The sequence below is a fragment of the Mus musculus genome, chromosome 1, assembly GCF_000001635.26.
Source record: "Mus musculus strain C57BL/6J chromosome 1, GRCm38.p6 C57BL/6J".
NCBI classification, from domain to species: Eukaryota; Metazoa; Chordata; class Mammalia; order Rodentia; family Muridae; genus Mus; species Mus musculus.
The window spans coordinates 90,331,575-90,453,248 of NC_000067.6; the positions used below are offsets into that span (position 1 = coordinate 90,331,575).

Here is a 121,674-nt window from a genome sequence, read left to right on the forward strand (position 1 = left end):
ATAGCTGGATCCACTCGTAAACACTTCACAGAAATATCAGCAGTCCAGTTCAGTAGTGTCAGGATAGCAGCAGCAGTGGTAGGACCTTGGAGAGACAACCAGGCCTCAGCCTTGGCAAGAGTCAGTAGGAGAGACCAGCAGGAATGCCAGAAGTTCTGGCTGTGTCTCTCACAGTGAAACCAAAATCAGTGAAAACCGGAGACCAACAAGAGTTGCACAGCTCGCTCTACAGGCAAGCCAAGCTCAGTCTCTGTCACTGTCCATCGAGTCCTTTTTATACCCTCTAAATATCACACGTCCTCCACGGAGCTTGCCTCAGCCCCCATCTAGCTAAAGGATTCCTGGAGAACTGTTGGTCTTCAGTTTACCTTGAAGATGTTGGTTCTAATATTGATGAAGGAATGCATCAGCAATAAAACAGATGAACTTGCCAGCAAGAGTGAAGGCAAGCAGGCAGAGCAAAGGTACCTCTACCATTTAGGGTGGGTCTTTCCATTTCAAATAATCTGATCAAGAAACTCCCTGGAAGGAATGCCCAGTGGTGTCCTTTGTTAGTTAATTCTAGAGCCGGCCAGGTCAAGATTAGCCATCACTCCTGTGCTTAAATGACTGTTGTGCCCCTGCCCCAGCTTTCCGCTCTCTTCCTGCTTACTCTCATAGCCCCAGAAGTGCTGGTGGGGTTCACCAGACAGTCTGATGTCTGTTCTGAATGCCTCCCTCGGGATACAGAGGTGAGCAGAGCCCAGGCCCCAACTCATTACGTTCTACAATGTGGTGTCTCAGTGAGAATGTCTTCTTCTCTGCTTCCCCTTCATGTGGCTCTTCGCTGAATGTAAGTAGAGATTCAGTCAGGAGCCAGTGTCCTTTTCAGGCCATTGTTAGAGAAAGACTATGGAATAGGTCATCTCCAAAGCATTTCATGATCTAGTACGAATTGGATCATTTGATACACATGGCTAATCGTGTTATTCACTTTGAGATAATGGGAAATTTAGCAGCTTACAGAATCTTGGTGTGCCTCCAGACAGGTCTTGGAGCTGTAGGCATAGATGGGCCAATGTATTTGAGAAGGAGCTCCAGCCAGGGAGCTCTAACACAAAGCCTGCCCTTGCACCCAAAGACCTGCCAAGTGGGAGGCAGAGGAGAGGGGAGAGCCGCCAGCTAGGAGACATGAGAAGCAGGTCAGCTCAGTGTCGGCCCATGGTACTGACATGAAGGTGCAGAAACAACTCAGTCATGCCTACTCTTCTTCCAGCATGACCTCAGCCCAGAGAATGCACGCAACTTTGTGCTGTAAACACAGATGAAGGAACAGTGTGGGGTCCACATGACAAGGTGGTAGATCAGAAGTTCAAGGACAGCAGAGTCATCTCCTCTGCTTTAGCAGAGAATGAGCTTCCTGTAGGAAGTGGAAGAATGGGAGCCTCTCTCCTGTTCTGTTTTGCACGAGTGTGTGGCCTCGAGTGTGACTTTATCAGCATTCAGTCAACCAAGAAGCTGTTCCTGGTGGCTTTGACAAGTACATCACAGACCAGCAGAAAAGAGGCTCTGTTGTAGGGTGGGTGTCTCCAGAGGTTAATAAGACAGAATCAAGACAGAAAGAGGAAGAACAGAGCATGCACCCTGGCATGGGTATATCATACAGTTGGAATGAGCTTTGAATTTGTGTCTGAGCGTTCCAGAAGGGAGAGGGGAGAAATGCAAGACACAGCCCCTGTTGTGGTTTCTATAGTCAGAGAGGAGGAAGTACTTAAGTTCCTCAGGTTAAGGGTGTTTTCTGGCAGTGAGTTATTAAAATAAAAACATACGTGGATGTCCCCTGTGGGGGCACTGGGCAACATAATGAGGAGGGGCTCGGATAACATTTCCTATAGAAATATGAAAGCTGTTCTCCTAGGACAGTCTCTTGCAGTAAACCTCGACCAAAGCCCAGGGTGACCGTGTGAATGTGTGATGCTGTAAACAAGATCCTGGCTAAGGTCAAGGTCTTTGTGGTCTGAGTGTGCTACCGCTGATGCTCTAGCATGTTCAGTTCAGTTCAAGCCAAGAAACACTAACCATTGCTTTCCTTCTCCCCTGGCCTGGGCTTGCTTGCCTTAGAAGGAGCTTCAGCCACGAAGCTCTCACCAAAGCCTGCCTTCTCACCCAGTGACCTGCAGAGTGGGAGAGGAGACAGAACTCAAGAAGGAAGCCACATGGGAGCCATTCAGCCCTGTTTCAGCCTCTGGGACTGAGGAGAAGACAACTCGGCCTGCCATGAATGGCTCCAAGTAGCTTGCCTCCCAAGATGTAGGACTCCAGAGGAATGCAGAAAGGACTCAGCTGCCATTCCATGGCTGGGGAGTGTGGTCAGTTTGGAAGCTGCTATCTTGGATATGGAGGAAGCCATTGCAGTCAAAATCTGAGATTTGGCACTGGTCTTTAGGGAGACCTCAGACTTCAGTGTAGCAGAGCCAATAACACACAACTTGGACCTAAAACATTTTCAGGCTGAGTGTTACCATTTGTCATTAGGGATCCAGGAAAGCCTTAGAGAGTCTTTCTCCTATGTGTCAGGACAGCCATGGATACAGAGTTCCCACTAGATGCTGGAGCTGATAACTGATTTGTTCTCAGCCTTGTAGAGCAGTGACTGGAGTTTTGGAGGTCACCGGCAACGATGATGGCTTTGGGTTTAACAGGATTCAACTTGAACTCTTCCTCCTGGCTGTGGTTGGATCATTCGAGGTCATTCCCAGTTCATGACAATAAAGCTGTGTCATCAGCAGAAATAAGATTTATTTTTCCCACTATTCTGCAGGGGGACAAGACTGTAGCTTTAAGAATCCTGTTAGAGTCTTAAAGATCAAAATCACGGCTCAGGAGGAGAGAACAAAACCCAGTGAAGCACAGTGTCATGGCCGTGAGTGTGATCTTTACTCAACTGAGCCACGGTGTGTGTGTGTGTGTGTGTGTGTGTGTGTGTATGTGTGTGTGTGTGTGTGTGAGAGAGAGAGAGAGAGAGAGAGAGAGAGAGAGAGAACATTTACATGAACATACATTCAGAGGCCAGAAATTAACATCACGTGTCTTCTTCAGTGATCTTCAGAGATTTGTTTGAAATTTTTAAAAACCTTATTTATTTCATGTATATGGTCTTCTGCTTGAATGTATGTTTGTTTACTACATGCATGCCTGGTCCCTACAGAGGGGGAGAGAGAAGAGGACAGTGGAGCCCCTGGTACTAGAGTTGCAGACAGCCTTAAGCTGACACTTGAACCCAGGGCCTCTGGAAGACCAGCCTAGTGCTCTTAATCACTGAGCCATCTCACCAGCCCCTGCCCCGTGACCTTTAATAGTGTGTTTGCCAGAACCCTCAGAGTTGAGTGGTCTGACAGCTGTTTCTTTACACTCCACATCTCTGGGTTTTAATTTGCTTCAGATTGCCGAGTTACACCTTGACCTCCTCCCCCATCGATACTGAAAGAATATCATGCTACCAAAATGGAACCCATTCCCAGGCCTGCCGCAGAGAATAACCGGAATGCGATGCCTTTGCGAGTGCGAAATCGCTTCGCAAGCCCAGCCGGTACATCCCATTCACAAACGTTCTCGCGTCAGCTGCACTTCGTTAGCTGGAGACATTTATGAAGCGCTGCTCTGTGACCACAAGTATGAGAGGCCGGCCATGGCCAGTTCTCTTGGAGAGAATGCCTGTTCACAGTGCTGAGTCAGCACCCAGCCCAGGAGGGAGCCCTTGGCTGGGAGACAAAAGCCAGTGGCCACGCATTTATCAGACTCTAATGAGCCCTGTTAGGCATTTCTTTACCAAAAAAAAAAAAGAAAGGAAACACAACACAGCCAGATATGCAAAGGGGAGAGGGACTCCTTCATTGAGGGAAAAGCAAACATGCTCTGTAGCCAGGTGCGGACAGTCTAGATGGACACTCCTGAATGCTTCCGAGTTGACTCCCTTTGCACACGTTCCTTTAGTGTCTGCTGTCTCCTATTCATCACTGCGCTTCAGCTAGTTGCCTTAAAGAGCAAAAGTGAGCCGAACACTCACGCAAGCCTGGGCAGGATGGGCAGACCTTTGGGGCCCTCCTGGTCATCCATTCCTGTGTGCAATGGCACGCTATCCTTCCTTGTTCCCTCTGGTACCCACAGGCACCCACACTTCTAAGGAGGGTGCGTGCTCTCTCAGCGCTAAGCCCGTGGAGTGGAATTCAGCCTCGGAGATACAATTGCTGTTTTTTTGTTTTTTTTTTTCTCCAGCTGAAAATTCCTATTCATCAACCTGGGTGGTCTCTTATAACATAATCGCCACAAGAACTTGAATAATTTATAGGTTCATAGGCCTTATCAGCAAAGAAGAAACCAACATTCTTTCCCGGGATTAAAGGTGAAGCTGTTTTGTCTCCTGATAGAGGTCACATTCTCCGAGGCCCCTGGATAGTCTCTTCAAAGGCTGGAGATGACTTTGGGAAACCCAGGGACATGAATTTGTGTCTTTCAGCTCTATAGGACGTATCCCATTCTGTCTCTAGGAAGCCTTGATAAAACTTTCTGTATAGTCCCTAAAGAAAATGTGTTGGGAAATAGGTGGTTACATGTGTGGTCTCTCATATGGTGGCTAAGGTGGGCATTCCTCAGCATTCTTAGAGAGTGCTAGGATCTCCATGTAGATATACAAGATAGACCCCTTGCCTTCTAGAATAGCAACTTAGTGTCCTCTCTCCATGTTTGGTTGCATGGCTAAGATGTCCATTAGGACATGGAGCTAACAGGTCACAATGACTGAGAAAATGAAAACAGAATAAGGGGGTGAAGTCAGGAAGACTCTGAGAAAGAGGAACAACACTCCAATAGTATGTGGGATGCCGTACGGTGAAGAATGGCCTGTCAACAAAATACAGAAATGACAAGAGCCAATCAGAGCAGAGCCCCAAATCATGTCTTCAAAATACTTCAAAATCCACACAGGTGGTGTCTCTTGACTAAATTCATTTCAATGACTCCCCGAGCCCCTTTCCTCTGAGAAGGCATTATGCAGAGCCTATGGCATCTGCTCCACAATCCTTAAGCAGACAGCCATCCCTGGTTGTGAGTGGGAAGCCAATAGGATTCCTGACTGACTCGCCTAAAATTTTCTATGTGTGCCAGGCCACACCTGTCCTATGAACAGGCTATGCAGGCCTTGATTAAGGAGGCCAGCTGCTTAAGAATCTCCTAGTGTTGTAAGGCCCTATCCATCAAGCATCTAGCAGGCAGCATTATCATCAGATCTCCCGTGCCTGCTTGCAAGAGTCAATCACTATTGGGTCTGTGGACTGTTGAGGTTCCTTCATAGAAGGAAGGGGGGGGTCACTGAATACTTGCCTGCATTTCCAGCCACTCCTCCAAGCCATTCGTGTGCAAATCTGCCCTGTCTCATGTGGTTTCAGGGGGTCTGGAACAGGACTAGAGAACAGAAGCTAGGTAGAGTTAACTGAGAGGGCTCTATCTTTGTGACATTCGGGCTGGGGGGGCTGGGGTGGGCATCATGCAGGCTAGACAGGAGTTTTCCAGTGTAACTGTAAGCAAGCCAATGAACTACGGATTCCCTTGGGAGAACTCTGGTAGAATTGTATTCTAGCTCATCGATCGGAGTTTGTGAGGAGGGACTGATGTTGTTTGAGTCTCCTCAAGGAAGGAATTCTCAAAACACCGTGGTTACCACAAAATTGGAAGGCTGGAAGTCTATGTGTCTGACACAGGCACCTTCCAGACTGCAGAACTCAGCTTCTCCGTGGTGATAGCTCACACTTCAGGATGGAATGCAGCAAGCAGGAGGTTGCTGCCAGCTTGCCCGGAGAGCACAAGGGTGGCCATGCTTGCAAGGCCTCTCTGGAGCACCCTGGTTCCTTGGCTGGAGACATTTCATGTTTTGTGTTTGTCTGTGATATTGTTTCCAGGTTTTTTATTCAAGCCACATGTGTTGGGTTCTCCCAAATTATTTCACAGACCAAGAAATATCAAAAAGTGTGAGTGTTGCTTAAGCTATGAAGCCAGGAAAGGGCTCTAATCTTGTTTCTTGTAAAGACAGTAGAATGGAACCAGGCAGGGTCTCCTCTCTACAAATGCACATCAAGAGACTCAGCTCATTAGACAGCATCAGACAGAGGAAGGGACTAGAAGAGCAAGCCTGGAGTACCTGAGGAAGAGAACAGAATGGGGCTAGCTAAGTTTGAGAGCAGGAAGGAGGAAATGGGAAGGGAGCCTAGATTCCCCTGATGGGACAGTTCTAGGATGCACCGGATTTGGAATGTCAGTGGGCACGTGTTGTGTCCTGCCTAGGGCTTATGCAGTGAAGTGAAGTATGGAAGCCCCAGTGTTCACATAGCTCTGCACTTTCAGCTTCCAGAGCACCCAATGCTGTTGCAGTATGTGGGGTGTGCTGAATGAGAGCCCACAGCAGCTGTTTCCCCGCGGGATGGGTGACTGTAGCTCCAAAAACAGCTTGACAGCTGGAAGTCTTCATCACCGATTTGGTTATTTTATCCCATCCTGGTGCATGACAAGCTGAGAGATGCTGCGCTCTAGCTGGGTGTCACAGCCAGACCCTCGGTGCCTACAGAACTCGGCTGGAATGTCTTGGATAGGACATCAAACTTCCTGAATAATTGGCAACGTGTCCGTAATTGGTTTCAGATGCTCCCAGCTTGGAATTCTCTAACCTTATTATGTCACGGAATTCCGAAAGGCAACCGTTCTCCCGGAGGAAGGCTAGGTTCACGGATTGACCTCTTGGCCTTTTGAACCCACCTTGAAATCAGGACCTGGTTACCTGCACAAGTCAGCCTACTGTTGGTCACGGCCTGGGATGCCTGGGTCCTCACTGTCATGCTGGGTCTGTCCAGGAGGAATGTTGTTGTAGCTGCTTTTTGGTTTGTTTAGCTCTTTTTCTTGGGAGTTTTCAGTAAGTCAGCTGAATACTAAGGTGAGTAACAGCAACAGCAAACCTATTCTTTCACTGTCAAAAGCATTGTGTGTGGATGCATGAGTGTGTGCATGTGTGCCTGCATGGATGCTTGAGGCCATGCATGTGTGTACAGGTGCTGGAGGAGGCCAGTAGAGAACATTAAAGCCCCTGGTCACTATAGCGACATCCAAAATACACCAGGACTCTTCCTAGTCTGTCCTCAGGACCACTGACAGGGATTCCCAGCTGCTTGCTGGCTTTCTGTGCTGGAGGCTTCTCCTGTCTTTTCTGTTCGGCCTGTGGATGCTGGGGTTCCTTCTTGGAGTACTGCCCAGCTTTGGGGATGTACCTCAGAAGTGTCACCTGAAGTAGAATGGCCACCTCTCTCTTCATCATCTCCCTTTCCCAGCAGAGTGGTCCACCGGGTGTTTCAAAAGAGCAAGAAGTTATGATTAGGAAATACTGGTATTAAATAATTTCCCCTCCTATTCTACCAAATCCCAACAGGGACTTGCAAATCTCTCAGCCCCTTTCCTTCGATGGGCTGCATTATGTCCAACTCCAGCATCTGCTCTTTCCCTGATGTAAGCATCCTCTAGCCCCTCCCCTGCTCTTCCTCTGAGTCCTGGATACTGAGCCCAAGATACCTTAAAATCACAGATGCTTAAGACTGGCTAGTGTTTTGACAGGTTCCCCCCAGGTTAATGTTAAGTGTGTTCTTTCAGGATTTTCCTGACTGGGGCCAGAGAATAGCCCAGTGCACTGTGGCTTCTACACATTTGCTGGCTCCTGAGAGGGCTCTGAGGATGACAGCAGGGGTTTCCCCTGTGACTCCCCACTCAGCAGCCAGCTAAGAAGAAGGAATGCTAAGGGAGATACCTACCTGGGGCTTAGCATGGTATGAAGGCGAATATGGCTAGACTCTTTAGTCTTAGTGGACAGAATGGCAGCCCCTTGTCCAGGCAACAGAGCTGGGTAGGTTCACTCTGACATCACATAGGTTTTCTAAGAAGACTGAGGTTTCCCAGCCAAGGGCAGGGTGTCAATGCACTTTTGATGCTGCCTGTATCTAGGTCTAGCTGGTGTCTCTGCACAGAGGTTTTGATTGTATTTGGATAACTGGACTATTTCCCCTCAAGCTGTATAGACCGTGGTTCTGAGTCCAACTCCAGGGTGAGTGGCAATTGATGAATATATTCCAGTCCCACCTGGTGCTGCCATCAGGGGCACACACCGGTTGCTATTGATTGTACTTGTGGAAAGAGTTCTGAGAAAATGATGACCTGCTTGTCAAGCAGTCATGGGGCACGGAAGGCCACCTGGGGAAGGGATAGTAAAGTAGAGGCCTCTGGGCTTGCTAGTGTCTTGCCGGGAACTGAGCCTATCTAATGAGCAGATGAGAGATGTGCTGAAGAGGTGGAAAAGTCAGAGTACACAGCAGCAGAAATGACTCCCGGACAGCAGCAGCAATAAAGATCACCCCAACACAGGTAACAGATCACAAGAGCTGGGACCCCGGAGCACACTGTACAGCTTGTAGGCAGGCAGCTTAACAGGTTGGAGATTGTCCTTCCCAGGTGTCTCAATTGCTCTAAACTTCTAGGCAGCTTGGTTGGTTTTGTTATTTTGTTTTGCTTTTTGTCTCCTAAGAGTCCTTTTGAAGGTTAGCTTGTCTGAACAGGACTCTCAGCAGTCTTTACTGTTTACTTGGCTAGGGAGTTGGGGGAGAGCTAGAGTATCTGATGGGTTTCAGGAACTTCCTGAGGCTGTCTGGGTTGATTAATTCCTGTCTTAAGGCTCTTCCCTGTAGGTTGGAGGGTTTTGCACCCTGTTGTCTCACCTCCCTGTAAAAATCCTGTCCTAAAATATCGTGTTGTGTGTTGTTTCATTTACCATTTGTACCCCATGTCTTAACAAGATAGAAGGGGCTGATACACAAGAGCTCCTGTCTGGATACTTTTCCATCCCCTGTCTGCTTTTCTTGTGTTTGAGATCTGCTTGTGAGCACTCCTCGGGCATTATGTTATAAAGTCACCCGTAGCCACATGATCGTGTATGACATTGCCTTATTAAGAGATAAAGACATTGAAAACATGCTTTTTTTTTTTTTTTTTGACTCACCGATGGGACTAAAGCAGAAAATGGGAAGATAACTTTGGACCTTGCTCTTTGACAATTGGATGCAAGGTTGCTGACACACATATACACACACACGCATGTGAGGTGATGGTATGCTAATTTATTTGACTGTTGAAACCCTATCAAAAAACATCATAGGATATGCTTTAAAGACGTCCAGTTTTTAAAAGGGTCGAGAAGTGTCTGCAATCGGTGGTGCTGTTTGGGAGGGGGGGGGGTTAGGTGAGGTAGCCTTGCTGGAGGAAGTATATTGTTGCTAGCTTTGGGCTTTGAGATAAAGACAAAATCCTCTCCCTGCTTCCAGTTTGTTCTCTCTACTTCATGTTTGCAGTTTGAGCTCTCAGCTTGCTGCTCCTTCTGCCATGCCTACTGCTTGCTGCCATGTTTGCCTAACACGGTGGAGCCTTAGCTCTCTGGACCCAAGCCCGAAGAAACTCTCTCTTCTCTGCTTTGCTTTGCTTTGTGGTATTTTTTCACAATAAAGGAAAAGCAACTGACACAGGCGTGGAAGAAGAAGAGACATAGAACATGGAGAAATGGGATGACCAGAATCTGTGTGTGTGTGTGTGTGCGTGCGTGTGCGTGTGTGTGCATAACATAGATTAGAAGCAAAGCATGTTCTGCCCATCTAAACCCCAGCCAGTGGCTGCTTTTCCTCTTTATGTGTATAAAGAGCCTTTGCCCTGGGTGGTTATTTCTCTCTGTGCTTGTCACTGGCCACCTCAGCTTTCTTCTTTTCTCTAAGGAAGTTAGTCCTCCATGCATTCTGCATTCAGGGACAAGTTCCAGGATTGGCCCAGAAGCCATAGGTTCTAAGACAGATGAAGTGATATGCCATTCTGGGCCTGATGCCTGCAGGTGACCAGGTGAGTAAGGCTGGGGCCCTTGGACATCACACTTTGGATAGATATCACAACATGCCTACTCTGGGCAGAACCAACTCCCACTGAGGTGTGCTTTGGGCTGCCAGGACCAAAAGAGGTGTTGTGTACTATCTGTCCCATTTCACATACAGTTGGAATTTATCTTCATTTCCATTTTGGCAGAACCACTGAGCAGTTCTCTCACTTGGCCACAGTTGACTGGACACAAGCAAAAGGGGGGCTCTTGTCCCTTCCAGGGGTTAGCAACCCCATCATTTACTATCCTCTGTTTGCTTTGCCTTACTGTGGACTCTCTAGACAGGCAAGATCCAGAATAGGCTAGAAAACTCAGCCAATCCAACAAAATGCCCAAGACCTCCCTCTACAGACGATACAGATACGATGATTGACACACTCCTAGGGCCTGCCTGGCCCTGTCTTGTATCCTTAGAAACATGTTCCCTGGGCTCTGGAGACTGGTACAAGGCCTGCTGCTGCATCAGTAAATGTGAAGTGTGATGTGGGCTCTTTAGTCAACACCTGGATCATGGACTATGTATAGTACTACTTAACTCAAAACCCCAGGGAAAGGAATTCTGGGTATAGGCAGATACAAGGCTTTCCCACTCTGCTGCTATGTTATCTCCCTGGACCTACCAAAACAGGCAGAGACTGTAGTCCCTGAGACCCTTCCTTCCTGATCTCTAGGCCTATAGCATACATACCATAGGTCCAATGCCTCTTCTGACCCAAACCCAGGGCTTGGGTGAAGCTCTCCCAGGGTAGCTTCCATGCTCAGAGTGCAGATGATCTGTGGTCTGCTTGTCTTGGGGATGCCACTGCAGTTCACAGGAAGCCTTGTTGTGCTCTCCTAGTTTTTCTCAGATGTCATCTAGGGAGTCCCAGCTCTCTGAACCAGTGAGTTGGCTCTGTAAGCCCCCCTCCAGGCTAGGGGCAGAGGCCTGTTTACTTTGGATCTGATGAGTAAATCAAGTGGAACGAAGTCAAAAGCTCCATGAAGTCAGCACACATGACATCTGTCACTTCCCCTTAACCCATCAGGCTGCAGGAAAGGACATTGAATTAATTAGAAGGCTCTTTAAAATGCTTGCCAGCAGTGACTATGCCTTCTCTCTCCTAGGTACTGGCAATTAAAACTGATGTCTTTTTATGTTACTGTTCATTCTAGAAGAGTCAGGGTTGGGTGGTCACAAGTCTAGGTAACTTTTTTTTTTCTCTTTAAAGATGAACATTATGGCTTCTAGTATTTGGTATACTTATCAAAATCAAACTTCTGTGTGTATGCACATGTGCCTTTGTGTGCATGGTACTCATGTCTATGCATATATAGAGGCCTAGGCTTGACTTCGGGTATCTTCCTGACCTGGAATTTATATGGGTGCTGAGCATCTGAATTCTGACCCTTTTATGCAGCAACCACTTTACCCATTGAGCCATCTTCTAGCTCCTTGAACCTTGCCTCCTTTTGAATGCATCCACTGCAGATATCTGGAGCTATGGCCAACATTAGGTTTAGCCCCATCAGCGATGTTAAGCTTTCTGTAATGAAAAGCTAAGGTATCAATCCCGGAAGTGATCCTCTGGGGCTCTGTGATTTGCCAGTTTAATTAAATGGCACGTTGGTGTCTGTTGGCCTACTCAGTCTGCCATACCTGAGGAGGAGTGACTATATAACCCAAGGAAGCTACTGACAGCCTGAACTCTTATCTCAGGCAGTCCTTTGTGTAACTCTGCTTACTGCCCCCTTGGGCTTCACCACTCTTGATATCAGGAAAGAACGGTTTCCCATAGTTGTGACACTGAGGCAGCTGCATCTGCTGAAATTCTGTTCTTGTTCTGTTCCATTGTGTATTTTCACTGAGTAGGAGCAGTGTACAGTCACACCAAACACACATAAAACGATTTTGTAGGTCAGACACCCAGGGTGCTTCCCAGAATTGAAAGCAATATGGCTACTCATTGGCTCTCCATGCTGTGGACCCAATGCCTCCAGTTCCCTGATACATGGACCTTTTCCTCTTCAAGCCAACAGTTCCCTTCAAATCCTCCTGATGTTTCCACTCTCACTTTCTCTTCTTCCAACAGTCAAGGAAAGACTGCTGACAAGGACGCATGTGATGAGAGTCAGGCCCACCCACATAACTGAGGGCGGTGTCCCTACTCTCAGGTCAGCTAATTAGTAACCTTAACCAGCTCTGCAAAGTCCTTGATGTCCTCTAATGTATTCAGAGGAGTAATCCCAGGGAGCAAAGGTTAGGGGTAAGACTTCTGCCCACATTTCCTCTTCCAGAATTGGTGATTAATGCAGGAGAGAAAATCCTCTTAAAATTTTTTTTGTAGCCCTAGCTAGTCAAGTGTTGGGAGATTAATGAGGACATCCATGGTCTCAGTCTTTGAGTCATGATGCCCTCCCGTGCTCTGACTGCCATCTAGAAAGAGGAGGGAAGGCCTCTATGGTCCCAGCACACACTGGAAGTCTGTCATTAATAAGCACCTTTCCTTGTTAGCCTCTGGAGACGCCTTCCCTTCACACTTCCTGAGGAGCCTTGGGTGGACATTATCACAAAGCCTTTGAAGCCTTCTGTAGTCAAGGGGGCAACTCTTTCTCCATGTCAACCCCCATCACAAGTGATGTGTGAAACGGTTCCCTCCAGAGGACTCAGACAAGGTTCTATGAAGGCACCCAACCCTGGGCTCTGGAGATACTTGGTGGTGCTTTGTGAATGGTGATTGACAACCTAAGGACCCTATGTGCTTTTCTGAGCTGCATGAGAGACACAGGGCCCATGCCATGCCCCTTCTCTGGTTAGAGTGGACTTATGGTTCTTGTACTCTGAGATGCAGAAGCCATGGCTAAAGGTGGGTGAGTATTCCTCTGGGAGTGGCCATCTTAGTTGAGCCTCAGCCTGAAATATAAAGCCCACATGAAACAAAGTGATGTCCCTAAGGACCTGTAGGTTTTACTAATGCTTGTATTGGATGATTGCCTTGTGGGGTGATAGTCTGTGTTTGAAAGGTGCTGTAGAGTAACTTGGATGGAACACCATCAGAATAAAGGCACAGGAGAAGCTGGGTGTCTTAGAAGCATAGGAAAACCCACTAGGACTTTTAGGGACAAGTCCAAGATGAAAGTAAAAGACCTGATCAAACACATTTGGGGAACACTGTTGACACCCCAGGTCTGGAGGCTCATGGTACTTCCGCGGGTAAGACCCCAGGCTTTCCTGTGGTGAAGGGTCTGGCTAAAACCCCACCCGTTCCCTGTGCCATTATGCACACAGTGTTTGCTTTGCTCTTGTTTCGGTAACAAGATGAAACAGGCATATTGGTTTCTAACCTGCCTTCTCTACTCAATACAGATCATAAACGTTTTCCCAAGCCATTAACTGGTTTTCTCAGTTTCCGTAATGGCCGTATTAATATTCTTTCATGCTTAGATCATAATTTATGTCCCTAAATCCTATTATAGTCTTTTTCAGGTTAGCTCCCATTTTTAAACCAATAAATAACCCTCTCTAAAACAGCTTACAGCTCAATTTTTGCAGAAATTTCTGATTACATCCATAGGATACGACTCTAGCAGTTGTATTTCTAGGTCAAAAGCTACATGGATTTGGGGCTGGCCATTTTAAATGCATTACCATTGTTGCAGCTTAAGCTTATTCTTTAATTTTAATAGGATTCTAAACAAACAGAAATAAAAATATATAAGAAAACCAAAAAAAAGGAAGTGCCTGTGAGCCAGCAGAGAGGGCACTGCAGGGAACTCTCCCATTCCTGTTTCTTGAGCACAGGTCACTCTCTAGCACAGCCACTGACAGCCATTTGCAGCAGGAAAGTGAACAGCTCACCATTCTTGAGGTCTTAGACTCTGTTTTGCCAATTGTCTGCAAATTGTTTCTTCTTTAAAAAAAAAAGTGTGTGTGTGTGTGTGTGTGTGTGTGTGTGTGTGTGTGTCCAGAAGAGGGCATTGACTCTTCTAGATCTGAAACAGACAGTTGTAAGCCAGCCAACGTGGGTGCTGGGAGCCAAACTGTGGTCATCTGCAAGAGCAGCAAGTACTGTTAACTGCTCAACCATCTCTCTCTTGTGCCCAAAATTCTTCTTTATATCAAAATGTTTGAGCCAAGATCATGGCTTGCACTAAGCTGTCTTGTCTGTCTGTCTCTACTCTACAGCAGTTTCCTAGACTTTCGTGAACTGGGTACTTCTGGAGTCCACAGGCTGCTCATTCTGGAACAGGGCCTCTAGCTGGGAGTGTCTGATGCTTCTCCACAGACTCATGTGCCAAGTCTGGTAGGAGCATCCCAGGTCTAATGCTCTGTAGTCCTCACTGGATCCCAGCAGTGGCCACTGGTTTTCTGTTGTCCCATCCCTGGAGATGCTGATGCTGACAGTGTGGCTAAGTGCAATCCTCTAACCTTCTCTGCATGGTCTGCTTTCCCCACTATCACCAATAAGTAGCTTGTGAGGAGATGCATGCAGATCCTCTCTCCAAACTAACTTTCTGGTTTTCTGGTCCATCATTTTTTGGGGTTGGGGTGAATTAATTCTACCGTATCCCACAGGTAGGTGTAAGGATTTTCTGATACTCACATGTCTTAGTTGTCAATCAGATCTGATAAAAATAGTTCTTTGTGCATTAATTTTTGTTTTATTCAATTGGGTATAATTCATGATATCAGTGTTGATTTGGGGCTGGGGAAGCTCCTTCCATGTGGCTGCTGTGTCCTTGTCTAATCTTCATCTGTAGGTATGTGCTTCTTCACTCTATCCCATCGAGCTGTCCAGGCTCCCAGCCCTGGAGCTGTCATTACTCCAAAGGGTCCCCCTCCTCTCAGTAGAGAGCAGAGGCTGCCACCTGGGTGCTCTGCTGGTCACCGCCATGTGTGCTGGTGCCCTTGTGATTTTTTTTTGGTTTGTTTTTATTGTTGTTGTTTTGTTTTGTGTGTCCCTCTCCTCCCAGACCCTCCGAGACCACAGGACTCACTGCAACTGCTTCCCATGTTCTCATTAGCATATCCATTTGTTTTATTTCATATATGAAGCTGTCTCTGGACTCTTCACATGCTTTCTGGCTCCAGCTGTGACATCCAAGCCACCTGGTGCTCCCGGTACCCCCTTCTCTGTCCACGTGCTGCCTTGGCTGGGACTCTATCTGACTCAGCCCTGCCCTATGACTGTGGTGCCAAGGTTTACAGAAAGAAGGGAGACATGGAAAAGGAAAGGGAGGAAAGAAGGAAAGGCAAAGGAAGAAAAGATGGGAGAGGAAGAGGAGGAGGGAGAAAGGGAAAGGAGAAGGGAGAAGAAGGAAAGAATAGAGGAGGGGAAGGAGAGGGAGAAGAAAGGAGAGGGTGGGGAGGGGCAGGCAAGAAGGAAGGAGGAAATGAGGGGGTTAAGAAGGAATGGAGGAAGGATAGGAAAGAGGGAGATGGGAAGGAAAGAAGGAAGGACAAAAGAGGGATGCAGAGAGAGAATAGGTGTTTCCTGTGCTAACGAGGGTCATCCTTTGCACCAAAAGGGAAAGCATGTTTTGCTGGTTGGCATTTCCAGTGCTTTTCTTGACTGATTATGCATCGGGCAGGAAGCAGGGAAGGCACTTATCTGAAACATCACATGAATGCAAGTTGAAAGAAAAAAAAAACTGTGAAGTTGAGAGCGAGAAAAGCAGCATCCCAAACTCTCTTTCCATCCGGAGAATCTGCCCACATCTCACACCTAAGGCAGAAGCTGGAGACCAACCAGCAGTACCCACGTCTCACACCTATGGCTGAAGCCTGACCTGGGTTCACATCTCACTCTTAAATAATGTGTGGGTTGCACTGAGGGAGATGATATAGGACTGACACGTTTTTATTACAATATCTTAAGGATCTGTGCATCTATTCTGGGGTGGGGGTGCAATTGATTCAGCAGCAGAATTCCATCACATAAAGATCAAGTTTGAGGCCAAGGTGCAAAGCTACACCACACATCTTAATGGCAGAAAGTCTTTTGGTAGAGCTGAAGATATAATTTTTTCTGAGGCTTACAGTAAGTTGTAGATAGAAAAATACCTTCCTTGTGTGACATGAGCTGCACGAGTGAAGAGCCACATAGTGATTTGTCTGTAAAATCAGGGCCATATCTACATGCAAACTTCATGGAGACAATGAATCTTGTTATGAAATCTTTTAAGACTCAATATAAAGTCCAAAACAAAGTATTAAGCAAGTGAAGTCAGATATAGACCACATGTTTATGAGGAAGAATTCAGAAGGAAATCAAACAAGTCTATATAATCTAATTACTATAAAAACTAATATTCTATACTAACAAAAATTACAGTTTGGTTCAAAGTACTGAGGGGACATCTCAGTCTGTAAAGTGTGTTTAAGCACTCAACACACTTAAGCACTTAAGTGTGTTTAAGTGTGTGAAGACCTGAGTTGACACCCCAGAACCCATATAATAGGCCAGATATGGTAGCATGCATTTGTAATCTCAGCACTAAAGAGGCAGGTGGGCCCCTGGGCTCAATGGCTAGATAGCCTAGCCTTCTTTGAAAGCCCCAGGCCAGTGAGAGACCACACACACACACACACACACACACACACACACACACACACACAGGTTAATGACTCTTTAGGAACAATGATACTCAAGGCTGTCTTCTGTTACATGTACATATAAACACATATGTGTGGATAATCTCTTGTACACTATGTAAAGAGTGTCTTTGTGTTATACAAATGTTGATTTCTGTACTTGCAGAGATTTGAGTATAGACAGGACTGTGGTATTGTTATTTTTATGAAGCATCAACTGTCTGCTTTGTAAATGCCTTCTCTATCACTTCCTGATTGCGTCAATAAAGAGCTGAATGAGCTATAGCAATGCAGAAGTGGATAGGTGGAACTTCCAGGCAGAGACTGGAACTCTGGCAAAGAGAGAGAAGTGGGAGATTTGCCAGCCAGACACAGAGGAAGAAACAGGTGCCAGGATTGAGGGAGAGGTAACTAATGAGTTATGTGGAAGAACTTAAGATTAGAACAATCAGGTTGATTATTTTATATGAGATAGTTGGGAAATACCCTATGATAAGGCCTGTGACATTATTTGGGCAGCTGGCAGTCAGAGACAATTCTGTGGGTACTTATACACACTATAAACTGCTTATGAGCATTGCTAAATTATGGAAAACAAGGAAAAGATCAAGGATGAGCTGGGGTAGCAATTTAGACTCCCAATGTAGAGACAGAATGAGAGATGTCGTGCTGTCACAATCCTTCCCAATGTTCAGTCTACACTTTGGTGGCTGGAGTTCTTTGACTGGTAGGAGCATCCCAATTCTAATGCTCTGTGGTCCTCACTGGATCCTAGCAGTAGCTCTCTGTTGTCCCTTCCAGACTGAGCAATTGTCTTCCAGTTCCCCAGGCCCCACATGCATACATTTGAGAGACCTTCACCCTAGTTTTTTTAATAGTCAGTTTTATTGTATAGGCTTTTCATGTAGTAAAATTTACCTTTCTGTCGTACAGTTTGACAAGCCTTGACAACCCCCACAGTTGAATGGCTGCCTGCACTGTGAATGCTTAGAACACTCAAGTTCCCTCCAACTCATTCCCTCATACCTCGCTCCCAGTCTCTGAAACTGTTACTTGGCTTTCTGGATGTGATGCAGTCTTCTCATTCACTCCCCAGGTGAGGGAGATGTGAATTGTTTTCAGTTCTTAACAATTAGAAACAAAGCTGGTATCAGCAGTGTGTATAGGTTTTCATAAGTAGATAGCTTTTCATTTCTCTTGAGTTAATGTTGAGTGTTGTGGTCCCATGTCAAGGGATGCCTCTGTATTCCACCCTTTATTCTCTCTCTCTCTCTCTCTCTCTCTCTCTCTCTCTCCAGACTTAGCTCTTCATACTGATGCTACTCATTGCTTTTGTCCCTTTCCACTGGTCTCCTGACTTTTACAAAATATGGATACTTCCCGTGATTCTTAATCTTGTTACTCATAGCTTCATTTACACAACAAGAAGTCTTCACTCCAGGCACAGGACATTCTGCTGAGCTGAGAAAAGGGGAACTTTCTACTTAATGATACTTCCATATCCTGCAGATTATAGATCGATATTGAGAACTCTCAAGTATATCCTCTAAAGCTTAGGAGTATGAATGTGAGAAGCACGGAAGCCCTAATTCAAATTCGAAGGAGAGAGGGGTGGAGTTTATGCACATGTCTCTCAGCTTGCAGAAGAGAGAGACGGGCCAGTTCCTGCTGCGTGTGGATACTGTGCCTGAGAACAGATGGCCACATTCAGAGCTTAATGTTGTAATGACAGGCCAGAAATAATGCAAACCAGAGATTCCTACAGAGGATTGAGGGGAAACGTAGAAAGGGGAAAAAAGAGGTGTGAATGAAGAGATTTCAAGTCTTTAGCAGCATGGTAGACCATATGGGATAGTCTTTGTTCTATTTTAAAGTATTTTCATGTATTCTATTGGAATTTGTTCATGCATTGTTATCTTAATAATATTTTAAAGTACGGATTTAATGGAGAGTTGAATGGCTGGTACAATCTGTGCTTGAGGCCACATTGCATGCATAGTGTTAGATGTATTCCTATCCAGATTACTGGACAGGGTTAAGGGCAGACTCCAGGCTTATATGCTAGCTTTAGAGGGGATAGAAATCTCTTCTGAGTGAGGAACACAGTTTTGGAACCACATAGCCAGAGTGGTGGTGAGGACATTCAGGGAATGTTGCTCTTAACAGTTCCTTTTCTGAGAAGACATGAGTTGGTGATTAATGGAGAAGAGTCTGGTTGACCAGATGGCAAGTTGATGTCAAAGGCAACAATAATTTAATCATGAGCTCAAAATACCTTAGCCTGCCACTGTTCTAATCAAACTGAATCCCCAGAGCCTAAAGACAAGTGAGGGACTTGAGTCTCTATTTGCATAAGTTGGAATCATAAGGGTTAAGTTATATGTTTGAAGGGCAGACTCCATGGTCCACTAGAGATCACCTCTCCTTATGGTCCTGGTAGTGAGATGCTGCCCATTGCCCCCAAAGATACTTGATGTCTTTCTTCTGCTCCGTGTTCATAGCAACAGGGCTCTCAGCCTTTCTGATTGGTGTATGTACTATTGTACAAGCCTGGGAGTGAACCTAGCTTCACCTCTGTGCTCCTGTGCCTCTCTTCTCTCCCCAAGTGAGTCCTGAACACACTCCAAAGAAATGCATGTTGTTAGCACAAAGAAATTGTGGCGTCCTCTCTTCCACATTTACCCTAACCAAGGCTTCCATTGGAGACAAGGAGGGGGAAGCTGGTTTATCTTCAGAAGATTACATGTTTTCAACCCAAGAGAACCTTTTCCCCTGCTTTGCATAATGTTCTGGCTATTTGTAGCATTAGAATATTTAAATTTTAAGAAAAAATGAGAGTAGTGAACCTACCTGCATTTTAAAAGATATATATATATATATATATATATATATATATATATATATATATATATATATATACACGTGTGTGTGTGTGTGTGTGTGTGTGTGTGTGTGCATGTATGTCTGTGCAACACATGTGTGAAGTCCTCAGGGAAACCAGAGGAAGGTGTCACATCCCTTGGAACTGGAATTATGCACCTTTGTGAGACCATGTGCTAGGAACAGAACCCAGTTCATCTAAGTGACTTGACTCCTAGAAGTGATCACTCACTTTGCTCACAGTGGGATGAAGGAATTTGAATCTCAGGTAGTTGAATCTCATTAAAAATATTATTTCATTTTAATGTGTGTGCACATGCATGTATGCATATATGTTTGTGTGTGTGTGTGTGTGTGTGTGTGTCTGATATCATGTGTGTCAATACCACAAGACAACTTGTAACTTTTTTTTCCACCTTGTAGGGCCTGTGATGGGATGTCAGAGTTGGCAGCTAGCATCTGTCCCCCCCGAACCTTCTCACTAGCCTTACTCTGACAGGATGTAAGCGAGATAAACTTATTATGTGGATTTTCCACACAGGAAAAGAAATAAGAAATAGCATATGCATCTCATTTGCTAGATATCTGTGGCCAGATCAGCTGATTTTATGCATCAAAATAGTTCAGACTCCACGAACTCTTTCAAATTAGCGTTTGGACATCAGTGAATATTAGTGGTGATATATAACTTGTATAAATACTTTTAAGAATCTCGACTTTCGTTGTTATTTTTCTAGTGCTTTTTGTCTTACTCTGGAAGAATTAAGATCTCACCAAGCACTGAGAGAGCTGACAGTCTGGGCAGGCTGCACAAATTACTGAACTATGTGCTACCCAGAGCTTCTGGTGTTTGTGAAAATATGCGTACACATCATAGTTCTCTTAGAGGATGTGAATGGGGCTACGTGACCACTAGTATATCTTCTTAAATTCCAAATGTAGCCTCACGCTGTCTAGGCTGTCAGCTACTGTAAATAACCAGGGCGGATCCTCTGCTAGCCACATGTGGCTTCCATGTGCAGGGCTCACCTCTTCTCAGATGCATGACGACAAGTGAAGTTGGCATCTCAATATGGTTAGGGCAAGCTTTCCAGTAGCCTCCTAAGCCTCCAGCGCCTGCTCTGGCCTGAAGCACAGGTTTAGGACACATGTGGATGTGGTCTTCCACAGACCTGAGCTTGAAATGAAATTCCTGAGCCAAGGACTCTCAGGTCACATGGTGCATGGCCACTCTTCTGCTCAAGTCCATGGTTACAGGGCTGCAGGTGGAGTGAATTATACAGAGTTGTGGAAGAGAGACTGTCTGAAAGTCATGAGGGTGTAATGATTGGTTCCATCACCCCTCTTTTCTCCTATAGTTCACCAAGACATCCTACAGCAGCTACAGATGCTCTGCAGGTATATGCATGGCCAGATTTAGAAAGTCATAAGAAAACGGCCGTCTTGTGTCTCGGGTCATGTTGTCAAGTGTCTCTGTACTCCCCAAGACATCTAAAGGGAACAGGCTCCTTCATTCAATGCCTTCTTGACATTTCTGTCATCATGGTCCTGAGGTCCAGAGGTACCTTGGAATGTTCCAGAAAGCTCCTAAGTCCCTGCATTAGAACACTCATGGTCACGTTTTGAGGCTGGTATGAATACACATAGCTCTTCCCCTGTCTTTGTGTGTTTAAAAATCCTTGCAAATATTTCAAGAATGTTTAGATCATTTCTCACAAGTTATTTTTTTAAAAACCCAGGAGAACCTCAGCTTCCTGACCTGGTTGGTAAAGAGCTGTGGGGCCTGAGCATAGCTCTCAGCACAGTACCCCAAGGTCTAGGTACCCTGCCCAACTGCATATAGCACTTACGCCCCCCTGAGGATGCTCTGCTGGTGCCTGCATCCCCTTCAGCCACTAGGAAAGGTTGATGCAGCAAAGAGCATCTGTGGGCTCCCTTGTACCGGCTGCCAGTGTCTGGACTGCGTCCTGAGAAACCAAAGCTAGAAGAGAAAAAACGCTACCATTTCCTTTTAAGCCCTTAAACATTTGGGAGCCAGTAGAAATGACAGGGTTGAGTGTCCAGCTGGAAGTCGTGAAGGGGATGGCGGTCTGTGGCTAAGCGATGGCTCCTCCTTACCTTGATGTGACACTGTTGCCTGTTTCCCGGTCACCATGTTGTTTTATTGTCCCACTAGTACAGGACTGCTGATTTTATGAGCATAACCCAAGATACTAGCCCCAAGCTCTGCTAATACTCTCTTAAAAAAAAATAGAATTCCCCAGGAGATTATTCTCAGTCATTTGAGTCTGCTGTGGCCAGCTCTAGGTTTTTAATCCCTCTTGTTTATAATGAGTTTAATCTCTGTCATATTTATCCTTTAGAGAGACAGATCCCTCTCTCCCTATGCCTTGCCACGTGACCACATCAGTTAGGCAAAGTGACAGTGGCTTTAAACCCATCTGTCTCTTGAAAGAACAGTCTCCAAAGGCTTAAGCCTACACCCATAAATAATCTTTGAGGGGCCTTTAAAAGCGAACCTGATAAACAAGATCAGAGGGTGGAGAGAACCGAGACCACCCTGGGCAGGATAAAGCTGGCGTTTTGAAATGGAAAGTCAGTTCGTTTCTTCTAAGCGGTTTTGTTTCGGCCTCCTAGCTCTGAAAGAAAGAGACATTTGATCCACTCTTTGCAAGTCAGTGCTGAGATTTCCCAGGCCCTTGAGTACTTACTTTTGGCTTGGGAACAGTCGGTATGCAGGTGTCTGGCGTCTCTGGCAGGAACTTGGGCCCATCAAAGCTGGTCAGACCATAACACCACTAGGGATGCCTAAGATGGGTTTTGATGTTAAAAGCTCCCTGCCCATCTCGGGGCTGGATTACAGTGGTCATATGTCTTTTTCTCTCTCTCTGGAAACTGGTTAGTTGAATCAGGAGAAAACAAAAGTGAGACTTCCCTAGGATCAGGTATTCAAAGATCTGAGACTTATGGGGGACATCTCATTCAAACTAATGAAGCCACCAAAGCCATTCTCAACTGTAATTCAGATTTCAGGGTTGTTTGTTTGTTTTTCTTGCAAATCTGAAGAATGAAATTCAGGAACCACAGAGAGTGAGGTTCAGGGAGAGAGAGAGAGAGGCAGACAGAGAGAGAGAGGCAGACAGAGAGAGAGGCAGACAGAGAGAGGGAGAGGCAGACAGAGAGAGAGAGAGGCAGAGAGAGAGAGAGAGAGAGAGAGAGAGAGAGAGAGGCAGACAGAGACAGATACACACAGAGAGAGGACACACACAGAGAGAGACAGACAGAGATTTTAGAACTCCTTTATTGGTTCCCAGAGACCAATGGATACGGTATCATCCAGCTGTTAGTCTGGGACTCCTTAAAGGATGAGCTATCAATCTAGCTGGCCCAACCACAAAGTATTCAGGTGTCTCCTCTGCTTCAGTCCTGTCCTGGAGTATAGCTTATAGGAAGGAAGGAGAAAGATAACAAGGACCTGGGGTTGGGGAAAGAGGTAGTGGAGTTGGAGGAGTTGGGATGGGCAGAATTTTCTTTTGGAACTACTACTTTGGAGTCTCTGCTCAGCGGGACCAATGTCTGCCTTCTTGACAGTTGGGCCCCTCCTATCTGTTTCAAGTCTTTCTCTCCTTGGCTACTCCCTTTTTATGTCTGTCTGTCTGTCTGTCTGTCTGTCTGTCTATTTGTCTGTCTGCCTGCCTGCCTGCCTGTCTTCCTTCCTTCCTTCCTTTCTTCCTTCCTTCCTTCCTTCCTTCCTTCCTTCCTTCCTTCCTTCCTTCCTCCCTTCCTTTCTTTTCTCATTTTTATTTTCTTTTTATAAACCTTTTATAGATGCTTTATTTTCATCTGTTACCACTGTGTATATGCGTGGTGTATGTGTGTGAGTGGAGCTCAGAAGACAACTGTCAGGAACTGACATCCCCCTCCACTCTTGCTATAATGAGATGAGGGGACCCCCCCACATCTGGCTTTCAAATGGATTCTAGGAACTGATCTCAGGTGATCAAGCGTTTGTGGGTTGTTGGTTTGTCTGTTTGTTTATTTTTACCCATTGAGCCATCTCACTAGCTCCTACCATTTGGAGAATAAATAAGATACTCAAATCTCTCCTTGGCACCTTCAGCCCCATCTTAGGGCTGCTCTAACAAGTACTGGGCCAAGAGCATGAAATCAAAATATCAGTATCACTATGCAGAACCTACCAAGCTCTCTGGGACGTCTTATCCCCATACCCCACCCCAGCCCTGACCCAGGCCCCTGACATGTGGATGCATCTGTAGTCCCTTCCCTACTTTATATGGCTGTTACCTTGGGTCTTTGCAACCTTACAAATCCCCTATGCTCCCAATCACCCTGCAATTTAGGGAACACCTTAACATAGGTTCCTAGAAACAAGCAACCGGCCTGCACATCTTTCCTCTGAGGGCCACTTGGTTTTGCTATCACCACAAGTGACAGAAACAGGTACCTTGGGTTGTAATTCCAGACTATTCTTTGATAACCTCCTGTCTCTTGATTTTCTACTGCCCTGGGCCCTCTTGTGCATGGTTCATGCTGCACTGCCCATGTAAGCCATTCACATGGGCACACTGCCTGGAATCTCCAAAGAAGAGCTGATCACATTCTGGGGAGCCCATGGGGTACCAGATGTTGGGAATGGACAACCCAGTTGGGAGTCACACTATATCCCGGACATCCCCTTGCTGAAATGACCTTCATTTGGCACAGAAAGAAAATCAGGGCCACTTCTAAATTCCTCATCTTTAAAACACCATCTCCTGGAGAGGCCCAGGAACACTTACACCCAAAGCAAAACCTCCTCAAGGGTCTTTGTAGCAGGCGAATGACCAGTCAGTCACAGTCCTGATATTGGGTCTAGAGAAGCCTGGCTGGCCCTTTTCTCTGTCATAAGGATTCCTATTGACTCTTCTTTGGTCATCAAGGAAAGGAGATGATACTCAGACAAGTTGGGGACCCCATCAGACCTAAGGTGGATTTACAAGGACATCACTTCCTGGCATGCTTTGATGAATGTGGAACGGTAGCCGAGAACAGCATGGGGAGGCTGATGGGACAGAGTTTGATCTCTCTCATCATCAGGAATCTTTTTTTTTTGTCATACAGGGCAGAGAGAAGGTATGGATCAGTGGCTCTAGAGGGCCAGGCTTCTAGCATCAGGCTGTAACAGTGCTGTTAGTCCTCTCACGGATGCCCACCGTGGCCCACCCTCTCACTCTCTCAGCAGCTCATTGCCTGAACCAACTGGAGGAAACAGTGAAATTCCTGTCACTCCAGTCTGTGGCCTCACAGTGGAGCCGCCTGGGAAGGGACAGCTGGCCCCGAAGAGGGCATACACACTGGCTGCCCTGATCAGCCGATTGTCCAGGTGGGTGAACACCAGGCTTCTTTAACCATCTGTGCCAATGGCTCAGTGGGTAAGAGCACCCAACTGCTCTTCCGAAGGTCTGGAGTTCGAATCACAGCAACCACATGGTGGCTCACAACCATCTGGAACGAGAAAAAAAAAATCTGTACCAGGTAACTCCCTGACGGTGGCATCATCCCCAGGGTAGATTAACCCTTTCCTGTTTATACTGAACATTGTAATTGAGCTTCCTAAATCTGCAGCTGCTGCTGGTGGTGGAAGGGATGGAGAGAAAGAATTGGCTCCCATGTAAGATTTTTATAGAGCTACATACTGTTGCGTCAACAAGTCTAGCTGGTTCACTCGTTTCAATGCTTCTCTTATTATAGACAGAACATATGATGGAAGCTGTTTGCCAAATACAGAAAAGTGCAAATGAGATGATTAAAATCACAGCTGATCACCACTAACAGTCAGATGCAGGGTTCTTCCTCTTCCTAGAGTAGCTTAGAACTGGAATGTTGCTTGAAGCTGAATGTGTGTGCAAGTTGCCTGGGCAGCAGGTGAAAATCCATGCTTTGAGGTCAGCGTGGGTCTGAGTGTCAGGGGATGCTGGTGCTGTCAGGAGATGCTGGTGCTGTCAGGAGATGCTGGTGCTGTCAGGAGATGCTGGTACTGTCAGGAGGTGCTGGTGCTGCCAGGAGATGCTGGTGCTTCTGGTTTGGGAATTTTGAGGGGTACAAAGTTCCAACACGGGTTTTTCCAAATAAGAGAAGATTTTTGGCTCCCCCAAAACCCGTTTTCTCATCTAGAAAATGAGAATAACACCTTCCTGTCCTGTAGAGATTTGATGTAAACAAGTGCTACCTTGTACCTGATAATCTGGCACACAGCACAGGTTTGGTAAATTGTGCTGACACTTAAAATGATATTATTATCTGGATCTCAAGGACTCTATGTGGGCAGCTTTTCTTTTGCTTGCCTTCAGTCAGCATCACACGGTGAGCATTTTCTCCCTGTGCTCATGTCTCTGGCAACACTGTTTCATACCTGTGCTTTAATGGGCAGTACTGTGGAGGACATAAATTACTTGAGCATTTAAGACATGGAAATAATGGCTTTCTTGTTTTTCTCATAACCCAATAAAACCATGTTGACAAAAGTAGCTATTTTTATGAGAGTTCTAGGCTCTTTAAAAAGTGTATTGCACTTTCCTCTTCTGGAAAAACAAGTCACAGGCATTTTTAGAGAGAACAGCTGTAGCAACTTATATGCTCTCAGGCAAGGGTTTCTTTTTTCTGTTTGAAGTTTAGAGGGTTCTTGGAATCCAATGAGCTCTCAACAGCAATTATAGAAACAGTTATATTGGCACCTCAAAAAAAAATCCCCAAACCAACCAAACAAACAAAACAATTATAACTCTAAATTAGAGAATTTTAGACAAAGGGCACATTTCATGTCTATTCCCAGTGATGGAGAAAATAGCCACAGAGAAGAAGCTGCGGAGCCGAGGAATGTTGACATAGTCAGGAAAGATTGCAAACATCCTAGCATCCTCTTACAATTTCATGTTTTCAGTGTCACAGCCAGGAACTCTTTTCTTAGGCATGTGTGCATGTGTGCATGTGTCCATGTATGTGTGTGTATGTGTGTGTGTGTGTGTGTGTGTATGGTATGTGGTGTGTGGTGTATGTGTATACATGTCTTTGGTATATGGTATGTGTGTGTGTATTGTATACATGTCTGTGGTATGTGGTGTGTGTATATGTGTGTGTGCGTGTAATGTGTGTGATATGTAGTATGTATGATGTGTGACAGTGGTATATATGTGTGTGTGTATTGTGTGTGTGGTGGTATGTATGTGTTTGCATGTCTGTTCTGTGGTCTTGTATGTATTGTTTGTGTGTGATATATACTGTGTGTATATGTGTGTGTATGTGTGCATGTGTGGTGTGTGTGATATGTAGTATATATGGAATGAATGTGGCATGTGTATGTGTGTATGTATTGTGTGTAGTGGTGGTGGTGGTGGTGGTGTGTGTGTGTGGTATGTAGTGTGTGTTGTGTGTGTGCGCATGTCTGTGGTATGTATGTGTGTGGAGTGTGTGCATATGCATGTCTGTGGTATGTGGTGTGTGTATGTGTGTGTGATGTGGTATGTATTATGTGTGTATGTGATATATAGTGTGTGTGTGTGTATGTATGTGGTATATAGTGTATATATATATATATGTATATATATATATATATATGTGTGTGTGTGTGGTCTGTGTATGTGTGTGTCTGTTGCATATGTGCCAGTCTACATGCATATGTGTTGTCTGTGGAGGCCCAAGGTCATCATGAGTTGACATCATCCTCCAAAGTCACTCACTTTGTTGGGACAGTGTCTCTCACTGGCTTGTGCTCACTGAGGCTAGGGTGTCTGGCTGGTGAACCCCGAGTATCCTCCTGCCTATGCTTCCCTAGCCCGGGCATAATAGATGCACACCACCATATCTATATCTGCATGGACTTTCTTCTTGTTTTGTTTTTGTTTTGAATATAAGTTCTAGGCATTAAACTCAGGTCCTCGTTCTTCTGTGGCAAAACCAAGCTGTCTCCCAAGTTCCCTTTCCAGACATTTGGTGGAACTTAAGTTAACTTTCTAAGAATGACACTGCCCTTGGGTTCTTCTCTGCACACTCTAAGGTCCACCCCACCACCACCCCCCACAGGCTCACAGAAGTCTTCTGGGGACAGGACTATGTATACTCAAGTTCTGGGAGAGTCCCAGCAGGCTCCAGCTGGGCAGAGTGTCTGCTAAGGTCAGCCACACTGCATGCACCTAGGACAAAACGGTTGCCATGAGCCTGCTATAAATGCCTCTCTCTGGTTGGGGAGGTTAGGTAATTCATAAAGAATGAGTTACTTGGCTAAGGGTTGGTTCTGAAGGCCAGGAAGTCCGTGACAGTCATCTGCTGAGGCCTCTGCTGTAGTCAAGGTATAAAGAACATGAGAGAGAGAGAGAGAGAGAGAGAGAGAGAGAGAGAGAGAGAGAGAGAGAGAGAGAGAGAGAGAATGAGTAGTCCATGAGTGACTTAATCCATTCTTGGCTGTCTTACTTTCTTGCTGGATTAAAATAGCCTGACTAAAGCAAGCAACTTAAGGATAGGTTTCTCCTGGAGAAATAAAAACAGAGGGAATTAGAAACAGCTCGAGACATTACATCCCCTGAATGCTGACACTCAGCCTCCTTTCTCCCTTTTTTTATTCAGTGTAGGACTCAGGCCTAGGGAATGGTGCCCCCCATTGTTAAGCTAGGTCATCCCACTTCAATTAACCTAATCAACATAACTCCTCACAGACATGCGCAGAGACTAAATAATCCCCCACGGATGTGCTTGGAGACTTGCCTCCTAGGGGATTTCAGATCTTGTTAAGATGACAATCAACCATCACCATCCTGGTCTAGTCAACGCTAAAACCAACCACTGGGTCCTACCCCTTATTCTCCCACAGCAGGGATGCAGTTTCAACCTAAGTTGGGTGTCTAACAGCTAGAGCTGTTTCCATCACTTCAGTCTTCACCTATGGCCACTTCAGAGCCATGTTTTGGAGCTTAAGCCACATCTTTGGTTTCTTCTTGAGAACCAGCCGCAGCCTTGAGTTCTATACATTTCTCTCTGCCTGCAAGGGGAATCTGGGAGAAGCTAGGTCTTCTGGTCAGGCCTTCTGCTTCAGCAGGCCCAGGACTTATAGTCTGACACCCTGTCTTTTTAATCAGTAATCATGTTTATCCTTGGGGAAGTTGCCAGGACAAATATTATTTCATTAGTTTTAACATCTGTTCACATGAAATCTGATATTCAAATTCTCCCCAGCCATGTTCTCCAATAGATACTGTAATGAATGTGCCCCTGGGACGCTCACACCCAGTGTCTGAAGCCAGCCCACAATGTTGTCACCTTCAGAGTATGTACTCCTTTCTCCTTGGGTTTTCGAAGTAACATGTGCTTGCTTTAACCACTTCAGACAACCGAGATAAACCTGGAAATGAAGATTTTTTTGCTTCCTCCTTGATTGGGACCCTTTAGGTATGGTATTCTAGAAGGGTCTCTGCTCCCAACAGTCTTTGATAGCTTGCCAAGCTTGCAGATATTTCAACATCACTTTTCCTTTAGAAAATGTGTTTGAATGTGTTCTTGGCAAACCAGATGCTGCTTTTTGCATCTGAGGGTGAATAGGTCAAGACAGAGGGATTTAAGCTGAGGGACCCACGCTCTGGAATACCCTTAGATAGGGGGCCTCTCAGAGACATTCCTGGCCATCAGTGGTCTCTAGGTTTCCTCCCAACACTAAAACCATCAGAGGGTGGCTGGGAGCAGCAACAGTCATTTCACACAGTCTATCAAGAGGCCTTGATAGGTGGTTGGCAGGTACTACAGTTCTGCTGTTAACTGCTTTATTAGTCATCTGGTCAACCCACGGGTGTTGGTTCTGAGAAAAAGCCTAATAATCGTCCTCCTAGTAATTGCCTCTAATAATCGAGATCTCCTGAGACATCTCAGCGAGGTATATCACAGGTGGAAAAGAGCTGGTCACAAACACACAGGGATATTGCATTCTCACATCTGTGTGCTGGCCTGCAGTCACAGAAATCATAAAAGAAAAAGCTCAAAGATTCTCACAGAGCTGTTACCCTACTCAGCTAGCTAATGAGTTGAGTGACATACTGCCAGCTGTGGAGGATGCTGGGTCATGGTTTTTAATGTGAATCTTCTGTGTGTTGAGCACAAACACAAACCCCTTGCTGCCCTCTCTCCTCTCCTTCCCACCGTCAGTCTTCATAGACAGCCAGTAATATCATGTCTACTTTCATGTTAATATACATGTTCTTATGTATCTGCATAAAATCTAGGACCTACATGTGAGAGGTAACATAATTTTCATTTTTTTTTTCTGAGACTGACTTAATTCATTTAGTGTGATTGTCTCAGATAATATTGGTTTCCACATTTTCCTTAGCCAAGAGACCAAGTTTCCTTTGTTATTAGACACCTAGGTTGGGCCTATAACTCAGCTCCTGCAAGGACTGCTGTGGTAAACACTGATAAACAAGGATCTCTGTGATATCCTGACGTGTGGTCTTCTGGATAAATACCAGGAGCAGTGTAGATGGATCACATGGAGGAGCCACAGCTAGTATTTGAGAACCTTCCACACTTGACGTCCACAGTGGTCTGGTGTACATGTGAGGTTTTAGCCTATGGTTCTCTCTGTACATCAGACCTCAGGAATACTCCTCTTTCTGAGGACTACTATGTCATCTCAATGGGCTCACATCTGCTGCTCCCTAAGAATACTTTTCTGTTGACCTTGAGGTCTGTGCCATGAGAGCAGGTGACAGGGCAAAGGGAAGATGCTGGACAGTGTCTTTACACGTCTTTGATGAAATGCACACTATATCAAACATATCATAAACATTTTTGAGAATTTCTTACTTTTTATATAACATATTGTGATCATAGCTCTTCCTTTGTTGACATACCACCTCCTTAAAATGACTCCTGCTCCTCCCTCCCTCTCTCTCTCTCTCTCTCTCTCTCTCTCTCTCTCTCTCTCTTTCTCTCTCTGTGTCTGTCTGTCTCTCTGTGTGTGCATCTCTCTCTGTCTCTCTGTCTTTGTCTCTGTCTCTCTTTCTCACTCATTGAGTGACAGAGCTCTCTTACTTAGTGAAGCATCTTTTAGTTGTGAGCAGTCATTAAAGCAGAGGGTTATAACTCACCAAGTTTTGAGACTAGAGGCTGCCAAGTGATCTGCCTTGGGTGGCACATCTCTATCACCCACTCTGAGGCCCAGGGAATATCAAGGAGGGGCTTGAAAGACTGTGAGAGCTGGAGATTGGGAGGAGCATTCCAGAGTGCTGTGCTCTGGATATAACGTGGGCTTTGCAGTCATCATGACTGTTTTCAAGGGTATGTTTCAACAGCATCCATCTCTAGACTTTCTAATCTTCCCAAACTGAAATTCTGTCCCCATTACATGATGAGAGTGTGCCTTTGCTCCTGGAAACTTCCAGTCTACTTTCTATTTCTGTGAACTTGGCAACTCTAGGAAACTTGCATAAGTGGGATTATAATGCTATTTGAGTTTTACAGCTGGCTTGTTTCACTCAGTATAATGTCCTCAAGGTTTGATTGCATCATAATAGATGAGAACTTCTTCCTTTTCAAGACTGAATAATATTCCACTGGATGCATATACCACATTTTCCATTAATCTACTGATGGACACGTCTATTGCTTTCACATTTAACATTTGCAAACACTCCTGCTGCGACTGTACATATACAATATCTGTATCTTCAAATCCCTCCTTGCACTTCTGAGTCTGTACTCATAAGTGGACTTGCTAGTGAGTCAATCCTCTGTTGAATGCATTGAGTAACTTCCACAGTAACTCTACCAATGGAATTCTTTCCACCTCTCCATCCTTATTAGTCTCTGGTTTCTGTTCATAGCCATTCATGTAGCTGTGAGGTGACATTTCCTGCTTCAGATTCATCATCCCCTAATAACTAGTGGCAAGCATTCCCTCCTGACTAACTTACTGACCAACTATAGAGTTTTAGAGAAATGTCTGTACATACCCTTTGCCCATTTAATCAAGAGGGGGTCATGTCTTTGCTGTTGTTCATCTATAGAAGTGCTTCATGATAGCTAGATATTAAGCTCTCTTCATGTGACTATTCCCCTCTACTGCTGGTGGCCTTTGCACTGTGTTCACTATGGCCTATGGTTTTGCCGCAGGTCATTCTTTTCTTTTCCCTCTTGTTACTTCTCACACATTATTGCCATGCATCTTTTGGTGGTTATCCAAGGACCAGATGAAAGTGGGGAGTACATCATGATGATTCTCCTTCAGCTTCAGTAGGCTGCGACCATACCTGGAAGCTTGCACCCCTGTCCATCACATCTGCTCCCTGCCAACACTGTGTGAGCTGAGGCCTGCATCTCTCTCCCCTGCCCTAGAAGAGAGAGCAGCCTTCTGCTGACACTCCTTCCTTAACTTCAGGCACCATCAGGGTTCAGCCACTACAGGGCCCTGGAGCCCAGTTTTGGAAAGCTGAGTGGGCAAACACCCCCTTGTGCAAACACAGACTTCTGTGACCCCTGCCACATTGGTTGTACATCATTTTCAAACATCTGTGTGCACAGCATGCCCCCACACACTGGAGTATAGACTATCTCCTACTATTTTGCTCTTTAACAATGATGTGGATATTTAACATCGTCTTGGTCATTTAGAATGGGAGAGTTATATGCTCCAATCCATGTATATTATGTTCATGTTTGGGTAAAAGTAGAAGTTTCTGGAGGCTGGTGAGATGGCTCAGTCAGGAAAGGAGCTCCTTTCTCCTCTTCCCCCTACTTGACTGCTTCCCACATACCTTCCCAGAGACTGCCACTTCTAGAAAGCAAGTGTCATTTCTAGAAAATCTCTTGCATCTGATTCCACTCTTGTCACCAATTCCTAGTCCCTTCATTTACCTCAGAGCTACTGACGTGTCTTCTCTTAGAATGGTCAACCTGTCCTCCTGCCTTGACTTCTCTCCCCACCCACATCTGCTGCCATCTTCCTCTCTCTGAGATCCAGGCGAGCAGCTTAGACTCTGCCACTGAGCTGCTCACTGTTCCAGGTGTTTCCCCCACCATTTTCTAGGAAAAACCCAACGCCCTCGCCCTGAGTGACTGTGTCCTCTTATCTAAAACTCAGGGGGGTAAGCACGACCCTCCCCACAATACTACACCAGGCGGGAGAGTCGATTGAGATGACCTGAGAATTTGTGTAAAAAGTCTTAACCAAAATGCAGATGTCTGGGCCTTGGGCCTCCCAGGGCTGTTCCCCTCCCACATCCCCTGCTCAGGTCATGCAGCTCTGCTCAGTTCAGTTTCCTTCCTAAGCTTCCAGAACACTCTGTGGCTAATGTGCAAAAGCAAGTGAGAACACAAAACATCCAGGCAGTGGGGCCCACAGCTGAGATAACTACAGCTGTGCTGGGGTCAGTTCCCAGGTGAGGAGGAGATGCTGGGTGGCTTGGAGGAGAGGCCAGAGAGCAAGCTCCAAACCTACCAGCAAATCCAATTAGCCAGTGAAGCCACAGTCCACTGGCCCTCCCACCTCTGAATCCTCTCCTTGCATGTAGTCATCCTCTGAATTAGTGCTCTTAGAACAGATACATACACCCAGGAGCTGCCCTCTGTTGGACAGGAGACCCTGCTGTCCATTCAGCAGGAGTTGAGGCTTGGAGCTGTTAAGCATGCTGTGTTATGAGGAAGAGATGACGTGGGTTTTCCCACATCTGCTTTCTCCATCCAACCAATTGACTCGGATCTTGCAAAAAATTGTAAGAGAGCCGAGCCATCCCGGGGTTCATGGAGGAATGGGGCTTTTATTAGTTTTTGTGTTAAAACAAACATGAGGTGTAGTGGCTGGCGCAAAAGAAAATGCTCAGTGGAAGGAGCTGTTTATGGGACATCTACATTTCTCTGATTTCACACATCTGCTGTGTTATTTATTCCATCGTTTTTCTGGGGGCCCCAAAGAAATTGTTTTCCAGAATCCATGTGGCTTTAGGATTCTGGGTACTGCTATGTCTTGGTTTAGACAGAATCAATTTAGAGGCTTTCTAAAGCCGCTGTTCAGGAGTTGAAATTGTTCCCAGAGAGAGCTGAAATAGTACAAAGCTTCCAAAAGACCAGTGCACACCCCCTCTGTGGTGGTTTTGAAATGATGTAATTTTAAAACTATTAGGAGGTGTCTGTGAACCATGCCGCCAGCCACGTGGCTACTTCTGTAGGTGTTTGGCCACAGGTATTGATGACAAATATCTTGGTTCTATCATTCTGAGGGTCACATCATCAGAAGTGTGGTTCACACTACAGGCCTAGACAGGGGGACCTATTTCAATACAATGTCCGTCCGTCCACACCTTCACTGGACAAAGTACATCCTAAACCATTATGATGTCCCATGCACAGAGAATGGCAGGAGTTCTTATGATGTCCCATGCACAGAGAATGGCAGGAGTCCTTTGTTGCTATGATTGTCCCTTTACAGATATGCTTATAGACTGTCATCAAGTGTAACAGTTGTAACTACTTGGCAAAAGATACTGTCAAATTTTCTCTGAGAACACAAGCCACAGGTAGGAACTGATGAGAACCCATAGCAGAATAACCGCACTCTCCAGACCGTATCTTCCTCTCTCCACTACTCCCACCTCCCACCATCTCTCCATCTTCTGCTGTGCTCTTTAGAACTTTCCTGAACCCCCTCCTAGTGCCCACTCAGACAGCTTGAACATTAGCCACACAGCAGCCAGAAGATTTTGTCTCTAGGGACCCGTCCCACTGATCCCGGGCAGACATTGGTGTCCATTACATCTTTCCGGGCTCTGCCAGGTCCTCTCCTTTGTTCACTTAGAATATGCCAAAATTCTTTTTACCTCCGGAGTTTGAGACTTGCTGTTTCTTCTCTCTGGATCCTTCCCCCAGGCATCTGCAGGTCTGCTGATGTCGTTACCCCTAAGGAAACCACCAGTGGCTGATTTGAGTTACACATGGTTTTGTCTAATTTTTTTACCCCCTAGTTTCCCTCTCTCTGGCCATATCCTTATGAGAGATGGCACCAGAAATTATGGGCTGTGCGTGCTTGGAGACCAGGTCTAAATTCTGTGATGAGGGCCTAAAACCAGAAGTCATTACCACCTCTTCATGACTGCCTTTTCTACATCACTGACTACTGGAGGACCTAGCCATCTCCCATGTTATAACATTGTTCGAATGGCCCTATGGAGAGGTCATAGGGTGATGAATGGGGATTTTTTTCTGAACAGTTGCATGAGTGAGCTGTCTTGACATCCTCAGTCTCAATTGACTTTAGATAGATGACTGTAACCCCAACCACACGTTCCCTATGCAGTCTGGAAAGAACTTGAGCCGCAGTGTCCTGATGATGAATTCCTGTCCTCCAGAAATGGTGATATAACAAATAAGTTCATTGTTTTAAGGCATAAAGGTCTGAGGTACTTGTTATATAACAACCAACTACAATGACAAGCAATCTTCAAGTCCACAAGCAAAAGGATAGATTATTATGTACACTGATGGTCATAGAGATGCCCATGTCCAGCCAGGACCTCACATCGTGCTATTGGACACACATAATATAGTCTGGTCCCAATGACCATACCCTTGAGATTATGGTCTTTACACAGTCTCCCAGGTAACAGCGGGTCCTGAGTAAGGCACATGTGACTCTGCCTCACTGAACCATCTAGACAACTTCAAGCCAAGCATAGTTCACATCAGTCAATTCATTTCTGTTATTTGGGTGTGATCACTGTTGTATTCTTCTTAAAATTCCATTTCTCTCCTCCTCTTGGTCTGGGATCACTCTCTCACATTTCTCTGGGCATCCTGGGTATAGGTGAATACCATTCTCTATCTCTATGCCTTTTTTTATCTGTGCTTTAGTGGCATGCTCACATTCCTTGCCTCATGGGCCTTGGAGATCTGTCCACCAAGACCCTGCTAACCATTTCTCCCTCACGTGGAGGTTCCAGGAAATTTTCTCCAGAAGACAACATGGAAGAAAGTCACCTTACCTCATGCCCTCCTATGTCTTTATTAATTTTCTTGCTGGATGTTTGTATAGGTCCAATCTGGTAAGCTATGCTACAGTAACAAACAAGCCCAGAATGTCATATCAGTGAGTCCAAAACCTTGATCTTTGCTTTGTTCTTTCTTCTCTCATCTGTGGTGAATGTCCACAACTGCCTGGCTAGAGCATGGAGTCGTGCCTCCTGCGTGGACCCAGGTGAAAGGAGGTTTCACCACCATATTTCCGTAGTGGGTAGGGCAGCAGAAAGAATTTCCTGAGAAGCCCGTCTGCTCTCAGGTTTCTCTCTGGAAGTAGCATGCATATCTTCTGTTCCCAACTCATTTGTCAAGGTAGGTGACATGTCCTCATTAGGACTCCAAGGTGCCTGGCAGTGGACCTCGGTGTATAATGACTGTCTCTGGTGATCACCACAAGGCTCTTGACTCTGGCTCTTGTGTTCTACACTTTGTGGATAACGTGGTGACAGTCCTCTCATTCAGTTGAAAGAAATGATACTCACATTTAAACCAAATGACTGGACATTCCAGCAAGGACTAAATCTAGATTTTGAGGAGACTAATTGAAGCTAGGTAGATGGTGGTTAAGAAACTCACCTCTAGCTCCTACTTTTGTTTGAGTTTTGTTCTCAGTATCCCAAAGATGAGAGATACAATCCTGAAGCATTTAAAAAAGAACCAGGGCCTTTTCATCAGTCCCAGTGTGTGCTTCAGGATGGTAGCTGGCTGGGCTGCTGCTTGTGTCTCACATCTTAGTTGATCATGGCAGATGCGTGGTTGTGACTTCTCACTGGCCTGTCCTAGTTCAGGGATTCATTCTGAGGCCCAAAGTAGGACCAGCCTCACGTGACCTAGCTCACCTGTGAGCAGAGTGGACAGAAGGTATTTCCGAGGACAAACCAATGTGTTCTTGTGTGAAGAAGAAGAAGAAGAAGGAGGAGGAGGAGGAAGAGGAGGAGGAGGAGGAGGAGGAGGAGGAGGAGGAGGAAGAGGAGGAGGAGGAGGAGAAGAAGAAGAAGAAGAAGAAGAAGAAGAAGAAGAAGAAGAAGAAGAAGAAGAAGAAGAAGAAGAAGAAGAAGAAGAAGAAGAAGAAGAAGAAGAAGAAGAAGAAGAAGGAAAAATGGCTGCAGGGCCAATGAAACATCATCTGTTCTCCAGAGATGCTGCTCATGACTTTATTCTATTTCCCCAGGCTGGAAACTCCCATGCCCACATGGTCAACACTAGCCCTTGTTACTAAGTCGTCTTCTCCTTAAGGGCCCAGCGCCCAGCGCCCAGCGCCCAGCGCCCAGCGCCCAGCGCCCAGCGCCCAGCGCCCAGCGCCCTGGGTTGGATTTGGTGGAAGCCAGAACCGTGCCTTGAGAATACCGAAGCTAAGAACTTCACGAGACCCTTGGCTGCTGCAGATCTAAATCCTTTTCAGGCAAACAGGAGTAATTAAGTTAAAAAAAAAAAAAAAAACAAACCTCCCCAAAGCCAACTCTAAGAATATTTTTAATCACTATATGAGAAACTCATTTTCCTTTAGCTCTGACACGTAGGTGGAGACAGCATGCTATTTTGAACGACTGGAAAACCGTTCAGATAATTAGGATGGGGGCCCGCCGCTAGGTAGGGCTGGCCTCACTTTAGACGACTTCACCGACTTCACCTCGGTGGTAGCTATTTCTGGAAAGCTTGCGGTTCGAGGGAGGATTCTGACATAATGCTTTCTATAAAAAGAGGAAGCCAGCAAGTTCCCAACCTTGGAGCTAAGAGCAGGGTTAGAAATGACATTCAAGTTGATGGTTTATAAAGCCCCTGAGAGGGGAGGTGATCATTTGAAGGCAGTAAGAGTTCAGTAAGGGCCCATCATGTGAGATTAGTTTCATTTCCTTGTTTTGACAGAGAAACTGGAGTTGCAGAGCCGAGGCCTCCTGCAGACACAGTATTTCTGGGTAGAAACAGTGCTTTTGGAACAGTTTCTCGTGGTGTCTTCGGGTGTAAGCTAAGGGATCACTCAGGATCGGAAGGGATTAATAGAAGCCATGAATATGGCTGGGTAGTCTTGTGGGGGACACCCTGGCGTTCTCTAGGGCCTGTCACTTTCCCTGTACTGTAAAACGCTTCTGTCCACGACCTGGGTGACACCGATAGACCTGGTTGTTGTTTCAAAACTTCTCACTTGCTGAAATAACAGGGATAGTGACTTAATTAGGGTTTCACTGCTGCGAAGAGACACCACGACCACTTACAAAGGACAGCTCTTACAAAGGACAACATTTAATTGTGGCCTGCTTACAATTTCAGAGGTTCAGTCCATTATCAACATTCTGAGAAGCATGGTGGCATGCAGGCAGACATGGTGCTAGAGAGGGAGCTGAGAGTTCTACATCTTGATCTGAAGGCAGCAGGAAGAGGCAGGGAACCACTAGCCTGACTTGAGCTCCTGGGACCTCAAAGCCTGCCTCCTAGTGGCACGCTTCCTCTAACGAGACCACACCTACTCTAGCAAGGCCACACCTACCAATAGTGCCACTCCTTATGTGCCTAGGGGGGGCATTTTTACTCAAAGCTCCACAGACAGTGGCCCCTTTGAGCAGCCACCAGAAGTCTTGAACATTCAGTGAGCTCTGGACACAGTGTTCACTATGTTGTACAAGTTTGATTGTTGGTGCCTCCTAACCCAGCAAGGCAGTAGGACTGTTAACTTTCCCGTTTTACTCAAAGAAATCTCGGGCTGGCCTTCAGCACTCATTTGGGAAAATCATCCATCTTGGGTCACCTGTGTCTGAGCTCCTTCACCAGGATGCTGAGGATGCTAGAGGAGGGAAATGGTCACTTTGTTCCCACACCTGAGGAGTCCCACCTAAGAGGGCGGTGTGTGTGTGTGTGTGTGTGTGTGTGTGTGGTCAAAATATCACTGTAGCAACCCCACTCACAGTCACTGCTCATGGGCTGCATCTTGTTCCAATAAAGTCTACCTTATTGGGAAAGGGCCCAGCCCCTGGAAAAGGAAGAAAAGAATGAATCAGGTTTTGGGTAAACAGGTATCAATGCCATTTGCATGTGACAAGTCTCAGAGAAGCATTCCCTACCCCCACTCCAGGGTAGTGAGTGAGTGCCCTGGACTCACACCTTGTCTTCAAGGCTGACAGTCATGGTTCCATGTGGTTAGTGGGCACTGGGACCCCAAGTGGATAGTGGATGCAGGTTTTGGGCATCAGAAAGACTATGAGGTGGTGGGGTGCCCAGGTCACAATGGTCAGCATGAGGCTCTCCTGAATAAGATGGAATTACAAATGCTAAGTTAGGTAAGTACCTTTTTTTTTGTTTTGTTTTTTTTTTGTTTTTTTTTTTGTTTTTTTTTTTTGTTTTTCGAGACAGGGTTTCTGTGTGTAGCCCTGGCTGTCCTGGAACTCACTCTGTAGACCAGCCTGGCCTCGAACTCAGAAATCTGCCTGCCTCTGCCTCCCAAGTGCTGGGATTAAAGGCATATGCCACCACTACCTAAGTACTTAAAGACTTAAACTCAATTTTAAAAATCACAAAAATTTCAAAATCTAGCAAACAGCACATACATAATAAAACCCAGAAAAAAAGAACCATGCTATTGTGAAGTGCCTACAGCCCCTCTACGGTCCTCTTCCCTTCCGTTTGCCAGTCTGCCCTCTGATTGTTTTCAGACTGAACTACAGCGCTGACTGATCTCTTTCTATAGAGACACCAGAAGGTCATGTTGGAGCGTCTGTTAGCGGGATGGTCGCCTGGTTCTGTTTTGTTGATAGTCTGAAAAGGTTTCCTTCAACTTCTCAGTCCTGCCAACGGTCAGGGCCGTGGCAAGGTTAGCTGAGTACTGGAAATGTCTGAGAAACTTCTGGGGAAGCTGCTATCGACTCTTTTCCTGTCTGATGTCATGGCACTGGAAACTTTTTGTCATGATTCCCAACACCCTTTGAGCTGATGGCACCTGTTGTCAGATGTCAGAGTCCCACCCGTCCCCTTCTCCCCCCCTCCAGGATGGCTGTAGATAATGGGAGTGTACATAGAAAAGTCACAAACCCCAGAAAACCAGCCCATGTTTCACACCAACCATATCTCCAGCCCATTTTCCTCTTGAGTGGGTCACCACTATCCCTGGCCTCTCCAATACCATCAAGAGAGAAAGACAAGAAGTAAGTTTACTCTGCAGTGATTCATGTATATTTTATGTTAATTTTATGGAACTTTACTCTTATTTTTTTTAGCTATGATCTCTTTGGTAGAAGGCAGAAAGCAAAAACCCTGAATCAATTAGTAGGCTGCAATACTCTTAAAGTGACCAAAGATGAGTCCCCCTAGGAAGAAAATTCTCTCAGAGTGTACACAACGCTGTCTCACACTGGGCATCTACAGTGTTGTGCACGGCATCCTTGGGGTTTTTTCTTATGGTTTCATTGTATACAAGCAGAAGCTTTAATAGTATCCTAGTTTGCTCTCTGTTGCTGTGATAAAATGTGACCAACTTGATGGGGGTGGAGGGGTAGGGGTGGGTTATTTCAGCTTACATTGAAAGAAGCCAAACCAGGAGTAACTCAAGGCAGGAACTTGGAGGAAAGAACTAAATCAGAAACCACAGAGAACTGGCTTGCTTCTCCTGGTCTGTTCAGCTACCTTTCTTACACAGCCAGGCTCATGTGCCTAGGAATGGCATCACCCACAGTGGGCTGGCTTGTCCTACGGCAATCAGCAATCAAGAAAATGGCCCCTCCAAGACATGTTCACAGGCCAGTTCCTCAAGTCTTCCCAGACATTAAGTCAACAAAAACTGTGACAGATGGCAAAGCCGAAGTCAGTGGTAGAGGAGGAAACAGGTTATTATTGCATCTAATCCATGTGGAAAATTCTAGAACCTGTAGAGGACTGAGCAGATTTCTTTATGGACACTTGGGAAGAAGTGTGCCTGTTCCTAGACAAAGGTCTTTGTGAAAGTGCCCTAAGCATGTCTGTTTAGGGGGACTGGGCCGAGAAGAGCTCCCTACTTAAAGGACCCTGAGAGAACCTATCTGTTGTGACAAATATCACAACAGATTGAGATCAAGGAGGTATCCCCAAGGCCCTGGTCCCTTGAGAACACTATAGAAATTCCTTTATGAGGAAAACCTTTATGGCTTGAGGAGAAAGTTTAGGACAGTACCACAGAGTGAGAGCATCCATTTGGTGTTGTACAGTTGCTTAGAGAAATCAGCATGAAGAAAGGACCGCAGACTGCACACTCCTGTGGCAGGTAATTTCTGAGGACACCTGATAGGAGGAGGACTTCATTTGGGAACAAGTGGACACCACACTTGTGGAATAGCTATCCATCAGGACAGAGATCACTGCCACCATCAGACCATTAAACCATGTGGTCCTGGGTAAGAACTTGGGGTCTCTACCAGGTGAAAGGACAGGCACCCAACACTCCCCAAATCCATTTTGGTGATACAGCAGGAAGGGGCCCAATTTGTGCCTTTTGAAATCAGTTTCACCTGCTAAGAGATCACAAATTGCTTGACCAGCAAGCAGTGCTAAGCATGGCTCAGGAACTGGCTAGGGGCCACAGAGCTGCCTTTCTGAGAGCTTGGGCAGCTCCTCTGTCAGAGGCTGGGAGAGGGACAGACACTGTGCTGCTATAAACCACTCTTCAGAGATGTTAACAGGCTCTTAGGGGTTAGGGATTCATCACACTAAGAACCTGGAGACCCTAGTTGTGACTTAACATGATTCTGTCTTTGTCATCTTTAAGAAAAATATGAAGCTAGAGAAATCCTCAATGGTTAAGAGTACTTGATGCTCTTCCAGAGGAGCTGGGTTGGGTTCCCAACACCTATATTTGGTTATTCCAAACTGTCTGTAGCTCTAGTTTTAGAGGATCCAATGCCCTCTAGTGGCTCCCAATGGCACTCACACTCACATGCGCATCCCCACATCCAGGCAAACACACATAAGTAGAAATCATTATCTTAAAAATGGAGTATGCCTTTTTTTTTTTAGCTGATGCTTGCTCCATACGTTAACATTTGTCTTTACAGCACTTTTGAATTGTTCCTCTTTATTCAGTCCTTTCTCTCTCCCGCCTCAGTGTGAACAAAGCACAATCTTGCTCCTTTCAGGAAGGAGAATAGCTCATGATTTCTAAAGAGAGTGGGTTTTGTGCCCAATTCAGATTCTCACATTAATTCTTATCGTAATAGGCCTTTGTAGGGCAGCTGCACAGGCAGTGAGGAGGGTGCAGAAGCTGAGCTTGCATGTCTGGCAGAAGGACCTGCTGAGCCTGCAACCCCCGTGGCACAGTGGTTCCCCACTGCTTATAGCTGCTCGTGGCCACAGGACATCCTCTGTGCTGACCCCAGACTGTCTGATTTAGGTTATGGAAGAATGTGGAGAGAACATCCTATGGCCATGGTGTTGATCCTGGAGCTAACCATGCATCTGAGTTCTCATACCACCTGCACACTAAGTTAGTGGGTGGCTGATATCCCCCCAAAACATTGGTGGAAGTGTTGATCGCCCCTAGTACTTCACAATGTGACCCCTGCAGATATAACCAGATCAAAATGAAGTCAGTCTGGCAGACCCTTATGCAATATGTCTGGTCCTTGTGAAAGGGGAAGTTTGGAGTCAGGTAGTTCCTCAGAGAGTGGGCTCTGGGCAGGACACTAAGGGAAAGAATCCCATGGGAAGACCCAGAGCTATGCTGCCCTATGCCCAGGAGTATGCAGGGGCTACAAGGGGAAATGGAAGGGTCCTTCATCTGGACTTGGGTGGAAGCATGGTCTGGCTGACCCACTGGGCTTAGAATTAACAACTTCTAGAATTAGGCTATCAGCGTGTATGTATAGCCATCCTTTCTCATAGCAACTGGTGGGACTATACATACTAGAAAACAGTACCATTAAAATAGGAAACAGATCTGAGAGTATAAGGGACAATCCCTCCGGCTCCTGTCTCTGATGGAATAGAGTCAATCATAAACATATCTTCCGTTTTCTTAGGCACTCAGCAGCCCCACAGGAAGACACTGTCGTGGACATAGATGCTCTCCACTGAGGATAGCCATTGTGGATGCCTATAGCCCTGCCATGGAGGGCGGTAAAGAACCTCAAACTACTCAAACTCACCCTTGGTTTTGTGCACATTGGACATTGTGAACAGGAAGGACAAGCCCGTTACAGATTGAAATATTTCCGTGGTTGGGAGCTGCACTCACCATGGGCATAAGAGGACTCGGCCAGAGCAGGCAGAGGCCCCCATCACTGAAAGTACATGGCGGGTGGAGTGGAGGGAGTAACAGAACTGGAAGTGGTGCTTCAGCTGTGGCTCTGGATGGAGAATGGCCAAAAGGACTGGCATCAGTACCTCTGAAGTCAGGGGCTCTGGAAAGCCCTACCCATAGGCAGCAGATAGGACCAGGGAAGACACCAGGCCTGTGTGCTACATTTCCGGTGCTTGCTCTGCTTGGTTTCCAGCAGATCCTGGGTCACAGGGACCATCTGCGCATCGCAGTGTTCTTAATCCACACGAGTAATTGTAGCCTTGGATCACAGGAATTCACTCACATGGCACGGGAGATAAGAGATGAAGGGACTGCTTCATGCATGCAAATCAAACCCACTTGTATTCCTGAATATAATGATGGGGGGTGGGGGTAGGGAGTGGGTTTCCAGATGTGCAGCCGCCAGGTTCAGAAGGCGCAGTCACTCCAAACTCATTCTGATGAATTTTTCAGAAATGAAATACGCCTTTGATTAAGGAAGGCTTTCCCCTTGCTTGATGGGTCCCGGGCGCATTGGGCTGCTCATTTAGCTGTGTTGTCGAATGTGAAATGAAAGGATAAAACCTTCGCTTTGATTTATGACCGCAGTTATTAAATTCTGATGCAGCTTTTGGGGTTGGATTATTTGGGGGTGGAGGGATTTGGCAGTGTACACAAGAAGACAGGAAGATTTACTGGAGTAAACATCGCAGCCGAGGGCTAGCTGTAAATAACGAAACTTCGGAAAGGGAGTGTGAAACTTCACATCATCAGTAGGTACAGGAAGAAACAAAAACAAATGATGAGTGACAGAGGCCAACTAGGAACCTAGGGAGGTACCTTGGGGAAGAGTGTGATTGAGAATGGAATCAACCATCTTGTGACCAGAAACCTATTTCACCAGCAAGGAGCAGCCTTAGGAACCCCGTGCAGTCAGAAGCCACACCCATGGTTAACTGCACCCACGGGAACAAAGGACACCACGATACTTTCGATTTTCTGGTCCCTTTTGTTAAAACCCACACTGAGGAGTCCAGTTCCAGGTGTATGCCAAGTTCACCAGTGTTCCTTGTGGACATTGGTAGTGGCTCTTTCAGGATGTGCAAACAACCTTAAGAGAGGGCATCCGACCAGGGGATAAGGTTCAAAGCAGAACACTTCATGCATACAGGGCAGCGTTAGCTGTCACTCAAGAGCTTTCATCTTCTCTGGAAGGTGCCAACAACTGTCCACCTGATGGGATGTACCTGGCCTGGAGTCTGGAGAAATGTGTAATGGGATGTGCAATGTTATATAGCTCCCAGAAGGTCTGCCTGGTGCTCCTAGCAGGTCATGGTCTCATGTCGACTAGGTGACCTTATCCAGCCATTCAAGTTGCTGTGATGTATATGTATATGTGTATGTGTGTGTGTGTGTGTGTGTGTGTGTGTGTGTGTGTATGTGTGTGTGTATATGTGTGTGTGTGTATGTGTATGTGTGTGTGTATGTGAGTGTGTGTATGTATGTGTATGTGTATGTGTGTGTGTATATGTATATGTATATGTATATGTATATGTATATGTATATGTATATGTATATGTATATGTATATGTATATGTATATGTATATGTATATGTATAATGAGGTTCAGACCCTTATGTGAGTCAGAGGGGCCTGGAGCAGACATTAAAAAGAGAAAATACTGGCAGGAATATCTTTATCTCCTTAGAACTCCACAGATTGGTGACTTGAGAACAGGTGCTTATTTTACACTTACTAGAAGTCCAAGGTCAAGGCATAGACTGTTGCATCATGGGAAGCATCTCTCCTTTGTTCTCACAGGGCAGGAAGGACAAGAACTCAGAAAGGCTGAGAAAGGCCAGCTGTTGATGGAGTTTGAAAGAGACAAGAGACTGCTCTCTAGGGTCTGTGTGTTCTGGCTACCAATCCCATGCGTGATCACTGTTCCTCAGGACTTGGTCACCCCACAAAGGTCACACTACTTTGGGGACGATGTTTTTGAAGCACAGATTTACTGAAGGGATCCTGTCCTGGTTGGATTTTATTTTATTTTTTTGTGGACTTGACACGAGCCAGGGTTATCTGAGGAAATGCCTCCCCTTCCATCCCCTAGATTGGCCAATCTGCAAACCCATGTGGGAAGTTCTTGATTGATGATTGACATTGCCTCTAGCCAGATGACTCTAGTTGGGTGTCAGCTTGATGAAACTAGCCAGCACAAGCTTCTAATGAAAATGACCTTGAAGAAATGGCAGACAAAGAATTCAGAGGAAGGATTAGAACTCTGTTCAGTAGATGCAAAGACAACATTAATACACTGAGGTGGGAAAGAAAGGGCTGGATGAGATGTCAATGCTCAGTGGAATTCAGTGAAGAGCTAGCAGCCCTGAATCCCACCCTGAAGTACTGGGAGTGCTTAAGCCACACGAAAGCCATGCCTTCTTGACAGAGACAATTGCATTTTCTTTTGTGTGCTGCATGGCTGATACCTGGTTGGTGGACAGGGTGGCAGAGGCTGTCAACAGTGTGGATTGTGTCTCTCAGTGTGGAGACATGGAGGATTTCAATAAGGAACCAGTTAGCCCTTGAGAGCTAATCTGAAAACAGGAAGGTGGCTGGTATTTTTGTATGTGCAACATTATGTGTAATGTATCTGTCCTCAGTGGATACAGCCTAGTGGCCATCCAGTGGGAACAATGGATGGACTCAGCCTAAGGCAGGAGTCATGGGGACAGATTGAGGGGGGGGGGGACGCGTTACAGATACATGTGCTGGGTAGAGGTGGTAAGGTGAAGTGTCCTGAGTGATGGAGGTACTGCTGTCCGGAGGAGGTTGGCAGAGGGGCAGGGCAGGTGATGAGTATGACTAATGGATGCCTGAGTTTGAGGCTCAGGGGGTGACAATGGGTGGAGCTGCATGTGGTGGGAGCTGAGGCTCACTCTGAGGGATATCTCTATCTGAGAAAATGGAGGTGAGAGGCTGAGGAGTCTAAAGGTTAGGCCTGATTCTTCCTCACAGCCCCAGGCTCCTAGAAATAAGACTCAGACTCAAAATATATGTACAAATACCTTGTCTATATAGTTAGGCTCTTCTGTGACTAGTTCATAACATAAATTAACCCATGTAGTCTAACCTACAGTCCGCCATGTGGCTGGTTATCTGTATTCAGGTACCATGTGTCCATCTCCCTACATCTTCCTGGGCAAGTCTCCCTTGGCTAGCACTATCCCAGAATTCTTTTTTGCCTCCAGGATATCCCACATCCCATTTCCTGCCTAAGCCATAGGCTATCAGATTTATTATCGACAGGTGCCACATCCATACAGACACAAGATATTCGCTCTACAGTCCAGGAGGAGGGAACAGAGGCACTATATCTTTCAATCTCCTTACATGTTGGGTGCCACACACTAGTCACTGCTGTGTGAAAATGAGAGCCAAGTCCAGAGACAGAGGCTATCTCCTGCTCTGGACTGTCATCCTTGTCAGTCACCAAGAGCAGAAGTCTAACAGAAACAAAGAGGGGCTTACTCTATGGACAGGCATCCTGTTCCTTCTCCTGTGGGCTATGTGGATGGTGGGACACTTTGGTCAGAGAAAGAATGAGAAAGTTCAGCGTGACAGCCACAGGTGGTGGTAGTGTGCTGGGTGTCATGAATGGGGCTGGAGCCCATGCTAGCCTGTGCTTGGTCTCCTGCAATGTCCTTCATTCCTTGGCACAAGGGAACAAAATAAAGCCCTTCCCTGGGGACTGGGAAGGGCTGATCTCTCCACCTACCCTTTAGAACTGAAGGGCTGGGAAGCAGTGATCCCTGGGCTCATTGGGGATTAAAAAGTTCCTGTGTGCGTGTAGGCTTTATATTTTATATTTTCATGAATCCAAGGAGTGAGGACTGTGAGAACCAAAATGGGCCAGGCAGGGTGGATTCGAGGCTGAAAGGCCAGAGCTGGTCCTGAGACACTGGCTAGTAGGCATGTCCAAGAGTCATTTGTTGGAGAAGCAGAGCTGCCCCTGATAGGTGACAGTGCTGGGGAGGACAGCAGAAGGATAGCATATGGCCTGGGCTTCTATTCTATCTTCTGATTCTCTTGTATGGTCTCAGCAAAGGAGGCAGGGCTTTCTAAGGGCACCTCTCTGGGTGTCATGCTGGTGACACACTGTCCTGGGGGTACTGCTGAGAAACTCGTGTGTCTCAGGAGGAGGGTCCCCATCCATTCTGGGTGCCAGATCTCTGGGTACAGCTCTCCTGGGCCTGTGGAAGAATCTCCACATCACATAGGAATGCCCCCCATCCCCCCAGCCTTTCTTTGAATCTCTGGCTTGGATTTGGTCTCTCTTAGCATGAAGAAGGGAAATGTTGGAGGTGGGAATTAAACTCCCAATCACTTCCAGCAATCAATCACACAGTCACAGTTTACTCTTCCCAACACCCCTACCCCAGTACAATAAGTTCAGCAAAGCAACCGGATCGTGTTACAAGGAAAACTTAGACAAACTGGGTTTTAATGAGTTTTTGAAATGACCAGATGAATCACAGCACTCATAATTTAGTCAAAATCAACAGGCCTGCCATGGGACAGAGCACGGGGGCCGAGGATCAGAGCTCCTGCCCTGAGCAGTCACACCAAGGCGTGAGAAAATAAATATGAGCGGGGGGTTTAGGTTTTCAGGCGGAGGGACATGCAAGCCGCAATGCTTGGCCTTGATTGAGAGTCGAGAGAGGTGAATTTTGGAAATAGATTTTGGAACTAGTGTTTGGGAAGGTGGAAACAGGCCTCCTGTTCGCCATCAGATAAGGAGGGTGCAGAAATTTCTAGTGCCATCTCAAAGCTCCCAGGAAAACCATCCAGAATATCCTCCTCCAACCCCACACGTATAGCAAACACAAAGTGGTCCAAGTAGGGAGAATTCTTTTTGGTTTTGTTTTGAGATAGGGTCTCAGACTGGCCTTGTACTCACTGTACCTAGGAATAAACATGGATATCTGATCCTCCTGCCTCTTCTTCCTCACTCCTAGGATTATAGGTGTGCGTCATCATCTCACATTTATAAGGTGCTGGGAATCAAACCCAGGGCCTCATGCCTGCTAGGCAAGAGCTCTGCATACAAGCTGAGCTCCATAGCCCAGTCTCCTGTAGGAAGTTTAAGAGGGAGGAAGTTTTTGTTTTTGTTTTTTTTTTTTTAGCTGAGAACATTCAGCTTTGAACCTGGCCTATCTACCAGGCCTCTTGCTCTCCTGTGAATGTACTTCCTGTTGTAACTTCATTGAGACTCAAAATTTCATTGTCTCTGTATGTACCTGTGTGGTGCATGCACGTGTGGAGTCCAGAGGTCAATGTCAGGTGTCAACAATTGGCTAGACTGGACGAACAGTCCCAGGATCCTTTTCTCTCCACCCCACCCCTCATGCCACCATACCCAGCTTTTTATTTGAGTGCATAGGATTTGAACTCGGGTCTTCATGCTTGCATAGCAAGCACACCGCCACTCACCCAGTCAGGCCCCAGTTCTTTGTTTCCTTTAATCTGGTTTGCTTGTTTGTTTTGAGACAAGAGTCTCTAAGTAGTCCTGGCTAGTCTAGCACATTCATTCAGTGGTCCTCTGGCAACCGGGTGAGTGCTGGGTGCTGGCGTTTGAGATGGATTTACTTTATCCTGGCACCTCTGCTCAGTGCCTCCCTCCACTCCCATCCCTCTGTTACTGTGTGGCTGAGCAGATGAAAGCACTTAGTCTCCCTGTCTTTCCCTTCCCGTTGGGCTCCATCACTCCAGGCTTGAGCAGAGTCCCAGAGTCTGGGGGATTGCTGACACCCCACTCACCTCAGGATCTGTCCTCTTTATGGTGGGACACACTCATCTCCCTCCATGATAGGAGGCTTCCCTCACCACCTGCCTTGCCGGCAGCCTCGCAAAGACCTCCAGAGTCCTCTCTCTGGAATCACCTGCCCACGTGCCTGCTATCCTCGGCAAGCATTGGAGGAGAAGCTACCTACCTCTCCAGAATGCCCACCCAAAGCGGGGCTCAAAAGCACACCTCAGATAAAAGGCTGCTTTGATAGAACCTGTGGGAGGCATGTGTGCAGAGCCCCTCTGCACACGCAACTTGGCACACACTGCTTTTGTTTCTAAGGTTGGTTCCAATAAATGGGAGTTAGGGCAATTGTGCCAAAACCACAGAATGAATCAGCTATTTCTCTAAAAGCCAGCCAGACTTTCTCTGGAATCTGCCGGGAGGCAATGGGAACCTGTGAAGATCTTGGTGGCTTCCAGGCCTCTATTGACTTGGTATGGGGAACTGGGACAGGGCAGGGGGCGTGGATTTTGAAGAACATCCTATTGGCTTACAGACAATTCTGCTAGGCTCCACCCAACAGTTGCCTAGCAATAGCTTGCTTTACCACCTCAGCTATTACTACCTGCACTACCACCAGATTCATGAGCCAGGTGTGGCACCTTATAAGGGGACTGCTCGCTACCCTACCCATCTCTTCTCGTCGTCATCGTCATCATCGTAGTCGTTGTCCTCCTCCTGGTCCTCCTCATCCTCATCCTCCTCGTCCTTCTCCTCCTCGTTGTCCAGTCTTCCTCGTCTTCCTACTCCTTCTTTCCTCTGTCCCCTCCCCAGTTCGCAGTGTTTCTAGCTTCTCTCTCTCTCTCTCTCTCTCTCTCTCTCTCTCTCTCCCTCCCTCCCTCCCTCCCTCCCTCCCCTCCCTCCCCTTTCTCTAACTCTATCCCTTTTCCAGGTCCCTGCTCCTCTCTCTTCCCACATAAACTTCCTTTAATACTTAACCAGACACATGGCCTGATTTCCCAGGGGGACACCTTGGCATTGGCCCACCAGGTACCCTCTTACTCCTGCCGGTGCACCATTATATTGCAGCATATTTCATATCACATCCTCATAGCATTCCTGATCACCCTGAAGTGATCATAGTCCCTGGGACACCTCAAGAATGTTCTAGACTCTGAATGAGCTGTCTATGCAATGGCAGGCCTAGAGAGACTCAAGGCAAATGACAGTCAGAAGATCAAGGTGACCAAAGCACATGGCAGCATGGCCAGGGATGGTCTGGGGTCACAGGGCACTGAGGGAAGGTCTAGATGTCCGGGTGAGTCCTGTTAGTGTCCAGGTATGGGGGTGACTCCCAAGACCAAAAGACTCAAGTCAAAGGCTCCTGTTGGTTTAGGCAAGGGCACCTATCATGTACTTCAGAAACAGGCCCTAGAACCAGAGGTTAAACAGCCAAGAAGCAGGCCTAGAGACTCACTAGATACACAGAAGAACCAGCTAAGATTTTAGGAAGAGCACATGGCATGGCTAAGTTCCAGGGCCAGAAGCCAGGACGAAGAATGGGGTAGGAGTTGGGGAATCAGGATTGGACCAGACAGACAGGTACTGGGGCCAGGGCTCCAGAGCAGGAACCTGGAACCTTGCGTAGCTGGGTGAGACTGCTGAGTTTACGTCTCCTCTTTAATTTTCCATTTTCAGGCTTCATTTTTGTACTCTTCTAGAGAAGCACAAACAGAGAGACTGTCAAATGCTTTGCTAAATATATCTTTGCCTCTTCCTGTTTTTTTTAAAGCCTGTAGATCAGTGGTTCTCAACCTGTGGATTGTGACCATGGGGAACACACATATTTCCAGTGGGCTTAGGAACCCCGAACCATAAATTTACTTTCCTTGCTGCTTTAGAACTGTAATTTTGTTACTGAGTAGTGTCTCAGTTCCCAAGGACATCAGAAATATGTTTCCCAATAGTCTCGGCCCACAGGTTGAGAACCAGTGCTATAAATTCAGTTATTTCCTTCCTTCCTTCCTTCCTTCCTTCCTTCCTTCCTTCCTTCCTTCCTTCCTTCCTTCCTTGTTTAGACAAGATTTCCTGTATTTTGGGCTGCTTATCCCTTGCCATATATCTGAGAATAATCTTCCTGCCTCTAGTTTCCTAGTGCCTGGATTACAGGTGTGTAATCCCTCCCTCCCTCCCGCCCTCCCTTCCTTCCTTCCCTCCTTCCTTCCCTCCTTCCTTATTCCTTCCTTTCTTCCTTATTCCTTCCTTCCTTCCTTCCTTCCTTCCTTCCTTCCTTCCTTCCTTCCTTCCTTCCTTAGACAAGATTTCCTGCATTATGGGCTGCTTATCCCTTGCCATATATCTGAGAATAATCTTCCTGTCTCTAGCTTCCTAGTGCCTGGATTACAGGTGTGTACACCACACTCAGTGTATTGGGTGCTGGGGACTGAACCCAGTGTTTCGTGGTTGCTAGGAAAGCTCTCTCTACCTATTGAGCCAGGACTTCTGCCCTCATTATTACTGTTCTCTGCAGGTGGAGACTGGCATGGAGTGATCCCTGGGCTTGCCCCTGCACACAGCAGGACACCACTACCATGTCTAGTGTTAGACTATTCAGGTAACATTGGTTCCTTTTCCTCTCTCTTCTTCCTTCTCTTCCCTCCTCTGTTTCTTCCTTCCTTGAAAAGCTGTACAAATTAACTTACTTTTTAAAATGGAGATAAAAAACTTTAAAAATTAAATCTTTAAAAAATTCAAAGGTAAAACCTTTGAAAATTAAAACAAAACAGGACGCTAGAAGGTGAACTTCCCTAGGAAGCCAGACCCTTGACATCAAGGCAGATGGAGAGGTCGGAAGGGTCTCAGGAGTGGAAGCATTGTGGGCCCACTCTGCCAAGCTGTGGGGTCTCCTCAGAATGGGAAGGACTCTGACCCACAGAGGATGTCCTTGCCTGCCTCCCGAGCCCTGCCTCCATCTTCTCCACGCTCACACACGAGCTGGGAAATGTGATCCAACAAGAGAGAATGTCACTGCTTCAGGGAGCCCTTGCGTTGGGCTCTCGCCTTATTAAATTGCAGGCATCAGAGGCCATGGAGTGTGGTGTCGCTGACTTCATATTACAAATGGGCGCACACAGGGACATTAACCAGACATCTCTCCCTGTTCACACAGGGTTTGGGCTGGAGAAAAGCATTTGGCTTTTGTTCAGATTCTCTCCATCTGTCACCCCAGCCCTCAAACATTCTGCCTTTCGTATGAGAGACAGCAGATAATTTCATCTGAACACGAGAAACACTCCCTTCATACCATTATTAGGAATTAAACCGCAAACTAACTTGCTTTAACCTTCAAGAAAACATCCTTCTCCTTTGTGTCTTGTCATAGGCGAGGGTAGCTGGGACTATCACAATATAGGAATTGGGAGCACCGGGTGTGAGGCAGGGGTAGACGGGGTCAAAGGTAAAATGTCAGCCTAGTATAGGGTCCAGTAATGAGAGTTAGGAAATGCATGTTCAGGAGATGGGTTACTTCACGGTGACCTTGGCCATAACTATAGCTAGCCTTTTGCCAGGCTTTCAAAGGGGTCATCCCAGGGCAATGCTTTTGCTGTACTCTGTGTCACAGATGAAGCACCAAAGTGCTGCTGTGTGTCTCAGCATCCTTCCCCAAGATCACTGATCGCTGGATTCTGAGCTATAAGAGAAAAACAACAAATTCTGCGGATATGAGTAGCCATGCTGGTCACCTCCACCCACCAAGAGCTGTGCCCCACTTATGCTCTTCTATGATACTTGTTGAACAATCTCCTAACAGAAAGGTCTGAGTCCTCAAAGGACATCGAGGGTATAGGACTTGACATACCCTCCCATTCACTCAGGATCTTTAAAAACCAAGATGTTTGATTTTAGAACCAGTCTATGTTTAGGGAATCTCAGGACCTGCTCACCACTCCCGTTCTCGGAGGAGCCTCCTCCTGAGGGAAATTACTATGAAGGATAAGCAGCAGATTTGACCCGTGTCTGCCCCGAGACACAAGCAAGCAAGGCTGTCTTGTTGAGAAGCCACTGATCCAGGGAAACAAAGCCTAGATGGGATGACTGTGCTATGTGAGTTTCTCAGGGCAGACTGACCATAGCAGAGTGGTTAGCATCTGAGTTTCCAGAGTCTGTATTTGATCCATGATTACCAACCCTGTGGTTGGTGAGTTCCTGTGTTTGTGGAGAGCTTTTCTGATTGTGACTTATTACAAACGGGCTTCTAAAGATTTACTTTAAATATACTACATTTGGGGACTAGCGAGATGGCTCAATGGATAAAGCGCTTGCTATGCCACCAGGAGGACCAAAATTCAAATCTCCAGCACTCAACGTCGACTCTAGGCAGCCATGGTAGTCTTCCTAAAACCCCAGAACTCATGAAGCAAGACAGGAGATCTCTGGGGCAAGCTGAGTAGCTAGTTAGAATTAGCAAGCTCCAGATATGGCGGGAGACCCTGCTTCAATCAATAAAGTGGAGCTCCAGGAAGGTGCCTGTTGTTGCCGTCAGGCCTCCACATGCTCCACATGCAGGTACACATATGTGCACCTGCACACACACATACACACGAGCCTACACATATGCTGACAGATTTGAAGTGGCTCAGAGCTAGTTGCCTTCGAATTCAGTCTGTTTTGCATCTATTTTGATTTTTACTATCCATGCCAAAGCTGCTTGCCAGCTATGAATCTAGCATTGGGAATCCACATAGGAAAAATATAATTAAAATTAGCATTGATTTGTACGATGGAACCTTGCAGAAGATCAAAGCAACATAACCAAGGTGGCCTGAAGGTCTCATGTCTGAAGGACACTGCTTCTCACTGTCAAGGTGCCTACTTTTCCTTAATGGTCTCAGCTATGCAGAACATTTATCCAGGGCCTTGAAAATGGGGACGTTCACAACTAAGGGAACTGGGCACTTCTAAAAAGTGAGAAGCAAGTGTGAACATCTGTGGTCCATGGTTCCCTCACTCCCACCCAGGAATGATGAAATGAAAAACTAGTTCTGTTTCTCTTTCTGACAAACCGTCACATTTAACCTCCTGTCAGGGACCGAATAGCAGGAAGCTCCCCTGTGGACCTTGACTGCGAATCTCAGTCCCACTCCGAAGCAGAGGCTAACCAGGAGGAAACCACACATCTCTGGAGATGACTGTTCTGTTACATACTTTTACCAAGCAGGGTAGATATTCTTAATGATAAATGCAGGATCTACTCCTTGGGCTGTCATTTAAATGTCACAAGTCAGAGTATGCTTAGAGAAAAAACTGGAATAAGTCAAACTTTCTCAAAGTTGGTTTTGGCTAATGTCAAATAAGTACATTTCTCTTTCCAGTGCAGAGAGCTGTATATCAAATGAGAGCCATTTCTGGCAGTGCGGCTTCATTGAGCATTGCTTCATTGGGTAGCGTTGTTTCTCTAGTCAGGAGCAAAATGGGAGGTTTATAGTGTGTTGGTGTTGCTCGGCCCTAATGTATGCTCTATATTTGTACCTGGAAAATGTGTGTGTGTGTGTGTGTGTGTGTGTGTGTGTGTGTGTGTGTGTGTGTGTGTGTGCCTGTCTGCCTGTGCATGTATCCCTGTGTGTTTCTGAGTGTCTGGACATGTGTGTATCTGTGCATATCTGTGCATGTGTGTATCTTTGCATGTGTGTATTTCTCTGTGTGTCTGTGCATGTGTCTATTTGTATGCCTGTTTCTTTTACCTGTTATCACTGCAGATACTAACTTCTTTCATACTTTAAGAATGATTTGGCAAAGAGAAAAATATTTTCATTTCTAACAAGCTGTTCTAACAAATGTCTGCAACCTGGATAGCTTAAGACAAAAGAGAGATCTTCTTTAGCAGATCTGGGGAGGGAGGAGTCAGAAATGAGGGGTCCTAAGGTCTTCTTCTGGGGGTTCCAGATAAGCTTCCTTGCCCCCCACACTGGATTCTGCTAGCCTTCCCAGCACATGGCTGTCACATATCCCACTTTCCGCCTCCCCTTTCACCTGGCCATTCCTGGGGCATCTCCTATCTGTCACTCTGTGACTTCATTCTTGTACCTTCCTTTCATAGGGATGCTAGACACTGGATTAAGCCCAGTCCTCAATACAGTGGGTCCTCATCATTTCTACACATATGCATGTGTGCACACATGTGCAGGTGCATTTGGAGGCCAGAAGATAACCTTGGGTGTCATCCACAAGAATGCCATCCACTTCCTTTCGGACAGGGTCTCCCATTGACCAGGATAGGCTAGACTAGATGGCCATTGAGCCAAAAGGTTCTACATGTCACTGCCTCCTGGTGCTGTGATAATGAGCTACACATTCAGATTTCAAGTAAGTTCTGGGGATCAAACTCAGGTCTTCATGCTTGCAAGGCAAGCCCTTCACCCCCTGAGGTATTTTTCCCAGCCTTAATGTGAGGCTCATACTAATTTGATTGTATCAGCAAAGACTCTTATTCCAAATAAAGGCATACTCACTTACTCCTAAGAGCCATGATTTGCATGTATTTTGGGGGTATCCAAGTGGACCTGCTATCAAGGCATATGCATAGACTTAAAAGGTGACTGAGTAGGAACCACACACACACACACACACACACACACACACACAGAGAGAGAGAGAGAGAGAGAGAGAGAGAGAGAGAGAGAGAGAGAGAGAGAGAGAGAAAGAGAGGGGGGGCAAGGGAGCAAATACAGGATTCTCTGGACCAGATTCTGAAGACAGGCTTGGGGCTGAGGCTTCAGCAGACATGCTCCCTCACCCCCTGGTTCTGTGACAATGGACGCTCAGTGGCTGAGGGATTGTGATTCATGTCCAGGCAGGGGCAGACATCTGGGTAACTAATAAAATAACAGGTGTGCGGTGCATGTGGCAGAGAGGACCCAGCAGACCTGCCATCCTGGCTCAGTGCTTCTTCACTGGAATGTTCATCTGTTGTGTAGAAACCTTGTTCAGGCGATGAACCAAGCCTGACATGGCGCTCTCAAACCCAATTCCCCCTCCAGCTCGCATGGAGTTCTGCAATGCTGTGCAAATAATCCCGACATCGTCTGCTTTTATGGATTCTATGGAGCCAAATCCTAGTCATGTCCCATGAGTATACACCCACAGGAAGTATGTTTTCTGAAATTACATTTTAAGGCCTTGATTGGAATGCTAAGGATGTTAAAAGTTGTCTAAAAAGGAAACATGGAATTTTTTTTTTTTAGTTTGCTTTTGTACATTACCTTATGAAATTTTCAGAATTCTAAAACCAGAAAATGTGCTCTTCTGCAAATCCTATTCATAGCTCCCCTCGGGCCATGTGGAGCTGTGAGCCACAGGTGTGTTGTGGCAGCTTAGGGACTCAGCTCTCAGCATCTGCAGGCTGGGGGTCCAGGATGGTAGTGACAACAGAGCAATTTCTCTTCAGGTTTCTCTTCTGGACTGTACATGGGGCCATGCTGTATAATCTTATTTAACCTTATTCTCCCCCTTTAAGGGCCTATCCCTAAAGGCTGTCATATCCTGAGGTCTTGGGGAATCAGGACTTGCACCTCTGACCTCTGGGAGCACCACTCAATTTGTAGTTGTTATAGAGCAGGGCTTCTCAAGCTGTGGGTCATTCATGACCCCTTTGGAGGCTGAATGGCCCTTTCACAGGGGTCACATAGCAGATATGCTGCATATCAGACATTTACAATTCATAACAGTAGCAAAATTACAGTTATAAAGCAGCAACAAAAGCAATTTTATGGTTGGGGGTCACCATACCATGAGGAACTATATTAAAGGGTCACAGCATTAGGAAGGTTGAGAACCACTGCTATAAAGGAACTTATAGTGAGACTAGTTAACTGCCAGTTAGATGAGTGCATTCTGCCTGCTCAATGAGTACATTCAAGTGCATTTCCATAGCTTAAGATGTTGTGGCTATCCCATTCATGAGCTCACAGCAATGCTGGCTACCAGGGCAAGACTGAACCAGCCATAAATAGACAATCTGCAAGCTATGACCCTCCTAATAATCCCTGAAGAGCTATTATGGGTTGACAGTTGGCAGGGAGAATCATTCTTGTTGGAGGATGTGGTCACTGGTGTTGCTCCAGTGGATGGCCCTTCTCCCCTGTGAACACGGGCAGCACTAACTGGCCTTAGTGGGTACTTGGACTTAGTTACTTTCCCGTAGCTGTCATAAAACACCATAACCAAGGCAACTTATTTTTTTTTAAAAAAGGACTTATATGGGCTTATAATTCCAGATTTGGAGTCGGTGCTGGTAAAGCAAAGGCAGCATAGAGCAGGCATGGTGGATGGGAAGGCAGCTGAAAGCTCACATCTTGAATTGTATAAGTACAAAGTAGGGAGAAATCTGCTAGGAGTGCCTTGAATCTTTAAACTCACAAAGTCCACCCTCAATGGCATACTTCCTTCTGGAAGGCCATACCTCCCAAATCCCTCGTGACCAGCAGAACCAAATGAGAACCAAGTGTTCAAATCCCTGGGACCATGGTGGATATCTCATTCAAACCAGCACAGTGGGTTATATATGAAGTTAGGAGGGAGGACATGTGGGAGAAGATATGGGGGAGTTAGAGAGGAAGTGAAGGGTAAACATAGCCAGATTTCATTGTGTACCTGCATGATTACACGTCTGTAATCTTGGTGCTAGGAAAAGAGATCCCTTGGCTCATTGGCCAGTCAGTCTAGCCGGTTAGTGAGCTCCAGGCTAGGTGACAGACTCTTTTTCATAAAATAAGATAGAGCTAGCCTTTATACACTTGGGTGCCCATACAAGTATGCACCATACGTGTGTGTGTGTGTGTGTGTGTGTGTGTGTGTGTGTGTGTGTGTGTGTGTGTTGGTTTGAATATGCTTGGCTCAGGGAGTGGCACTATTAGGAGGTGTGGCCTTGTTGGAGTAGGTGTGTCACTGTGGGAATAGATTTTAAGACCTCCATTCTAGCTGCCTGGAAGCCAGTCTTCTCCTGTTTGCCCTGGGAACAAGATGTTGAACCCTCAGGTCCTCCAGCCCCATATCAGCCTGGATGCTTCCATACTCCCACCTTGATGATAGTGGACTGAACCTCTGAACCTGTAGGCCAGCCCCAATTAAATGTTATCCTTTAAAGAGTTGCCTTGTTCATGGTGTCTCTTCACAGCAGTAAAATCTTAACTAAGACAGTATCCATATCGTTATATCACAAAGTAAAAAGACGCAGCCCTCTTATATTGATGATGCAGTGTATTCTATTTCATTCTGTCTTTCCCCAATAAATTCTGGTCGCTTGGTTAAGCACCTAGGATATGATGGCAGAAGACACCATCCCTAACTCCATGGAACCTTTAGTCTAAACCAGGGAAAGAGGCAAGTGATGGGGTAAGTACCAGCTTGGAGGGGTGCAGGCAGAACCAAGGGTAGATAGGAACTACCATTGCTACTGTGGGGATGTGGGACCCATGGGGATGAGGGGGACACTTGCCGTGCCCACTGCAACCAGAATGGGCAGGTGTGGGTGGGAGTATTGTTGGACAGGACACTTGGAATTTGTCTCTCCTCTGCCCCAGCTCTCTGTTCCTGCTCTCTGTGCCAGGTGGCTGACATTTGTGGTCTGCTAAGTCTCCTCTACCTCCTAAGCTCAGGAGTGAGGATTGCTGACCCAAGTCAAAAAGGAAGAGAAGACCACAATCTGGAGTCTTGTCTCTCCTGACTCTGCCTGGAGGAGGGGTGCCTGCTCTCCTTATTCTGATTACATCAATTCTCCATGGCCCAAACAGACCTTCCCCAGTCTCTGGCCTTTCCCTCACTCCTTCCAGGTACTTCAGTTGCATTACTATACCGAAAACCCAGGCAGTCTCTTAACTTTATAAGAAAAAAATCCTTGTGTAATGGATAGCTTGGAGCTTCAAGGACAACCCCTTGGCCTTAGCCTGTCACAATCAAGATTCTCTGAAAGGAAGAGATAAGATGCCACAGGGAATACGAAGCCAACAAGAGAGCAGGGACCCACAGTTCCACCAAAGTACCAAGTTCCCAAACTATCTAAGGACTTCCCACTAAGTCCAACCTCTTAAAAGTGCCACCACCTTCTAACAGCAGCAACCTAAAGACGAAGCCTCCTAGACACGAGCCTTTGCAGACCACACTCCGACAGCATCCAAATCAGAACAGGGGATCACAGCAGCAAATATGCCACCCACTCACATGAGTCTAGGTTCTAGCAGGCTCCAGGCACAAGAGTGTTTACCAAAGTGCAGTCAGGTAGAGGAAGCAGGAAGAGTGCCAGGCAAGACAGGCCTCATCAGGCCATTCCAATCCCATGCGTGCAAGTGAAGCCCATTGCTTTGCATTGTTCTCTTTTGGTCACATCACAGTTATCCAGCTCTATATCTGCCTCTTCCCCTGAGCTATCCCATTCTCCTCCAACTGCTTTAAAAACAAAATGTTGAGTTAAATTAGAACAGAATCGTGAAATTGTTTGCCTGAGTCTCTTCTGGGATGGAGCCAGCTGCGCTTGTCTGGGCTCATCTTGAACGAGAGAACATCTGAGAAAATACCGTGTTTGCACGAAGCTCTCCTGCCTTTTAACGGAGACACCGAGGATAAACACAAGGCTGTCCATTTGTTCCTTCTAGCTCCAGAGACTGAAATCCCAGTTTCTGAGTAGCTGCTACAGTTCATTATTTATGTGATGGGACAATGCCAGCAGGTTCCTCTTGGGGAGCTGCCTATCCCAAGGCTGTAGAGAGGACTTAACAAAGTCTCTAAGCAATAGTGGCAGCCCTGGTTCATGTTAGATGCTGTTACTTGGGGAGATATTGAGGCAGTGAGACCCTAAGGGATGGTGGGACAGAGAGACTGCCTTCCTCACCACAGGAAGGGATGAAAGGAGGCAGAGAGGAATCTATATTTCCAGTCCTTAGAGGTGACAGTGAGGCATCATGGGTGTTAGAATATTAGTACATATGGTTCACATGAAATTGGGTGCATTGAGCTTATAAAATCCCTCCTGTTTCTTATTTAAGAAATGCAGTCCTTGCACCAGGGAAATCTATGCTACACCAGCAGATATTTTGAGCAAAGAGGGCTTTTTGTTTTTGTATCACTCTGTTCGTTTATGCACGTGTGAATGCATACATAATGGGGGGCGGGGGGGGATGATTTTAGTTTCAAAAATTTGAGGAAGACTCCTCAATGTCTGAGGCTGTGGCATCTGGTAGTTTGAGCCAATTAGTTCTGGATGCATGGGAGGGGAAAGATTAGGTTTTGTTTACATGTACATTTCTGCATATGCTCCAGGCCGATTTCCACTTGAGGGTGAATACCAAGATCTCAGGATTTAGGGTGTGCCTGGAAGGGCTGGTGTGACCCATCCTGCTCTGACCTGCTCATGCCCGGTGCCTCCTTCAAAGGTTTAGTACTCCAAATTAGGGTGACACTCCAGGAAGAAAATTAATGTCACATAAACTTGGACATGCTAGATTACCAGGGCTATGTCAAACTGTTATATTTGCCAGCACTCACATAGGAAGGATATGGTGTTTGAAATGAGAAATGTCCCTCAGAGACTTGTATATTTGAATACTTGATCCAGTGAATGACTCCGGTTCTGGATGGGGGATTGTGAAGCCTTTAGGAAGTAGAACCTCATCGGAGGAAGTGTATCACTGGGGGCGGGCATTAAGCGTATACAGCCTGAACCCATTCTGTTATCTTGACTTCCTGTGTGTGGATTGAAATATGCTCATCAAGATTCCTGCTACTGACCACATGCTTGCCCAGCCTCTCATCCTGCCCTGGGCATCATGATAGACTCTGTCCTCTGGAACCACAAGTGGGCCCACTGTATGGGATATGACAGTATGTTTTGGCTCTCAAAATAATAACTTAAGTTTCTCCCACCACATAAACATTACAGGCTCTTTGAAAGGAAACAGATCGGAACATAAAGGTGGCCATTGAGATGGCTCAGTGGGTAAAGCCACTGTTGTGGGGTATCTATCCAAGAAGACTGCTCAGAGATGAGTTTAAGCCAATAGGAAGTCTTCATTAGCCACCCAGGGACTACACTGGGTGTTTGGGATCCCAGTGTAGTCCAGAGCCTTTCTCAGGGTGGCTTTTAAGTGCAAACATCATATCCTGGGTTGATACACTTCAGTCAACAAGAGCAGCTAGCCAGAAGCAGAACTACGGAGGCCCAAGAGCAAGTTCCGTACATTTAGAGACTTTCCCAGAGCTAGAGCTGGGTTAGACCTCTGCTTTCACTTTGGCAGGTGCTGCTGTCTACCTGCTGAGTTTTATGGCCTGAATGGTGCTCCCATCATGGAGTCAGCTGTGCTAAGGTCTAGGGCCCTATTGCAGCACAACCTAACAGAAAGAGACAACCGACTCCAGAAAGTTGTCCTCTGACCATCACACATGTACCTTGGAAGGCATGTACCTACACACGGACACAGCCACACAGATGAATACATGTAATGAAAAGGTAAGAAAAAAGAAGAAAAGGTTAAAGTGTACTTTCAGGATATTGGCTGCTGTCATTTTGGGGGCCACTCTGTCAGTGTTCTGTCTAGGCCTGAGTGTATTTTTTTCTCATGTCCCGTTTCATCACCTGCCTTGTTCACTGGGTAGGAACCAGCCAGGTGAAGTCACAGTCAATGGTTGCACAATATTTTGTTCTGTGGATGAAACATGGCGGCACGCTAGGCTGCTGTCCCTCCAAGCTGGTTATATTTTTCTGTTACTATGGTTCCATTTAGAACAGTCTTCGTGGCTAATAAGTTGGAAGAATCCTTAACTGTGTTCAGAAAGAAGAGCAGAGGGTCCATGGTCAGAAGCCATTCACATATTAAAGCCTTTGGTATTTATTGCTAAATTGTCTACCACAAAAATGGTAAAGTACAAAAAAAAATCAAATTACAATTCAGTCTATAGTATTGGGAATAGGCAGGGCAGAATATCCTCTTGCTGTATAAACTTACTGTTGGTTCATATAATCAGTATCCATTGATCATACATACATACATGCATACACACATACATGCATACATGCATGCATGCATACATACATGCATACATACATACATGCATGCATACATTAACATATATGTAATGTTAAAACTTCTTTTATGCTTTGCTTAGTATTTATGCTCTACCTCATAAAAGGTTTGGACATGGCTTTTTTTAAGATGAAAAATTATAAAATGAAAACGGGCTGAAAACAACAGCAGGTGTACAGAACAAACCTGGTAAGCTCATGGTCCTCAGTCTCTGATTTCCAGTGACAGATGGGGCAGGGAAAGACTTGGGGCTTTAGATTCTTCCAAAGGAGAAGATTAATCTTTCTATTAGCATTTGAAGGAGTTCACTGTAAAAGCGTATCACACGGGTTTTAAACACTGTTGTCATAGTTGTCTCTAGACAAGGAAATTGGAATTCTGGTAGCGATGCTCACACAAGTCTGACTTTTGGAAAGGAAGAATTCTTTACCCAGTGTTCCTTGTCTTTGGGTGTTAAGAGGCCACTGGTCACCATGAGAGGGGATGGCTATGATAAAGTGACCAACTTTTCATTTTCTTATAGTAAGAAGTATCTTAAATTTTCTCTTCCTTCTCCTCCTCCTCTTCCTCCTTCTTCCTCTTTTTCTTCTTCTTCTCCTTTTATTGTTATTTACATAATTTAGTATACATATATAATGTATGCTTTATATATATATATAACTTAATAATAAATTAAATTATTATTTGTGGAAGATGAAGATCTGAACAGATGTTACTTATTATAGTATAATGACAATTTAATTAGCAGCTACATTCCATCCTAACTCCCCACTAAACCTTTCTAGAAAGTTGTAATGTCAAAGTCAAGGATAGAAATAACCCACTCAGATCAGTAGTTGAGATTCTACACGTGTACATCTGTGTCCCCGGGGACTCCTTTAGCTATGCAGCCATAAAACCTTTTCTGTCTCCTGGCCCCAATCCAAGCACTGGTGTTGGGAAATATACCGATGAAGGACACAGAGGCCAAGAAAACTTAGCTATGCTGCCTGAGCCACTCAGGCAATTAGTGGCAGAGATGAGATGGGAATCGCAGACATCTAGTTCCAAACTCCCCACATGAGAATAACAAGCTTCAGACTTGAAAGAGGAAAAAGCAGGGAGCTGGACACGGGAATGTCATATACAATGGCCAGAGAAAGAAGAGGGTGTCCATCCAGGGCAGAGAGTTGGTGCTCAGCAGTGGAGAGGCTGCGGAGGAGAAACTGAGGGATTGTGGGATAGGATCAGCTGGGAGACTGGTGTGTAGAATGGACTTCAAGAACAACTAGAAACGACAGCCATTGGCCTAGAAAAGAAACCAAGGGGTGGAGGCAGGGAGAGTGTTTTATAGGAAGCAGACTACATGTAGCTGTACCCTGACCCACGAGTTTCAGATGAACATTGAGGAGCTGAAAAGAAGGCTTCCTACAAGGAGTCTCTCTCTCTCTCCCTCCCCTCCCTCTCTCTCATGTGTGTATGTGTATATGTGTGTATGAGAGAGACAGAGACAGAGATGGAGACTGAGAAAGGAGGTTAAAAGACTTATTAGAGGTGGCTGAGATGACTGTCACATGTGCTTGGGACCTTCGGAGAGTTCTAGCATCTGTCCCACCAAAACATTTGTCTATCTAGCTTACTCAGTAAGACCCTCTTCTGGATATGGGGTTTACCATGGCCTCTATTTACCCAAATTCTGTTTGTTGAAATAAACTCAATAGATGGTACTTGTTGCTTGCTACCTTAGGTACCAGTCTCTCAGAACTGATCAGTGGGTTGCTGTTGGTGCTATTGCAAGGAGGGGTAACTAGTGAGGCAGCTCACAGTCTGAAACAACCTGAGCTCCAATCACAAGCCTGCCTGGTCCATGTGGTGACCTAGAGGGAATGAGAGTGAGGTATGGCCTGTTCATCAGACTTCAGACTCACGGCCTGGCAAGCACTCACTCCTGCCTAAGAGCAAGGCTTGGCAAAGTTCGGTTCATCCTTCAGGGGCTTCCCTGCACTTGTATAGTAAACACCCTGCTTTACCTATAAAATCTGCCAAGTGGCTGGGAATTAGGCATACACATAAGGAAAGTCCATAGGATTGGATATTATATAGAGATTTTTAAAAATCAAATTTTAGAATACTCACTCAGAAAGGTGGTATTATCAAAGGAACCTCAAAAATATGCCACAAATAGTGAAAAATGTATATTCACATGGTGTGGCCTCAAAGAAGTGCAGGGGTGTGCACCTGCTTGACTGTTTCGCTGGGAGGTTACCTGACTTTGCCCATAATAACCTTACAGTTTAAAAAGCTAGAGTTGAGTCTTGTTATTTGTGGCAGTTAGAGTTTATAATGTTGCCATGGATACAGTATTAGCACATCTTGAGCCATTGCTCCCAGGGAGGTTCAGGGTTTGACCCTATGAACCTTCAGCTACACTTCTATCAGCTGATCAATAAGCAAACTAGATTTTTGTGTGTCTCCTGTTTAAGGTCACTTTGTCTTGTGCATGCATTTCTCATGAATAACGAATTGCATGCAATATTTCTTTACAAATAAGGGTTTAACATGTTACTAACTCTGGGTTATGTCATAGATTTCTCTGGCTTTCCTCTTTATGATGTTCCTGTCATTACATTTCAAAAAAATCAGCCATTGGGCTGGGGATGTGGTCAGTTGGCAGGGTGCCCACCTGACGTGCATAAGGCCCTGGCTTAGAGCTTCAGCATGACTTGGACATGGCGGTGCACCCCTGTGATCCCAGCATTTGGGATGTGGAGAGAAGAAAGCAGGAGGACCTGAAGTTCAAGTTCAGGCTCAGCTATACAGTGACTTTGAGGCCAGCCTGGGGTACATGAGACCCAGTGTCAAAGAAACATAAACGCATGATTCCCAGGTTCAGCCGCTTTCCCTGTAACATCATTGTTCACTATAAAACCTTCCAGAGCTTCCTAAGTGTGAAGATCGGCAAATATATTCTTTTTCCTGATTTACCTGTTTGTAGGCAAAAATTTTTCTCAACCTATAAGGGTTTAACCTCTTCTCTAGCCCACCACCCACCAGAGGTAATAGAAAAGAAATGATATGAGGATACGGGAAAGTGAACCTGTTTAGAAATATTTCTTTGGAGTGATTCCTATCTTCTTTGTTCTCAGTCCAGTTCAGTAGCAAACACAACACCTGAATCAGCAGCTGCAGTCGGGTCCACTCAGTAGACAACACTCACGAATCAGCAACTGCAGTTCAACCCAGAAGAAGCCGTGAAGCTCTCCGACCAGCCTGAGTCTAGCCAAAGTGGCAAGAAGCTGCAGGACCATCACAGGAAGTTCTTCATCGAGTTTCTCTCTATGAAGTCACCACAAGCGAAGCTCAACAACACAATGTAAGGTGAACCAATAATACATGAGTGTCAGCAAACAGTAGTGAGGTGGAGCAAAGCGAGCCAATGCTCGAGCTCCCACTGACTGCCATATTTATATTCCTTCTAAACATCATGTATCCTTCTGCATGTCTGCTTTAGCAAAATATCCTTTCACATGTGTGCCCAGCAAAATATCATTTGACATAACTGAGTTTCCAAAGAGAACAGAAGCTTCCTCTTCACCTGTTGTTGATTCTCTAACCCTGAAGTCATTGCTGACAGTATAAGCCCCATGCCTGTGTGTACAGTGTCTCTATAAGATACCACAGTGTGTATATGGTCCCTGTAACATACCACTGGCTCTCTTACACTGAGGCCAGAGTCACCATTGCAGCCATCTTGGACATTTGGAGACAGAAGGCAGCAGCTGCCTTGCTATCCTTGGAAACACACACACACACACACACACACACACACACACACACACATAGCAAATCAAATCATGTCTCTCCTCCACTGTCTAAGACAAACCAAGCAGGCTCCCTGAGTGTGAGAGAGACGATGATAGATTCATTCACACATATCAGCCCGTGAACACCGCAGCCCAATGTAGACACTAACAGGAGCTGTCCGCTGCTCCTGTCCCATGGATAATTGAAACCCTTTGATGATCTTTCTCATCTGATAAGTTACATGCCTCTAAATTCACCAAAGTACCATTTTCAACAGCCTGCACGGTGCACCCTCCTCTGGGGAATTATAACCTGTAAAGTTTAATGGCATCTAATATGTTTTGTGTTAGAGAGCCATAATTTCCAATAGAAGTCCATTATGTCAGGCTTTTTCTTTTCTTTTCTGCATGGAATTTTATGGTTAAAGTGCTGAATTAAAGCAAGATGTGTGGAAACCAGGGGGTGCACTGGTGACTGGGGCCTCTGTCACAAATGGCAGGTCTGCTTTGAGGGGAGTCCCACACTTGGGGAGATCCTATTTCACTTCCCTTGGCTTGAGCCCCACCCAGCACCTGGGCAAACAGACCCCTCAAATCCTGCAGGCAGCCCTGCCTGCCAGTGCTGCTTCGCTGCTTTGGAAGGCTTTAATTTAATTAACAATAAGCAGCATCAATAACACAGCACAGCCCTCTCCCAGTACCGCCTTGGATTTCAGGCCCCAAGTACCAGCTGTTCCGTTTGCTCGCTCCCGTCCACCCACACATCTTCTCACAAGTCCTTTGCTTTGGTGACTGTCTTATATGGCCTTCTGGGCTCTTCCACTGTCCCCTGAGAAACAGGGCCTCTTCTGCATGCAGCTTGCCTTTAGCTCTGTCTTGTGTTGGGGATACCTGATTCCATAGCTAACAAAAGCCTGCTTCTGTTTAGTCTTTCTCCCCAAGAGTTTTGACATCTTCTGATCAAAGTAAAGTGCTTGGCAAAATGGAGTATCTTCAGCCAGCAAGACGGCTGGTCAAGAGCCTGTATGAACGGACAACCACAGAAAGGGCTTAAGGATACAAAGGAGAGGCTTCTCCAGATTGTCTGCACCAGTGGGGAGGGCCAGGACACCTTGTTAACATCAGGGATGCAGAGAAAACAGCTCCTTATAAAAAGATCCAGGACTGGAAGCTGGCTCAGTCAGTAAGGGGCTTATCTTGCAAGCATGAGAACTGAGTTCAAATCCCCCTTATGATACTTACAAAAATCTGCCTGTGATGATGTGAATTTGTAATCCCATTGCTAAGGAGATGGAGACGGACAGAGCTCTGGGGCTGGCCAGGCCTAGCCTGGCCTACTTGATGAGCCCTGGACTAGTGAAGAAACCCTGTCTCAAAAACCAAAAACGATGGCACCTAAGGTGTGACATTTGAGGTTGCCTTCTGGCTTCCACACATGAGCAAACACACCCCCACAGCTTTGTACACCACGCAAAACACACGCACGCACACACTCCAAAAACCATCCAGCCTGCCAGTGACACTGCGGGAAACATAGGGGACGGTGCTTTGCAGAGGTCTAGCTACAGTATTTCTATGGTGGTCTGTGATCATTGGAGCTCTGTATAGCCAAGCCAGCACTCCCTCCTTGGACAGTTATCGTTGGCGCCCATAGAGGTTTGTAATCTATAGAAAAGCCACAAAGATCCAGCCATGGCACTTCTGCGCCTGTAAAAACAGCTCTGCTCTGTGATTCCTCAGCCCTCAGAGGCATCAAAGTTTACAAAGGCAACATCTGAGCTGTGAGCAGCCTGTCTGCTCCAAAAATAACAGGACAAAGAGATAGGCCACATCAGTCAGTGCATGGTGGGAATACAACTTAAGAGACTTCACACGTGCAAGGGGCCAGCAGATTATCGCCTCGTGCTTCCCTACTGAAGCAGCGTGAGCAAAGTTCTGCTAAGCCGCATAGGGCAGCGCCTCTGTGACTGACACCACCCCAAGGATGACGCCCCCCCCCCCCAGAGCAGCTGCCCAGAACCAATGGTTTGAGTTGGCCAGTGAAAGGCCAACAGAGATGCGTCTACCTGTATCCGCTTGCTCTCCTCTGCTGTGTGGCTTGTCTGACCTCAACTGTTGTATAGACCTGAAAACCATTCATTTCCTGCAGATCCGCTCATTGACAAACGCTCTTGCGTGTGAAAGTGTGTTGTGTATGTGTGGTCTGTGCCACAAAGGTACACGTGAGTGTGCATATATCTGTATGTGTGTTTAGAATACAAGTGTTTGGAGTGTATATGTGTGTATGTGGGGGGTGTACTTAGGTGTACGTGTATGTTTACGCCTGTACAAATGTGTGAGTGTGTATTTGTGTGTAGTGTTTCTGTATGTATCAGTGTGTGTGTGTGTGTGTGTGTGTATTTCAATTAATTTATATAAATAGGTTGGAGTATTTTACCTGAACATTCTGGCCCTAAAAGTGTTTCAGATTTTAGAGTTTTTAATATATTTACATCAGTGTTGCCAATAAACGAGCACTCCTAATCCCAAACTGCAACAGCCTATGTGCTCCAACATGTGAAGCTTTTTCTTCAGCAAAGCTTGCTCTTTCATACTTGCACACATATTGACAATGCGTTCTGGTCCCTGCCCCCTTCCCATCAGCCCACCACTCCTCTCCTCTGTCAACCTTGTTCAAACCCCTGTTTATGAGGTTGGGTTTCTTTCGTGTGTCACAGAGTTTAATCTTGACTGTCTGAGTGTCTAAGTTTGGATCAGACCCTGTGGTCTCACCAGTGAGAACCAGTGGGTACCAGTGGCTCACACTGGATACCAGGCTTTTCCCTCTTCCAGAATTTGGTAGCCAACAGATCAGCAGCAGTATGTGGTAGGGCCTTGTGAGTTCCTGTCCCCCTCCATAGTCAGAAGGGCCTGACCCAGCATCAGAATGCACAGCTGCTTCAAGCTGTGGTTGTCATGTCCATGCTTAGAGAATGGTGTTTTGCATCCTTATTCCAATCCTGCACCTCTTACATTCTGCCCACCTCCTCTTCCACGGTATTCACCGAGCCTCCAGAAGTGATGCAAATGTCTTTTGTAGGGCAGTGCCCTTGACTGCCCTTTATTCTCAGCATCTTGTGCAGTCATGGGTCTTTGCATTTTTCTGCATTCACTGCATGAGAGACTTCTTTAATTTAGGCTGAGAGTAGCTCTTGGCCATGGTTATAAACAGATATTTAGGCTATGGTTTGATGCTATGTCATTTAGCTAAGCAACCATCTTAGGTTCCCCCACAGGGTCGAAGGCCTTTTCAGCAATGGGGTTGGACCTGGATTATAGTCTTAGGCAGGGATTCTGTCTTGTAGAGTGAGACTGGACACTGTGAGGGGTACTGGTTATTCCATAACAGCTCTGCCATCATTATACCAATGGATGCATTTGCCTGATTATGTTGGCATTCCTTGAACATAAACAAACTTGGAACACTTTAGGTTTTGGATCTTCAGACCAGGGATGCTCACACATGTTGGCCATGTCATAGGTACTGGGTATTTTTCGGATTTCATGGATGCATGACTACGCGCACCATCTTTACCTGATCTACCTGCAAGACGAATTGCCCTCTTAAGTATGACTCTTGATAGAAACCCAAAGCAGGGAGTTGTGACTGGTGGGACACAGGGAGAAATACCAAGGAATAAGGAAACATACAAATGAATGATAACTGTGAAGTTGGCTTGGGTCCCACTAGGACTGAAGTAAAAACTAGTTCTACTTGTTGGGCACACTTCTCCTGCCCTGGCTCCACTGCTCACTAGCTGGTGATAATATTTGCTACAACACTTTGAGGACTCCCAGCAGGTCCATTCAACTGCCTCCAAACATTAATCACCTCTGGCCCATACTGCTGTCCCTTTGGGATGTCGCTAAAGCCACTGGATCTTACTAGGGTGACATCTCCGTATCCATGGAGCCTGGACTGCTGGGCTCAAGAGTCTCCCATGAGCCTGCTGTTGCTTCTCTCTTGAGCTAGCCCAGATCACCATCTACCTCAGTTCAGGGTTAGCTTTTCCAAGAGGTATGTTCGGCTGGCTCAGCATTTCTAGTAGCTTCCAAGGCATGTGCCTGGAGCTCAGGCTCTGAGACCGGTACCAGGGAGGGTATCTTGTGTTGGATGAATAACCTCTGCCTCCAAAGAGATGCCTCCAAACTTCCCTTTCCTCTGAGTGAGCTCCTATTATGGTATGGTGCTGCCAGAGAAAGAAGGGGTCTAGAAGGCACTACATGGGACCATGGGAAAATCCATACAAACATGCGCTGGGCCAAGAGGCCCATAGAACTGATACCCACCTTGGCCAGTGCCAGCATCAGGGAGACTCCACCATAATGACCTCCAGGCAATGCTGGAGCCTGGACCAGGAGCCAAAGCAAGGTCACCTGGTAGAGGGGCTGGGGAACTTCCTCAGGGCTATCCAGAGCCAGAAGCAAAATGGTTTCCATGTTCTCCCCACGACACAAGCTTGTCTAAGATGGCTGCTCACGCGCCATCTGTGTGAAGAACCTAATTCCACTGGAATACCCTTCTTGGGTGATATGGCTTTGCTGAGTCTCACTTTCAGCCCCTACTGAGGAAAACTCACAGTCCAGACGTTAACACTTGCATGGGGCTGCCCTTCTCACACACCTCTCATCGGGCCGAGGTGCAGCTTAGTGGTGGCAGTCACTCACCCATCACGTGCAAGGTCCTGGCTTCAATCCTCAGTACTGCAAAAACAACCACAGGGGTCTGAGTGTAGCTGCCTGTGGAGTGCTTGCCTGGCCTGTGTAAGGGCCTTTGCTCCAGTCTCAGTACAGGCTTCTCCGAGTGGTTTTTCACGCCTGGGTTATTCTCATTCAGGAAGCAGAGGCTCCAGCCTGTGCAATTTCTGCTTATAAAGTTCCTTGGAGGTTCACTTGTTGGCTTTGCCCTCTGCCAGTGAATGCTGCGTATGACCTTTTTGTGTGATTGGTGCCCTGGTCTGGCCTGCCCTCCCAAGCATTTACAGGAGAGGAGACAACCTGAGATGACCTGCGTCTATGCCTGGCCAGGCCCACAAGGCATCTTAAAAGGGCTTTTTCAAATAGAAGCTGGCCTTCAAGAGTCTGGCATAGACTGTTTATGCTTTTTCTGTTGCTGTTCTTGAGTTCCACAGACAGGGTGATCCCTAAGAAACAAAGGGTTATTAATTTGGTGTGGCGTTTAGTTACATTAACTTGATACAATGTAATCATGTGGGAAGACAGTCCCAATGAGTATTGTCTGTATCAGATTGGTCTGTTGAGGGTTGTCTTGACTACGATAGTTGATGGCGGAAGACCCAGCCCACAACGTGTGACATAATTCTCATTCCCTGGGTTTGGGACTATGTAGGAGTAGAGACGCTGAGCTGAGCATTGAGCATGCGTGCCTCGATGCTTCAAGTTCCTGCCCACCTTAACTTCCCTGCAATGATGGTCTGCAACCTGTGAGCTAAAACAAACCGGTTCTCCCTTAGGTTGCTTTTATCAGTGTATATTATCAGAGCAGCAAAAAAAATGAAACCAAGTCACTTGGATTTTGAGCTAGGCAGTCCTAGAGTTTGCTGCTGGCATCTGAGGGGGACCTACTGCCAGATCATCATGGCAGTGATGTCCCACAGGAATGCTGACCTTACTCACTAGCTAGCTGTCTTCTCTCTTCCTCTTCTCTTGCCGTTTCTTCCTCCCAGTAGCTGACACAGCCTGCCTGATGATGCCTCCTTAGCCACCTTGGGTAGCAACTGACCAGCAGTCCCTAGCCACCGTGGCCCAGGCTCTGCAGTCCTGCTCCTCAGAGAATCCTGTGGCCTGGCCTTCAGTTAGAGCTCACTGAATCTGCAGCCGACTGCAGTGTGACTGCGGGTCTGAATTTGCGGTTTGCTCACCTGAGCTGCTCATGGGATAAGCTTCTAGATTTGTCTCCAGCACTGGGGCCAGGCCTTGGATTGGTTGTTAGGATATTGGAGATCCTTGTTAGTGATGTGTGTTCTCAGGGAAGTGGCTTGAAGGGGTGCAGGAGATCACAGCCACATATCAGGGCAAGCTTGCTTTGAGGTCCCCAAGCCTGTGGGTGGGTGGGTAATGGGAAGCCCCCAGTAGCATGGACACTTCAGTGCAGTGTGGTCGAAGTATGGCTCTGTCTTGTTCTAGTAGAACAGCCAGGAAGGGGCCTCTGAGTGTCATGGAAATGACTGGATGATGTCTTGCATCTCAAGCAGTAGTAGGCACACAACAGGCACAAGTCCCGATATGGGAAAATGTTTGCGTACCCAAGTTAGTGACTTGTGAAATTAGAATCTGCCACAAGTAATTGCTGAATCCAGAGAGAGGTTCCCCAGAGCGCCATTACCAGGTGTTGGCATTTGTCTTCTCTGGCGTGTGCATGGCACTTCTCCTGCATGAATGAACACATTAACTAACTCTCCACAGAGCCCACGAGGTGGGCCTGAGACCTCCCTTTCAGAGACAAGGAATGTGGCACCTGGAGAGGTGGGTGACTTGGCTAATTCTATCCAGATAGTTGGAGCAGAATTAATTTTAAAGTAGGTGTGCTTGCCTGTGGCACCAAGGTACAGCCTCTGACTGTACTCAGGAGAGAGAGAGAGGAAGGAGAGGGGTGTGGCCCTGGGAACCATGGAAACTCTGGGAGAAGGAAAATACAGAGAAAGAGATAGACATACATACAAGAAGAGGGGAGAAGGATGAGAAAGAGGGAAAGCACAGGGAGGGGGAAGGAGGGAGAGGATGAGGACGAAGAGAAGAAAAGTGAAGGGGGAGGAAGAGACAGGCGAAGAGGGACACATGGAAGAAACAGGCTTCAGGTGTGCCCTCGGAAAGAAAGACCTCAGAAGCCGAGGAAGAAAATATTCTAGAAAAGTCAAGTTTGCCTGATTTTCCAGGGTTACCACCTGAGTCCTGGTCCTCACTGGACTTGATGGTTGAGACATCAGTGGTATCAACAACAGGAGTAGTAGAAAGAGCTCTATGAATTCAGGCCTCGGGCATGGCTGCCAGATATTTAAAAAAAAAAACAAAAACATTTCTTTCCTGAAAATGCGATAAGATGAAACAAAGCTCTCTTGAGTTTAATGATGGCGTGGATTGTTTGAAATGCCAGCAGGGAGGCTGGAGTGACACACAGCAGTTAAGACAGTTACTGCTCTTACAGAAACCGAAAGCTTGCTTCCTAGAACCTATGCTGGGCTACTCTCAACCACCTGTAACTCCAGCTCCAGGGGATCCAAAGCTCTCTTCTGGCTTCCATGGGAACCCACAATGATGTGCATAAACCCAAATACACACACACACTCGCACGCATACACACACAGAGGCACACACAAGGAGGCACACATAGACATAGACACATATACATAGACACACACAGACAACATAGAGACTCACAAACACACAGAGATAAACAAATGCAGACCCAGATACGGATACACACACACACAGATACATAGACACACAGAGAGACACACAGATAAACACACACATACACAAGTACAGATACACTCAGACATAAACACAGAGGCACAGATACACACAGATACAAACAGACACACACACACATAGAGATACACATGGATAAACATACAGACATACACAGACACAGATTACACAGACACACACACAGACACAGGGACACACACACACACACACACACACACACACTTGTTTATAACATAAATATAAGACGGTACTTTGGAAGGTATGGAGCCTAGCAGTGTGGCTTCTTTCTCTTCTTTCCCCAGGAGAGTTCCTATTTGCGGGTATCTTGCCTTTCTGGATGCGGTCAGAGTAAAGCTGCTCTTGGATGTGTTTGCTGAAGGAGGATGTAATTAGAAAACCAAATCTGCAGGCAATCCATGAAAAGCACTGGGCTCATTTCCCTAAAGTGGTAATTGTCAATAGGAAGGCAAACACTGTGGATTAGACTCCTGGATGAAATCCACTCTCCAGAACGCAAGGGTCATTTGTTTTCACAGAGCTTGCAAACATCAATGTTGACAGGCAGGAGGAAATGGAAGTGGGCCCAGGGCTGGGCAGTGCCCTTGATCCAGGTGGCCTTGTTTACCTGGGACTATTGTAACCTGACAACAAAGGGGGAGAGAACCCCGGGGTCTGGTTGTCCTCTTGCTAGGCCTCACATGCTGTGCTGGAACATGTGGATCCCTCTCCCCCACACCTGTCTAAGTCTGGCCCCCTATTTCAGACCTAGTTTCCATGGTTCCCAGGGCAGGTGTGCACAGCCACAAACGTTGTTTCTTTCTGAAATGCTCCCCGTGACCTTCCTGTGACCTCCTCATGACCTCTCCCCTATGCCTCCTCTTGGTTTGCTTTTACCTTGGCTGACCTTCAGAATCATTTACATAAGTGATTGATTACTTGGCAAATTCTTCTATTCATAGAGAACAGGACAATGCTCATAGATTTATTATGATTTATTAACTCAGCCATTCAGACACTTGTTTGCCTTTTATTTAAGGTGAAGGTTTGCCTTGATGTAAACATGGGCCACCCATCCGCCTTGATGTTTTGTTTGGTTTAAACATGGGCCACCCATCCCGGTGCTATGGGTAAAGACTCACTGGCTTTCCTGGCTGCCTGGCTGGGATGCAGTCTCTGTAGATGCTTCTTGTTCACAGGAACTTAACAGGGCCCCCAAATGGCTTCTCCCCATTTCTTTCCATACGGGGTTTTAATGCCTTTGACTCTAAAGGTCTCTAAGCCCCCAGTGTTGAGAGGATCCTCCTTCCAGGCTCTGGGAAGTCTCTGGTTTATGTTCTCAAGCCTTCTTTATGGTGGAGCTTTGCCAGTAAGATGCCCTGCACATTCCAATGGGCGGGGGCTGGGGGAGGGAGGACGGCTGTGGCTCCTTGTGTGGCTTTCCTTTCTTCCAGGAAATCTCATTTCCAGGGTCCTGACTTCTAACTCCAGTCTCCCTAGCAGCCTCCTCTGTGTCCTTGAAACCCTGGTGGCTACAAGTTCTACCCTTTTGCTTTTTCTCTCATGGGCAAAACCTACATCTGGCCAGGTACCATATCTTTGCATCCTCTGAGGTCCCTGTAGCTAAGTGACCTTTCCCCCTCCCCCCACTCACTCCTTACCTTCCCTGGACTTGTGTGGCTCTTACACACACACCCTCTGGGAAATCTTGGTCATTCTCTAGCTCAGTAGCTTTATTAACGTTGAAATTCTTCGGGAGATATGAGAGCATCTCCATAGAAGCACCTCCCTGTCCATGAAGGTCCCACTTGACCCACCTTCTGGCCTTCCTTTGAAGGGCTTCGCTGGAGCTCCAGATCATCTTGAGAGAAATTCAATCTCTTTACACTATTTCCCCATCCCTGCTCCCTGGTTACACTACCATGCATTGATGCATTCCCAGCTCAGGACAGAAGATAGAAGAGCCAGAGGAGGTAGGAAATGCTGTGTGTGTGCACAACCTCTCTGAGGCATCCTTGAGGCTTTGTGAAGCATTTATGATACCTGCATGGATTACTATACCATCCACCAGGTAAATGGATCTCCAGTCCCCTCCTCTCCAAAGAAATACTGGGGATGAGCATTCCATCCCTGTAACAATCTAATCCTTCGGGGCTTTCCAAGATTCACCTGATGGGTAGAAAATAGCAGTGGCAGGAAGATTATTAACCACTTCCACTGCTTTTCAGATGACCTGACTTTTAGAAGCTCTGGACCAGGGATGCAGACCACAGCTATCACCAGTACCTCCTCAGGTATGCAGGCACACAGGAGTTGCAGGCCCGGAGGCACCCATTCTCCACCCAGGTCTGTAGGCAGACATGTGCCCAGCCTCCCAACCCCATTGGCAAAATGGAAACAGGCTTGCTTAAAGCCAGTTTTTTGCAATTCTTGGCTCGCCTGTCAGTTTGGCTGTTCTAGCCATCAGCCGTCTCGGTACATGACGTCAAGCACAGAGCTGAAGATCAGAGCAACATTGTCTCCCCACATAGCAAACGTGGTGAGCCACCATCCAGCACCATTTATCTGTCACACCATTTAAGATCATTTTGCCCCCACAGGGGCTTGACCTCTGCTGGCTGCAGACCATTCTGGTTCATCCTGAGGAGCTGTCTGTCCCAGGCTTTCTCTCTTATTCCAAGCCACCATTACCACAAGAGTCTCTGGCACCCTGGTCCCTGATCTTCCCAAACACTTTCTCTCCTTATAACTTCCAACCCTATTTTCAAAATATGCATCCTAGCATTTTTCAAATTGCGATCCTCAGCCATGAGTGCTGTGATTTAATAGATAATGTGTCTGGCCTTTGCTCAAGAACTTCAAAGCCTTAGGAATTTCCTGAATGATGGAGAGTTCTTAGTTATTCGCTAAAAAAATCTCCTGCCCAATTGGGGCTGAGGTTTCCAAGGGAGTGGCTGGCTAGGATCAGGATGGAAAGACAGGAGACTTGATTAGAAGGTTGGGATGTACAGCTCCGTGCCCTGAACTCTAGTGAGGAGAGAATAGATCCTGTGGCCAGTGACTTCATCCATCCATCAGTCCTGTCTAGGAAATGAAGCCCTCAATAAAACTCCAGAAACCAGACTCCAGGAAGCCCCACAGATGAGATCATGTGTTCCCTGCCCATCTCCCTCACCCAAGACCTAAGGCTGTCTATATCTTCAGCTGACTGTTCCTTTAGATCCTGTAATATAAACTGTAATTAATGTTTTCTTGAGTCCTGAGGAAGTTAACAAGTTTGAGCATGGACCACAAAAATCTAGCTTTAGTCCATTTCTGTTACTATCACAAGATACTTGAAGTTGAACATTTTATGAAAAATAGAGGCTTATTTAGCTCATGATTCTCGATACTAGGAAGCCTAAGAGTGTGGTATGGGGAGCTTCTAAATATCTAGAGAGCTGGATCTCTTCCCTGGGCCATTTGACAGGGCAGAGACAGCCCAAGATGAGGTAGAGCAAACGTGCTATGTCTGATCAGCTTCTAAAGCCACAAATCTGTCATGGTTCTCCGGACTTATGATCTCATCTACTTGAGGTTACCTTCAAATAAAATTAGCATATGCAATTAGAGACTAAGATTCAGATATGCAGCAGAGTGAGAAGATGAAGTCAGCCTGGAGATATTTGTAGGTAGCATATCCACAGAAATGGTTCCCCTGAGGGGACCTTGACCTTCAGTGTGTGGAATGGGATACTAAGTCCAGGTAGTTAGTGCCAAAGCTGAAGAACTCTGCCCTTCCCTTGGATGGGGGGAAATCTACCAGGTAGGTGATAGCCTCAGAGCTGAGTGGGGAGGTAGGAAAGCCAGTTGGTGTCAGCAAAGATTGCAGACCCAAGCCCTGGAATGCTAGTAAAACTGTAGGTTCAAACTGTAGACCAGATCACATGGGCTAGATTCCTCATTTACGGAGAGCCTTAGTAAGACTTGACACCGTTAGAATCTGAGAACTCTTGGACATCTTAAAGCTCCGTGCCAGGTGTAAGCAAGCAGAGACTGGGAGGGAAACCTCTTCCCACCCCACCCCACCCCAGACATCCCCCTGCGCTTCCTGCTGGTATTCCTTGTCAATGTTTGCACTACGGTCTGGCCCATGCCATCCATTCAGTACCGAGCTATGCTTTCTTCATCATGGTCATAGACTCGTCTAGAATGGAGAGCCACGTGTTTCCTTAAGCATCCTTTCTCCCCGAGGATTGCTTACAATATTTCCAGTTTGTCGTTGTTATTAATTACACATTGTGCTGAAAAGCTTTGTCTCTGGAGCTCTTACGGGGTTTGTTTGTAATACCTCGGGCTTCCCAGAAGTTAGCTAACTCAGCCTGTCTGCACAGATGGCTGCAGAGCGCCCGATGAAGAGCCGACCGCTGGTTGCCTAAGAGACCGTGTTCCTATACCTTCTCTGGCGGTGCTGTTTATTTTTTTAAACTTTGTTAACTTGATAGGTCAAAATGGTATGTAATTATTTTAATTTTATTTATCCCATCCCCAATGTTGCAGGAAATCTGCCCAAGTGTCTGTTTACTAATTGAGTTTCCTTTGTGAATTCCTGGCTCATGACCCACAGCCCTTCGGGTTGGAAGAACATGCCATTTTGCTGTGCAATGAACTCCCTAACAAAGTATTTGGAAAAAAAATTGCTATGAAACCATGTTATTTTTTAATGGCATCAGCACTTAAAATGATTATCTGGACAAAATATGAGCACTTTTTTCCCCTTAATCATTTATTTTATTTTTTGAATGTAGAAGGATTATCCGGATGCTGGGGTTTTGTTTTCTTACGGAGATAGATAATTTAAAAAGTCCTTCTTTAAGCCATCTAGGCATATTTTGATGTGTGGTATGAAGTCATCTAAACAAATTATTTTCCTAAATGTCATTGTTCCAAAATTATCTACAAAAGAAATTTCCCCTTCCTGTCCCCATGTCCTGGGATAGTGGCTCTAGAAGTCCTCCAAAGACGATGGATGTCACCCATGGGCAGGCCTGTGCCTCACAGCTCAGCAGGGCGCTCAGACTTCCTGGAGTTTGAGAACAGCTACTAGAAACACTCAGGGAGAGCTGGGGGGATAGCTCAGTGGTGAGAGCAGTTACTGCACAGGCCTGAGAACCCTGGAACCCAAGTAAAAGCTGGTGTGGCCACACACACACATATGTGACCACAGGACTGTGAGGGGCAGGGGGTTATTGGCTGCCATCTTGGCTCTAGTTTCAGTGAGAGAGACCCTATCTCACGGAGTAAGGAAGAGAACAGAAAGGATACCCATTGTTCTCTTCAGACCTCCATGTGTACTTGGGCTCAGAAACACCTATGTACACATACACAAATCTATGTACACATACCAAAACATACATACATTTATATGTACATGCATATACACACATATGTACACATATATGCATACACACATGCAAGTATGCATGCACAAGAAAAATATGCAAGAGCTGACCTAGGCATGTGCTTGTGGTCCCATCTACTCTGGAAGACTATGGTGCGGAAGACACGAGCTCAGGAGTTCAAGGCTAGCCTGTGCAACCTGGTTCGATCCCCATCCCCAAAACAAAACAAAGCAAACAAAAGACAAAGCAAAACCAGAAACAACCAACTGCAGAAAGGAGGTAAGGCTTCAAGTGGCAGATAAAAGCAGAGCAGTCTTGGCAGGACTGGTATAAGTGGTCTCTCCCAAGCCTGCAGAGACCAATGCCCGGTCTCCATCACTTCCGATGGCTCCTGTGCACCAGGAGCCTCTTCTCTCTAAGATGACCACAAAGCTTTGGGTCGTCTGAGTTGATCACATCAGCACCTTCCTGTCTACACAGGTACCAGGTGTCTCAAACCATTAGTTGGTCTCATGGTCCCTCACTTGGGAATCTCCAGAACTTCCTGAGGTAGCCCTCACCCCCTCTTCTACCTGGCAATACCTGTTTCTTGATAATTGGCTATGGAAGTCCCTCATCAGGAAGCTTGGGACTTCCCTCCTGGATTAAGTATCTGTCCAGCAACCTAATGATCAAGTATACATGATCATATGTATATAATATCATATGTGTACATCATCATGACTTCCCCCTCTATAGATGGCACCTCTTTATAAACAGGATGTTTTACTCCCTATAGCCCCAACTGTAGAATTTTCAGGAATGATACAGAGTATATGAATAAACGCGGAAAAGAAAACGGTTTGAACCACGTCTTGCAGTCTTCAACAACCCATGCCCTCCTGATAAGCATAAAAGTTGTGCGGCCCATTAGTTCCACCCCAGGCTGAGCTCCGGGGTCTTCACTGCACTCTTCTGCAGACACCACCAGACTCCTCTACTACCCAAGACACTTTTCTCAAACTTGGATCCTAGAGACTATGTCATGACATAAGCTATAAATTGCTTTGTTGTCCAGCCGTTGAACACAGACTATTTGTGCAAATACCCTGTTCTTCCAAGCCCTCAGAACCTCTAGGGCCTTTGAAACACCAAGACTCTGACAGCTCCTGGGCTGGTAGCAGACGCTAGACAAAGATGCTTGGGCAGAAGCTCAGGAACCACCTCCAGAAACGCATGGACTCCCCGGCATTTGGAGGAGCCTTGGAGGGAGCCTTAGGGCGCTGTAACTCATCTCCCCTAGCCTGGGTGAGCTGGGAGTCACCGTCACCATGGAAAAGAGGATGAGAATGGACCCTGTGCCTCCCGTGTATGCAGAAGGCAGAGGCAGGCACAGCCATCTCTGGAGGAACCAGCCTTTGGAAAGAGCTCACAGGCCTACGATTTGGGACAGGTACAAGGATCCTTCTGTACTGTTGTCCTTAGCAGAAAGGTGACACAGGAAGCCTGCACTTGTCCAGTAAAGCTTGGGGGTGGGAGCTCACTTGTCACAGGAGGAACATGAATTAGGATTGGAGATCTTGACTTTGGGGGTGCTGAGGAATGGGTAGGGGAGTCTGTGGGTCCAAGTGGAATGATGTATTGCATTCTTGGTCAGTGATGGACAGGCTGAAGGCCTGGCACAGAGCCCCCGGACTTCTCAAAGCGCATTTTTCTCACCAACATGGAGGGCAATAAAATAAGATCAGAAGTGGCCTCTAAGGCCCAGCACTTTCTTCCGTTTGTGGCAACAGAGGACACTTCTAAAAATATCTACCCATTTCACACGAGCCATGTAAAAATAAAAGTTTAAGAATGGCCATGCCAATGAACTGAGACATTCTTGGGAGGAAAAATCTCATGTGCCAAATATAAATTGAAAAAAGGAGAAGATACGATGAATGGCCCAAGTAGGGTCATGTGTCTCCAGGGTCTGAGGATGGCCATGTTGGCAGCTGCTACTTGTAGGCTCACCTCTTTTGTGCCCGTAGGTGTTTCTGGCTTTGCTTGCTTTGGGTTTTTGAGATGAGGGTCTCACTAGGTTGCCTGGGCTGGACTTGAACTCCTGGGCACAACTGATCCCTTCCCTCAGGCCTTTGGAGTAGCTGAGATCAGAAGCTCATGGCTCTCTCCAGGTCATCGTGGTCTCTCTCTCTCTCTCTCTCTCTCTCTCTCTCTCTCTCTCTCTCTCTCTGTGTGTGTGTGTGTGTGTGTGTGTGTGTGTGTGTGTGTGTGTGTGTGTGTGTGTGTGTGTGTGGTTATGGTTATATGTACCTGTGTGTGCCTGTGTTCATGTGCACAGAAACACAGACACTGAGGAGGACTGAGAATTGTTGGTGTCCTGCTTTGTACTCTCTTCCTTATTCCTTTGAGACAGGGTCTCTCACAAAACCTGGAACCAAGATGGCAGCCAGTATACCCCACTGCCCCTCTGCTGCTCACAGCTCTGGGGTCACATATGTATGTGCAGCCACACCTAGCTATTTACTTGGGTTCCAAGGTCCTCCTATTTGTGCAGCAAGTGCCCTCACCCATTGAGCTTCCCAGCTCCTCCTCTGTGTTTGTAATGCTGTTCTCAAACTCCAGGAAGCCTGAACATGCTGGTGAGCTGTGTCTTAGTGTGTGTGTGTGGCACAGGCCTGGCCAAGGGTGATGCTGTCGCCAGACATTGTCTTTGGACAATAAGCAGAATAAGGTTCAGAATGGCCACAGCCATCGCTATTGCTCTGAACACAGCAGGATTCTGCAGGGTGGGGGATCTGATTCTTTGTCAATGAATGCGCAGGAGCCCTGACAGCTACCTGCTGCTCTGTGCAAGCATGCATGCACGAGCCAGTGGCTAGCTAATACTCCCTTTTCCCTCGGCGCTTGATGTGAGTCCCTCCCAATGTCAAGGGCACTGGGGTCCCAGAGTAGCAGCCTCATTAGAAGCCTCTCTCTGCCAGCACCTCAATCAAGTATAGTCATTAATTTCCTTTCCAACGTTGAGCTCATGGCCCAGCCAACCTTGCCGCCCCATTCTCATCTACAAGGAATTTGATTAAGGACAGATTAGCTGGAGCTCTGCTTCCCTTCACAGCCCAAGGGGCAGAAAGGTCATAAGCTCTGCTGCACGGTACATCCTGTGGGCACTATAGGAAACTGCTGAAGGTGGAGCTCGGCACTCTCCCAGAGTCCTATTCAGGAAGTGATGTTGTCCTTACTGGTGCTCTGGCTGCAAATACCATGGAAACTCCATCATCTGAAAACACCGATGCCTTTGCAGAGTTCCACTCTTGGGCAGGGCACTCATCTTATCTTGCTTGGGAAATACACATCACTCCACAGAAAGGTCATGGGAATAAGAGATTGCTGAATTCCAAATATCAGAAAATAACAGACAGCATAGGCTGGAGGGCTCTTATCTAGACTGCTTAGGACCAGAGTGCTTTCAGGTTTTTAAAAATTGCATATAGATAGGAAGACAGCTTAGGGATGGGATCAGGTGAAAAAACAAGCCATTTATATTTCAATTTACCTGAAGCTACTTCAGTATGATATGTGTCTTCGATAGAGTTTTATTTCATGAAGAGGCACCATGACCACAGTAAGTCTTACAAAGAAAAACATTTAGTTGGTGCTGGTTTGCAGATTCAGAGATTTAGTCTGTTGATATCATGGTGGGAAGCATGGCAGCATGCAGGTAGACACCGTGCTGGAGAGGGAGCTGAGAGTTCTACATCTGGATAGGCAGGCGGCAGGAAAAGAGAATGACAATGGGCCTGGCTTGAGCATCTGAGACCTCCAAATCCGCCTCCTAGTGACACACTTCCTCCATCAAGGCCAGACCTAATAGTGACACTCCCTATAAGTCTATGGGGTCCATTTTCATTCAAACCTCTCTATTATGTAAATCTGCTCCTTAGCTTTGTCCCATCCCCCTAGGGTAGTTGCGGCAATTTCTACTCATGGAACATCATGACTGTGCTTAAAGCATTTCAGGGTTTTTTGTTGTTATTGTTGCTTAGATTAAGGATGTTCGATTGAATTCTGGATGATCTGAGGATCAGCCAATGACTCCTGGTTCCCTCTGAAGCTGAGGAAGCCTGGTACAAGTTTCACACATCACAAGGACCATTCTCAGAGCCAAGATGTACCAAGTGCTTCTTCCTCGGTTTCCTCTTAGTTGTGGGTCGTCTGATGAGTTAGATGCACGGCAGCCTGTTCCTTCTTAGATCCTCCAATAAGCATCTCTGTCCAAGCATGAAAATTCTGGCTTGGCTATATGGCTAGGGAACTCCAGCCTGGGAAGAGCAGGAGCTGTCCTGTTAGAACAGGCTTCTTCCAGCATTGGTTGCATACTTTTGAAAATATTGCTTCTTCCCTGTGAATCAAAATGAGGCACAGAGACCAAAGCAACCCAGCTTGTGGGCAGGAACTCAGAAAAACTGACCCTTGGTTGTCATTATCTTTACACATAATCTGTGTGTCCCCTCTGCCACTGTCCTGGCTGGGGTTTGATCCTTTGCCATCTATCCCTGATCCACACTCCTCTGCACTTGCCCAGCACCAAGATGGGCATCAACACAATGCACACTGAGCAAAGGATAGGATTTGAACTAATGTCTAATAGGAGTTGCCCATTGTCCTTGTGCCCTCCTCTCTCCCACTCTCAGTCTCCTTAGCTGTGTTGTCTTGTCTCAGCATGGAAGCAGCCACTGTGAAGGATAATTAAACAGGGAACCTGCTGAGAGTTAATCTGAAATAGATATTATTACCCTGTGCCCTAGAAAGAGGGGCATAGATACAGGGTAGTAAGTGGCACCCTTTACACATCTCACACCGAGTCTTTCTCCAGCATGCTTGCTGTAGACCTCAGCCTCTGCCCTGAGCATCCTGAGGTCTTGGGAATAAACTCATTCCTATTCTAGTCTCCATTGGCAGTGCCCATGATGACCCCGGCATGCACTCTGCTATTATCTCTCTGACCTTCTCTGGGTATCAGTTCCCTGGTTGCCACTCAGCTAGTCAATGCCGATACTCCATGGGCCATTCTTTGACTTCTGGATAATTCCCTGGGTGGCCTGAGGCCTCTCTGTCTGCTCAGCCTCAGGTAGAAGGCCTGTGCCATGTCCTTCCCGGCAGGGAACTCAGCTGCTCAATCTGTGGACCAGGTGGTGACTTAGTAGGTCACAGAGGGAGATGCTAGGAGTGTGATTGAGGTGTGTGGGGGTGGAGAGACAAAAGCTAGAGGAAGCCCAGAGAGAGCCTGAGGGCTTGAAAGGCACCTGGATTTTGGAGACAGAAAGGGAGGACTTCATGACTCTTCGTAGGGTGGTAGTGAGGCACAGCAGTCCATGACATCCACACAAGTGTAATCTGAGGCATAGCAGTGCCTCCCTGTCCTGAGATAACTGTAGGTGTCTGGTATCTCTCTGGCCATCACCTATGAGCTTATCTGGTTAGTAAGAAGCCCTTGTGGACATCTGGAACTGGGCCGCAGAAAGACTTTATGTATGCTAACATTCTAAAGTACAGTGTAACTTTTAATGGTTCTCTCCAGCAACCCTGTAAGTTGGTCTTATTTTCCCATTAAATCTAAGTTATATGTGAAGTCACCAGAGGAAAAGTTTGCTAAGAGCTCCACTCAAAGATGCAGGGCCACTGTCCTTGGTGGTCCCTGACACAACAGGGAATCTTGGGCAAATCTCACCCAAGCTGACTTCAAGATGAGGGTCAGGGGGAGATGAAGATGAAGGGAAGTAAGAAAGCCAGCAGCCATTACATACTTAAGACAACTGGCTGCTTAAGAAACCTGAAGCTAAGTTGACTAGACAGCTGCTTCCCAAAGTAACAGGTCACACTACAGTGGTCAGGACCCGGGCCTGACCTTTCAGTGACCCAGGCAAGCTAGGTAGGGAGGTGAAGACATTGCCTAGCTTTGTATTTGAAAAGAAAAGGCGGGGATGGGGGGAAGGTTTGTAGGCTAGAGTCCCACCACAGTCATGAATAGAGCTCTTTCCCTCATGTGGGCTGCTTGAGATCCTCCAAAGGCAAAACCCACCACTGGGTTGTGAGTTTTAAAGCGTTATTCAGCCTATTAACAAGTACACAAATCCTGGCCACTGTGTCTGTGATGAACAAGTTGTGGTCAAACAGGGGAGTGATACGTCTGTAGGGAGTAGAACACAGCCCAGTGTTTGAAGACTAAAGATGGCGGCAGTTCCACTGTGGTTGCTGTTAGGGTAGGTGGTATCCAGGACTGTTGTGGTCAGAAATGGACACCAGCATTGACTGATTTACTATCCAGTTATTTGAACTGTCACAGGGGACAGGGACCCAAGCAAACATCAACACCAGTTGTTACACAAGGGACCCAGGAATTGTCAGAAAAGAGTCAAAACTTTGAAAGACAGGATCATCCCTAGGCAACCCCAACAATTTAAACTCATCTCCTTGTTTTGCCAAGCCACACAAAATAACTATGACACTAAGATTAGTCATTGATTCCCCTCACCCTCCGCTTCAGAATAGCAGTGAATCTCATCCCTAAGATTTCTCCTTTCACTTGAACCCACATGTAGAAACATGCAGTCCTAGTGTGGCAGGACACCACAATTTGGAAAGAAGCCTAGGCCCCAAATAGGAGATCCAATGGCACTGAATTCAAGTTGCAGTTGCAAGCGTTTGCTGGTCCAAGAGTCTGAGTAGTGCTGTCTTCTCTTGCTATCACACATGTCTTCCTTTTCTCATATAACTGTATAATCCTGGCCTGATGCCTGTGCAGAGTGATTCTGTTCAGTAGACTCTTGATAGAGTAGTGTCACCAAACCAGAAAGTTCTTGGTTAATAAAGCAATGTTGAATTCCAAAAATATCCCTTTTAAGTTACACAGTCACAAGATATGCAAGGGGTGTGTCCCTTATGGCACAATCACAGCACTGGGTTTTAATTCTTTGTTGTTTTACTGACATTACAGATGTTAAGCACTATCTTGTTTTTTTTTTTTTTAATGTAACCAATCCTAGCTTATTCTTAAAAGAATTGCAAAATACCTACACACAAGAAGGCAGAAGCCACTTGGAATGTCATGATCGGACCCTTCCAGACTTAGCTCTGCACCTATCTGTAGTGACACAGTGGGACTTCTTCACAGAAGTATGTGTGTGCAGGGTTCTCCAAGCCTAAGCTAGGCCTCTTCTTCTTCATTTAGCTTGTCAGGGGCATGTACAGAAACCACCAAGAACGGTATTTCCCGATCCTCCCTCTGGGGCTTTTCAAGTAACAGCCTCCACCTTTCATATCATCTGTCAGGCTTGAATCTCAGCCTTGGGCCAGCACTCCTGATAGTGTCTCCTCAGTGGGAATGGCTGCAGAGAAATTTTTTGGGTCAGGGTGTTGTGTTCTGTTGCTTTGCCTCTGTGACACATTCCCCCCAGGAAAGGATTCTACTATTCTACAAGAACCCCAGCTTCCCAGACTACACTAAGGCTGGGTGCATACATGTTCTCAACTTTTTCCAGTATCAGAGGTAGAAACCAGGGGCAGGAGGGATGGCTCAGGGGTTAAGAGCAAGAGTCAGGTTCTTGGATCTCAAGTCAAGCATTTCCCAGTTCTAACTGCAGCTTCAGGGGATCCAACATCCCTTGCCTGTGGACACCTGCACTTACATGCCTCTGACAGATACATATGCACACATTTTTTTTAAATGAGATAGGAGAATGTCTTCTAAGTTTGTATGACTCTGGTATACAGAAGAAAAAATCTTTACTGATTATTGGTTATGTGAATTTATTATTTTATGAATACCTAATTTTTCATATTCATTGATATTTTTGAGAAAGTCCCTGTTAATACTAAATATTCTACTTGCTTGTCATACGGGCTGAAAGTTTCCACAGTTCACATTTAAGAAAACAATGTTAAATGCCCCCCTGGTAAATTCCGATCATGGCATCATGCTTGCGAACACCGCATTTAGACACAGATTTGTTTTACTATGAAAATGCTATTTGAAAAATGTTTTGTTATTTTATAGTTTCATTTTAAAAGCATCCCTCTATCATTAATCCAGTGGATATACATCTGGCTCACCAACTGAGCAAAGGACCTAGCCAATCAGCTCACTGCTGATCTCATCCTCGTTTCAGATAACTCAGGCAATTATTTAAATATTAGTAAGACAGCAGAAGAGATTGGCTCGATTTTTACTTGGGGTGGCATGGATATTACCTTCTCTTCTGGGGTGTGGGTCACATGGTAGGGGGGTTAGTAAGGTCTGCCTGGCCCTAGAGATCAGAGCTTTCCATGTGTGTGGAGGAGACATGGAAGAATTGACTCATTAGTGGAGACGACAATAGAAAACTCTCACAACGATGCCAGACAATCACGGTGACAGGATTCTCTCCACCCTGACCTATGAGAGCTCCCCCTGGCCTCCCAAAGGAGGGTGGTTATCAGGCAGCCACTTCATTACACTTCACTACACTGGTGCTCTGGAGACATTTGGTTCACAGTGGGCACCCTGACCCCAACTTTGCCCCATATGAGAACAGAGCCAGGACACTCATAGCAGCTGTCCGCTCTCTCATGACGAGGGACTATGGGATCTGGGAAAATATTTGCTCTGTTTATTTTGGGCCATAAAAAGTCGCATCTTGTTTGTATGTAGATGTTTAGCAATAGAGAGATTGGGAAGTCTAAATTTAATAAATACTAAAAATATCGTTGTTCCAATACAAAATACGATTGGTATTTTCCCACCTGGTGGACTGGTGGGGACTTGTATCTCAGGATCCCACGAGCATGGATTAGCATGAGTTTTTTCCTCTTAGGAATTTTTTCCTGGGCCAGAGTCTGGCATTTCATCCATGGGCCCAGTATACTCAGCTATCTCATCTATTTAAGGGCATGACACTTGGTCCCTACAATTTCAAATATAGGCAAAATGTCCCTGGTTGGTGTTCTCAGTAAATCCAAGAGAGCTAGTTAATACAGCTATAAGAAAGAAAAAAAAAAGTCCAGGCAGCCTGGGCCTCCCTCACAGCACCTTGTAAGGACATGGCTCACTAGCTCAGTACCCCTCACGGCTCCCACTGAGGTCCCAAGAGCTAGGTTAGGCCTCAGACATGGTTCAGATGCCTGTGGAGACATCTGCCTACACTCATGACTGAAGGAAAGGGAGAGGAGCCTTCAGCAACTTGATTCCACTGTTGTCTGATGTGAGAGTGATCTTTTTTCATTGCTGTGTCCAGATGCTGGACAAAGGCAACTTAAAGAAAGGGTTTGCTTGACTCCCAGCCAAGCTTCAGTCCATCATGGTGGAGAAGGGATGACAGGAGGGGAATGAAGCAGCTGGCCCATTGCTTCTACAGCCAGGAAGCAGAGAGAGGTGAACATTGGTACCCAGCTCAGCTGGTTTTCTTCTTTTAATTCAGCCCAAAACCCCAGCCCATGGGATGATGCCGTTCATCGTTAGGATGTGGTTTCCCTTCTAAGTTAACAAAAATCTACAAACTCCTTCACAGATAAGCCCAGAGATAGTGTCTGTAAGGAGACTCTGCCTCCTGTCAAGTTGACAGTCAGTATTAGCTACCACAGCCCTTACCTGAATAGTCTACACTAGGGTTGAAGGGAATGGGGTACGGATGGGGTGGGGGTGAAGGACCAGATCCAATGACCCACTTGATCTTTAAGTAGGTTGTTTTGTTAGAATTAGTTGTGACTGACATCCTCAGGGATGACCTTAGGTTTTTGGCTTCCTTAGGCAGGTGAGCCAGCCTTTTGGGTCTCCATTTTCCCTTTCTTCACCTGTCAGTAGTATGAGAAATGAGCAACCATGTTTCTCCTGCACATTCAAATGTGCATGTGTGCAATGGACCTGTCTGCTTCACATTCTGATTCATTCAGAAGACAATACAAAAATGCAGCTGCCATATAGATGCTAAGTGGCCATGGCTTTGTTCTCAAGGCCCTACCCTCCCCCGACCTCAGCCACTGAGTACCCCCTCCCCAGGCATCTATGTGAAAAGGTACCGACTGTCTCAGTCAGCTTTCTGTCACTGTGACAAAATACCCAAGGCAGTCAACTTGAAAGAAAGGTTTATTTTGGCTGCTACATTCAGAGCTTTGCACATGGCTTACTGCTTTTCAACAAGTAGCAGAGTAGCGCATCCAGGTGTGAGTACTCGGTGGAGTAAGCAACCAGAATGTGAAAGACAGTGTTTTGTTGTTGGTGGTGGTGGTGGTTTTTTTTTTTTTTTTTTTTTTTTTTTGGTTTTTCAAGACAGGGTTTCTCTGTGTAGCCCTGGCTGTCCTGGAACTCACTCTGTAGACCAGGCTGGCCTTGAACTCAGAAATCTGCCTGCCTCTGCCTCCCAAGTGCTGGGATTAAAGGCGTGCACCACCATGCCCGGCTCAGAATGTGAGAGAGTGGGGGACAGGTTGGGGGAGGAGGGGACATGGGACACTGGAAATGGGGGGCTGGGGTCCCAATACCTCTTCAAGGACTCTTCCCCAGTGGCCTAACTTCTTCCCAGTAGGACATACTTTAAAGTCTCTATCATTTCTCAACAAAGTCAGACTGGGGGCCACGTCTTTAAATGCGGCCTTTTGCAGCTGCTTATCCAAACCATAGCAATTTTGGAACATGAGCTGTGGGTGGCAAGAGGCAGCAGAGACTTAAGAGTAAAGCCAATGCTGGTATGGAGCACCAGTGTGGAGCACCAGGGAGCATCAGGGACTCCTAGCCTCTGCTTTCCTGAACTTTTATCTCATTTATTTGCCCTTTGATATCAGAGGAAATAGGGGCTGAGGCCACACCACAAATGACACTATGCAATTGTTTTCCTGTTGAAAATATTTTCATGCTATAGTGATGAGCGGGAGAAAGGTCTAAAGGGGACAAGGCAGACGGCAGGGTGAGACTCTGTGTCCCCAAAAGCCAGAGTACAGGCCAGAATCACAGCAGTCACACCCAGAGGGAAGGTCTGCCCAGTATTTCTCCTTCCGAGGCTTTGTCCACATCTTCTCAGCGACCCCAGGAGTTCCCTTTCTTTCCTATTCATCGACACACATCAGGCCTGAGCACGAAGCCTGACTGTAGCCTGTGAGGGTGACTGACTTTCCTGTTGTTCCAGACAGTTTGTCCTAGTCCCGTCTCTCTTGTGCCAGACCTGCACTTACCTGAGTCCTATTCCCTGACTGGCTTCCTGCCCTGCTTCCCTTCCTCTGAGCTTGGGCGTTTGCATCTGACCTCTTGGGGAGGTCAGTGGCTGGAACCTGCACGGCTCTCTTCCAGGGCTGCTGCTGAAGTCAGGATGGCCTGTTTAGATTTAATTTGAGCTTGAGGAACACCTGAGTCACACTTGCCCTGGAAGTCTCTCCCGGCACCTGAGAGTCTGACTTACCTGGTGACTTAGTCAGGGTTTGTGTTCCTGCACAAACATCAGGACCAAGAAGCAAGGTGGGGAGGAAAGGGTTTATTCAGCTTACACTTCCACACTGCTGTTCATCACCAAAGGAAGTCAGGATAGGAACTCACATGGCAGGAACCTGGAGGCAGGAGCTGACACAGAGGCCACGGAGGGGTGCTGCTTACTGGCTTGCTTCCCCTGGCTTGCTCAGCTTGCTTTCTTATAGAACCCAGGACTACCAACCCAGGGATGGCACCACCCACAATGGGCCCTCCCTCATCCATCACTAATTGAGAAAATGCCTTACAGCTGAATCTCATGGAGGCATTTCCTCAATTGAGGGTCCCTTCTCTGCGATAACCCCAGCTTGTGTCAAGTTGACACACAAAACCAGCCAGTACAGTTACTTTCTGAATGAAATGCAAGGAGGTATTCTGGGATCAAGAGACTGGGGAGGATGGGAGAGTGGAACAGAGGGAAATGGCAGGGAGAAACACAGATGTGGAATGTGAGCTTGGGTGTTATGCAGGTGGTTCATTACCCAAAGCAGTTTTGAGATTTGACATTTGGAGATGCTAGGTCTCTGGGACCTGATCTTCTTCAGGCCCTACAAGAGAGGCTCCTTTCTCTGTGATAACTCTAGCGTGTGTCAAGTTGACACACAAAACCAGCCAGTACATCTGGGTAGCCTGGATTCCTGTAGGCTGACTCTGTGGGCCCTGTGCTCACTCAGTAAGAATACATACCTGTGCTGGATACTGCTCCCAGTCACGGACTTCCCAAGGGTGGACTTCACTGCAGGGTCACCACACCTCTTCTCATCCCTGCTTTAGAAGAACCATCACACTGTAGTGCCAGCCCGCCATTGTGGAGCAGAACAGTCTTCCAGTGAGTGTATGTTTCCTCCCCAAGGCAGTCTACCCCCCAGCTCAGCATAGATAGGCCTGGCTCTGGGCCCAGCAGCAGACACATGCTTATTACAAATGTACAGGGCTCCAAGTAGGCACAAGTCTGCGGCGGTTGTTGATTGGCCAGAAGTTCACAGTATCCAATCAGGAGCAGAGGCTCTCCACATTGGTCTTCTACAGAGCTGCCAGGACAGGTTTTCTTTCCTCTCATAGACTTTCCTCAGTGGTAGGATGCTCGCACAGAGATGTGCAGAATGAGAGGCTGGGTGTGGAAGAAGACAACTAGCTCACATTGTGCCTGACCTCTGAGGGCTGCAGAATGCCACAGACGTGGAGAGGAAGGACTTAAGAAACAGTGTTTGCTAAAGGCCAGCTCTGGTACCACAAGCCATGCATATTGTGCTGGGGCACTGGATGGATGGAAATGCAGCTGGACAGCCATCCCTGGATCCCACCCTGCAGCGGAGAAGGATGCAGCAACCAGAAGTGCAGATAATAGGGAACTAATACTGGTGAGGTGACACCTGTCACCACCCCCGAAATCAGTCTGGCAAGGGGACTTCCAAGTGCATGTCTTACCCTTAAAACATGCTGAGACCAACCGGCGTGTGAAATGCAGGTCCAGTCCAGGCACATGGAAGCAAGCAAGACCTGGAAATTGTGTGTTTGGGCCACATAAATGTCCCTGGTAGTAGGCACACACAATCCATGGCTGTGAGCCTCAGATAGGTGGCTTTATTCCATCTGGAAGGGACAGTGAGGAACTAGCAGGAAAGAGAAGTCAACACTGGAGACAGGGGAGCACCAGGGTTTGTCACAGCTGCTTCTCAGGGCTGACCACCTGGCATGGCTGGGAATGGCTTGCCTTGGTCACTTCTCACAACTCAATGGCTGTTGACCTAGCCCCCTACAATGGGCTGCAGCAGAGGCTCTGAAACATCTCTACACCTCCCCCTACTTGGTGTTGGGAGTGGACCAGGCTTGAACTGGGAAACATGTCAGACATTGAATGTTTCAGGGGTAGGGAGATGACACAGACTCTTTCTTGGGTGAACAGTCTGTTACGCCTCCTAAGAGTAAGAGGACAGCCACATCACACAGGGTCACATAACTCATTGGGGAAGCAAACAGAAAAAATGGGCCACCAGAAGGAATTGGTGTACTCCTTCTGCTTCTGCTTCTGTGAGGTGCTTGAGGGGACGACAATACTGTCGTGGTGTCTAAGATGTAGATGAAGGTGGTGGCTAGGTGGTAGACTCGGGATCCATTTTGAGTGCATTTCGGGACATGCTGAGCACATCTGCAAGGTCCTCGGTCTCTAGGACTGAACTAATCCTGGGAGGGGCAGCTTCTGCCCTACAAGACCCTCAAGATAGCAATGCATCCAAAAATAGAAAATAAAAGCATGAACGACACACAGCGTGACCCAAGGTAGAAGGAGGGCTTTTGCAGGGATAGGGTAGAAGGAGCACTCAGAAGTCAGAGGGCGAGGGATCAATAGAAGTGTGTATTCCCTGGTTCTCATCCCAGTCACTGTCACTTGGCTGAATGACACTGCTTTTATAAGGCAAATGCCACCGTCAGGGCCCATGACTATGCCGAACAACTGAGGGTGAATTCAGAGAAATATTTCTCTAGAAGACAAAATAAAATATGTGTTTGTGTGTGTACACCTGTGTGTTATATGTATATATGTATATGATATGTATACATATTTATGATATACTGTCAATGCCTAAGCAAATGACAATAGCAACCAGGCCTGGGGAGGACTTGCTGACAGAAACTTAGGAAAGAAACAGCCTTGCTATTTGTCTGTTTTCAGTTGTCTGCCCCAGCCTCAGTTACATGGAATTAAACTTGAAGTCTGCTGGAGCTGACAATACGTGAGTCAGGATGTCACTTTCACCGTGTCAGCAAGACAACTCACCCCGAGACACCCATCCCCAGAGTCGCATCGTCTTACGGGCCACATCCCGTAGAAGGAGGATGTGTGTTGGGGGTGGTGCCCCTGGTCTGGAAACCAGAGAAAGAATTGGAAAGGTCAACTCCAGGGAGGTCCTGCAATCTCCATGGTGACATCTCAAGTGACACAGAGGTCACGGAAGGTTGCACTTAAGAGCCACCAAGCAGGGCTGCCAAAGTCTCTGGGAGAAGGTCAAAGGAGGTAATGGAGCAGGAAAATCAGCCGGGGCACAGTCTGGGAGGAGCCAGCAGCCAAGCGTGCGCAGAGGCTCCAGCCTCTCCCTTCTTTTCCATGGGAATCATCTGTGTTTGGGAATCTATGTTTCCTTGTGACTTCTTAGCTGGCTACCCAGACCCTTAACCCTGAATGTAGGCGTGGCCCTTTGGAAGTGGCCCCATTGCTCCCAGTTGGTGGCCTCCCCATTCTCTTCTGTGGCATCCACAGTAGCCACACCTTCTGCTGTGTTTGAAAGGAAAGGGGCCACAGTGACTGGGGCAGCAGGTGCCTTGCACATACCACCAGTGAGTAGATAATTGAGCCCTCAGGCTACTGTGTAAGCTCTGTTTATTATTTCTTCTGTCTGGTTTGTCTCCCCCGGAGGTTTTTGGCTTGAGGTGGGACCTTTAAGAGGTGGAGCCTAGTGCAAGGGAGTGAGGTCATGGAAACATTGCGCGGAAAAGAGTACCTCAGGTCTCATGAGACTTAACTAGTTCCCATCCCCAGGCTCCCGATGGAGAGGAGCAGACATGAGCGCCATGCTCTTGAGATTGCATAGTCATTTTTAGTTAACATTCTTTTCATTGATGAATTGACTGATTGATTATATGTGCACATGCACACATTCCCAGAGATGTGTGTGCAGATGCAGATATAGGTTATGGGGACTGAACTCAGGTGGTCAGGCTTGGCAGCAAGCACTTTAATAGCTAAACTATATCAATGATCCTATTTTTTAAAAAAAGATCTATTATTTTCATGCGTGTGGGGGGGTGTATTATGTGGTGTGTATGTGTGTGCATATGCGAGTATGTGTGTGTGTGTGTGTGTGTGTGTGTGTGTGTGTGTGTGTGCGCGCGCGCGCTGGTGACCATTGTTATGCATTATAATGAGGAGGTGCCTAGCAGGCCCATGCCAAGGTATCTTCCTGAGAAACCATGCTATGTGCAGCAGATCTGGTATAAAGAGGGTTTCTTTGGTGGAAGGGAGAGGAGTGAGGGCCTGGAAAAGAGGCAGAGGTGGACAGATGGGGAGTAGAGCCATGAGGGGGGGCGGGGAGAGACAGAGACAGAGAGACAGAGAGAGATACAGAGACAGAGACAGAGACAGAGAGAGACAGAGACCTCCTGCCTGGAACGTGTGGGAATACAGAGAGCTAGCTGGGGTGGTGAGCTATCATTTTCTATGGTGCCCATACCTGTCAGTGGCAGGTAGTGGCAGCAGATGATGATGTAAGCCATTGCTAGGTCCCTGGGAGGAGCCTAGTGGAATCACCTGTAAGCCAACACCCATGAAGGTTAAAATGGGGCTTTAGATCTCTTAAAGCTGGCGTTACAAGTGTGTGTGAGCCTCCAAATATAGTTCCATAACCTCTTGGAACAGCAGCCCTCGTGGTGAATATTTCACATGCAAACTACCCATGTGGACTGTCATAAACTCCCAAGAAACTGAGGTGGGTCGTGTCATGTCAGGTCCATGAGTCTCATCTCTATCCCATCCCCCAACCCTCCGTGTCTAGGTTGCACTCTGTCACACTCCTGAAGTGCAGCTGACATTTCAAGTGACCTCTTTCCCTTCCCTAGGATGGACCAGGACCTCTGGAGATCAGAACCCTCAGGCTAAAGGAAGAGGAAGGACAGGACCAGAGAGGGACGCACCCAGGCATCTACACACTGCTCTGGTCCCCCAGGGTGGGGTAGGAACAGCCCGAGTTTAACATCCTCCCCGGAGCAGGACCCAGACTGACAATTTTGTTTTCTTGATTCTTGACTACCCTGAGGTCCATGTGATAGACAGATCAAGCCTCAGGGAGGATAAGAGATGGGGTTAGGGCTCTGAGGGTAGATTTCAGCCACTAGGTTCTTAAAGTCAGATCTGCCCAAAAGGTAGGTTTTGTTGGGAGCTACAATGGCTCGGCCTTCTGCACACATTTCCAAAGCCTTTGTCCAGTCAGCATCTCCCTGAGGGTCAGAGCTCAGGGTGAGCCATGGCTTCATCTTCTCCGAGCACCTCCTCCTGTCTGCTCTGCACTTTGGTCTGTCTGCATTTAGGCCTGCTGGTTCCAACCACAAGATAGAATATTTGTTGCTTTTTATTGAGACTGGATCTCACTATGTAGTCTTGGCTGGCCCAGAGCTTGCTGTGTAGACCAGGCTGGCCCAGAGCTTGCTGTGTAGACCAGGCTGGTCTCAAACTCAGACCTTTGCTTGCCTCTACCTCCCGAGTGCTGGCATTGAAGTTGTATGTCACCACCTCCAGCTTAAAAAAAAACGTAGGTTTTTAAAGAGCCTCGCTGAGAGAATGGGGTTTTATCCATACTGGAAAATGCCCACCGGGAAAGAAGAGAAACCAAATGCAGCCCCCAGAGCACAGGAATTCAACTCTGCAGACTTGTAGGCCAGCTGGAGACCATGGGGACAGGTTTCTGACAGACAGACAGACAGACAGACAGACTGAGTAGCACCCACGTATCAGGCAGAATATCTGTCTGCCCTCCCTCTCCCTCAATCCCTTTTGTTCTCTCTCTGGCTGGGCTTTCCTCCTTGTGAGGTCCTAAGAGTTTAAACTGGAGAAGCAAGAGAGCCAGTTTCTTTCTTTTTTTCTTTTTCTTTTTTTTTCTTTTTTTTTTTTTTTTTTTTTTTTTGCATAGATGACACAAGTCAAGCACACACAATCCCAAGTCCGTAATTAGCTGTTCCCTAGGGCCTCCAGCCACGTTCCTGGGAACAAAGTTCCATCCTCTCTTGCTAGCCCTCAAACCAAGCTGGGCACTTCTAAAGACCTCACATTGCAGCTTCCCTAAGCTATCCCCTCTGTGCTGAAAGGAAAGCAGAGAAGGACCACCTCAAGGTCCCATTCAGCATAATAGCAGGCGAGCCTAAAGGCAGGCCAGATCTAGGGTACACCCAGCTTGCTGGTTCCACATGGCTCAGCCTGCCCATTTGCTCAGAATCAGGGTCTAGCATCTCTAGTCCCAGTGACCACTCACTCAGTCCCTGTCCCTGGAGGCAGCCAGAGACAGTGTGCACACACACATGAGCATCTCTGAGCTCCCCAAATATTTACACAGACAAGTGACAGTGGGCTTTGGCCTGCGAAGAGTAGTTCGTGGACCCCTGTTCTAATTTGTGAAACACGAATCAAGAAGGTGCCTAGCATGAAGGAATGTTGAGAAAATGTAAAATGCCCCAGGGCTTAGCACAAAATCTGGCAGACAGAAGTGTGATAAATGGTTGCCGTTAATAAGGTGTGTCCGAAGGCTGGGCCAGCTGCTCCCGATGGGTTCTGTGCTGATGTGCTTTCAGAACCGGGACCTTCCTTCATCCATCCAGGCCACTGCATAAGACGGGGAGGGGCCTGGATGAGCGTTGGATCACCAAAGTCAGATTCATTTTAAAAAGTCCCCGAATGACTTCCATATGCCTAACCATTCTGGGGGCAGAGGGAAACGGAGGAAAACCCACAGGTTCCATTAATGGCTCCTTGAACTCCCTAGATTGTTGTCTGTTCTCATCTTTACAACTCTGCCTCTCATTGGTTTCTCGTCTCACCTACTTCATCTCTCTTCATAAAGCTGCCAGGTAGCTCTGTCTGCTATTCAAGCCCAATAGGGTTCCATGTCATGTTGATGTCTCTTCCCATGACCAAATACCTGAGGAGAAGAAGCATTTCTTTCATAGTTTCATCCTGCTGGGGTTCTGGCTGCCATGGTAGGAGCCAGTTATATTCCCACCTGTGGTGCTTTGTATATCCTTGGGCCAGAGAGTGGCACTATCAGGAGGTGTGGCCTTGTTGGAGTAGGTGTGTCACTGTGGGTGTGGGCTTTAAGACCCTAGTCCCAGCTGCCTGGAAGTGAGTATCCTGCTAGCAGCCTTCAGATGAAGATCTAGAACTCTAGCTCTTCCTGCACCATGCCTGCCTGGATGCTGCCATGTTCCTGCCTTGATGATAATGGACTGAACTTCTGAACCTGTAAGCTAGCCCCAGTTAAATGCTGTCCTTTATAAGACTTGCATTGGTCATGGTGTCTGTTCACAGCAGTAAAACCCTCATTAGGCCACCACCAATTAGGAATCAGGAGCATCAGAGTCTACTGGACATGGCTAGTCTGCAGAACCCACATTGACCCCATTCCAGTCCTCAGTGACCTACTTCTGCTGGCTACACCACACCTCCCCAGGGTGCTATGACCTTCCCCAAGCAGTACCACCATCTGGGACTCTCGCGAGAGACACTTCACATTCAAACCTTAGCTGGCTCTGCTTCCCTGTTTAAGATGTCCAGTGGCTCTACAGTTCTACACCCTTCATGGGTTCGCCAGCCCTGAGTAGGAGGCTGTGTACTATAACCCCGGCTGGCTGCCCCTGTTGGGGACTGGGGTGAAGACAAAAGGAAGTCGCATGTGGTGTTTTCTGTATAGTTGTTTTCAGAATTCGTAAATCATGTTGTTTTAGTTTGCAATTGCTATGTGCCAGTTACTGTTAAGTGGAGTGACTCAGAGCAATAAACGTCCTTGCCTGTGGTGTCTGTGCACCGGGAAATCCCGAGGAGCTCAGCCAGAAGGTTCTGGCTCAAGGCTTAAGGCAAGATGTTGGCATCTGAAGTCTTGAATGGGTCTCCTCTCCCACAGGGCTCTTGGCAGGCCATTCCAATCCTTGTGGCTGCTTGCTGGGGGCCTCAGCTCCTTGGCGTTGGATCATTCCATCCAGCTGCCTAAGTAACTTCATGCTGTCAGCTGGCTTCCCCCGGGAGGACTCGAGAAAGTGAGGGACATGCTTGGATGATTTGGGTAACCTGTCTTTGAAAGCCAAATGTCTCACTTCTGCTAAATACTATTCAGTGGTAGGAAGGCTCTCAAAACACAGCCCCCATTCGGGGTGAAGGGGACTAAGGCAGCTCTTGAAGAAAATGTGTCCAAGAATGTGTGTCTTAAAACCACCATTCACCCACGAGCTGCCCTTGCAGCCAGCACACTGGTGTATGACGCCACATTGGCTAAGAATCCACTGTGCTCCATTGCTCTCACGATTATACATACTGCTGTTCTTCCCCGAGCTTCTCTCTGTAGAAAATGATAAGGATCTGGGTGCTGTAACACACACCTCTAATCTAAGCACTCAGCAATGGAGGCAGGAGGATCAGGAGTTCAAGGCCAGCCTCTGCTACGTAGTGAACTTACCTAGGAAACAAACAACAGAAAGCCATGGACAATAAAAGTGGCTGCACAGCAGAAGAAAGAATTGGGAGAGGGAGACATAAAAGGAGGAAAAGGAAGGCAAGAAGAATGGAGAGGAGGAGGGGGAAGAGAAGGGAGAGGAAGGAGGGAGGAAAAGGAGTGAGAAGAGGAGGGAGAGGAAAATGAACAGAATGAGGATGAAGAGGAAGAGGAGGAGAAAAAGGAGTAGAGAGAGAAGGAAAGGAGAGGGAGAAGGAGTTGCTGCAGAACGGCAGTGGCATTGAGGGTTCTAATCTGAAGGTGCAACCAATCTTGGGTTGTAAGAAAATGGAGGAATTGCACCCTGAGCAGAGGTGCATCCTTACCAAACATGTGCAGACACTTTTCTTGGTATTTTACAAAGACTCCGTATAGTAATGACTCACACGATGTCTAAACAGTAAGGTCTTTAGAGTTGTCTGCAGAATTCTGAGGTGCATGGAATGGTGTTCTTGGGAACCCTGGATGGGAACCCATCTCCCTGGATGCACAGGGATCACAATGTACATTATCTGAAGCTTCTACCAAAGGCTCCTTCATTGGGATGTGACAGACTTTGGGGGAGTTGACTGAACCTCTAATCACCTACTTTCAATGTCAGTCTCTTTGCTGTTGGACAAGACTGACTGTGTTGCTGCAGCAGATCCCAAAAGCCCATGCTTATTGTCAGCACAAGACAACCTGAGCTAACAGCCTCCATGTGGCCTTCACTCCCTCCACCATTCTGCCCTCTAAGGGACCTGAGGGAGGAGGGCCATGACAATGGCAGGGGCTCACACTTCTCTCTGGGAGGTCTTCCCATATGGACACTCATCTATCGTCACTCCGGATTCTCCCGACTGTAGGGTCACCAACAGTTGTCCAAGGGACATTGCGGGTTGGCAGGGCCTAGGCCCAAATATTCAAAACCCTGAATTTCAAATCCACCAAAGCTTCCTGTAAACACACGTTCCTTGTGACTTTATTAAAGCCAGAAAGATGTTTCAAATTCTTGCTGTAACAAATCACTGCCTGATGTAGGAAGAGCGTCTGTCTGCCTGGCACAACCATATTTACAGAGTCACAGAAGGAGGTAGGGCAGGGAGCAGAAAGCCCACTTGCACTACACTGAGAGCATCGTGTGGCTATGAGCTTCAGGCACGTGGGAGCGATTAACATTTTTCTCCAAGCAGAGGGTAATCCTGTGGTTGGTACTCCTTGGCGCCCGGCGGCAATGAGTCCGGTTCCCCTGAGTGTCTGCAGCCTATTTCCTGGTCACTGTGTCCAATCACCAACTGTTCTGAGTCTGTGAATCTGGTGGCTGACCTTGGCCACCTGGAAAGGACATGGCCTTAGCGGTCATTATTGGGTCCTCTGTAGCTTCTAAGTTTGGATGCTTGTCCCAGAGTCCTAGACCTTAAGCATACCACCTGGCCCTGGTTTCCTGAACACCTCCTCTTGTGTCCTGAGTTTTACAGAAGGGAGTCTTCATTAAAGCGGGAGCCTGCCACCCCTGAGAAACTCCCGAAAGAATTGGTGAAATGATCTCATCTCAGAGAAAAGTAAAAAGGTTGGGGGGTCATGCTAAATATGCTCAGGGTGAGGGGTGAGGTCTCTTTCTAATTTTACTACTAGTGATAGCTCAGTACTAGCTGAGAAGGTGCCCTCGATATTTAAAGTTTCACCATCAATCACACATGCTGTTTCTATAACACAGTACGAGGGACTTGCTTCTTTTCCAAGGGGCAGCTTCTGCTGTAACATCACAGAGAAAGACCCCAGGGTGTGGCCCCTTAAAGGCTGCAAAAGAGACAGAGCGGTCTTGAGATGAAGAGCTCCCTACACTCATGTTCTTCAGATGAGCACCTAGACCTGGCCTGACCTCTAAACTAGACCATGGCAGAGTCTAGAGCTCCGTCAAGCCATGGTCCAGGTAGGGTCTGAGCCCTAGTCTGGTCCAGCCACATTCATCAGTGAGGGTGTGATGGACAGTGTGGCCGCTAGTGCTACATCAACTATGCTAACCATTGGAAGTTAATGTGACCTGCGTGAGGGAAGCGAAGAAGCTGGCCAAATCTTATTTCTAAATGTGTAGGAGCAACTGTCTGAGGGAAAGATTAACCCTGGAATCAATAGGCTGAAAACAATATTTACCCTTACCAGTGTGAGCTGGTTCCACCCAATCCTGTGTGGACCTGAGTGGGGCAGAGTCTCAAAAAGGGTGTGGTGGTTAGTGGTAATTGTCAACCTGACAGAATCTAGAATTACCTGGGAAAAGGGCCTATGGGCAAACCTGTGGGGGAATTATCCCGCTTGTATTCATTGAGGCAGGAAGCCCTGCCCACTGTGGGCTGTGCCATTCTCTGATTGGATCTTGGACTGGACACAATAATGGAGCTGAGCTGCAGCAGCACTCCTTGCTCTTGATGGTGCAACGTGACCAACTGCTTCACACAAGGCTTCCTACTGTGGAAGACTAAACACTTGAGCTGTGAGTGAGAATGAACGCTTTCTCCCCTGAGTTGTCCTCCTTGTGATTTAAATCATAACAACAGGAAAGGGAGCTACGACACAGCATGAGTGACCCGTTTATCCATCTTCTCTTGGACGAGTTCTTGCTCTGACCTTTGAACTCCCTAGACTTACACCATGAGCTAGCCACTTCACAGGCTTTTGGACTTGGACTGAATAAATGACACTGGTAGAGGTGATGGTTGTTGTTGTGGTGGTGGTGGTGGTTTTTTGTGTTGTGTTTTGTTTTTAATTTGGTTTGTTGTTGTTGTTTCTGTTGCTGTTGTTGTTTGACTTCACTGTTTGCTGACAGCAAATCATGGAACTCTTTTCTGCCTGCTTGATTGATTCCTGTACAGAATTCCCCTCAGGTGCTTCAACTTTCCTTCAACTCAATTCCACAGAAACTCTGCCTGACTCAATGCTGCTGAGAGGCCAAATCTTTTAAGTTCAGACTCCAACTTAGAGAACCTGACCTAAGTTTGAACTCTAAGTAAACTAACAGGCTGATACCTAGTATTAGTTTCCAAGTTGCCCCCCAACAAAACCCCAGCCTAACTCCAGTCTCTAGGTTAATCCCAAACAAGACCAGTGTCTCCAGGTTACACCCTCAACAAGACCAGTATCTCCAGGTAATCCCCCCAAAAAACCTGCACCCCCAGGTTACAAGCCTAATGACCACCAATGTAGAGGGGAACAGAAATTAAGTTTAAGATATGACTCTCAGCACCAGCCAATTATGTTAAAGGCCACAGTAGCTTTCCAATTAGATGCTTGCACACTTACCCCGCTTGCTGCTTACTATAAAGCCTTGCTCTGATTCGGGGCTCCCCCACCACGAAAATCATCAAGTGTGATGGTGGTATGCTGGGGGGTGGAGAGAGCCTGAGCCAGCTCCAACAGTATAAAGACCCTGCTGTGAATTGCATCAGATTGGTTCCTGTCTATTTCTTGGAGGATCACTAACATTTCCTTGGCACTACACCTCAACCCTCAATAGTACCATCCCATGTTAGCTTCTTCCTCCCTTTCTCTCCAGTGTCCATTACAGATTGCTCAAGCTGACCAGATTCTGAGCAAGACAGGAAGAATTTATGAAAATGTTTGGATCCTGTAACTAGCAAGGATTCTCCCTTCAACAACAGAGAGATCCACCCTATCCCTCTGGTCTCCCATAGCCTTAAAAACGTTCCCAAAATTGTCCTGGCCATGTAGAGTTAGGATACTTCTTGGCTGTCCAGATCCAAATATTGATTCTTCTCAGGCTTGGTCCACAAATCATGTCAATACAACTTCCTGTGGTCATCTCCAAGGCCTCTGGGAGTCAACGATGAGATTCAAGACCAAAGGGCCTGTAGCTTATGGTGATAGTGGGTACCACCCCTGGACCATTTCTTGTGTATCACTTACTGCATCCCAAGTTGCCCTATAATTTGCTATGCCTCCCTCCATTAACCTTCCCAACAGCCTTTGAGGTAACTGTATGGATGATTTCTGCTTATCAAAGACTGCCACATATTGGTACTTACAGGTCCTTCCTTCCTCTACCCTGGCTGCTGGCCACAACCATTTGGTGTTTTATCTTTCTTGACTCCCATGGTATCCCCAGGATACCTTTCCATTTCACAGGTAGGAGCACTGAGGGCTTGGGAAAGGCCCCAGATCATAGTTCATAATCATGAGAGCTGAGGAACTCACCCCAGTCAGTGGTCTTCAGAGTACTGAAGCCATCCAAGAGTACATGGCCATCCAAGGTCCTTGTGGGGTTCTTTCTCTGAAGGGCTCTGCTCTAATAATCTCTCTGAAGTGACCCCGATGCCCCTCATGAAGGTCTTCATCTGTGTAGGATCTCAGATCAGCTCTTTCTGGCCTTACTGGTGGCAATGCAGTGACCTTGGCTGACTCTCCCTAGTGGACCAGTGCTGATGTGCAGAGTTCAGGAGGAGACATGCCCCACTTTGTGGGGAGGGGGTTGGCTGATGCCTGACACAGAAAACTCTGAAGAATGAGTGTATTTGGAACAGAGATTAGGCTCAATCCACAGGAAGGATGGCGGGAGGGGGGTGTCAGTGGCACAGGGGAGCTTTGCCATAATCACAACCATATGTCCTGCGAGAGTGGGAACAGTTTCCCCCTTTTACACAGGGACCCTGGAAAGTGCTGCAGGGAGTCCGCTTCAACCCCTGATTAAGTTAAACTCAATGTGTCAGAGGCAGATGGAGTGAGAAACGTGGCTCCCAGCAACTCCTGGCCATTAACCATATTATATTGACAAGAGATACTGTACGCAGACAAAGAAAATTTGAGAGTATCTTGGGTGAAACTAAATCCCCCAAAGATTATGGTATTCATCTTCCTTACAGCTTTCTAGGTAGACTTGAAACCTAATATCACGCCAATGGAATTGTTGAAAGAACAAACCAGTAAGAAGAGAGGTGCAGTGTTTACCGGCATTTGCTCTTCGTTTTAAATACTGAGCTTAATAATTCTGAAGCGGCTCTCTGCCCACCTTCTGCACAACGACTCATTTCCAGCATCCTTTTTAACACTGGCTAATAAGAGCTGTAATTTGTGTCTCATAAAATCACCCCCTGCTCATGCAATTGGACTTTGCAATGAACAATGACTGTATTGACTTCAGCCTCTGGTCCTGTGGCTGCTTCGTGAACTTCCAATTTCCCAAGCATTTCTTTGACAACTGGCATAGGATAATGGCACCCAGAGTGGGCAGGAAATGGCTCTACGGGGTTTTTGTATTTTTTTGTTTTGTTTTGTTTTGATTTGTTTTTTAACTATGTTGTTCTGATTCTTGTGGAATGGTACCACTCAAACTTCATTTTATGACCAGTGTCAAGGAAACACTGGCTCTCTTGGAGGCTCTTCCTCCTGCCTGTGCATGGATAACTCCTACTTAGGTCAGGAGTCTTTATTGCTGAAGAAAACAAAGGCATCCCTAGTGAGCGACTGCACCCAGACTCCAAGTAAAATGCTTAATAATGACATCATCATCAAAAGGTCTTTGGGAAGCCAAGACCCACGACCTGGGGTTGCCAAGATAAGCTTTTAAACCTCAAGGGTGAACGCTGATTTGCTCTTTCTTTCTGAAGGATCAGCGGGAACCTGAGCAGGCCTCTCATCTGTGGGCACTAGCATTCACTGGGCTTTCAAAGGAGCCCTCCCCCACAGGGTGGCTAGGAAGGCTCAAACCCTGGCAAAGGCTTTTATTTCCTTGTTTTCCATGATTTACCAAGTGCCAGCTGCTTTTCCTAAATGAGGCTCATCTGAAAACATGCCCGCCCTCCATGATTCCTGAGATGCCTGCGTCCCTTGTTCTGTCTGCTCCCCTCTCCCAAGTGGCTCTCTGCTCCTCAAGGCAAACCTCTTTCTGTTTCTTAGACACAGCAGGACTGAAATCTGAGGTGTCCCTCATCTGCCACTTTCCATTGCCTCTGTGTGTTCTAATGACATACCACCCCTCATCTGAGACTTTCAACTTGGCCAGCTGAGCCCTGCTGCTATCTCCCTGGGATAAACGATGAGGCTCTATACTTGAACCCTGTACAGATTCAGACAGGAGAGCTAGGACATGGGCTATCAAAACCACCACAGCCCAGGAGAAAGGGCCTTCTGCTCACATGGTGCAAAGAATGAGAAAGGTTCTCTGGCAGAGCAAAGAGTACCACATTCCAAACTCCCCTGACTTGCAGATAACAGCCATCTTATTTGTGAGAAAACAGTGTAGGCAGACAGTTAGATGTTTGTCCTTAATTAATGACTTGAAGTCAGAAGATAGGCAGAATATTCTTCTGTAGCAATCAGTACAGTGACTGATATTGTAGCCATAAATGTCACAATACTGGACACTCCTTTACTCCCCACGCCATTAAGCTAGTGCCTAGATTAGCATGTTCACAGCAACATGAACTCCCCCTTCCTCCACCTCTTTGTAATCTTTGATACTGGGTTTTGCCTTTACATAGGCATGCTCAGTTAGCACTAACTCTAAAGAGCCTGGACATCTATCTTACTATAATGTCAAGGAGAACATGAATCCACGTACCTTGCCTGGATACCACCTTAGATCACTCTCTGATATGTGATCTTTTTTGAAGTCATGGCTTGCTGAGTTATTGCTTGGCCTTGTAGAGACCCTTTTTACAGCCATAGGAAGCAGACAGACAGACAGAATTATCATGACTGCCAAGCAGTAAGATCACTCTTCTTGATTTCACAGAAAGAAACAGAAGTTCATTGAAAAGTAGAGTCCTATGCAAGTCTCTTAGGGTTTTACTGCTGCGAAAAGACACCATGACCAAGGCAACTCTTTTAAGGACAACATTTAACTGGGATGGCTTGTGGCTTTAGAGCTTCAGTCCATTATCATCAAGGCAGGAGCATGGTAGCATCCATGCAAACGTGGTGTTAGGAGCAGCTGAGAGTTCTACATCTTCATCTGAAAGCTGCTAGCAGAATACTGACTTCCAGGCAGCTAGGATGAGGGTCTTAAAGCCCACACCTACAGTGACACACATACTCTAACAGGGCCACACCTTCTAATCATGCCACTCCTTGGGCCAAGGGTATACAAACCATCACATCCCACTCCCTGGTCCCCATAGGATTGTCCAAACATATGAGTCTATGGGGGCCATGCCTAAACATAGCATAATGAAATATACATTTTGTCCAACTTCAAAAGTCCCCATCGTCTAGAGCAGTCTCAACAGTATTAAAGGTCCAAAGGTCAAGGTCTCTTCTGAGATTCATCCAATCGCTTAACTGTGATTCCCAACACAAGATAGGAAATAGCTGGGCAAATTCCAAACTGTATCTCTATGTCCAATGTCAAAACAGTGTTCAGATCTCCAACTCTTTTTTTTTTTTTCATCTTTGTTAACTGCGACAAACTTCTTTCACCTGGGCTGCTTCCACTCCCTGTTAGCAGCTTTTCTCAGCAGATAGACCACAGCACTGGCATCTCAAACATCTTGGAGCCTCCAAGACAACTTGATGTTACAGTTCTTGTTTCATTGTACGGGATCTACACATGATCTTCTGGGTTCCTTCAAAGAGCTAATGCCATTTCTCCAGCTCTGCCCTCTGTAGCACTCTAAACTCAGGTTGATCCACTCCACTGCTGCTGCTGTTCTTGGTGATCATCCCATGGTACTGGCATCTACTATACACTGGAATCTTCTGCTGCAACTAGGCTTCATCAATAGCCCTCATGGGCTCTCTTCATGGTCCCAAGTCTCAACTCCTTTGCATGTCCCCTTCAGTCCTGGGCTGTCAACTGCAACTGGGGCTGTCCCTTCACTAAGGGTATTCCATGGCCTCTCACAATGCCAATCCTCAGCTGTTCTTCATGATGCCTTCATGCCTTCAAAACTAGTACCACCTGGGTGACTCTTACATATTAACAGATACAGCTGCAGCATGAAGCTATGACCTCAGTGATGCTGGTCTCTTCTTAATTACTACTAATTTCTTAGCTCCAGCTAATCAGCATCAATTTTCCCAGTATTCCCTTCTATTTTTCACTCTAAAGCCAGAGCCACATGGCCGAAGCTGCTTGCTGGGGCTGGAACAAAGTCTCCCTTATTCTATTATCAGCTTTATGTTTTCTGATTCCCTCTCTGCCTAAGCTTGGCTTTCCTGGAACTTGCTCTGTAGATTGACCTTGAACTCAGAGATCTGCATGACTCTGTCTCCTATAATACTGGGATTAAAGGCATGTACCACCATACCTGGATTTAAGCTTTTTTTTTTTTTTTTTTTTTTTAAAGCTAGAACCCGCTTTGTCCCAGGACGGCCTTGAACTTAGAAATATATTTGGCTTTGTCTCCTGGGATTAAAGGTAAGTACCACCATGCCTAGATCTAAATTTAGCTGCATAGGACCTTGCCCCACAATCTGTTATCTCCTAGAACATAGGATCCAGTTCCATTTCACTTCCTGGTGCTTCTTTAATACATGAATCATATATTTTATATTTTTTCTTTCTAATTGCTATGCTTGTTCAAACTGCTCTTCATAAGACTTAACCAGAGAACAAAGTCTTTGTGGGGCTTTTTTTAGATTTCCTTTGTCAATGCAATTAATATAAATCTCCATACCTTATCCTCCAGTAGATTATTTTTTCTTTAGATAAGGGTAAAAAGCAGCCACATTCTTCACCAAAATATCACAAGAACAGTCACTTGGCCACATATTAAAATTATTTTCCTCTGAAATCTCTAGAGCCAGGCTTCCATAGTTCAAACCACCCTCAGCAACAATGTCTTCCATATTCCTACTAGGATAGCCCATTAAGTCCCAGTTAAAGGATTCCACTGCTTTTCAAATCCAAAGCTGCAAAATCCACATTCTTCCAAACAAAAGCATGGTCAGGCCTATCACAGCAATACCCCAGTCCCTGGTACCAACTTCTGTCATAGTTAGGGTTTTACTGCTGTGAACAGACACCATGACCAAGGCAACTCTTGTAAGGATAACATTTAATTGGGGCTGGCTTACAGATTCAGAGGTTCAGTTCATTATCATCAAGGTGGGAGCATGGCAGCATCCAGGCAGGCATGGTGCAGGAGGAGCTGAGAGTTCTACATCTTCATCTGAAGGCTGCTAGCAGAATACTGGCTTCCAGGCAGCTAGGATGAGGTCTTAAAGCCCACACCCACAGTGCCACACCTACTCCAACAGGGCCACACCTTCTTATAGTGCCACTTCCTGGGCCAAGCATATACAAACCATCACACCAAGACAGGACTAGCGCCCATCCATGCCTGTGGGTTATCGGTGTTCCATCCCTCGGGAGGCACAGGGCCTCAGGCAGAAATTTGTGTCTGTATCACTGTATCTATGTGTATGTGTGTGGAAGAGGGCACATGACTGTATGTGTATGTGAGCTTGTGTGTGTGGAATACGGAGGGCCATTCCTTAGCAACTCTCTACTTTATTATTTTAAGACATCGTCTCATGATAAAGTCTTGACTGTCCTGGAAATCACTATGTAGACCAGGCTTCCCTCAAACTCACAGAGATTTGTTTGTCTCTGGCTCCACAATGTTTGAATTACAGGCATGTACCACCATGCCTGACTGGGTCCAGGTTTGTAATGTGAGAACTGGGGATCTAAACTCAGGCAAGCATGTTCCTGACTAAGCCATCTCCTCAGCCCCACCATGATAGAGCTGCATGTCACATATGTTGGGATAATGTTTTATGCCCTTGATGTCCTCATGGAGTCCAGTCAAGTACCAGCAGTATTTTGTGGAGTGCTAGTGGATGTCTGTGGGAGCCCTCTGAGAAACATAGCAAGCCCCGCTAATTGAGACAAGTAAATATTTCAAGTGTTGGGGTGTTAACAGAAATAACCATGATCCTCCCCCCCAAGCCTTCCCCAGCTTTCCATAGAAGCCCGCAGGGGGTTTTGATGGAATCTTTAAAGTCTGGTTAAATATGCAAGAACTTTGAACCCCAGTCTCTAGTAATTAATGTCTAAAGCGTGACCTAAGCGCCAGAGGCTGATGTATATTTTTCAATCTCTGGTCCCTGAAGGGTAAAGGAACAATACTTCACAACTGCCCAATGCTGCTCTTTTCTCCAAGCTGGACTCTCTGAGTCCTTCGCTCACTCAACAAAGCAAAACACAGTTGCCCCATTTGTCTTGCTTTCCAAATATTTGTCCATTTTGTTCGCCTCCCTGTGAACCACCTTCTTCATCTTGGAGGCCAGAACAGGGCATGGTTTATGATAACCAAATTGCTGCCAAAAAGCCAAATATTATTAGGGTGGTCGTCATGCTAACACGGGATGCTGCTTTATACCTCTCCCCAGAATTCTGTGCCTCCAATTCTGACTCGGGCTTCCCTGCTGCTGGGTCTTTACCACAGACAAGTGTATACGACTTGTGTGTTCATCCCTTGACCCTGCTTACAATTCAAATGAGTCATACTATGTCAAAATCCCTATTGCGTTGCTTCCTATTTAGGGCAGAGAAACTGTAGGACACTCTGGAAAATCTATTTCCTCTTTCATGTGCAGAATCTTGACATACCTCTCCAGGCAGTGTGGGTTCAGGGATGCCACAGAGTGAGCTGGGAGAAGCCAAGAGCGGTTTGCCAGAGATTGTGGGAAAATTCTGTCCAGCTGGTGTCAGCCATAGAATGGAGCTTAGGAAAGTCTGCTTCACTGTTTGACTCATGATGCCCACCTTTCCTAGGACACTTCCGGTCAGACCAGTAGCTTCCCAGCAGTTGTGTGTAAGCGGATGTCTCTCTGACTCAGATGGAACGAGGTCAGCAATAGTTTTTTCTTGTGTTATCTTTCAGCTTCCTACCTTGGTGAGCTGGCAATTTAATCTCATGTGTCTTAGATGGTGGGAGAAAATAGGCTTCTTGTAGTTCAGGCTAGCTCATATAGTGCTTTGATATGACTGCCCACTATTTCATTCATTCATTCACACCCTCCCTCATTCATTCACCTCCCAGGACACTTTTAGAGAGCTCCACTATATGTAAAGTCTAATGTGAGGTACTTCACCTCAGAAGGGCAGGAGCCACAGTGTTCCCAGCAGTGTGTATGGCATGGGTGTGCATCCTGTGACCTTGTTTGAAATAAATTTGTCTTGGATCCATGTTCACCAGTGTTTTTGGCTGCATTAGGTTAGACACACCCACATTACCTGATCACATGTAGGAAAGAATTACCCAGTGTGTGTGTCTGTGTGTCTGTGTGCTGTATACACATGCACAAGGAGGCCAGAGGAGGACATAGGGTGCCCTGTTCTATCATGCACCATCTTATTTCCCTGAGACAGGATTTGTCACTGAGCCTGGAGCTAGTCTGGCAGTGGCAAGCCCCATCCACTCTCCTGCCTCCACTCCCACAACATTGGTATTACAGGCACGAGTGCAGGCATGCCTGACTTTCTGCAAGCATCCTGGGAATCTGAGCTAATGTCCTCCTGTGTGCACATAGAACACTCTCCCCCACAAAGCCATCTCCTTGGCACTGCCTGATTTTTTTTTTAAATGACCTTTATTACTGAAAACAAAACATGTCACAAAATAAAAACCTCTTGTGATTTAACCTGGAGCCAGATTTTTTTTTTCAGAAAAATGGCACTTTAAATTTAATTACTCTGACTATTACACAAAGCTTTGAACAAAACCTAGCTGGTTGATGCTGTGGTTGTGTGTGAGCACAATTGAAGTGGGGAGGTATTAAGGGAATGCAGGGAGGCTGTCTCAAGGATTACTCCAGCTCCCTCATTCTCCATGGTGATTGAATTCCGATGGGTTAGGTAGAGGTTGGCAGTGGTGGAGGGGGTCTGCAGTCATAACCTTGGTTCATAATGAAAGACCACAGCCTGTGATGCTGGGTCAGTGTGGGTCACTGCACTTCAGGCGGTTCCTTCTGGATCAACATCTTGAAGTCACAGGCGTGACTCATGAAATCATACTGAGAGCAGGCAGTGCAGTTGTTAAGAAGGAGTGAGTGTGTGGACAGTTGTTAAGGTTTTTTTTTTTCCTCCTCAAAATAAAGAGCTGGGGATGAGAAAAAAAACATCGGAGCCGCCGTGCATCCTGAGACCAGCCAAAGAGCAAGGGAGCTTCCACCTCCGATTTATGTGGGGTGCCTGGTCGTTGGTGCTTGACAGCTGTTGGGAGATCACGGTGTAATGGGATCCAAGGCTCTGGGGCACTGTTAGGAAACAGGTGCGAAAGTGGAGCATGCTCATTGCATTTTGCAAGGGGGTCATAATCCCTGGGGGCTAGGAGGTCTGCAAGATGAAATTACTATGGAGATCTGGGAAATAAATTCCTTAGTCTAGCCTCTGTCTCCCCATTCTCTCCTCTCTTCCTGATATAATTCTCTTTTCTCTTCTTTCTCATTCTCATTCCTCCCTTCTCCCCATCATCCATCCACACACACATCCATCTACCCATCTACCCATCCATCCACTCACCCATCCATCATCAATCCATCCATCCATCCATCCATCCATCCATCCATTCATCCACCCACCCATCCATCATCATGTTGTTCAGAAAAGAATCCTTCTATACTTCTAAGTATATGGAGAATTTTGCACTCTCTAGATAGAAGAAAGGAGGACATCACTGGATGCTAACAGTGGCTCCGTGGTGTGTATGTGTGTGTGTGTGTGTGTACAAATGCCCATCTATGTTCATGGTCTTGTAAGGAGACCTTTTAGTTGGAATGAGACAATGGAAGCCTAAAGATGGTTTTAGTTTGGTTCAGAGCAAGGATAAAAGGCCCTCGTGGCTCGGGATGTAACATGATATTAAAATCAACACAGAAAGAAAAACTCCTTAACTTCAGGCAGATTTCTGCATTCTTTGCAGAGTGAAAGATTATACCCTGCACTTCTCAAGAATGCAGACAGAACACCCATTTTTATTCTTGACTCTTTACTCTGCTCTTATGTCGCAGGCTAACCCAGTGAGACAGGAATTTTCTGTTTGTATGGTACATGTGTATAAAGTTTCCAGAGAGCCTTAGCCTGGCTTTTCCTATGCACCTCAGTGACTGGGTTGCTGCAGTTTCCCCAAGGCTCTAAGGCGTCCTGACCATTTTCGTTGGACTTTATGGGAAATCCATGTGGCACACGGTCCCGTCTTTCCTCGAGAGAGGCTTGCTGCAATTGAGAATTGCTCGTAGGCATGCCCTACTGTTGTCTTCCGTCACAGACTCCCTGTTTTTCATACCAATTGTCCTTTCCTCTGAAATGTGTCAAGTAGAAATAAGACCGCTCATTATTCGTCACAGCTCACCTCAGAGATGTAACCCTGAGGTCTGTACTCAGCAACCAGGGTCACTGGAGGCCAGATGTAATCAAAAGGGCCAGTTGCATAAACACGTTCAGGCTGGAGACTGCTGACAACCGCTGCTCTAGACTCTTAAATTAGTCAAGTTCAGTTCCAGCTCCCAGCTTCTGAGGCTCCCTGAATACCTGGAGGAGCTGCCTCAGGAGTGCACTGTCAGCCAAGGAGCTGACCCTGCCTGCCACTCTGCTGCCTCTTCAAACAAACAGGCTCTTCCCTCTGTAGCTGCTCAGGTCTTCTGTCCTATCCTGGGAACCTGTCACCACGCGCTGTCGCTCCAGAGGAGGTCACCCACCGGACATTCACATGTCAGTGCTGTGCATGGATTTCCTCCTTCTAGGATGACAAGTGCACACACTAGAAGTCCTTGCTGGACAAACTCGGGAAGCAGGAGAATCGCCAGGCCTTTTGTCCTTGAACATTAGGCAGAAGAGCAATGCTCCCTCTGAGATGCACCAGCTTCATGGTCATACCTTCTGGCTGTGCCTTGCCAGGGGACACAGAGCACAGACTGACTCTACTTCCTGTCCTCCAAACCCGTGGTGAGAGCACATTGGTAACCCTGTGCTCATCTGCCAAAGACTGTGTTGGAACAATGAGACTTTAGTAGTCGGTGGGAAGTGTTTGATGACAGCAGAAGAGTTGATCCCTTGTCTCAAAGCAGCTGGAAGACCTAATACCTAGGACATGGCCACCATTCTTCTTAGCTGGGGCCAGAATCTGAGGGACAGGAAAGGCCCTGCAAACTGGTGAAGGATGAGATGGAGAAAGACCAGGGAAAGAATCCAAGGAAACACCTGGCAGACAGAGGCCACATAAGGGAAATCTCTCTCTCTCTCTCTCTCTCTCTCTCTCTCTCTCTCTCTCCCCTCTACTTCTGTCTCTCTCTGCCTCTGTCTTCTGTCTCTGTCTCTCCTGTCTCTGTCAGTGTGTATGTGTGTGTATGTGTGTCTCTGTGTCTCTGTCTCTGTGTGTATGTGCTCATGTGTGTATGTGTGTTCATGTGTGATCACACTCAGCCCAGACATTCCTCTGACCACAACACAGCTTTCCAGACTTCAGACCCTGCTGGAGCTACAGAGAGCTACTTCCAATGAGAGAGACATTTGGAAGATTATGTTGCTGTTGTTATAGTCCTAGGAATTTAACCCAAGGCCTCCTGGAATCTAGGCAAGGATTCTACCATGGAGCTGCAACCTGTTGTCACCACCACCACCACCACCACCACCACCACCATCATCATCATCACCATCATCATCATCACCATCATCATCATCATCAGTTGTTCTTTGGCAATTCAATACACATTTGCAATGTGCTCTGGTTGCTGTCTTCCTCTACCCTGACTTATCTCCTTCCTACCTCTACCTTCCTCCCTTCCTCCCTACTTGTCCTTTCCCAAGATTTCAGCTCTTTTCTCACATTTTATTTTGAGACCCAGTCTCACGGTGGTCTCCCCAGGGTATCATTGAACTTTCAATCCTCCTGCCTCCAGCTCCCGGATAACTAGGACTACAGGCCTACAGCAATACCCCTAGTCGTTTAGAGGCTACTTCGTCAAAGGAATGTTCTAGCACTCCTAATTTTCCATGAGCAACCGCAGGTCACAATGAACTATCAGTATTTCTCAACACACGGCAGAGTGAGCCTTAGACTGTATAGACGCCGCTCCCTTTTGCTGCCAAATGCTTCCAGATATAAAGCAAATGAGTTATGTGACCCAAACACGATGTCACAAGCTTCCAGGAAAGAGCTGTTGGAGATTGGGGACCTCAACTGATTGGCCATGGTGGACAGAGACTCTGTGCTCTATCGGGAAGCCCTCACCAGCTGGAGGGTCAGTGCAGTCTGCTGGCCTGTCTGGTTGTGCCTTCCAGGAATTTGCGAGGAAGATGGCAGGGGTAGGAAGGATAATCATGTGTGTGGAGAGGGCAGAGGGCTGGCTGGCTTGCAGGTGATTCTGCAGCCTCTACTGGAAGGGTGGTGCTTGCCTGGCATCATCTGCCCAGGGTCATCTGCCTCTGAGACCCTCTTTCCTTCTCTCCACTCAAAGCGCAGCTCTCACAGTCATTGTGAGACCCAGATGGCTCTCTGTTCTCTGTGCCAGTTTGCTCTGAGTCTGAGGACCTAGTGGGTTCTGGGGCTGCCTTTTCAGCCCCCACCCCACCCATGCTGAGTGACAATGAAGGATTAGGAGTCTTATTTCTTCAATTCAAAGTCAGATGCTAAGCAGACTCAGCCAAAAAGAAGGCGGACACATACTGGACTTGTTACACCCTGCAGACCAACAACGTGTTCTCCTGGCGCCTGTGCAGTGGGGCAAAGCTGGAGGTGTGTGGGTGGGAGTAGCTGCTGTTTTGTTAGGGCTTTGAGACCTCAAGATGGCATTTGCTGACTAGCCCAGAAGTGTCTCGGGTTTTCCTTATGGAATCCTTCTCGTTTCCCACCAGTGGTTGACCGGGAGAAATTCCTCACTCAGCCGATGCCTTTGATGGGTTAAGAACCCATCACTAAAGCTGACCTGTGTGAACAGACTGTCCAGGTAAGGACAGAGCAGCCAGCACAGACAGACACAAGGACAGAGCAGTCAGCACAGACACAAGGACAGAGCAGCCAGCACAGACACAAGGACAGAGCAGTCAGCACAGATAGACACAAGGACAGAGCAGCCAGCACAGACACAAGGACAGAGCAGCCAGCACAGACACAAGGACAGAGCAGCCAGCACAGACACAAGGACAGAGCATCCAGCACAGACACAAGGACAGAGCAGTCAGCACAGACAGACACAAGGACAGAGCAGTCAGCACAGACACAAGGACAGAGCAGCCAGCACAGATACAAGGACAGAGCAGTCAGCACAGACAGACATAAGGACAGGGCAGTCAGCACAGACACAAGGACAGAGCAGTCAGCACAGACACAAGGACAGAGCAGTCAGCACAGACACAAGGACAGAGCAGCCAGCACAGACACAAGGACAGAGCAGCCAGCACAGACACAAGGACAGAGCAGTCAGCACAGACACAAGGACAGAGCAGTCAGCACAGACACATGGACAGAGCAGTCAGCACAGACACAAGGACAGAGCAGTCAGCACAGACACAAGGACAGAGCAGTCAGCACAGACACAAGGACAGAGCAGCCAGCACAGACACAAGGACAGAGCAGTCAGCACAGACAGACACAAGGACAGAGCAGCCAGCACAGACACAAGGACAGAGCAGCCAGCACAGACACAAGGACAGAGCAGCCAGCATAGACACAAGGACAGAGCAGTCAGCACAGACAGACACAAGGACAGAGCAGCCAGCACAGACACAAGGACAGAGCAGCCAGCACAGACACAAGGACAGAGCAGTCAGCACAGACAGACATAAGGACAGGGCAGTCAGCACAGACACAAGGACAGAGCAGTCAGCACAGACACAAGGACAGAGCAGCCAGCACAGACACAAGGACAGAGCAGTCAGCACAGACAGACATAAGGACAGGGCAGTCAGCACAGACACAAGGACAGAGCAGTCAGCACAGACACAAGGACAGAGCAGTCAGCACAGACACAAGGACAGAGCAGCCAGCACAGACACAAGGACAGAGCAGCCAGCACAGACACAAGGACAGAGCAGTCAGCACAGACAGACATAAGGACAGGGCAGTCAGCACAGACACAAGGACAGAGCAGTCAGCACAGACACAAGGACAGAGCAGTCAGCACAGACACAAGGACAGAGCAGCCAGCACAGACACAAGGACAGAGCAGCCAGCACAGACACAAGGACAGAGCAGTCAGCACAGACACAAGGACAGAGCAGCCAGCACAGACACAAGGACAGAGCAGTCAGCACAGACAGACACAAGGACAGAGCAGCCAGCACAGACACAAGGACAGAGCAGCCAGCACAGACACAAGGACAGAGCAGCCAGCATAGACACAAGGACAGAGCAGTCAGCACAGACAGACACAAGGACAGAGCAGCCAGCACAGACACAAGGACAGAGCAGCCAGCACAGACACAAGGACAGAGCAGTCAGCACAGACAGACATAAGGACAGGGCAGTCAGCACAGACACAAGGACAGAGCAGTCAGCACAGACACAAGGACAGAGCAGCCAGCACAGACACAAGGACAGAGCAGTCAGCACAGACAGACATAAGGACAGGGCAGTCAGCACAGACACAAGGACAGAGCAGTCAGCACAGACACAAGGACAGAGCAGTCAGCACAGACACAAGGACAGAGCAGCCAGCACAGACACAAGGACAGAGCAGCCAGCACAGACACAAGGACAGAGCAGCCAGCACAGACACAAGGACAGAGCAGCCAGCACAGACACAAGGACAGAGCAGTCAGCACAGACACAAGGACAGAGCAGCCAGCACAGATACAAGGACAGAGCAGTCAGCACAGACAGACATAAGGACAGGGCAGTCAGCACAGACACAAGGACAGAGCAGTCAGCACAGACACAAGGACAGAGCAGTCAGCACAGACACAAGGACAGAGCAGTCAGCACAGACACAAGGACAGAGCAGTCAGCACAGACACAAGGACAGAGCAGTCAGCACAGACACAAGGACAGAGCAGCCAGCACAGACACAGGACAGAGCAGCCAGCACAGACACAAGGACAGAGCAGCCAGAACAGACACAAGGACAGAGCAGCCAGCACAGACAGACACAGGACAGAGCAGCCAGCACAGACACAAGGACAGAGCAGCCAGCACAGACACAAGGACAGAGCAGCCAGCACAGACACAAGGACAGAGAAGCCAGCACACACACAAGGACAGAGCAGCCAGCACAGACACAAGGACAGAGCAGTCAGCACAGACAGACACAAGGACAGAGCAGCCAGCACAGACACAAGGACAGAGCAGCCAGCACAGACAGACACAAGGACAGAGCAGTCAGCACAGACACAAGGACAGAGCATTCAGCACAGACACAAGGACAGAGCAGCCAGCACAGACACAAGGACAGAGCAGCCAGCACAGACACAAGGACAGAGCAGCCAGCACAGACAGACACAAGGACAGAGCAGTCACCACAGACACAAGGACAGAGCAGCCAGCACAGACACAAGGACAGAGCAGCCAGCACAGACACAAGGACAGAGCAGCCAGCACAGACACAAGGACAGAGCAGCCAGAACAGACACAAGGACAGAGCAGTCAGCACAGACACAAGGACAGAGCAGCCAGCACAGACACAGGACAGAGCAGCCAGCACAGACACAAGGACAGAGCAGCCAGCACAGACACAAGGACAGAGCAGCCAGCACAGACACAAGGACAGAGCAGCCAGAACAGACACAAGGACAGAGCAGTCAGCACAGACACAAGGACAGAGCAGCCAGCACAGACACAGGACAGAGCAGCCAGCACAGACACAAGGACAGAGCAGCCAGAACAGACACAAGGACAGAGCAGCCAGCACAGACAGACACAGGACAGAGCAGCCAGCACAGACACAAGGACAGAGCAGCCAGCACAGACACAAGGACAGAGCAGCCAGCACAGACACAAGGACAGAGAAGCCAGCACACACACAAGGACAGAGCAGCCAGCACAGACACAAGGACAGAGCAGTCAGCACAGACAGACACAAGGACAGAGCAGCCAGCACAGACACAAGGACAGAGCAGCCAGCACAGACAGACACAAGGACAGAGCAGTCAGCACAGACACAAGGACAGAGCATTCAGCACAGACACAAGGACAGAGCAGCCAGCACAGACACAAGGACAGAGCAGCCAGCACAGACACAAGGACAGAGCAGCCAGAACAGACACAAGGACAGAGCAGTCAGCACAGACACAAGGACAGAGCAGCCAGCACCAGCATAGGACTTAAGCTGCCGCTCTCAGGGCCTAGCCTCTTGGATGACTGCTTTTGCAATGAGCTGGGATCGTTCAACCACGATTTTTAAAGTGTGTGTGGGGGGACGGGGCTGGAGAGCTGTCTCAGTGGTCTAAGAACACTTGCCACTGTTCCAGAGGAACCCAGCTTCCTTCCCAGCACCTACATGGTGGCTTACGACTGCCCATAGCTCTAACTTCAGAGAAGCTGATGCCCTCTTCTGGCTTTTGAGGTCACTTGAACTCATGTACTTACACACACACACACACACATACACACACACACACACACACACACACACATAAATGAATGAATAAATAAATAAATAATTTAAAAATTGCAATTAATGTTCCTAAGTTGTAAACATTTTTGGGTAAGTTTAAGATAAAGTAGATTCTTAGATATTTAAGCTTTCTATATCATTAAAGTAAGACTTCACAAATAACACTGTATTGTTTTTTAAGCTCCCCTCTACCTTTAATTACTCTCTTATACAATAGGTGCAAGTGTGTGCACATGCACACACACACACACACACACACACACACACACACACAACCTCACAGAGATCCACCTGTTTCTGCCTTCTGCCTGAGCCACCGTGTCCAGCAAAATACATTTCTCCATTGATTTCTAATTTAAGGTTATTGTGGTTAACAAGCATGTAACTTTTCATCTTTTTAACGGTTCTGGAACTTATTTTACAAGCAAGTCCACGGAGCTTTGTGGAGTCCACCTGGTTACCAGGTGACCTCTGTGTCACTGCAGATGCTGCCCCTATCAGCTCTTTTCCCCCTCGCATCCCGGTGCCCTCTCCTGTCTTGTTCTAGAGAACCGGTCTTTAAATTCAGAATGGTTTCATTGTTTCTTTTCCCCCTTTCATCTCCAGACACTTTGTATCTGGTTCTTGTTTTCTCATCTAATCTAACCATCTTTTTTTTTTTTTTTTTTTTTTTGCAGTCACGTGTTTAGTCCAGCTCTATCTACCAGAGCATTCAAAGAGCTTTTAGTGGCAATGCAAATGTTCTCTGTCTACACTGCCCAGGGTGGCAGCAGCTAGCATAGTTCACGACTCAGCACTCCTCATGATTCTGATTTGCCTGAGGCCTGAATTTAAATTTAAATGTTAATGGACACAAATGTCTAGTGACCACCACATGGAACAATGTAGGTTTAGATAATTTACATTCCATGTACTTTTTAAAAATTATCTTTAATCTTATTTTACAGTCCAGTCGTTATCCCCCTCCCGGTCAGCCCTCCCACGGTTCCTCATCCCATTCCTCCTCCAGGTCTCCAAGAGGATGTCCCCACTCCTCCCCCAACCCTGCCAGGCCTCGACTCCCTGGGGCTTCAAGTCTCTCAAGGGACATTCCATGTACTTAATGATGCATTTGAGCTTAAGATTATATTATCGATGTAAAATAATAACAGTTAAAAATTTTTAATACAATACCTTTAATACAGATCATAAATGCTACATTTTTATTTGTTGTATTTGTTAATTTTACATTAATTCCTGTCTTTTTTCCCTCTCTGCCTTTTATAATTAAGCATGTGCCTTTTGTGATTCCATTTTATAAGTATTTTTTGATATTTGTAGTGTTAAAAATATGTTTGGCAGGCCAGCAAAATGGCTGGGTAGATAAAGATTACTTGCTTGCTACTAAGCTCAGTGATGTGAGGCTTGATGCTTAGCTACAGGAGGAAAGAGAGAACAGATTCCTATAGGTTGTCTGTTGACGTGTACCATGGCTGGTGTGTGCTCCCCAATCCACACAAAACAGAAACGTAAATGGAAAAAAGCCTCTGCTTCTAGAAGGCTGATATGTCACCTGAGGTGACAAACAACTTCGCATCCAGCCTTAGCTCTCCTTACTGCTCCTGTGGCACAGTCTCAGCCACACAGTTAGTAGTCACACAAACACATGTCTTTATTTCTGTGACAGATGTCGTTTGGATGAAAGAAATTTAAAACAAAACAAAAAAAAATCCAATTTTAATGTTTCACATATATTTAAAAATCTAGACTGCTCTTCACTTCTTGTACAAGTTGAATTTGGTCCATCATTGTGGGGAGAGTATAATAGAAGCATACATCTTGATGGACAGGGAGACTCACATCTTAGTGGACAGGGAGACTTACATGGTGGTGGACAGGGAGACTCACATGGTGGTGGTCAGGGAGACTCACATGGTGGTGGACAGGGAGACTCACATGGTGGTGGACAGGGAGACTCACATCTTAGTGGACAGAAGTACTTGCATGCTAGTGGACAGGAAGCAGTGGAGAAGAAACAGGAAGGGGCCAGAGTAGGGTGTAACCCCCAGATTTAAGCAGATCTTTCGAAGTGATGGGACAATGGGTGGTGGGCTGGACAAGAAGAAGCGGGTCACTAAGAGGAGGTTCTTAGGGGCTCCTGTGCCTCAGTCCCTGAGTCCTACTGCTACTCTGGGTTGTCTGACCACCAAGATTTGAGCTGACCTGCTATCTCCTCCCGACCATGGCAGATTGATGCCTCTGAAGTCATGAGGAAGACAACACTTTTCTGCGGGACACTGGTATGCTGCGTGTTTGCCACCATAGTGGATTGACGTGGCGATGACAGTCTGACCAGCACAAGCCAGCACTTCTTTTTCCTGGACAACAAATACCCAGCAAGTCAATGAACAAGAGGAAATGGCTCTGCCCAGCAAGATGGATGACCCACCTCTTCATAGGAGGTGTGCTCAGACACAGCCAGACTCTGTGTACCTTTCCCTCATGACCAGGTTTTGACCCTTTTGAAACCTTCAGTTGGTTCTATCTTATGGTACTTGTACAAACACACTTAGTGAAAAGGTGCTTGACAGATATTTGCACATCAAACAGAGGGAAGCAACCCAAAACCCAGCCAGGAGTTAGGAGCACAATCCCAGGGCTTCCCTTAGCAGGAGATGGCCAGGCCGGTAAGTGGCTGCTCTTCTGTGTCTCATAGGATAGTCTCTGGAAGTTTTTAGACATTTGTTTCTCTCTCTCTCTCTCTCTCTCTCTCTCTCTCTCTCTCTCTCTCTCTCTCCCTCCCTCTCCCTCTCCCTCTCTCTCTCTTCCCCCCCCCTCTCTCTTTCTCTCTCTCTCTCTCTGTGTGTGTGTGTGTGTGTGTTTTACCTGCATGTATGTATGTTCACCACCCATGTGCCTAGTGCCTGTGAAGTTCAGAAGAACAAATAGGATCCCCCAGACCTGGAGCTATGGATAGTTGTGAGCCACCATGAGGGTGCTGAGAATTAAACCCAGATCCTCTGTAAGGGCAGCAAGTGCTTTTAACTACTGAGCCATCTCTCCACCCATAGCCCTGTCTTCTTATGCAGTCCTTCCTTGCCCAGATGGAGGTAGAGTCACAAAGGAGCCCGGGGCTTGTTGATTAAGCGGTCTTGTTGCCAGGGATGCAGGCAGTGACCATCCAACCCCTGGTATCCTTGTGTGGGTTTACATTCTCCGAGCTTGCTGCTCTGTCGTAAATCTGCAAGGCACATGGGTTCTATTTTATGTTGCAAGGCTTAGACTTTATGGGGCATGTCTGTTTCCTTGGTCAATGAACGTTTTCTAAATCAATAAGGGAAACAATAGTCCTGAGAGAGTTGAGGCTTCTCCTGGGCTGGTGAGGGTTTTCTCTGCAGTGCCTATGCCTGGACTCATGTGTATGCTATAGCGTGCAGGATGCAATGGGATCAATTCTGCTTCAACAACATCTGGCAGGGCTGAGTTGGCTGGACAGGCATTTTTACTGGCTCCCCCCCCCCATGCTAATTTTTTAAAGTTGTTTGCAAGGATTGGCTGCATTAATTAAAGAGCTTTCTCAGGCCCGTGGTTTATGTTTGCTGGAGCCTGGGATTCCTCAGGCATCATTTTTACTTGCCGAGAATAAACTATGGGCCGGAGATGAAAATGCCTTTTAATTTTATCACCAAACCTGGAGAACGAGTCCTTACCCCTGCTCCACATATATTTAGTCTTAAGACTAAGTCACAGGGAAGAAACTTGAGGTGGTTTCAGGACAGGAGAAGGAGAATTCATTCTAGACCTCTAGGTAATAGGGAAACATCCAGGAAAGTGACTGGTGACTAGCGTCTTGCTGGGACACAGGTGCCCCCTTCTCGGGGGCATGAGGAATGACTCCCCAACGTCTGAACTAGAGAAACCTCTCCCTAGCCTAAGGGCTGATGACACTGTGTGTCAGAGCCAGGCAGTGCCCCACTAGGGTACTTACCTAGTTCCTCAGTACCAGATTCAACCAAGCCGTGTAGACACTCAGCCACAGCAGTGCTCAGCAAAGCTCATTTTATGTTAAGGTGGCAGTTAGTATTTTTCTAGGGAACAGAAGTGTTTCATGAATGTAGTCTTTTAAAAAGGATAGAAAGACATAAAAATGAAAATAAAAGCATCTACAAGGCACAAAGTTCAACAGGTTGCTTCTACAAAGGCTGCCGTGATGTTCTTTATATTTTATTAGACTTTGCCTGTGGCCTTTAACAGTCTGTAAGAATGTATTCTTT

At 46.8% G+C, this 121,674-nt stretch overlaps 1 long non-coding RNA gene across 1 annotated transcript; it reads left to right on the forward strand.

The window, feature by feature from the left end:
* Positions 1-6,156: 6,156 nt before the first annotated feature.
* Gm34992 lies at positions 6,157-120,189 on the forward strand. Its single transcript, XR_878387.2, has 5 exons — positions 6,157-6,958; positions 51,033-51,116; positions 64,698-64,924; positions 106,213-106,283; positions 119,650-120,189. It is a non-coding gene; the product is annotated as a predicted gene, 34992 (long non-coding RNA).
* The last annotated feature ends 1,485 nt before the right edge of the window (positions 120,190-121,674 follow it).